Raw genomic sequence first — 144179 nt, 5'->3', positions numbered from 1 at the left:
TTTCATATATTCTCTGCTCTAACATTGTCCTGACTCTTTCTGTATATTCTTTACTTATGTTTTGGTTTTCCTTAATCAAAGTGTGTCTTTTAAATCTTTTCAAAGAAGATTCTTTGGACTTACTAAATCACCTCAATTTTATACGTTTTCTGTTGTATTAAGTTCTGCTCATATCTTTATTTATCTTTTCTCTATGTTCTCAGGGTTTATTGTTTTCATCTTCTGATGTCAATTAAAACACTTGGTTATTCATTTTAATAAATCTTTTTACTTATAAAGATTTGAACTTTTGAAGATTCCAGCTTACTTGTACGTGTCTAAGGGTCAGGTCCTCTCCATTGTTGCTGGCCTAAGGCTTAGTTCACCATACAGCAATGTATATATTGACCTATTTTCCCCTCGACTTTCTGTGATTCCCTACATCTCACCTTTCTGTGCAGACAAGCCATTTGAAATACCCTTAACTTATTTCACAGCCAATAAGTCTTTGAAATAATGTGTATTTTTTAGAGAAATCTTCTTATATAATTAGGCAGAAAATCTGACCTGCCATAGTTTTCAAAACAGCATAATTTAACTCTTCTCAATGATTAATCTGTTGTATTACACAACCTTGGAGTATTTAGCTTTATCAATGACATGTCCTTGAAAAATGTTTTAGAGATCCTACCAGTCTTTGAAAACATCCTTGTGCCTTGTTTCAGTTCCAGTTTTATGTATATTTTCTGCCTTGCACCCGATTATTCCTACATCTGATGGATGGCCTTGGGAATCTAATTCTGGTATTGATGGTTTTGGCTGATTGTCTCCCCTTGTAGCTGCTTTCTTCAATATTGTGTAAATTTAGATCATGAGCTCATGTTTAGCTAAACAGCTGACCTTGTAAGAGGCTTTGGTGTGAACGCTCGTAAGTTTCAGCAGAAAGTCGTCAAAGATTTATTTGTGTCCCTCCAATGAGTGGCCCGCAAGGACCCCGTTTTCTACAAGTGTTGGTCCAATACTCCCTCTAGAGGCAGGGGACTCAGACAGGGCTGCTTTGCAGCCCCCGATCTGGGGCAGGGGCAGTGGGCGGCCTGTGACCCGGGCAGGAACCCATCCGCGTGTGTCCCAGGGACCCATCTGCCTGCGAACTTCGGTCACCTGGCAGGAAGCTACGATGCCCAGACCTATGCTTAGCTGTGCAGCGCGGTATACTGCATGGACACGTTCCACACACACTTCAATTAAGAGGGCGGCCTGAGTGGAAAGGTGAGAGTTTGGGCAGCTGTGCAGACAAAGAAGGCGCCCTTTGGCCTGGGCCTAAAAGCTTGTGACACTCCACTGGGCCTGCCGGGCTCTGAGGGCCCTGCCCTGGGCCCCCTGCTCCCCTGCCCTTTGTTCAGTCACAGCAGAGATGGCCACACCCACTCCCTCAGTGAGGGCAGTGTTCCAACCTCCCTCAGCCCCGCCCCCTCTCCGCAGGTTACCATGGACTACAGAGGCTGCATTCTGAGGCCAGGGCGTTCCGAGAATGCCAAGGGCAGACATGATGACATTAAATGATTTCCTCTTGTGTCAGTGTTGGTAAACTTTTGGAGCTAGGAAATGGTCCACTTTACAGAAATGTTCAAATTTACTGGCATTTCATATATTCTCTGCTCTAACATTGTCCTGACTCTTTCTGTATATTCTTTACTTATGTTTTGGTTTTCCTTAATCAAAGTGTGTCTTTTAATTCTTTTCAAAGAAGATTCTTTGGACTTACTAAATCACCTCAATTTTATACGTTTTCTGTTGTATTAAGTTCTGCTCATAACTTTATTTATCTTTTCTCTATGTTCTCAGGGTTTATTGTTTTCATCTTCTGATGTCAATTAAAACACTTGGTTATTCATTTTAATAAATCTTTTTACTTATAAAGATTTGAACTTTTGAAGATTCCAGCTTACATGTACGTGTCTAAGGGTCAGGTCCTCTCCATTGTTGCTGGCCTAAGGCTTAGTTCACCATACAGCAATGTATATATTGACCTATTTTCCCCTCGACTTTCTGTGATTCCCTACATCTCACCTTTCTTTGCAGACAAGCCATTTGAAATACCCTTAACTTATTTCACAGCCAATAAGTCTTTGAAATAATGTGTATTTTTTAGAGAAATCTTCTTATATAATTAGGCAGAAAATCTGACCTGCCATAGTTTTCAAAACAGCATAATTTCACTCTTCTCAATGATTAATCTGTTGTATTACACAACCTTGGAGTATTTAGCTTTATCAATGACATGTCCTTGAAAAATGTTTTAGAGATCCTACCAGTCTTTGAAAACATCCTTGTGCCTTGTTTCCGTTCCAGTTTTATGCATATTTTGCCTTGCACCCGATTATTCCTACATCTGATGGATGGCCTTGGGAATCTAATTCCGGTATTGATGGTTTTGGCTGATTGTCTCCCCTTGTAGCTGCTTTCTTCAATATTGTGTAAATTTAGATCATGAGCTCATGTTTAGCTAAACAGCTGACCTTGTAAGAGGCTTAGGTGTGAACGCTCGTAAGTTTCAGCAGAAAGTCGGCAAAGATTTATTTGTGTCCCTCCAATGAGTGGCCCGCAAGGACCCCGTTTTCTACAAGTGTTGGTCCAATACTCCCTCTAGAGGCAGGGGACTCAGACAGGGCTGCTTTGCGGCCCCCGATCTGGGGCAGGGGCTGTGGGCGGAGTGTGACCCGGGCAGGAGCCCCTCCGCGTGTGTCCCAGGGTCCCATCTGCCTGCGAACTTCGGTCACCTGGCAGGAAGCTACGATGCCGAGACCTATGCTTTGCTGTGCAGCGCGGTGTACTGCGCGGACACGTTCCACACACACTTCAAGTAAGAGGGCGGCCTGAGTGGAAATGTGAGAGTTTGGGCAGCTGTGCAGACAAAGAAGGCGCCCTTTGGCCTGGGCCTAAAAACTTGTGACACTCCACTGGGCCTGCCGGGCTCTGAGGGCCATGCCCTGGGCCCCCTGCTCCCCTGCCCTTTGTTCAGTCACAGCAGAGATGGCCACACCCACTCCCTCAGTGAGGGCAGTGTTCCAACCTCCCTCAGCCCCGCCCCCTCTCTGCAGGTTACCATGGACCACAGAGGCTTCATTCTGAGGCCAGGGCGTTCTGAGAATGCCAAGGGCAGACATGATGACCTTAAATGATTTCCTCTTGTGTCAGTGTTGGTAAACTTTAGGAGCTAGGAAATGGTCCACTTTACAGAAATGTTCAAATTTACTGGCATTTCATATATTCTCTGCTCTAACATTGTCCTGACTCTTTCTGTATATTCTTTACTTATGTTTTGGTTTTCCTTAATCAAAGTGTGTCTTTTAAATCTTTTCAAAGAAGATTCTTTGGACTTACTAAATCACCTGAATTTTATACGTTTTCTGTTGTATTAAGTTCTGCTCATATCTTTATTTATCTTTTCTCTATGTTCTCAGGGTTTATTGTTTTCATCTTCTGATGTCAATTAAAACACTTGGTTATTCATTTTAATAAATATTTTTACTTATAAAGATTTGAACTTTTGAAGATTCCAGCTTACTTGTACGTGTCTAAGGGTCAGGTCCTCTCCATTGTTGCTGGCCTAAGGCTTAGTTCACCATACAGCAATGTATATATTGACCTATTTTCCCCTTGACTTTCTGTGATTCCCTACATCTCACCTTTCTTTGCAGACAAGCCATTTGAAATACCCTTAACTTATTTCACAGCCAATAAGTCTTTGAAATAATGTGTATTTTTTAGAGAAATCTTCTTATATAATTAGGCAGAAAATCTGACCTGCCATAGTTTTCAAAACAGCATAATTTCACTCTTCTCAATGATTAATCTGTTGTATTACACAACCTTGGAGTATTTAGCTTTATCAATGACATGTCCTTGAAAAATGTTTTAGAGATCCTACCAGTCTTTGAAAACATCCTTGTGCCTTGTTTCAGTTCCAGTTTTATGTATATTTTCTGCCTTGCACCCGATTATTCCTACATCTGATGGATGGCCTTGGGAATCTAATTCTGGTATTGATGGTTTTGGCTGATTGTCTCCCCTTGTAGCTGCTTTCTTCAATATTGTGTAAATTTAGATCATGAGCTCATGTTTAGCTAAACAGCTGACCTTGTAAGAGGCTTTGGTGTGAACGCTCGTAAGTTTCAGCAGAAAGTCGGCAAAGATTTATTTGTGTCCCTCCAATGAGTGGCCCGCAAGGACCCCGTTTTCTACAAGTGTTGGTCCAATACTCCCTCTAGAGGCAGGGGACTCAGACAGGGCTGCTTTGCAGCCCCCGATCTGGGGCAGGGGCAGTGGGCGGTCTGTGACCCGGGCAGGAACCCATCCGCGTGTGTCCCAGGGACCCATCTGCCTGCGAACTTCGGTCACCTGGCAGGAAGCTACGATGCCCAGACCTATGCTTAGCTGTGCAGCGCGGTATACTGCACGGACACGTTCCACACACACTTCAATTAAGAGGGCGGCCTGAGTGGAAAGGTGAGAGTTTGGGCAGCTGTGCAGACAAAGAAGGCGCCCTTTGGCCTGGGCCTAAAAGCTTGTGACACTCCACTGGGCCTGCCGGGCTCTGAGGGCCCTGCCCTGGGCCCCCTGCTCCCCTGCCCTTTGTTCAGTCACAGCAGAGATGGCCACACCCACTCCCTCAGTGAGGGCAGTGTTCCAACCTCCCTCAGCCCCGCCCCCTCTCCGCAGGTTACCATGGACTACAGAGGCTGCATTCTGAGGCCAGGGCGTTCCGAGAATGCCAAGGGCAGACATGATGACCTTAAATGATTTCCTCTTGTGTCAGTGTTGGTAAACTTTTGGAGCTAGGAAATGGTCCACTTTACAGAAATGTTCAAATTTACTGGCATTTCATATATTCTCTTCTCTAACATTTTCCTGACTCTTTCTGTATATTCTTTACTTATGTTTTGGTTTTCCTTAATCAAAGTGTGTCTTTTAATTCTTTTCAAAGAAGATTCTTTGGACTTACTAAATCACCTCAATTTTATACGTTTTCTGTTGTATTAAGTTCTGCTCATAACTTTATTTATCTTTTCTCTATGTTCTCAGGGTTTATTGTTTTCATCTTCTGATGTCAATTAAAACACTTGGTTATTCATTTTAATAAATCTTTTTACTTATAAAGATTTGAACTTTTGAAGATTCCAGCTTACTTGTACGTGTCTAAGGGTCAGGTCCTCTCCATTGTTGCTGGCCTAAGGCTTAGTTCACCATACAGCAATGTATATATTGACCTATTTTCCCCTCGACTTTCTGTGATTCCCTACATCTCACCTTTCTTTGCAGACAAGCCATTTGAAATACCCTTAACTTATTTCACAGCCAATAAGTCTTTGAAATAATGTGTATTTTTTAGAGAAATCTTCTTATATAATTAGGCAGAAAATCTGACCTGCCATAGTTTTCAAAACAGCATAATTTCACTCTTCTCAATGATTAATCTGTTGTATTACACAACCTTGGAGTATTTAGCTTTATCAATGACATGTCCTTGAAAAATGTTTTAGAGATCCTACCAGTCTTTGAAAACATCCTTGTGCCTTGTTTCCGTTCCAGTTTTATGTATATTTTCTGCCTTGCACCCGATTATTCCTACATCTGATGGATGGCCTTGGGAATCTAATTCTGGTATTGATGGTTTTGGCTGATTGTCTCCCCTTGTAGCTGCTTTCTTCAATATTGTGTAAATTTAGATCATGAGCTCATGTTTAGCTAAACAGCTGACCTTGTAAGAGGCTTAGGTGTGAACGCTCGTAAGTTTCAGCAGAAAGTCGGCAAAGATTTATTTGTGTCCCTCCAATGAGTGGCCCGCAAGGACCCCGTTTTCTACAAGTGTTGGTCCAATACTCCCTCTAGAGGCAGGGGACTCAGACAGGGCTGCTTTGCGGCCCCCGATCTGGGGCAGGGGCTGTGGGCGGAGTGTGACCCGGGCAGGAGCCCCTCCGCGTGTGTCCCATTGTCCCATCTGCCTGCGAACTTCGGTCACCTGGCAGGAAGCTACGATGCCGAGACCTATGCTTTGCTGTGCAGCGCGGTGTACTGCGCGGACACGTTCCACACACACTTCAAGTAAGAGGGCGGCCTGAGTGGAAATGTGAGAGTTTGGGCAGCTGTGCAGACAAAGAAGGCGCCCTTTGGCCTGGGCCTAAAAACTTGTGACACTCCACTGGGCCTGCCGGGCTCTGAGGGCCCTGCCCTGGGCCCCCTGCTCCCCTGACCTTTGTTCAGTCACAGCAGAGATGGCCACACCCACTCCCTCAGTGAGGGCAGTGTTCCAACCTCCCTCAGCCCCGCCCCCTCTCTGCAGGTTACCATGGACCACAGAGGCTTCATTCTGAGGCCAGGGCGTTCCGAGAATGCCAAGGGCAGACATGATGACCTTAAATGATTTCCTCTTGTGTCAGTGTTGGTAAACTTTAGGAGCTAGGAAATGGTCCACTTTACAGAAATGTTCAAATTTACTGGCGTTTCATATATTCTCTGCTCTAACATTGTCCTGACTCTTTCTGTATATTCTTTACTTATGTTTTGGTTTTCCTTAATCAAAGTGTGTCTTTTAAATCTTTTCAAAGAAAATTCTTTGGACTTACTAAATCACCTGAATTTTATACGTTTTCTGTTGTATTAAGTTCTGCTCATATCTTTATTTATCTTTTCTCTATGTTCTCAGGGTTTATTGTTTTCATCTTCTGATGTCAATTAAAACACTTGGTTATTCATTTTAATAAATCTTTTTACTTATAAAGATTTGAACTTTTGAAGATTCCAGCTTACTTGTACGTGTCTAAGGGTCAGGTCCTCTCCATTGTTGCTGGCCTAAGGCTTAGTTCACCATACAGCAATGTATATATTGACCTATTTTCCCCTCGACTTTCTGTGATTCCCTACATCTCACCTTTCTTTGCAGACAAGCCATTTGAAATACCCTTAACTTATTTCACAGCCAATAAGTCTTTGAAATAATGTGTATTTTTTAGAGAAATCTTCTTATATAATTAGGCAGAAAATCTGACCTGCCATAGTTTTCAAAACAGCATAATTTCACTCTTCTCAATGATTAATCTGTTGTATTACACAACCTTGGAGTATTTAGCTTTATCAATGACATGTCCTTGAAAAATGTTTTAGAGATCCTACCAGTCTTTGAAAACATCCTTGTGCCTTGTTTCAGTTCCAGTTTTATGTATATTTTCTGCCTTGCACCCGATTATTCCTTCATCTGATGGATGGCCTTGGGAATCTAATTCTGGTATTGATGGTTTTGGCTGATTGTCTCCCCTTGTAGCTGCTTTCTTCATTATTGTGTAAATTTAGATCATGAGCTCATGTTTAGATAAACAGCTGACCTTGTAAGAGTCTTAGGTATGAATGCTCGTAAGTTTCAGCAAAAAGTCGGCAAAGATTTATTTGTGTCCCTCCAACGAGTGGCCCGCAAGGACCCCGTTTTCTACAAGTGTTGGTCCAATACTCCCTCTAGAGGCAGGGGACTCAGACAGGGCTGCTTTGCGGCCCCCGATCTGGGGCAGGGGCAGTGGGCGGAATGTGACCCGGGCAGGAGCCCCTCCGCGTGTGTCCCAGGGTCCCATCTGCCTGCGAACTTCGGTCACCTTGCAGGAAGCTACGATGCCCAGGACTATGCTTAGCTGTGCAGCGCGGTATACTGCGCGGACACGTTCCACACACACTTCAAGTAAGAGGGCAGCCTGAGTGGAAAGGTGAGAGTTTGGGCAGCTGTGCAGACAAAGAAGGCGCCCTTTGGCCTTGGCCTAAAAACTTGTGACACTCCACTGGGCCTGCCGGGCTCTGAGGGCCCTGCCCTGGGCCCCCTGCTCCCCTGCCCTTTGTTCAGTCACAGCAGAGATGGCCACACCCACTCCCTCAGTGAGGGCAGTGTTCCAACATCCCTCAGCCCCGGCCCCTCTCCGCAGGTTACCATGGACCACAGAGGCTGCATTCTGAGGCCAGGGCGTTCCGAGAATGCCAAGGGCAGACCTTTTGACCTTAAATGATTTCCTCTTGTGTCAGTGTTGGTAAACTTTAGGAGCTAGGAAATGGTCCACTTTACAGAAATGTTCAAATTTACTGGCATTTCATATATTCTCTGCTCTAACATTGTCCTGACTCTTTCTGTATATTCTTTACTTATGTTTTGGTTTTCCTTAATCAAAGTGTGTCTTTTAAATCTTTTCAAAGAAGATTCTTTGGACTTACTAAATCACCTCAATTTTATACGTTTTCTGTTGTATTAAGTTCTGCTCATATCTTTATTTATCTTTTCTCTATGTTCTCAGGGTTTATTGTTTTCATCTTCTGATGTCAATTAAAACACTTGGTTATTGATTTTAATAAATCTTTTTACTTATAAAGATTTGAACTTTTGAAGATTCCAGCTTACTTGTACGTGTCTAAGGGTCAGGTCCTCTCCATTGTTGCTGGCCTAAGGCTTAGTTCACCATACAGCAATGTATATATTGACCTATTTTCCCCTCGACTTTCTGTGATTCCCTACATCTCACCTTTCTTTGCAGACAAGCCATTTGAAATACCCTTAACTTATTTCACAGCCAATAAGTCTTTGAAATAATGTGTATTTTTTAGAGAAATCTTCTTATATTATTAGGCAGAAAATCTGACCTGCCATAGTTTTCAAAACAGCATAATTTCACTCTTCTCAATGATTAATCTGTTGTATTACACAACCTTGGAGTATTTAGCTTTATCAATGACATGTCCTTGAAAAATGTTTTAGAGATCCTACCAGTCTTTGAAAACATCCTTGTGCCTTGTTTCAGTTCCAGTTTTATGTATATTTTCTGCCTTGCACCCGATTATTCCTACATCTGATGGATGGCCTTGGGAATCTAATTCTGGTATTGATGGTTTTGGCTGATTGTCTCCCCTTGTAGCTGCTTTCTTCAATATTGTGTAAATTTAGATCATGAACTCATGTTTAGCTAAACAGCTGACCTTGTAATAGGCTTAGGTGTGAACGCTCGTACATTTCAGCAGAAAGTCGGCAAAGATTTATTTGTGTCCCTCCAATGAGTGGCCCGCAAGGACCCCGTTTTCTACAAGTGTTGGTCCAATACTCCCTCTAGAGGCATGGGACTCAGACAGGGCTGCTTTGCGGCCCCCGATCTGGGGCAGGGGCAGTGGGCGGCCAGTGACCCGGGCAGGAGCCTCTCCGCGTGTGTCCCTGGGACCCATCTGCCTGCGAACTTCGGTCACCTGGCAGGAAGCTACGATGCCCAGAACTATGCTTAGCTGTGCAGCGCGGTGTACTGCGCGGACACGTTCCACACACACTTCAAGTAAGAGGGCGGCCTGAGTGGAAAGGTGAGAGTTTGGGCAGCTGTGCAGACAAAGAAGGCGCCCTTTGGCCTGGGCCTAAAAACTTGTGACACTCCACTGGGCCTGCCGGGCTCTGAGGGCCCTGCCCTGGGCCCCCTGCTCCCCTGCCCTTTGTTCAGTCACAGCAGAGATGGCCACACCCACTCCCTCAGTGAGGGCAGTGTTCCAAACTCCCTCAGCCCCGCCCCCTCTCTGCAGCTTACCATGGACTACAGAGGCTGCATTCTGAGGCCAGGGCGTTCCGAGAATGCCAAGGGCAGACATGATGACCTTAAATGATTTCCTCTTGTGTCAGTGTTGGTAAACTTTAGGAGCTAGGAAATGGTCCACTTTACAGAAATGTTCAAATTTACTGGCATTTCATATATTCTCTGCTCTAACATTGTCCTGACTCTTTCTGTACATTCTTTACTTATGTTTTGGTTCTCCTTAATCAAAGTGTGTCTTTTAAATCTTTTCAAAGAAGATTCTTTGGACTTACTAAATCACCTGAATTTTATACGTTTTCTGTTGTATTAAGTTCTGCTCATATCTTTATTTATATTTTCTCAATGTTCTCAGGGTTTATTGTTTTCATCTTCTGATGTCAATTAAAACACTTGGTTATTCATTTTAATAAATCTTTTTACTTATAAAGATTTGAACTTTTGAAGATTCCAGCTTACTTGTACGTGTCTAAGGGTCAGGTCCTCTCCATTGTTGCTGGCCTAAGGCTTAGTTCACCATACAGCAATGTATATATTTACCTATTTTCCCCTCGACTTTCTGTGATTCCCTACATCTCACCTTTCTTTGCAGACAAGCCATTTGAAATACCCTTAACTTATTTCACAGCCAATAAGTCTTTGAAATAATGTGTATTTTTAGAGAAATCTTCTTCTATAATTAGGCAGAAAATCTGACCTGCCATAGTTTTCAAAACAGCATAATTTCACTCTTCTCAATGATTAATCTGTTGTATTACACAACCTTGGAGTATTTAGCTTTATCAATGACATGTCCTTGAAAAATGTTTTAGAGATCCTACCAGTCTTTGAAAACATCCTTGTGCCTTGTTTCAGTTCCAGTTTTATGTATATTTTCTGCCTTGCACCCGATTATTCCTTCATCTGATGGATGGCCTTGGGAATCTAATTCTGGTATTGATGGTTTTGGCTGATTGTCTCCCCTTGTAGCTGCTTTCTTCATTATTGTGTAAATTTAGATCATGAGCTCATGTTTAGCTAAACAGCTGACCTTGTAAGAGGCTTAGGTATGAACGCTCGTAAGTTTCAGCAAAAAGTCGGCAAAGATTTATTTGTGTCCCTCCAATGAGTGGCCCGCAAGGACCCCGTTTTCTACCAGTGTTGGTCCAATACTCCCTCTAGAGGCAGGGGACTCAGAGAGGGCTGCTTTGCGGCCCCCGATCAGAGGCAGTGGCAGTGGGAGGCCTGTGACCCGGGCAGGAGCCCCTCCGCGTGTGTCCCAGGGACCCATCTGCCTGCGAACTTCGGTCACCTTGCAGGAAGCTACGATGCCCAGAACTATGCTTAGCTGTGCAGCGCGGTGTACTGCGCGGACACGTTCCACACACACTTCAAGTAAGAGGGCGGCCTGAGTGGAAAGGTGAGAGTTTGGGCAGCTGTGCAGACAAAGAAGGCGCCCTTTGGCCTGGGCCTAAAAACTTGTGACACTCCACTGGGCCTACCGGGCTCTGAGGGCCCTGCCCTGGGCCCCCTGCGCCCCTGCCCTTTGTTCAGTCACAGCAGAGATGGCCACACCCACTCCCTCAGTGAGGGCAGTGTTCCAACCTCCCTCAGCCCCGCCCCCTCTCTGCAGGTTACCATGGACTACAGAGGCTGCATTCTGAGGCCAGGGCGTTCCGAGAATGCCAAGGGCAGACATGATGCCCTTAAATGATTTCCTCTTGTGTCAGTGTTGGTAAACTTTAGGAGCTAGGAAATGGTCCACTTGACAGAAATGTTCAAATTTACTGGCATTTCATATATTCTCTGCTCTAACATTGTCCTGACTCTTTCTGTACATTCTTTACTTATGTTTTGGTTCTCCTTAATCAAAGTGTGTCTTTTAAATCTTTTCAAAGAAGATTCTTTGGACTTACTAAATCACCTGAATTTTATATGTTTTCTGTTGTATTAAGTTCTGCTCATATCTTTATTTATCTTTTCTCAATGTTCTCAGGATTTATTGTTTTCATCTTCTGATGTCAATTAAAACACTTGGTTATTCATTTTAATAAATCTTTTTACTTATAAAGATTTGAACTTTTGAAGATTCCAGCTTACTTGTACGTGTCTAAGGGTCAGGTCCTCTCCATTGTTGCTGGCCTAAGGCTTAGTTCACCATACAGCAATGTATATATTGACGTATTTTCCCCTCGACTTTCTGTGATTCCCTACATCTCACCTTTCTTTGAAGACAAGCCATTTGAAATACCCTTAACTTATTTCACAGCCAATAAGTCTTTGAAATAATGTGTATTTTTTAGAGAAATCTTCTTCTATAATTAGGCAGAAAATCTGACCTGCCATAGTTTTCAAAACAGCATAATTTCACTCTTCTCAATGATTAATCTGTTGTATTACACAACCTTGGAGTATTTAGCTTTATCAATGACATATCCTTGAAAAATGTTTTAGAGATCCTACCAGTCTTTGAAAACATCCTTGTGCCTTGTTTCAGTTCCAGTTTTATGTATATTTTCTGCCTTGCACCCGATTATTCCTTCATCTGATGGATGGCCTTGGGAATCTAATTCTGGTATTGATGGTTTTGGCTGATTGTCTCCCCTTGTAGCTGCTTTCTTCATTATTGTGTAAATTTAGATCATGAGCTCATGTTTAGCTAAACAGCTGACCTTGTAAGAGGCTTAGGTATGAACGCTCGTAAGTTTCAGCAAAAAGTCGGCAAAGATTTATTTGTGTCCCTCCAACGAGTGGCCCGCAAGGACCCCGTTTTCTACAAGTGTTGGTCCAATACTCCCTCTAGAGGCAGGGGACTCAGAGAGGGCTGCTTTGCGACCCCCGATCAGAGGCAGGGGCAGTGGGAGGCCTGTGACCCGGGCAGGAGGCCCTCCGCGTGTGTCCCAGGGGCCCATCTGCCTGCGAACTTCGGTCACCTTGCAGGACGCTACGATGCCCAGAACTATGCTTAGCTGTGCAGCGCGGTGTACCGCGCGGACACGTTCCACACACACTTCAAGTAAGAGGGCGGCCTGAGTGGAAAGGTGAGAGTTTGGGCAGCTGTGCAGACAAAGAAGGCGCCCTTTGGCCTGGGCCTAAAAACTTGTGACACTCCACTGGGCCTGCCGGGCTCTGAGGGCCCTGCCCTGGGCCCCCTGCTCCCCTGCCCTTTGTTCAGTCACAGCAGAGATGGCCACACCCACTCCCTCAGTGAGGGCAGTGTTCCAACCTCCCTCAGCCCCGCCCCCTCTCCGCAGGTTACCATGGACTACAGAGGCTGCAATCTGAGGCCAGGGCGTTCCGAGAATGCCAAGGGCAGACATGATGACCTTAAATGATTTCCTCTTGTGTCAGTGTTGGTAAACTTTAGGAGCTAGGAAATGGTCCACTTGACAGAAATGTTCAAATTTACTGGCATTTCATATATTCTCTGCTCTAACATTGTCCTGACTCTTTCTGTATATTCTTTACTTATGTTTTGGTTTTCCTTAATCAAAGTGTGTCTTTTAATTCTTTTCAAAGAAGATTCTTTGGACTTACTAAATCACCTGAATTTTATACGTTTTCTGTTGTATTAAGTTCTGCTCATATCTTTATTTATCTTTTCTCTATGTTCTCAGGGTTTATTGTTTTCATCTTCTGATGTCAATTAAAACACTTGGTTATTCATTTTAATAAATCTTTTTACTTATAAAGATTTGAACTTTTGAAGATTCCAGCTTACTTGTTCGTGTCTAAGGGTCACGTCCTCTCCATTGTTGCTGGCCTAAGGCTTAGTTCACCATACAGCAATGTATATATTGACCTATTTTCCCCTCGACTTTCTGTGATTCCCTACATCTCACCTTTCTTTGCAGACAAGCCATTTGAAACACCCTTAACTTATTTCACAGCCAATAAGTCTTTGAAATAATGTGTATTTTTCAGAGAAATCTTCTTATATAATTAGGCAGAAAATCTGACCTGCCATAGTTTTCAAAACAGCATAATTTCACTCTTCTCAATGATTAATCTGTTGTATTACACAACCTTGGAGTATTTAGCTTTATCAATGACATGTCCTTGAAAAATGTTTTAGAGATCCTACCAGTCTTTGAAAACATCCTTGTGCCTTGTTTCAGTTCCAGTTTTATGTATATTTTCTGCCTTGCACCCGATTATTCCTACATCTGATGGATGGCCTTGGGAATCTAATTCTGGTATTGATGGTTTTGGCTGATTGTCTCCCCTTGTAGCTGCTTTCTTCAATATTGTGTAAATTTAGATCATGAGCTCATGTTTAGCTAAACAGCTGACCTTGTAAGAGGCTTAGGTGTGAACGCTCGTAAGTTTCAGCAGAAAGTCGGCGAAGATTTATTTGTGTCCCTCAAATGAGTGGCCCGCAAGGACCCCGTTTTCTACAAGTGTTGGTCCAATACTCCCTCTAGAGGCAGGGGACTCAGACAGGGCTGATTTGCGGCCCCCGATCTGGGGCAGGGGCAGTGGGCGGCCTGTGACCCGGCCAGGAGCCCCTCCGCGTGTGTCCCAGGGACCCATCTGCCTGCGACCTTCGGTCACCTGGCAGGAAGCTACGATGCCCAGACCTATGCATAGCTGTGCAGCGCGGTATACTGCACGGACACGTTCCACACTCACTTCAAGTAAGAGGGCGGCCTGAGTGGAAAGGTGAGATTTTGGGCAGCTGTGCAGACAAAGAAGGCGCCCTTTGGCCTGGGCCTAAAATCTTGTGACACTCCACTGGGCCTGCTGGGATCTGAGGGCCCTGCCCTGGGCCCCCTGCTTCCCTGCCCTTTGTTCAGTCACAGCAGAAATGGCCACACCCACTCCCTCAGTGAGGGCAGTGTTCCAACCTCCCTCAGAATCGCCCCCTCTCCTCAGTTTACCATGGACTACAGAGGCTGCATTCTGAGGCCAGGGCGTTCCGAGAATGCCAAGGGCAGACATGATGACCTTAAATGATTTCCTCTTGTGTCAGTGTTGGTAAACTTTAGGAGCTAGGAAATGGTCCACTTTACAGAAATGTTCAAATTTACTGGCATTTCATATATTGTCTGCTCTAACATTGTCCTGACTCTTTCTGTATATTCTTTACTTATGTTTTGGTTTTCCTTAATCAAAGTGTGTCTTTTAAATCTTTTCAAAGAAAATTATTTGGACTTACTAAATCACCTGAATTTTATACGTTTTCTGTTGTATTAAGTTCTGCTCATATCTTTATTTATCTTTTCTCTATGTTCTCAGGGTTTATTGTTTTCATCTTCTGATGTCAATTAAAACACTTGGTTATTCATTTTAATAAATCTTTTTACTTATAAAGATTTGAACTTTTGAAGATTCCAGCTTACTTGTACGTGTCTAAGGGTCACGTCCTCTCCATTGTTGCTGGCCTAAGGCTTAGTTCACCATACAGCAATGTATATATTGACCTATTTTCCCCTCGACTTTCTGTGATTCCCTACATCTCACCTTTCTTTGCAGACAAGCCATTTGAAATACCCTTAACTTATTTCACAGCCAATAAGTCTTTGAAATAATGTGTATTTTTTAGAGAAATCTTCTTATATAATTAGGCAGAAAATCTGACCTGCCATAGTTTTCAAAACAGCATAATTTCACTCTTCTCAATGATTAATCTGTTGTATTACACAACCTTGGAGTATTTAGCTTTATCAATGACATGTCCTTGAAAAATGTTTTAGAGATCCTACCAGTCTTTGAAAACATCCTTGTGCCTTGTTTCAGTTCCAGTTTTATGTATATTTTCTGCCTTGCACCCGATTATTCCTACATCTGATGGATGGCCTTGGGAATCTAATTCTGGTATTGATGGTTTTGGCCGATTATCTCCCCTTGTAGCTGCTTTCTTCAATATTGTGTAAATTTAGATCATGATCTCATGTTTAGCTAAACAGCTGACCTTGTAAGAGGCTTAGGTGTGAACGCTCGTAAGTTTCAGCAGAAAGTCGGCAAAGATTTATTTGTGTCCCTCCAATGAGTGGCCCGCAAGGACCCCGTTTTCTACAAGTGTTGGTCCAATACTCCCTCTAGAGGCATGGGACTCAGACAGGGCTGCTTTGTGGCCCCCGATCTGGGGCAGGGGCTGTGGGCGGCCAGTGACCCGGGCAGGAGCCTCTCCACGTGTGTCCCTGGGACCCAACTCCCTGCGAAGTTCGGTCACCTGGCAGGAAGCTACGATGCCCAGAACTATGCTTAGCTGTGCAGCGCGGTGTACTGCGCGGACACGTTCCACACACACTTCAAGTAAGAGGGCGGCCTGAGTGGAAAGGTGAGAGTTTGGGCAGCTGTGCAGACAAAGAAGGCGCCCTTTGGCCTGGGCCTAAAAACTTGTGACACTCCACTGGGCCTGCCGGGCTCTGAGGGCCCTGCCCTGGGCCCCCTGCTCCCTTGCCCTTTTTTCAGTCACAGCAGAGATGGCCACACCCACTCCCTCAGTGAGGGCAGTGTTCCAAACTCCCTCAGCCCCGCCCCCTCTCTGTAGCTTACCATGGACTACAGAGGCTGCATTCTGAGGCCAGGGCGTTCCGAGAATGCCAAGGGCAGACATGATGACCTTAAATGATTTCCTCTTGTGTCAGTGTTGGTAAACTTTAGGAGCTAGGAAATGGTCCACTTTACAGAAATGTTCAAATTTACTGGCATTTCATATATTCTCTGCTCTAACATTGTCCTGACTCTTTCTGTATATTCTTTACTTATGTTTTGGTTTTCCTTAATCAAAGTGTGTCTTTTAAATCTTTTCAAAGAAGATTCTTTGGACTTACTAAATCACCTGAATTTTATACGTTTTCTGTTGTATTAAGTTCTGCTCATATCTTTATTTATCTTTTCTCTATGTTCTCAGGGTTTATTGTTTTCATCTTCTGATGTCAATTAAAACACTTGGTTATTCATTTTAATAAATCTTTTTACTTATAAAGATTTGAACTTTTGAAGATTCCAGCTTACTTGTACGTGTCTAAGGGTCAGGTCCTCTCCATTGTTGCTGGCCTAAGGCTTAGTTCACCATACAGCAATGTATATATTGACCTATTTTCCCCTCGACTTTCTGTGATTCCCTACATCTCACCTTTCTTTGCAGACAAGCCATTTGAAACACCCTTAACTTATTTCACAGCCAATAAGTCTTTGAAATAATGTGTATTTTTTAGAGAAATCTTCTTATAGAATTAGGCAGAAAATCTGACCTGCCATAGTTTTCAAAACAGCATAATTTCACTCTTCTCAATGATTAATCTGTTGTATTACACAACCTTGGAGTATTTAGCTTTATCAATGACATGTCCTTGAAAAATGTTTTAGAGATCCTACCAGTCTTTGAAAACATCCTTGTGCCTGGTTTCAGTTCCAGTTTTATGTATATTTTCTGCCTTGCACCCGATTATTCCTACATCTGATGGATGGCCTTGGGAATCTAATTCTGGTATTGATGGTTTTGGCTGATTGTCTCCCCTTGTAGCTGCTTTCTTCAATATTGTGTAAATTTAGATCATGAGCTCATGTTTAGCTAAACAGCTGACCTTGTAAGAGGCTTAGGTGTGAACGCTCGTAAGTTTCAGCAGAAAGTCGGCAAAGATTTATTTGTGTCCCTCCAATGAGTGGCCCGCAAGGACCCCGTTTTCTACAAGTGTTGGTCCAATACTCCCTCTAGAGGCACGGGACTCAGACAGGGCTGCTTTGCGGCACCCGATCTGGGGCAGGGGCAGTGGGCGGCCTGTGACCCGGGCAGGAGCCCCTCCGCGTGTGTCCCAGGGACCCATCTGCCTGCGAACTTCGGTCACCTGGCAGGAAGCTACGATGCCCAGAACTATGCTTAGCTGTGCCGCGTGGTGTGCTGCGCGGACACGTTCCACACACACTTCAAGTAAGCGGGCGGCCTGAGTGGAAAAGTGAGAGTTTGGGCAGCTGTGCAGAAAAAGAAGGCGCCGTTTGGCCTGGGCCTAAAAACTTGTGACACTCCACTGGGCCTGCCGGGCTCTGAGGGCCCTGCCCTGGGCACCCTGCTACCCTGAACTTTGTTCAGTCACAGCAGAGATGGCCACACCCACTCCCTCAGTGAGGGCAGTGTTCCAACCTCCCTCAGCCCCGCCCCCTCTCTGCAGGTTACCATGGACTACAGAGGCTGCATTCTGAGGCCAGGGCGTTCCGAGAATGCCAAGGGCAGACATGATGCCCTTAAATGATTTCCTCTTGTGTCAGTGTTGGTAAACTTTAGGAGCTAGGAAATGGTCCACTTTACAGAAATGTTCAAATTTACTGGCATTTCATATATTCTCTGCTCTAACATTGTCCTGACTCTTTCTGTACATTCTTTACTTATGTTTTGGTTCTCCTTAATCAAAGTGTGTCTTTTAAATCTTTTCAAAGAAGATTCTTTGGACTTACTAAATCACCTGAATTTTATACGTTTTCTGTTGTATTAAGTTCTGCTCATATCTTTATTTATCTTTTCTCAATGTTCTCAGGATTTATTGTTTTCATCTTCTGATGTCAATTAAAACACTTGGTTATTCATTTTAATAAATCTTTTTACTTATAAAGATTTGAACTTTTGAAGATTCCAGCTTACTTGTACGTGTCTAAGGGTCAGGTCCTCTCCATTGTTGCTGGCCTAAGGCTTAGTTCACCATACAGCAATGTATATATTGACCTATTTTCCCCTCGACTTTCTGTGATTCCCTACATCTCACCTTTCTTTGCAGACAAGCCATTTGAAATACCCTTAACTTATTTCACAGCCAATAAGTCTTTGAAATAATGTGTATTTTTTAGAGAAATCTTCTTATAGAATTAGGCAGAAAATCTGACCTGCCATAGTTTTCAAAACAGCATAATTTCACTCTTCTCAATGATTAATCTGTTGTATTACACAACCTTGGAGTATTTAGCTTTATCAATGACATGTCCTTGAAAAATGTTTTAGAGATCCTACCAGTCTTTGAAAACATCCTTGTGCCTTGTTTCAGTTCCAGTTTTATGTATATTTTCTGCCTTGCACCCGATTATTCCTACATCTGATGGATGGCCTTGGGAATCTAATTCTGGTATTGATGGTTTTGGCCGATTATCTCCCCTTGTAGCTGCTTTCTTCAATATTGTGTAAATTTAGATCATGATCTCATGTTTAGCTAAACAGCTGACCTTGTAAGAGGCTTAGGTGTGAACGCTCGTAAGTTTCAGCAGAAAGTCGGCAAAGATTTATTTGTGTCCCTCCAATGAGTGGCCCGCAAGGACCCCGTTTTCTACAAGTGTTGGTCCAATACTCCCTCTAGAGGCATGGGACTCAGACAGGGCTGCTTTGTGGCCCCCGATCTGGGGCAGGGGCTGTGGGCGGCCAGTGACCCGGGCAGGAGCCTCTCCACGTGTGTCCCTGGGACCCAACTCCCTGCGAAGTTCGGTCACCTGTCAGGAAGCTACGATGCCCAGAACTATGCTTAGCTGTGCAGCGCGGTGTACTGCGCGGACACGTTCCACACACACTTCAAGTAAGAGGGCGGCCTGAGTGGAAAGGTGAGAGTTTGGGCAGCTGTGCAGACAAAGAAGGCGCCCTTTGGCCTGGGCCTAAAAACTTGTGACACTCCACTGGGCCTGCCGGGCTCTGAGGGCCCTGCCCTGGGCCCCCTGCTCCCTTGCCCTTTTTTCAGTCACAGCAGAGATGGCCACACCCACTCCCTCAGTGAGGGCAGTGTTCCAAACTCCCTCAGCCCCGCCCCCTCTCTGCAGCTTACCATGGACTACAGAGGCTGCATTCTGAGGCCAGGGCGTTCCGAGAATGCCAAGGGCAGACATGATGACCTTAAATGATTTCCTCTTGTGTCAGTGTTGGTAAACTTTAGGAGCTAGGAAATGGTCCACTTTACAGAAATGTTCAAATTTACTGGCATTTCATATATTCTCTGCTCTAACATTGTCCTGACTCTTTCTGTATATTCTTTACTTATGTTTTGGTTTTCCTTAATCAAAGTGTGTCTTTTAAATCTTTTCAAAGAAGATTCTTTGGACTTACTAAATCACCTGAATTTTATACGTTTTCTGTTGTATTAAGTTCTGCTCATATCTTTATTTATCTTTTCTCTATGTTCTCAGGGTTTATTGTTTTCATCTTCTGATGTCAATTAAAACACTTGGTTATTCATTTTAATAAATCTTTTTACTTATAAAGATTTGAACTTTTGAAGATTCCAGCTTACTTGTACGTGTCTAAGGGTCAGGTCCTCTCCATTGTTGCTGGCCTAAGGCTTAGTTCACCATACAGCAATGTATATATTGACCTATTTTCCCCTCGACTTTCTGTGATTCCCTACATCTCACCTTTCTTTGCAGACAAGCCATTTGAAACACCCTTAACTTATTTCACAGCCAATAAGTCTTTGAAATAATGTGTATTTTTTAGAGAAATCTTCTTATAGAATTAGGCAGAAAATCTGACCTGCCATAGTTTTCAAAACAGCATAATTTCACTCTTCTCAATGATTAATCTGTTGTATTACACAACCTTGGAGTATTTAGCTTTATCAATGACATGTCCTTGAAAAATGTTTTAGAGATCCTACCAGTCTTTGAAAACATCCTTGTGCCTTGTTTCAGTTCCAGTTTTATGTATATTTTCTGCCTTGCACCCGATTATTCCTACATCTGATGGATGGCCTTGGGAATCTAATTCTGGTATTGATGGTTTTGGCTGATTATCTCCCCTTGTAGCTGCTTTCTTCAATATTGTGTAAATTTAGATCATGATCTCATGTTTAGCTAAACAGCTGACCTTGTAAGAGGCTTAGGTGTGAACGCTCGTAAGTTTCAGCAGAAAGTCGGCAAAGATTTATTTGTGTCCCTCCAATGAGTGGCCCGCAAGGACCCCGTTTTCTACAAGTGTTGGTCCAATACTCCCTCTAGAGTCATGGGACTCAGACAGGGCTGCTTTGTGGCCCCCGATCTGGGGCAGGGGCTGTGGGCGGCCAGTGACCCGGGCAGGAGCCTCTCCACGTGTGTCCCTGGGACCCAACTCCCTGCGAAGTTCGGTCACCTGGCAGGAAGCTACGATGCCCAGAACTATGCTTAGCTGTGCAGCGCGGTGTACTGCACGGACACGTTCCACAACACATCAAGTAAGAGGGCGGCCTGAGTGGAAAGTTGAGAGTTTGGGCAGCTGTGCAGACAAAGAAGGCACCCTTGGGCCTGGGCCTAAAAGCTTGTGACACTCCACTGGGCCTGCCGTGCTCTGAGGGCCCTGCCCTGGGCCCCCTGCTCCCCTGCCCTTTGTTCAGTCACAGCAGAGATGGCCACACCCACTCCCTCAGTGAGGGCAGTGTTCCAACCTCCCTCAGCCCCGCCCCCTCTCCGCAGGTTACCATGGAATACAGAGGCTGCATTCTGAGGCCAGGGCGTTCCATGAATGCCAAGGGCAGACATGATGACCTTATATGATTTCCTCTTGTGTCAGTGTTGGTAAACTTTAGGAGCTAGGAAATGGTCCACTTGACAGAAATGTTCAAATTTACCTGCATTTCATATATTCTCTGCTCTAACATTGTCCTGACTCTTTCTGTATATTCTTTACTTATGTTTTGGTTTTCCTTAATCAAAGTGTGTCTTTTAAATCTTTCCAAAGAAGATTCTTTGGACTTACTAAATCACCTGAATTTTATACGTTTTCTGTTGTATTAAGTTGTGCTCATATCTTTATTTATCTTTTTTCTATGTTCTCAGGGTTTATTGTTTTCATCTTCTGATGTCAATTAAAACACTTGGTTATTCATTTTAATAAATCTTTTTACTTATAAAGATTTGAAATTTTGAAGATTCCAGCTTACTTGTACGTGTCTAAGGGTCACGTCCTCTCCATTGTTGCTGGCCTAAGGCTTAGTTCACCATACAGCAATGTATATATTGACCTATTTTCCCCTCGACTTTCTGTGATTCCCTACATCTCACCTTTCTTTGCAGACAAGCCATTTGAAATACCCTTAACTTATTTCACAGCCAATAAGTCTTTGAAATAATGTGTATTTTTTAGAGAAATCTTCTTATAGAATTAGGCAGAAAATCTGACCTGCCATAGTTTTCAAAACAGCATAATTTCACTCTTCTCAATGATTAATCTGTTGTATTACACAACCTTGGAGTATTTAGCTTTATCAATGACATGTCCTTGAAAAATGTTTTAGAGATCCTACCAGTCTTTGAAAACATCCTTGTGCCTTGTTTCAGTTCCAGTTTTATGTATATTTTCTGCCTTGCACCCGATTATTCCTACATCTGATGGATGGCCTTGGGAATCTAATTCTGGTATTGATGGTTTTGGCTGATTATCTCCCCTTGTAGCTGCTTTCTTCAATATTGTGTAAATTTAGATCATGATCTCATGTTTAGCTAAACAGCTGACCTTGTAAGAGGCTTAGGTGTGAACGCTCGTAAGTTTCAGCAGAAAGTCGGCAAAGATTTATTTGTGTCCCTCCAATGAGTGGCCCGCAAGGACCCCGTTTTCTACAAGTGTTGGTCCAATACTCCCTCTAGAGGCATGGGACTCAGACAGGGCTGCTTTGTGGCCCCCGATCTGGGGCAGGGGCTGTGGGCGGCCAGTGACCCGGGCAGGAGCCTCTCCACGTGTGTCCCTGGGACCCAACTGCCTGCGAAGTTCGGTCACCTGGCAGGAAGCTACGATGCCCAGAACTATGCTTAGCTGTGCAGCGCGGTGTACTGCGCGGACACGTTCCACACACACTTCAAGTAAGAGGGCGGCCTGAGTGGAAAGGTGAGAGTTTGGGCAGCTGTGCAGACAAAGAAGGCGCCCTTTGGCCTGGGCCTAAAAACTTGTGACACTCCACTGGGCCTGCCGGGCTCTGAGGGCCCTGCCCTGGGCCCCCTGCTCCCCTGCCCTTTGTTCAGTCACAGCAGAGATGGCCACACCCACTCCCTCAGTGAGGGCAGTGTTCCAAACTCCCTCAGCCCCGCCCCCTCTCTGCAGCTTACCATGGACTACAGAGGCTGCATTCTGAGGCCAGGGCGTTCCGAGAATGCCAAGGGCAGACATGATGACCTTAAATGATTTCCTCTTGTGTCAGTGTTGGTAAACTTTAGGAGCTAGGAAATGGTCCACTTTACAGAAATGTTCAAATTTACTGGCATTTCATATATTCTCTGCTCTAACATTGTCCTGACTCTTTCTGTATATTCTTTACTTATGTTTTGGTTTTCCTTAATCAAAGTGTGTCTTTTAAATCTTTTCAAAGAAGATTCTTTGGACTTACTAAATCACCTGAATTTTATACGTTTTCTGTTGTATTAAGTTCTGCTCATATCTTTATTTATCATTCTCTATGTTCTCAGGGTTTATTGTTTTCATCTTCTGATGTCAATTAAAACACTTGGTTATTCATTTTAATAAATCTTTTTACTTATAAAGATTTGAACTTTTGAAGATTCCAGCTTACTTGTACGTGTCTAAGGGTCAGGTCCTCTCCATTGTTGCTGGCCTAAGGCTTAGTTCACCATACAGCAATGTATATATTGACCTATTTTCCCCTCGACTTTCTGTGATTCCCTACATCTCACCTTTCTTTGCAGACAAGCCATTTGAAACACCCTTAACTTATTTCACAGCCAATAAGTCTTTGAAATAATGTGTATTTTTTAGAGAAATCTTCTTATATAATTAGGCAGAAAATCTGACCTGCCATAGTTTTCAAAACAGCATAATTTCACTCTTCTCAATGATTAATCTGTTGTATTACACAACTTTGGAGTATTTAGCTTTATCAATGACATGTCCTTGAAAAATGTTTTAGAGATCCTACCAGTCTTTGAAAACATCCTTGTGCCTTGTTTCTGTTCCAGTTTTATGTATATTTTCTGCTTTGCACCCGATTATTCCTACATCTGATGGATGGCCTTGGGAATCTAATTCTGGTATTGATGGTTTTGGCTGATTGTCTCCCCTTGTAGCTGCTTTCTTCATTATTGTGTAAATTTAGATCATGAGCTCATGTTTACCTAAACAGCTGACCTTGTAAGAGGCTTAGGTGTGAACGCTCGTAAGTTTCAGCAGAAAGTCGGCAAAGATTTATTTGTGTCCCTCCAATGAGTGGCCCGCAAGGACCCCGTTTTCTACAAGTGTTGGTCCAATACTCCCTCTAGAGGCACGGGACTCAGACAGGGCTGCTTTGCGGCCCCCGATCTGGGGCAGGGGCAGTGGGCGGCCTGTGACCCGGGCAGGAGACCCTCCGCGTGTGTCCCAGGGACCCATCTGCCTGCGAACTTCGGTCACCTGGCAGGAAGCTACGATGCCCAGAACTATGCTTAGCTGTGCAGCGTGGTGTGCTGCGCGGACACGTTCCACACACACTTCAAGTAAGCGGGCGGCCTGAGTGGAAAGGAGAGAGTTTGGGCAGCTGTGCAGAAAAAGAAGGCGCCCTTTGGCCTGGGCCTAAAAACTTGTGACACTCCACTGGGCCTGCCGGGCTCTGAGGGCCCTGCCCTGGGCACCCTGCTCCCCTGACCTTTGTTCAGTCACAGCAGAGATGGCCACACCCACTCCCTCAGTGAGGGCAGTGTTCCAACCTCCCTCAGCCCCGCCCCCTCTCTGCAGGTTACCATGGACTACAGAGGCTGCATTCTGAGGCCAGGGCGTTCCGAGAATGCCAAGGGCAGACATGATGACCTTAAATGATTTCCTCTTGTGTCAGTGTTGGTAAACTTTAGGAGCTAGGAAATGGTCCACTTGACAGAAATGTTCAAATTTACTGGCATTTCATATATTCTCTGCTCTAACATTGTCCTGACTCTTTCTGTACATTCTTTACTTATGTTTTGGTTCTCCTTAATCAAAGTGTGTCTTTTAAATCTTTTCAAAGAAGATTCTTTGGACTTACTAAATCACCTGAATTTTATATGTTTTCTGTTGTATTAAGTTGTGCTCATATCTTTATTTATCTTTTTTCTATGTTCTCAGGGTTTATTGTTTTCATCTTCTGATGTCAATTAAAACACTTGGTTATTCATTTTAATAAATCTTTTTACTTATAAAGATTTGAACTTTTGAAGATTCCAGCTTACTTGTACGTGTCTAAGGGTCAGGTCCTCTCCATTGTTGCTGGCCTAAGGCTTAGTTCACCATACAGCAATGTATATATTGACCTATTTTCCCCTCGAATTTCTGTGATTCCCTACATCTCACCTTTCTTTGCAGACAAGCCATTTGAAATACCCTTAACTTATTTCACAGCCAATAAGGCTTTGAAATAATGTGTATTTTTTAGAGAAATCTTCTAATATAATTAGGCAGAAAATCTGACCTGCCATAGTTTTCAAAACAGCATAATTTCACTCTTCTCAATGATTAATCTGTTGTATTACACAACCTTGGAGTATTTAGCTTTATCAATGACATGTCCTTGAAAAATGTTTTAGAGATCCTACCAGTCTTTGAAAACATCCTTGTGCCTTGTTTCAGTTCCAGTTTTATGTATATTTTCTGCCTTGCACCCGATTATTCCTTCATCTGATGGATGGCCTTGGGAATCTATTTCAGGTATTGATGGTTTTGGCTGATTGTCTCCCCTTGTAGCTGCTTTCTTCATTATTGTGTAAATCTAGATCATGAGCTCATGTTTAGATAAACAGCTGACCTTGTAAGAGGCTTAGGTGTGAACGCTCGTAAGATTCAGCAGAAAGTCAGCAAAGATTTATTTGTGTCCCTCCAATGAGTGGCCCGCAAGGACCCCGTTTTCTACAAGTGTTGTTCCAATACTCCCTCTAGAGGCAGGGGACTCAGACAGGGCTGCTTTGTAGCCCCCGATCTGGGGCAGGGGCAGGGGGCGGCCTGTGACCCGGGCAGGAGCCTCTCCACATGTGTCCCAGGGACCCATCAGACTGCGAACTTCGGTCACCTGGCAGGAAGCTACGATGTCCAGAACTATGCTTAGCTGTGCAGCGCGGTGTACTGCGCGGACACGTTCCACACACACTTCAAGTAAGAGGGCGGCCTGAGTGGAAAGGTGAGAGTTTGGGCAGCTGTGCAGACAAAGAAGGCGCCCTTTGGCCTGGGCCTAAAATCTTGTGACACTCCACTGGGCCTGCCGGGCTCTGAGGGCCCTGCCCTGGGCCCCCTGCTCCCCTGCCCTTTGTTCAGTCACAGCAGAGATGGCCACACCCACTCCCTCAGTGAGGGCAGTGTTCCAACCTCCCTCAGCCCCGCCCCCTCTCCGCAGGTTACCATGGACTACAGAGGCTGCATTCTGAGGCCAGGGCGTTCCGAGAATGCCAAGGGCAGACATCATGACCTTAAATGATTTCCTCTTGTGTCAGTGTTGGTAAAATTTAGGAGCTAGGAAATGGTCCACTTGACAGAAATGTTCAAATTTACTGGCATTTCATATATTCTCTGCTCTAACATTGTCCTGACTCTTTCTGTATATTCTTTACTTATGTTTTGGTTTTCCTTAATCAAAGTGTGTCTTTTAAATCTTTTCAAAGTAGATTCTTTGGACTTACTAAATCACCTCAATTTTATACGTTTTCTGTTGTATTAAGTTCTGCTCATATCTTTATTTATCTTTTTTCTATGTTCTCAGGGTTTATTGTTTTCATCTTCTGATGTCAATTAAAACACTTGGTTATTCATTTTAATAAATCTTTGTACTTATAAAGATTTGAACTTTTGAAGATTCCAGCTTACTTGTACGTGTCTAAGGGTCAGGTCCTCTCCATTGTTGCTGGCCTAAGAATTAGTTCACCATACAGCAATGTATATATTGACCTATTTTCCCCTCGACTTTCTGTGATTCCCTACATCTCACCTTTCTTTGCAGACAAGCCATTTGAAATACCCTTAACTTATTTCGCAGCCAATAAGTCTTTGAAATAATGTGTATTTTTTAGAGAAATCTTCTTTTATAATTAGGCAGAAAATCTGACCTGCCATAGTTTTCAAAACAGCATAATTTCACTCTTCTCAATGATTAATCTGTTGTATTACACAACCTTGGAGTATTTAGCTTTATCAATGACATGTGATTGAAAAATGTTTTAGAGATCCTACCAGTCTTTGAAAACATCCTTGTGCCTTGTTTCAGTTCCAGTTTTATGTATATTTTCTGCCTTGCACCCGATTATTCCCACATCTGATGGATGGCCTTGGGAATCTAATTCTGGTATTGATGGTTTTGGCTGATTATCTCCCGTTGTAGCTGCTTTCTTCAATATTGTGTAAATTTAGATCATGAGCTCATGTTTAGCTAAACAGCTGACCTTGTAAGAGGCTTAGGTGTGAACGCTCGTAAGTTTCAGCAAAAAGTCGGCAAAGATTTATTTGTGTCCCTCCAATGAGTGGCCCGCAAGGACCCCGTTTTCTACAAGTGTTGGTCCAATACTCCCTCTAGAGGCAGGGGACTCAGACAGGGCTGCTTTGCGGCCCCCGATCTGGGTCAGGGGCAGTGGGCGGCCTGTGGTCCGGGCAGGAGCCTCTCCACGTGTGTCCCAGGGACCCATCTGCCTGCGAACTTCGGTCACCTGGCAGGAAGCTACGATGCCCAGACTTATGCTTAGCTGTGCAGTGCGGTATACTGCACGGACACGTTCCACAACCCATCAAGTAAGAGGGCGGCCTGAGTGGAAAGTTGAGAGTTTGGGCAGCTGTGCAGACAAAGAAGGCGCCCTGGGGCCTGGGCCTAAAAGCTTGTGACACTCCACTGGGCCTGCCGTGCTCTGAGGGCCCTGCCCTGGGCCCCCTGCTCCCCTGCCCTTTGTTCAGTCACAGCAGAGATGGCCACACCCACTCCCTCAGTGAGGGCAGTGTTCCAACCTCCCTCAGCCCCGCCCCCTCTCCGCAGGTTACCATGGAATACAGAGGCTGCATTCTGAGGCCAGGGCGTTCCATGAATGCCAAGGGCAGACATGATGACCTTATATGATTTCCTCTTGTGTCAGTGTTGGTAAACTTTAGGAGCTAGGAAATGGTCCACTTGACAGAAATGTTCAAATTTACCTGCATTTCATATATTCTCTGCTCTAACATTGTCCTGACTCTTTCTGTATATTCTTTACTTATGTTTTGGTTTTCCTTAATCAAAGTGTGTCTTTTAAATCTTTCCAAAGAAGATTCTTTGGACTTACTAAATCACCTGTATTTTATACGTTTTCTGTTGTATTAAGTTGTGCTCATATCTTTATTTATCTTTTTTCTATGTTCTCAGGGTTTATTGTTTTCATCTTCTGATGTCAATTAAAACACTTGGTTATTCATTTTAATAAATCTTTTTACTTATAAAGATTTGAAATTTTGAAGATTCCAGCTTACTTGTACGTGTCTAAGGGTCACGTCCTCTCCATTGTTGCTGGCCTAAGGCTTAGTTCACCATACAGCAATGTATATATTGACCTATTTTCCCCTCGACTTTCTGTGATTCCCTACATCTCACCTTTCTTTGCAGACAAGCCATTTGAAATACCCTTAACTTATTTCACAGCCAATAAGTCTTTGAAATAATGTGTATTTTTTAGAGAAATCTTCTTATAGAATTAGGCAGAAAATCTGACCTGCCATAGTTTTCAAAACAGCATAATTTCACTCTTCTCAATGATTAATCTGTTGTATTACACAACCTTGGAGTATTTAGCTTTATCAATGACATGTCCTTGAAAAATGTTTTAGAGATCCTACCAGTCTTTGAAAACATCCTTGTGCCTTGTTTCAGTTCCAGTTTTATGTATATTTTCTGCCTTGCACCCGATTATTCCTACATCTGATGGATGGCCTTGGGAATCTAATTCTGGTATTGATGGTTTTGGCTGATTATCTCCCCTTGTAGCTGCTTTCTTCAATATTGTGTAAATTTAGATCATGATCTCATGTTTAGCTAAACAGCTGACCTTGTAAGAGGCTTAGGTGTGAACGCTCGTAAGTTTCAGCAGAAAGTCGGCAAAGATTTATTTGTGTCCCTCCAATGAGTGGCCCGCAAGGACCCCGTTTTCTACAAGTGTTGGTCCAATACTCCCTCTAGAGGCATGGGACTCAGACAGGGCTGCTTTGTGGCCCCCGATCTGGGGCAGGGGCTGTGGGCGGCCAGTGACCCGGGCAGGAGCCTCTCCACGTGTGTCCCTGGGACCCAACTGCCTGCGAAGTTCGGTCACCTGGCAGGAAGCTACGATGCCCAGAACTATGCTTAGCTGTGCAGCGCGGTGTACTGCGCGGACACGTTCCACACACACTTCAAGTAAGAGGGCGGCCTGAGTGGAAAGGTGAGAGTTTGGGCAGCTGTGCAGACAAAGAAGGCGCCCTTTGGCCTGGGCCTAAAAACTTGTGACACTCCACTGGGCCTGCCGGGCTCTGAGGGCCCTGCCCTGGGCCCCCTGCTCCCCTGCCCTTTGTTCAGTCACAGCAGAGATGGCCACACCCACTCCCTCAGTGAGGGCAGTGTTCCAAACTCCCTCAGCCCCGCCCCCTCTCTGCAGCTTACCATGGACTACAGAGGCTGCATTCTGAGGCCAGGGCGTTCCGAGAATGCCAAGGGCAGACATGATGACCTTAAATGATTTCCTCTTGTGTCAGTGTTGGTAAACTTTAGGAGCTAGGAAATGGTCCACTTTACAGAAATGTTCAAATTTACTGGCATTTCATATATTCTCTGCTCTAACATTGTCCTGACTCTTTCTGTATATTCTTTACTTATGTTTTGGTTTTCCTTAATCAAAGTGTGTCTTTTAAATCTTTTCAAAGAAGATTCTTTGGACTTACTAAATCACCTGAATTTTATACGTTTTCTGTTGTATTAAGTTCTGCTCATATCTTTATTTATCATTCTCTATGTTCTCAGGGTTTATTGTTTTCATCTTCTGATGTCAATTAAAACACTTGGTTATTCATTTTAATAAATCTTTTTACTTATAAAGATTTGAACTTTTGAAGATTCCAGCTTACTTGTACGTGTCTAAGGGTCAGGTCCTCTCCATTGTTGCTGGCCTAAGGCTTAGTTCACCATACAGCAATGTATATATTGACCTATTTTCCCCTCGACTTTCTGTGATTCCCTACATCTCACCTTTCTTTGCAGACAAGCCATTTGAAACACCCTTAACTTATTTCACAGCCAATAAGTCTTTGAAATAATGTGTATTTTTTAGAGAAATCTTCTTATATAATTAGGCAGAAAATCTGACCTGCCATAGTTTTCAAAACAGCATAATTTCACTCTTCTCAATGATTAATCTGTTGTATTACACAACTTTGGAGTATTTAGCTTTATCAATGACATGTCCTTGAAAAATGTTTTAGAGATCCTACCAGTCTTTGAAAACATCCTTGTGCCTTGTTTCTGTTCCAGTTTTATGTATATTTTCTGCTTTGCACCCGATTATTCCTACATCTGATGGATGGCCTTGGGAATCTAATTCTGGTATTGATGGTTTTGGCTGATTGTCTCCCCTTGTAGCTGCTTTCTTCATTATTGTGTAAATTTAGATCATGAGCTCATGTTTACCTAAACAGCTGACCTTGTAAGAGGCTTAGGTGTGAACGCTCGTAAGTTTCAGCAGAAAGTCGGCAAAGATTTATTTGTGTCCCTCCAATGAGTGGCCCGCAAGGACCCCGTTTTCTACAAGTGTTGGTCCAATACTCCCTCTAGAGGCACGGGACTCAGACAGGGCTGCTTTGCGGCCCCCGATCTGGGGCAGGGGCAGTGGGCGGCCTGTGACCCGGGCAGGAGACCCTCCGCGTGTGTCCCAGGGACCCATCTGCCTGCGAACTTCGGTCACCTGGCAGGAAGCTACGATGCCCAGAACTATGCTTAGCTGTGCAGCGTGGTGTGCTGCGCGGACACGTTCCACACACACTTCAAGTAAGCGGGCGGCCTGAGTGGAAAGGAGAGAGTTTGGGCAGCTGTGCAGAAAAAGAAGGCGCCCTTTGGCCTGGGCCTAAAAACTTGTGACACTCCACTGGGCCTGCCGGGCTCTGAGGGCCCTGCCCTGGGCACCCTGCTCCCCTGACCTTTGTTCAGTCACAGCAGAGATGGCCACACCCACTCCCTCAGTGAGGGCAGTGTTCCAACCTCCCTCAGCCCCGCCCCCTCTCTGCAGGTTACCATGGACTACAGAGGCTGCATTCTGAGGCCAGGGCGTTCCGAGAATGCCAAGGGCAGACATGATGACCTTAAATGATTTCCTCTTGTGTCAGTGTTGGTAAACTTTAGGAGCTAGGAAATGGTCCACTTGACAGAAATGTTCAAATTTACTGGCATTTCATATATTCTCTGCTCTAACATTGTCCTGACTCTTTCTGTACATTCTTTACTTATGTTTTGGTTCTCCTTAATCAAAGTGTGTCTTTTAAATCTTTTCAAAGAAGATTCTTTGGACTTACTAAATCACCTGAATTTTATATGTTTTCTGTTGTATTAAGTTGTGCTCATATCTTTATTTATCTTTTTTCTATGTTCTCAGGGTTTATTGTTTTCATCTTCTGATGTCAATTAAAACACTTGGTTATTCATTTTAATAAATCTTTTTACTTATAAAGATTTGAACTTTTGAAGATTCCAGCTTACTTGTACGTGTCTAAGGGTCAGGTCCTCTCCATTGTTGCTGGCCTAAGGCTTAGTTCACCATACAGCAATGTATATATTGACCTATTTTCCCCTCGAATTTCTGTGATTCCCTACATCTCACCTTTCTTTGCAGACAAGCCATTTGAAATACCCTTAACTTATTTCACAGCCAATAAGGCTTTGAAATAATGTGTATTTTTTAGAGAAATCTTCTAATATAATTAGGCAGAAAATCTGACCTGCCATAGTTTTCAAAACAGCATAATTTCACTCTTCTCAATGATTAATCTGTTGTATTACACAACCTTGGAGTATTTAGCTTTATCAATGACATGTCCTTGAAAAATGTTTTAGAGATCCTACCAGTCTTTGAAAACATCCTTGTGCCTTGTTTCAGTTCCAGTTTTATGTATATTTTCTGCCTTGCACCCGATTATTCCTTCATCTGATGGATGGCCTTGGGAATCTATTTCAGGTATTGATGGTTTTGGCTGATTGTCTCCCCTTGTAGCTGCTTTCTTCATTATTGTGTAAATCTAGATCATGAGCTCATGTTTAGATAAACAGCTGACCTTGTAAGAGGCTTAGGTGTGAACGCTCGTAAGATTCAGCAGAAAGTCAGCAAAGATTTATTTGTGTCCCTCCAATGAGTGGCCCGCAAGGACCCCGTTTTCTACAAGTGTTGTTCCAATACTCCCTCTAGAGGCAGGGGACTCAGACAGGGCTGCTTTGTAGCCCCCGATCTGGGGCAGGGGCAGGGGGCGGCCTGTGACCCGGGCAGGAGCCTCTCCACATGTGTCCCAGGGACCCATCAGACTGCGAACTTCGGTCACCTGGCAGGAAGCTACGATGTCCAGAACTATGCTTAGCTGTGCAGCGCGGTGTACTGCGCGGACACGTTCCACACACACTTCAAGTAAGAGGGCGGCCTGAGTGGAAAGGTGAGAGTTTGGGCAGCTGTGCAGACAAAGAAGGCGCCCTTTGGCCTGGGCCTAAAATCTTGTGACACTCCACTGGGCCTGCCGGGCTCTGAGGGCCCTGCCCTGGGCCCCCTGCTCCCCTGCCCTTTGTTCAGTCACAGCAGAGATGGCCACACCCACTCCCTCAGTGAGGGCAGTGTTCCAACCTCCCTCAGCCCCGCCCCCTCTCCGCAGGTTACCATGGACTACAGAGGCTGCATTCTGAGGCCAGGGCGTTCCGAGAATGCCAAGGGCAGACATCATGACCTTAAATGATTTCCTCTTGTGTCAGTGTTGGTAAAATTTAGGAGCTAGGAAATGGTCCACTTGACAGAAATGTTCAAATTTACTGGCATTTCATATATTCTCTGCTCTAACATTGTCCTGACTCTTTCTGTATATTCTTTACTTATGTTTTGGTTTTCCTTAATCAAAGTGTGTCTTTTAAATCTTTTCAAAGTAGATTCTTTGGACTTACTAAATCACCTCAATTTTATACGTTTTCTGTTGTATTAAGTTCTGCTCATATCTTTATTTATCTTTTTTCTATGTTCTCAGGGTTTATTGTTTTCATCTTCTGATGTCAATTAAAACACTTGGTTATTCATTTTAATAAATCTTTGTACTTATAAAGATTTGAACTTTTGAAGATTCCAGCTTACTTGTACGTGTCTAAGGGTCAGGTCCTCTCCATTGTTGCTGGCCTAAGAATTAGTTCACCATACAGCAATGTATATATTGACCTATTTTCCCCTCGACTTTCTGTGATTCCCTACATCTCACCTTTCTTTGCAGACAAGCCATTTGAAATACCCTTAACTTATTTCGCAGCCAATAAGTCTTTGAAATAATGTGTATTTTTTAGAGAAATCTTCTTTTATAATTAGGCAGAAAATCTGACCTGCCATAGTTTTCAAAACAGCATAATTTCACTCTTCTCAATGATTAATCTGTTGTATTACACAACCTTGGAGTATTTAGCTTTATCAATGACATGTGATTGAAAAATGTTTTAGAGATCCTACCAGTCTTTGAAAACATCCTTGTGCCTTGTTTCAGTTCCAGTTTTATGTATATTTTCTGCCTTGCACCCGATTATTCCCACATCTGATGGATGGCCTTGGGAATCTAATTCTGGTATTGATGGTTTTGGCTGATTATCTCCCGTTGTAGCTGCTTTCTTCAATATTGTGTAAATTTAGATCATGAGCTCATGTTTAGCTAAACAGCTGACCTTCTAAGAGGCTTAGGTGTGAACGCTCGTAAGTTTCAGCAAAAAGTCGGCAAAGATTTATTTGTGTCCCTCCAATGAGTGGCCCGCAAGGACCCCGTTTTCTACAAGTGTTGGTCCAATACTCCCTCTAGAGGCAGGGGACTCAGACAGGGCTGCTTTGCGGCCCCCGATCTGGGTCAGGGGCAGTGGGCGGCCTGTGGTCCGGGCAGGAGCCTCTCCACGTGTGTCCCAGGGACCCATCTGCCTGCGAACTTCGGTCACCTGGCAGGAAGCTACGATGCCCAGACTTATGCTTAGCTGTGCAGTGCGGTATACTGCACGGACACGTTCCACAACCCATCAAGTAAGAGGGCGGCCTGAGTGGAAAGTTGAGAGTTTGGGCAGCTGTGCAGACAAAGAAGGCGCCCTGGGGCCTGGGCCTAAAAGCTTGTGACACTCCACTGGGCCTGCCGGGCTCTGAGGGCCCTGCCCTGGGCCCCCTGCTCCCCTGCCCTTTGTTCAGTCACAGCAGAGATGGCCACACCCACTCCCTCAGTGAGGGCAGTGTTCCAACCTCCCTCATCCCCGCCCCCTCTCCGCAGGTTACCATGGAATACAGAGGCTGCATTCTGAGGCCAGGGCGTTCCATGAATGCCAAGGGCAGACAAGATGACCTTATATGATTTCGTCTTGTGTCAGTGTTGGTAAACTTTAGGAGCTAGGAAATGGTCCACTTGACAGAAATGTTCAAATTTACCTGCATTTCATATATTCTCTGCTCTAACATTGTCCTGACTCTTTCTGTATATTCTTTACTTATGTTTTGGTTTTCCTTAATCAAAGTGTGTCTTTTAAAACTTTTCAAAGAAGATTCTTTGGACTTACTAAATCACCTGAATTTTATACGTTTTCTGTTGTATTAAGTTGTGCTCATATCTTTATTTATCTTTTTTCTATGTTCTCAGTGTTTATTGTTTTCATCTTCTGATGTCAATTAAAACACTTGGTTATTCATTTTAATAAATCTTTTTACTTATAAAGATTTGAAATTTTGAAGATTCCAGCTTACTTGTACGTGTCTAAGGGTAACGTCCTCTCCATTGTTGCTGGCCTAAGGCTTAGTTCACCATACAGCAATGTATATATTGACCTATTTTCCCCTCGACTTTCTGTGATTCCCTACATCTCACCTTTCTTTGCAGACAAGCCATTTGAAATACCCTTAACTTATTTCACAGCCAATAAGTCTTTGAAATAATGTGTATTTTTTAGAGAAATCTTCTTCTATAATTAGGCAGAAAATCTGACCTGCCATAGTTTTCAAAACAGCATAATTTCACTCTTCTCAATGATTAATCTGTTGTATTACACAACCTTGGAGTATTTAGCTTTATCAATGACATGTCCTTGAAAAATGTTTTAGAGATCCTACCAGTCTTTGAAAACATCCTTGTGCGTTGTTTCAGTTCCAGTTTTATGTATATTTTCTGCCTTGCACCCGATTATTCCTTCATCTGATGGATGGCCTTGGGAATCTAATTCTGGTATTGATGGTTTTGGCTGATTGTCTCCCCTTGTAGCTGCTTTCTTCATTATTCTGTAAATTTAGTTCATGAGCTCATGTTTAGCTAAATAGCTGACCTTGTAAGAGGCTTAGGTGTGAACGCTCGTAAGTTTCAGCAGAGAGTCGGCAAAGATTTATTTGTGTCCCTCCAATGAGTGGCCCGCAAGGACCCCGTTTTCTACAAGTGTTGGTCCAATAATCCCTCTAGAGGCAGGGGACTCAGACAGGGCTGCTTTGCGGCCCCCGATCTGGGGCAGGGTCAGTGGGCGGCCTGTGACCCGGGCAGGAGCCCCTCCGCACGTGTCCCAGGGACCCATCTGCCTGCAAACTTCGGTCACCTGGCAGGAAGCTACGATGCCCAGACCTATGCTTAGCTGTGCAGCGCGGTGTACTGCGCGGACACGTTCCACACACACTTCAAGTAAGAGGGCGGCCTGAGTGGAAAGGTGAGAGTTTGTGCAGCTGTGCAGACAAAGAAGGCGCCCTTTGGCCTGGGCCTAAATAGTTGTGACACTCCACTGGGCCTTCCTGGTTCTGAGGGCCCTGCCCTGGGCCCCATGCTCCCCTGCACTTCGTTCAGTCACAGCAGAGATGGCCACACCCACTCGCTCAGTGAGGGCAGTGTTCCAACCTTCCTCAGCCCCGTCCCCTCTCCGCAGGTTACCATGGACTACAGAGGCTGCATTCTGAGGCCAGGGCGTTCCGAGAATGCCAAGGGCAGACATGATGACCTTAAATGATTTCCTCTTGTGTCAGTGTTGGTAAACTTTAGGAGCTAGGAAATGGTCCACTTGACAGAAATGTTCAAATTTACTGGCATTTCATATATTCTCTGCTCTAACATTGTCCTGACTCTTTCTGTATATTCTTTACTTATGTTTTGGTTTTCCTTAATCAAAGTGTGTCTTTTAAATCTTTTCAAAGAAAATTCTTTGGACTTACTAAATCACCTGAATTTTATACGTTTTCTGTTGTATTAAGTTGTGCTCATATCTTTATTTATCTTTTCTCTATGTTCTCAGGGATTATTGTTTTCATCTTCTGATGTCAATTAAAACACTTGGTTATTCATTTTAATAAATCTTTGTACTTATAAAGATTTGAACTTTTGAAGATTCCAGCTTACTTGTACGTGTCTAAGGGTCAGGTCCTCTCCATTGTTGCTGGCCTAAGGCTTAGTTCACCATACAGCAATGTATATATTGAGCTATTTTCCCCTCGACTTTCTGTGATTCCCTACATCTCACCTTTCTTTGCAGACAAGCCATTTGAAATACCCTTAACTTATTTCACAGCCAATAAGACTTTGAAATAATGTGTATATTTTAGAGAAATCTTCTTCTATAATTAGGCAGAAAATCTGACCTGCCATAGTTTTCAAAACAGCATAATTTCACTCTTCTCAATGATTAATCTGTTGTATTACACAACCTTGGAGTATTTAGCTTTATCAATGACATGTCCTTGAAAAATGTTTTAGAGATCCTACCAGTCTTTGAAAACATCCTTGTGCCTTGTTTCAGTTCCAGTTTTATGTATATTTTCTGCCTTGCACCCGATTATTCCTACATCTGATGGATGGCCTTGGGAATCTAATTCTGGTATTGATGGTTTTGGCTGATTGTCTCCCCTTGTAGCTGCTTTCTTCAATATTGTGTAAATTTAGATCATGAGCTCATGTTTAGCTAAACAGCTGACCTTGTAAGAGGCTTAGGTGTGAACGCTCGTAAGTTTCAGCAGAAAGTCGGCAAAGATTTATTTGTGTCCCTCCAATGATTGGCCCGCAAGGACCCCGTTTCCTACAAGTGTTGGTCCAATACTCCCTCTAGAGGCAGGGGACTCAGACAGGGCTGTTTTGAGGCCCCCGATCTGGGTCAGGGGCAGTGGGCGCCCTGTGACCCGGGCAGGAGCCTCTCCGCGTGTGTCCCAGGGACCCATCTGCCTGCGAACTTCGGTCACCTGGCAGGAAGCTACGATGCCCAGAACTATGCTTAGCTGTGCAGTGCGGTATACTGCACGGACACGTTCCACACACACTTCAAGTAAGAGGGCGGCCTGAGTGGAAAGGTGAGAGTTTGGGCAGCTGTGCAGACAAAGAAGGTGCCCTTTGGCCTGGGCCTAAAATCTTGTGACACTCCACTGGGCCTGCCGGGCTCTGAGGGCACTGCCCTGGGCCCCCTGCTCCCCTGCCCTTTGTTCAGTCACAGCAGAGATGGCCACACCCACTCCCTCAGTGAGGGCAGTGTTCCAACCTCCCTCAGCCCCGCCCCCTCTCCGCAGGATACCATGGAGTACAGAAGCTGTATTCTGAGTCCAGGGCGTTCCGAGAATGCCAAGGGCAGACATGATGACCTTAAATGAGTTCCTCTTGTGTCAGTGTTGGTAAACTTTAGGAGTTAGGAAATGGTCCGATTTACAGAAATGTTCAAATTTACTGGCATTTCATATATTCTCTGCTCTAACATTGTCCTGACTCTTTCTGTATATTCTTTACTTATGTTTTGGTTTTCCTTAATCAAAGTGTGTCTTTTAAATCTTTTCAAAGAAGATTCCTTGGACTTACTAAATCACCTGAATTTTATACGTTTTTTGTTGTATTAAGTTCTGCTCATATCTTTATTTTTCTTTTTTCTATGTTCTCAGGGTTTATTGTTTTCATCTTCTGATGTCAATTAAAACACTTGGTTATTCATTTTAATAAATCTTTTTACTTATAAAGATTTGAACTTTTGAAGATGCCAGCTTACTTGTACGTGTCTAAGGGTCAGGTCCTCTCCATTGTTGCTGGCCTAAGGCTTAGTTCAACATACAGCAATGTATATATTGACCTATTTTCCCCTCGACTTTCTGTGATTCCCTACATCTCACCTTTCTTTGCAGACAAGCCATTTGAAATACCCTTAACATATTTCACAGCCAATAAGTCTTTGAAATAATGTGTATTTTTTAGAGAAATCTTCTTATATAATTAGGCAGAAAATCTGACCTGCCATAGTTTTCAAAACAGCATAATTTCACTCTTCTCAATGATTAATCTGTTGTATTACACAACCTTGGAGTATTTAGCTTTATCAATGACATGTCCTTGAAAAATGTTTTAGAGAACCTACCAGTCTTTGAAAACATCCTTGTGCCATGTTTCAGTTCCAGTTTTATGTATATTTTCTGCCTTGCACCCGATTATTCCTACATCTGATGGATGGCCTTGGGAATTTAATTCTGGTATTGATGGTTTTGGCTGATTGTCTCCCCTTGTAGCTGCTTTCTTCATTATTCTGTAAACTTAGATAATGAGCTTATGTTTAGCTAAACAGCTGACCTTGTAAGAGGCTTAGGTGTGAACGCTCGTAAGTTTCAGCAGAGAGTCGGAAAAGATTTATTTGTGTCCCTCCAATGAGTGGCCCGCAAGGACGCCGTTTTCTACAAGTGTTGGTCCAATACTCCCTCTAGAGGCAGGGGACTCAGACAGGGCTGCTTTGCTGCCCCCGATCTGGGGCAGGGTCATTGGGCGGCCTGTGACCCGGGCAGGAGCCTCTCCGCGTATGTCCCAGGGACTCATCTGCCTGCGAACTTCGGTCACCTGGCAGGAAGCTACGATGCCCAGACCTATGCTTAGCTGTGCAGCGTGGTGTACTGCGCGGACACGTTGCACACACACTTCAAGTAAGAGGGCGGCCTGAGTGGAAAGGTGAGAGTTTGGGCAGCTGTGCAGACAAAGAAGGCGCCCTATGGCCTGGGCCTAAAAACTTGTGACACTCCACTGGGCCTGCCGGGCTCTGAGGGCCCTGCCCTGGGCCCCCTGCTCCCCTGCCATTTGTTCAGTCACAGCACAGATGGCCACACCCACTCCATCAGTGAGGGCAGTGTTCCCACCTCCCTCAGCCCCGCCCCCTCTCCGCAGGTTACCATGGACTACAGAGGCTGCATTCTGAGGCCAGGGCGTTCCAAGAATGCCAAGGGCAGACATGATGACCTTAAATGATTTCCTCTTGTGTCAGTGTTGGTAAACTTTAGGAGCTAGGAAATGGTCCACTTGACAGAAATGTTCAAATTTACTGGCATTTCATATATTCTCTGCTCTAACATTGTCCTGACTCTTTCTGTATATTCTTTACTTATGTTTTGGTTTTCCTTAATCAAAGTGTGTCTTTTAAATCTTTTCAAAGAAAATTCTTTGGACTTACTAAATCACGTGAATTTTATATGTTTTCTGTTGTATTAAGTTTTGCTCATATCTTTATTTATCTTTTCTCTATGTTCTCAGGGTTTATTGTTTTCATCTTCTGATGTCAATTAAAACACTTGATTATTCATTTTAATAAACCTTTGTATTTATAAAGATTTGAACTTTTGAAGATTCCAGCTTACTTGTACGTGTCTAAGGGTCAGGTCCTCTCCATTGTTGCTGGCCTAAGGCTTAGTTCACCATACAGCAATGTATATATTGAGCTATTTTCCCCTCGACTTTCTGTGATTCCCTACATCTCACCTTTCTTTGCAGACAAGCCATTTGAAATACCCTTAACTTATTTCACAGCCAATAAGACTTTGAAATAATGTGTATATTTTAGAGAAATCTTCTTCTATAATTAGGCAGAAAATCTGACCTGCCATAGTTTTCAAAACAGCATAATTTCACTCTTCTCAATGATTAATCTGTTGTATTACACAACCTTGGAGTATTTAGCTTTATCAATGACATGTCCTTGAAAAATGTTTTAGAGATCCTACCAGTCTTTGAAAACATCCTTGTGCCTTGTTTCAGTTCCAGTTTTATGTATATTTTCTGCCTTGCACCCGATTATTCCTACATCTGATGGATGGCCTTGGGAATCTAATTCTGGTATTGATGGTTTTGGCTGATTGTCTCCGCTTGTAGCTGCTTTCTTCAATATTGTGTAAATTTAGATCATGAGCTCATGTTTAGCTAAACAGCTGACCTTGTAAGAGGCTTAGGTGTGAACGCTCATAAGTTTCAGCAGAAAGTCGGCAAAGATTTATTTGTGTCCCTCCAATGATTGGCCCGCAAGGACCCCGTTTCCTACAAGTGTTGGTCCAATACTCCCTCTAGAGGCAGGGGACTCAGACAGGGCTGTTTTGAGGCCCCCGATCTGTGTCAGGGGCAGTGGGCGGCCTGTGACCCGGGCAGGAGCCTCTCCGCGTGTGTCCCAGGGACCCATCTGCCTGCGAACTTCGGTCACCTGGCAGGAAGCTACGATGCCCAGAACTATGCTTAGCTGTGCAGCGCGGTATACTGCACGGACACGTTCCACACACACTTCAAGTAAGAGGGCGGCCTGAGTGGAAAGGTGAGAGTTTGGGCAGCTGTGCAGACAAAGAAGGTGCCCTTTGGCCTGGGCCTAAAATCTTGTGACACTCCACTGGGCCTGCCGGGCTCTGAGGGCACTGCCCTGGGCCCCCTGCTCCCCTGCCCTTTGTTCAGTCACAGCAGAGATGGCCACACCCACTCCCTCAGTGAGGGCAGTGTTCCAACCTCCCTCAGCCCCGCCCCCTCTCCGCAGGATACCATGGAGTACAGAAGCTGTATTCTGAGGCCAGGGCGTTCCGAGAATGCCAAGGGCAGACATGATGAACTTAAATGAGTTCCTCTTGTGTCAGTGTTGGTAAACTTTAGGAGTTAGGAAATGGTCCGATTTACAGAAATGTTCAAATTTACTGGCATTTCATATATTCTCTGCTCTAACATTGTCCTGACTCTTTCTGTATATTCTTTACTTATGTTTTGGTTTTCCTTAATCAAAGTGTGTCTTTTAAATCTTTTCAAAGAAGATTCCTTGGACTTACTAAATCACCTGAATTTTATCCGTTTTCTGTTGTATTAAGTTCTGCTCATATCTTTATTTTTCTTTTTTCTATGTTCTCAGGGTTTATTGTTTTCATCTTCTGATGTCAATTATAACACTTGGATATTCATTTTAATAAATCTTTTTACTTATAAAGATTTGAACTTTTGAAGATTCCGGCTTACTTGTACGTGTCTAAGGGTCAGGTCCTCTCCATTGTTGCTGGCCTAAGGCTTAGTTCACCATACAGCAATGTATATATTGACCTATTTTCCCCTCGACTTTCTGTGATTCCCTACATCTCACCTTTCTTTGCAGACAAGCCATTTGAAATACCCTTAACTTATTTCACAGCCAATAAGTCTTTGAAATAATGTGTATTTTTTAGAGAAATCTTCTTATATAATTAGGCAGAAAATCTGACCTGCCATAGTTTTCAAAACAGCATAATTTCACTGTTCTCAATGATTAATCTGTTGTATTACACAACCTTGGAGTATTTAGCTTTATCAATGACATGTCCTTGAAAAATGTTTTAGAGAACCTACCAGTCTTTGAAAACATCCTTGTGCCTTGTTTCAGTTCCAGTTTTATGTATATTTTCTGCCTTGCACCCGATTATTCCTACATCTGATGGATGGCCTTGGGAATCTAATTATGGTATTGATGGTTTTGGCTGATTGTCTCCGCTTGTAGCTGCTTTCTTCATTACTGTGTAAATTTAGATCATGAGCTCATGTTTAGCTAAACAGCTGACCTTGAAAGAGGCTTAGGTGTGAACGCTCGTAAGTTTCAGCAGAGAGTCGGCAAAGATTTATTTGTGTCCCTCCAATGAGTGGCCCGCAAGGACCCCGTTTTCTACAAGTGTTGGTCCAATACTCCCTCTAGAGGCAGGGGACTCAGACAGGGCTGGCTTGCGGCCCCCGATCTGGGGCAGGGGCAGTGGGCGGCCTGTGACCCGGGCAGGAGCCTCTCCGCGTGTGTCCCAGGGACCCATCTGCCTGCAAACTTCGGTCACCTGGCAGGAAGCTACGATGCCCAGACCTATGCTTAGCTGTGCAGCGTGGTGTACTGCGCGGACACGTTCCACACACACTTCAAATAAGAGGGCGGCCTGAGTGGAAAGGTGAGAGTTTGGGCAGCTATGCAGACAAAGAAGGCCCCCTTTGGCCTGGGCCTAAAAGCTTGTGAGACTCCACTGGGCCTGCCAGGCTCTGAGGGCCCTGCCCTGGGCCCCCTGCTCCCCTGCCCTTTGTTCAGTCACAGCAGAGATGGCCACACCCAGTCCCTCAGTGAGGGCAGTGTTCCAACCTCCCTCAGCCCCCCCCCCTCTCCGCAGGTTACCATGGACTTCAGAGGCTGCATTCTGAGGCCAGGGTGTTCCGAGAATGCCAAGGGCAGACATGATGACCTTAAATGATTTCCTCTTGTGTCAGTGTTGGTAAACTTTAGGAGCTAGGAAATGGTCCACTTGACAGAAATGTTCAAATTTACTGGCATTTCATATATTCTCTGCTCTAACATTGTCCTGACTCTTTCTGTATATTCTTTACTTATGTTTTGGTTTTCCTTAATCAAAGTGTGTCTTTTAAATCTTTTCAAAGAAGATTCTTTGGACTTACTAAATCACCTGAATTTTATACGTTTTCTGTTGTATTAAGTTCTGCTCATATCTTTATTTATCTTTTCTCTATGTTCTCAGGGTTTATTGTTTTCATCTTCTGATGTCAATTAAAACACTTGGTTATTGATTTTAATAAATCTTTTTACTTATAAAGATTTGAACTTTTGAAGATTCCAGCTTACTTGTACGTGTCTAAGGGTCAGGTCCTCTCCATTGTTGCTGGCTTAAGGCTTAGTTCACCATACAGCAATGTATATATTGACCTATTTTCCCCTCGACTTTCTGTGATTCCCTACATCTCACCTTTCTTTGCAGACAAGCCATTTGAAATACCCTTAACTTATTTCACAGCCAATAAGTCTTTGAAATAATGTGTATTTTTTAGAGAAATCTTCTTATATAATTAGGCAGAAAATCTGACCTGCCATAGTTTTCAAAACAGCATAATTTCACTCTTCTCAATGATTAATCTGTTGTATTACACAACCTTGGAGTATTTAGCTTTATCAATGACATGTCCTTGAAAAATGTTTTAGAGATCCTACCAGTCTTTGAAAACATCCTTGTGCCTTGTTTCAGTTCCAGTTTTATGTATATTTTCTGCCTTGCACCCGATTATTCCTACATCTGATGGATGGCCTTGGGAATCTAATTCTGGTATTGATGGTTTTGGCTGATTGTCTCCCCTTGTAGCTGCTTTCTTCATTATTGTGTAAATTTAGATCATGAGCTCATGTTTAGCTATACAGCTGACCTTGTAAGAGGCTTAGGTGTGAACGCTCGTAAGTTTCAGCAGAAAGTCGGCAAAGATTTATTTGTGTCCCTCCAATGAGTGGCCCGCAAGGACCCCGTTTTCTACAAGTGTTGGTCCAATACTCCCTCTAGAGGCAGGGGACTCAGACAGGGCCGCTTTGCGGCCCCCGATCCGGGGCAGGGGCCGTGGGCGACCTGTGACCAGGGCTAGAGCCTCTCCGCGTGTGTCCCAGGTACCCATCTGCCTGCGAACCTCGGTCACCTGGCAGGAAGCTATGATGCCCAGACCTATGCTTAGCTGTGCAGCGCGGTGTACTGCGTGGACACATTCCACACACACTTCAAGTAAGAGGGCGGCCTGAGTGGAAAGGTGAGAATTTGGGCAGCTATGCAGACAAAGAAGGCGCCCTATGGCCTGGGCCTAAAAGCTTGTGAGACTCCACAGGGCCTGCCAGGCTCTGAGGGCCCTGCCCTGGGGCCCCTGCTCCCCTGCCCTTTGTTCAGTCACAGCAGAGATGGCCACACCCAGTCCCTCAGTGAGGGCAGTGTTCCAACCTCCCTCAGCCCCGCCCCCTCTCCGCAGGTTACCATGGACTTCAGAGGCTGCATTCTGAGGCCAGGGTGTTCCGAGAATGCCAAGGGCAGACATGATGACCTTAAATGATTTCCTCTTGTGTCAGTGTTGGTAAACTTTAGGAGCTAGGAAATGGTCCACTTGACAGAAATGTTCAAATTTACTGGCATTTCATATATTCTCTGCTCTAACATTGTCCTGACTCTTTCTGTATATTCTTTACTTATGTTTTGGTTTTCCTTAATCAAAGTGTGTCTTTTAAATCTTTTCAAAGAAGATTCTTTGGACTTACTAAATCACCTCAATTTTATACGTTTTCTGTTGTATTAAGTTCTGCTCATATCTTTATTTATCTTTTCTCTATGTTCTCAGGGTTTATTGTTTTCATCTTCTGATATCAATTAAAACACTTGGTTATTGATTTTAATAAATCTTTTAACTTATAAAGATTTGCACTTTTGAAGATTCCAGCTTACTTGTACGTGTCTAAGGGTCAGGTCCTCTCCATTGTTGCTGGCCTAAGGCTTAGTTCACCATACAGCAATGTATATATTGACCTATTTTCCCCTCGACTTTCTGTGATTCCCTACATCTCACCTTTCTTTGCAGACAAGCCATTTGAAATACCCTTAACTTATTTCACAGCCAATAAGTCTTTGAAATAATGTGTATTTTTTAGAGAAATCTTCTTATAGAATTAGGCAGAAAATCTGACCTGCCATAGTTTTCAAAAGAGCATAATTTCACTCTTCTCAATGATTAATCTGTTGTATTACACAACCTTGGAGTATTTAGCTTTATCAATGACATGTCCTTGAAAAATGTTTTAGAGATCCTACCAGTCTTTGAAATCATCCTTGTGCCTTGTTTCAGTTTCAGTTTTATGTATATTTGCTGCCTTGCACCCGATTATTCCTACATCTGATGGATGGCCTTGGGAATCTAATTCTGGTATTGATGGTTTTGGCTGATTGTCTCCCCTTGTAGCTGCTTTCTTCATTATTGTGTAAATTTAGATCATGAGCTCATGTTTAGCCAAAGAGCTGCCCTTGTAAGAGGCTTAGGTGTGAACACTCGTAAGTTTCAGCAGAGAGTCGGCAAAGATTTATTTGTGTCCCTCCAATGAGTGGCCCGCAAGGACCCCGTTTTCTACAAGTGTTGGTCCAATACTCCCTCTAGAGGCAGGGGACTCAGACAGGGCTGCTTTGCAGCCCCCGATCTGGGGCAGGGGCAGTGGGCGGCCTGTGACCCGGGCAGGAGCCTCTCGGCGTGTGTCTCAGGGACCCATCTGCCTGCGAACTTCGGTCACCTGGCAGGAAGCTACGATGCCCAGACCTATGCTTAGCTGTGCAGCGTGGTGTACTGCATGGACACGTTCCACACACACTTCAAGTAAGAGGGAGGCCTGAGTGGAAATGTGAGATTTTGGGCAGCTGTGCAGACAAAGATGGCGGCTTGTGGCCTGGGCCTAAAAGCTTGTGACACTCCACTGGGCCTGCCGGGCTCTGAGGGCCCTGCCCTGGGCCCCCTGCTCCCCTGCCCTTTGTTCAGTCACAGCAGAGATGGCCACACCCACTCCCTCAGTGAGGGCAGTGTTCCAACCTCCCTCAGCCCCGCCCCCTCTCCGCAGTTTACCATGGACTACAGAGGCTGCATTCTGAGGCCAGGGCGTTCCGAGAATGCCAAGGGCAGACATGATGACCTTAAATGATTTCCTCTTGTGTCAGTGTTGGTAAACTTTAGGAGCTAGGAAATGGTCCACTTGACAGAAATGTTCAAATTTACTGGCATTTCATATATTCTCTGCTCTAACATTGTCCTGACTCTTTCTGTATATTCTTTACTTATGTTTTGGTTTTCCTTAATCAAAGTGTGTCTTTTAAATCTTTTCAAAGAAGATTCTTTGGACTTACTAAATCACCTCAATTTTATACGTTTTCTGTTGTATTAAGTTCTGCTCATATCTTTATTTATCTTTTCTCTATGTTCTCAGGGTTTATTGTTTTCATCTTCTGATGTCAATTAAAACACTTGGTTATTCATTTTAATAAATCTTTTTACTTATAAAGATTTGAACTTTTGAAGATTCCAGCTTACTTGTACGTGTCTAAGGGTCAGGTCCTCTCCATTGTTGCTGGCCTAAGGCTTAGTTCACCATACAGCAATGTATATATTGACCTATTTTCCCCTCGACTTTCTGTGATTCCCTACATCTCACCTTTCTTTGCAGACAAGCCATTGAAATACCCTTAACTTATTTCACAACCAATAAGTCTTTGAAATAATGTGTATTTTTTAGAGAAATCTTCTTATATAATTAGGCAGAAAATCTGACCTGCCATAGTTTTCAAAACAGCATAATTTCACTCTTCTCAATGATTAATCTGTTGTATTACACAACCTTGGAGTATTTAGCTTTATCAAGACATGTCCTTGAAAAATGTTTTAGAGATCCTACCACTCTTTGAAAACATCCTTGTGCCTTGTTTCAGTTCCAGTTTTATGTATATTTTTTGCCTTGCACCCGATTATTCCTACATCTGATGGATGGCCTTGGGAATCTAATTCTGGTATTGATGGTTTTGGCTGATTGTCTCCCCTTGTAGCTGCTTTCTTCATTATTGTGTAAATTTAGATCATGAGCTCATGTTTAGCTAAACAGCTGACCTTGTAAGAGGCTTAGGTGTGAACGCTCGTAAGTTTCAGCATAAAGTCGGCAAAGATTTATTTGTGTCCCTGCAATGAGTGGCCCGCAAGGACCCCGTTTTCTACAAGTGTTGGTCCAATACTCCCTCTAGAGGCAGGGGACTCAGACAGGGCCGCTTTGCGGACCCCGATCTGGGGCAGGGGCTGTGGGCGGCCTGTGACCAGGGCTAGAGCCTCTCCGCGTGTGTCCTAGGTACCCATCTGCCTGCGAACCTCGGTCACCTGGCAGGAAGCTACGATGCCCAGAAGTATGCTTAGCTGTGCAGCGCGGTGTACTGCGTGGACACATTCCACACACACTTCAAGTAAGAGGGCGGCCTGAGTGGAAAGGTGAGAGTTTGGGCAGCTGTGCAACAAAGAAGGCGCACATTGGCCTGGGCCTAAATGCTTGTGACACCCCACTGGACCTGCCGGGCTCTGAGGGCCGTGCCCTGGGCCGCTTGCTCCCCTGCCCTTTGTTCAGTCACAGCAGAGATGGCCACACCCACTCCCTCAGTGAGGGCAGTGTTCCCACCTCCCTCAGCCCCGCCCCCTCTCCGCAGGTTACCATGGACTACAGAGGCTGCATTCTGAGGCCAGGGCGTTCCAAGAATGCCAAGGGCAGACATGATGACCTTAAATGATTTCCTCTTGTGTCAGTGTTGGTAAACTTTAGGAGCTAGGAAATGGTCCACTTTACAGAAATGTTCAAATTTACTGGCATTTCATATATTCTCTGCTCTAACATTGTCCTGACTCTTTCTGTATATTCTTTACTTATGTTTTGGTTTTCCTTAATCAAAGTGTTTCTTTTAAATCTTTTCAAAGAAGATTCTTTGGACTTACTAAATCACCTCAATTTTATACGTTTTCTGTTGTATAAAGTTCTGCTCATATCTTTATTTATCTTTTCTCTATGTTCTCAGGGTTTATTGTTTTCATCTTCTGATGTCAATTAAAACACTTGGTTATTCATTTTAATAAATATTTTTACTTATAAAGATTTGAACTTTTGAAGATTCCAGCTTACTTGTACGTGTCTAAGGGTCAGGTCCTCTCCATTGTTGCTGGCCTAAGGCTTAGTTCACCATACAGCAATGTATATATTGACCTATTTTCCCCTCGACTTTCTGTGATTCCCTACATCTCACCTTTCTTTGCAGACAAGCCATTTGAAATACCCTTAACTTATTTCACAGCCAATAAGTCTTTGAAATAATGTGTATTTTTTAGAGAAATCTTCTTATATAAGTAGGCAGAAAATCTGACCTGCCATAGTTTTCAAAACAGCATAATTTCATTCTTCTCAATGATTAATCTGTTGTATTACACAACCTTGGAGTATTTAGCTTTATCAATGACATGTCCTTGAAAAATGTTTTAGAGATCCTACCAGTCTTTGAAATCATCCTTGTGCCTTGTTTCAGTTCCAGGTTTATGTATATTTCCGGCCTTGCACCCGATTATTCCTACATCTGACGGATGGCCTTGGGAATCTAATTCTGGTATTGATGGTTTTGGCTGATTGTCTCCCCTTGTAGCTGCTTTCTTCATTATTGTGTAAATTTAGATCATGAGCTCATGTTTAGCTAAAGAGCTGACCTTGTAAGAGGCTTAGGTGTGAACGCTCGTAAGTTTCAGCAGAAAGTCGGCAAAGATTTATTTGTGTCCCTATAATGAGTGGCCCGCCAAGACCCCGTTTTTTACCAGTATTGGTCCTATACTCCCTCTAGATGCAGGGGACTCAGACAGGGCTGCTTTGAGGCCCCCAATCTGGGGCAGGGGCAGTGGGCGGCCTGTGACCCAGGCAGGAGCCTCTCCGCGTGTGTCCCAGGGACACATCTGCCTGCAAACTTCGGTCACCTGGCAGGAAGCTACGATGCCCAGACCTATGCTTAGCTGTGCAGTGTGGTGTACAGTGCGAACACGTTCCACACACACTTCAAGTAAGAGGGCGGCCTGAGTGGAAAGGTGAGAGTTTGGGCACCTGTGCAGACAAAGAAGGCGCCCTTTGGCCTGGGCCTAAAAGCTTGTGACACTCCACTGGGCCTGCCGGGCTCTGAGGGCCCTGCCCTGGGCCCCCTGCTTCCCTGCCCTTTGTTCAGTCACAGCAGAGATGGCCACACCCACTCCCTCAGTGAGGGCAGTGTTCCAACCTCCCTCAGCCCCGCCCCCTCTCCACAGGTTACCATGGACTACAGAGGCTGCATTCTGAGGCCAGGGCGTTCCGAGAATGCCAAGGGCAGACATGATGACCTTAAATGATTTCCTCTTGTGTCAGTGTTGGTAAACTTTAGGAGCTAGGAAATGGTCCACTTGACAGAAATGTTCAAATTTACTGGCATTTCATATATTCTCTGCTCTAACATTGTCCTGACTCTTTCTGTATATTCTTTACTTATGTTTTGGTTTTCCTTAATCAAAGTGTGTCTTTTAAATCTTTTCAAAGAAGATTCTTTGGCCTTACTAAATCACCTGAATTTTATACGTTTTCTGTTGTATTAAGTTCTGCTCATATCTTTATTTTTCTTTTTTCTATGTTCTCAGGGTTTATTGTTTTCATCTTCTGATGTCAATTAAAACACTTGGTTATTGATTTTAATAAATCTTTTTACTTATAAAGATTTGAACTTTTGAAGATTCCAGCTTACTTGTACGTGTCTAAGGGTCAGGTCCTCTCCATTGTTGCTGGCCTAAGGCTTAGTTCACCATACAGCAATGTATATATTGACCTATTTTCCCCTCGACTTTCTGTGATTCCCTACATCTCACCTTTCTTTGCAGACAAGCCATTTGAAATACCCTTAACTTATTTCACAGCCAATAAGTCTTTGAAATAATGTGTATTTTTTAGAGAAATCTTCTTATATAATTAGGCAGAAAATCTGACCTGCCATAGTTTTCAAAACAGCATAATTTCACTCTTTTGAATGATTAATCTGTTGTATTACACAACCTTTGAGTATTTAGCTTTATCAATGACATGTCCTTGAAAAATGTTTTAGAGATCCTACCAGTCTTTGAAAACATCCTTGTGCCTTGTTTCAGTTCCAGTTTTATGTATATTTTCTGCCTTGTACCCGATTATTCCTACATCTGATGGATGGCCTTGGGAATCTAATTCTGGTATTGATGGTTTTGGCTGATTGTCTCCCCTTGTAGCTGCTTTCTTCATTACTGTGTAAATTTAGATCATGAGCTCATGTTTAGCTAAACAGCTGACCTTGAAAGAGGCTTAGGTGTGAACGCTCGTAAGTTTCAGCAGAGAGTCGGAAAAGATTTATTTGTGTCCCTCCAATGAGTGGCCCGCAAGGACCCCGTTTTCTACAAGTGTTGGTCCAATACTCCCTCTAGAGGCAGGGGACTCAGACAGGGCTGCTTTGCGGCCCCCGATCTGGGGCAGGGGCAGTGGGCGGCCTGTGACCCGGGCAGGAGCCTCTCCGCGTGTGTCCCAGGGACCCATCTGCCTGCAAACTTCGGTCACCTGGCAGGAAGCTACGATGCCCAGCCCTATGCTTAGCTGTGCAGCGCGGTGTACTGTGCGGACACGTTCCACACACACTTCAAGTAAGAGGGAGGCCTGAGAGAAAGGTGAGAGTTTGGGCAGCTGTGCAGACAAAGAAGGCGCCCTTTGGCCTGGGCCTAAAAGCTTGTGACACTCCACTGGGCCTGCCGGGCTCTGAGGGCCCTGCCCTGGGCCCCCTGCTCCCCTGCCCTTTGTTCAGTCACAGCAGAGATGGCCACACTCACTCCCTCAGTGAGGGCAGTGTTCCAACCTCCCTCAGCCCCGCCCCCTCTCCGCAGGTTACCATGGACTACAGAGGCTGCATTCTGAGGCCAGGGTGTTCCGAGAATGCCAAGGGCAGACATGATGACCTTAAATGATTTCCTCTTGTGTCAGTGTTGGTAAACTTTAGGAGCTAGGAAATGGTCCACTTTCCTGAAATGTTCAAATTTACTGGCATTTCATATATTCTCTGCTCTAACATTGTCCTGACTCTTTCTGTATATTCTTTACTTATGTTTTGGTTTTCCTTAATCAAAGTGTGTCTTTTAATTCTTTTCAAAGAAGATTCTTTGGACTTACTAAATCACCTCAATTTTATACGTTTTCTGTTGTATTAAGTTCTGCTCATATCTTTATTTATCTTTTCTCTATGTTCTCAGGGTTTATTGTTTTCATCTTCTGATGTCAATTAAAACACTTGGTTATTCATTTTAATAAATCTTTTTACTTATAAAGATTTGAACTTTTGAAGATTCCAGCTTACTTGTACGTGTCTAAGGGTCAGGTCCTCTCCATTGTTGCTGGCCTAAGGCTTAGTTCACCATACAGCAATGTATATATTGACCTATTTTCCCCTCGACTTTCTGTGATTCCCTACATCTCACCTTTCTTTGCAGACAAGCCATTTGAAATACCCTTAACTTATTTCACAGCCAATAAGTCTTTGAAATAATGTGTATTTTTTAGAGAAATCTTCTTATATAATTAGGCAGAAAATCTGACCTGCCATAGTTTTCAAAACAGCATAATTTCACTCTTCTCAATGATTAATCTGTTGTATTACACAACCTTGGAGTATTTAGCTTTATCAATGACATGTCCTTGAAAAATGTTTTAGAGATCCTACCAGTCTTTGAAAACATCCTTGTGCCTTGTTTCAGTTCCAGTTTTATGTATATTTTCTGCCTTGCACCCGATTATTCCTACATCTGATGGATGGCCTTGGGAATCTAATTCTGGTATTGATGGTTTTGGCTGATTGTCTCCCCTTGTACCTGCTTTCTTCATTATTGTGTAAATTTAGATCATGAGCTCATGTTTAGCTAAACAGCTGACCTTGTAAGAGGCTTAGGTGTGAACGCTCGTAAGTTTCAGCAGAGAGTCGGCAAAGATTTATTTGTGTCCCTCCAATGAGTGGCCCGCAAGGACCCCGTTTTTTACAAGTGTTGGTCCAATACTCCCTCTAGAGGCAGGGGACTCAGACAGGGCTGGTTTGCGTCCCCCGATCTGGGGCAGGGGCAGTGGGCGGCTTGTGACCCGGGCAGGAGCCTCTCCGCGTGTGTCCCAGGGACCCATCTGCCTGCGAACTTCGGTCACCTGGCAGGAAGCTACGATGCCCAGACCTATGCTTAGCTGTGCAGCGTGGTGTACTGCGCGGACACGTTCCACACACACTTCAAGTAAGAGGGCGGCCTGAGTGGAAAGGTGAGAGTTTGGGCAGCTGTGCAGACAAAGAAGGCGCCCTTTGGCCTGGGCCTAAAAGCTTGTGACACTCCACTGGGCCTGCCGGGCTCTGAGGGCCCTGCCCTGGGCCCCCTGCTCCCCTGCCCTTTGTTCAGTCACAGCAGAGATGGCCACACTCACTCCCTCAGTGAGGGCAGTGTTCCAACCTCCCTCAGCCCCGCCCCCTCTCCGCAGGTTACCATGGTCTACAGAGGCTGCATTCTGAGGCCAGGGCGTTCCGAGAATGCCAAGGGCAGACATGATGACCTTAAATGATTTCCTCTTGTGTCAGTTTTGGTAAACTTTAGGAGCTAGGAAATGGTCCACTTGACAGAAATGTTCAAATTTACTGGCATTTCATATATTGTCTGCTCTAACATTGTCATGACTCTTTCTGTATATTCTTTACTTATGTTTTGGTTTTCCTTAATCAAAGTGTGTCTTTTAAATCTTTTCAAAGAAGATTCTTTGGACTTACTAAATCACCTGAATTTTATACGTGTTCTGTTGTATTAAGTTCTGCTCATATCTTTATTTATCTTTTTTCTATGTTTTCAGGGTTTATTGTTTTCATCTTCTGATGTCAATTAAAACACTTAGTTATTGATTTTAATAAATCTTTTTACTTATAAAGATTTGAACTTTTGAAGATTCCAGCTTACTTGTACGTGTCTAAGGGTCAGGTCCTCTCCATTGTTGCTGGCCTAAGGCTTAGTTCACCATACAGCAATGTATATATTGACCTATTTTCCCCTCGACTTTCTGTGATTCCCTACATCTCACCTTTCTTTGCAGACAAGCCATTTGAAATACCCTTAACTTATTTCACAGCCAATAAGTCTTTGAAATAATGTGTATTTTTTAGAGAAATCTTCTTCTATAATTAGGCAGAAAATCTGACCTGCCATAGTTTTCAAAACAGCATAATTTCACTCTTCTCAATGATTAATCTGTTGTATTACACAACCTTGGAGTATTTAGCTTTATCAATGACATGTCCTTGAAAAATGTTTTAGAGATCCTACCAGTCTTTGAAAACATCCTTGTGCCTTGTTTCAGTTCCAGTTTTATGTATATTTTCTGCCTTGCACCCGATTATTCCTTCATCTGATGGATGGCCTTGGGAATCTAATTCTGGTATTGATGGTTTTGGCTGATTGTCTCCCCTTGTAGCTGCTTTCTTCATTATTGTGTAAATTTAGATCATGAGCTCATGTTTAGCTAAACAGCTGACCTTGTAAGAGGCTTAGGTGTGAACGCTCGTAAGTTTCACCAGAGAGTCGGCAAAGATTTATTTGTGTCCCTCCAATGAGTGGCCCGCAAGGACCCCGTTTTCTACAAGTGTTGGTCCAATACTCCCTCTAGAGGCAGGGGACTTAGACAGGGCTGCTTTGCGGCCCCCGATCTGGGGCAGGGGCAGTGGGTGGCCTGTGACCCGGGCAGGAGCCCCTCCGCGTGTGTCCCAGGGACCCATCTGCCTGTGAACTTCGGTCACCTGGCAGGAAGCTACGATGCCCAGAACTATGCTTAGCTGTGCAGCGCGGTGTACTGCGCGGACACGTTCCACACACACTTCAATTAAGAGGTCGGCCTGACTGGAAAGGTGAGAGTTTGGGCAGCTGTGCAGACAAAGAAGGCGCCCTTTGGCCTGGGCCTAAAAACTTGTGACACTCCACTGGGCCTGCCGGGCTCTGAGGGCCCTGCCCTTGGCCCCCTGCTCCACTGCCCTTTGTTCAGTCACAGCAGAGATGGCCACACCCACTCCCTCAGTGAGGGCAGTGTTCCAACCTCCCTCAGCCCCGCCCCCTCTCCGCAGGTTACCATGGACTACAGAGGCTGCATTCTGAGGCCAGGGTGTTCCGAGAATGCCAAGGGCAGACATGATGACCTTAAATGATTTCCTCTTGTGTCAGTGTTGGTAAATTTTAGGAGGTAGGAAATGGTCCACTTGACAGAAATGTTCAAATTTACTGGCATTTCATATATTCTCTGCTCTAACATTGTCCTGACTCTTTCTGTATATTCTTTACTTATGTTTTGGTTTTCCTTAATCAAAGTGTGTCTTTTAAATCTTTTCAAAGAAGATTCTTTGCACTTACTAAATCACCTGAATTTTATACGTTTTCTGTTGTATTAAGTTCTGCTCATATCTTTATTTATCTTTTTTCTATGTTCTCAGGGTTTATTGTTTTCATCTTCTGATGTCAATTAAAACACTTGGTTATTCATTTTAATAAATCTTTTTACTTATAAAGATTTGAACTTTTGAAGATTCCGGCTTACTTGTACGTGTCTAAGGGTCAGGTCCTCTCCATTGTTGCTGGCCTAAGGCTTAGTTCACCATACAGCAATGTATATATTGACCTATTTTCCCCTCGACTTTCTGTGATTCCCTACATCTCACCTTTCTTTGCAGACAAGCCATTTGAAATACCCTTAACTTATTTCACAGCCAATAAGTCTTTGAAATAATGTGTATTTTTTAGAGAAATCTTCTTATATAATTAGGCAGAAAATCTGACCTGCCATAGTTTTCAAAACAGCATAATTTCACTCTTCTCAATGATTAATCTGTTGTATTACACAACCTTGGAGTATTTAGCTTTATCAATGACATGTCCTTGAAAAATGTTTTAGAGATCCTACCAGTCTTTGAAAACATCCTTGTGCCTTGTTTCAGTTCCAGTTTTATGTATATTTTCTGCCTTGCACCTGATTATTCCTACATCTGATGGATGGCCTTGGGAATCTAATACTGGTATTGATGGTTTTGGCTGATTGTCTCCCCTTGTAGCTGCTTTCTTCATTATTGTGTAAATTTAGATCATGAGCTCATGTTTAGCTAAACAGCTGACCTTGTAAGAGGCTTAGGTGTGAACGCTCGTAAGTTTCAGCAGAGAGTCGGCAAAGACTTATTTGTGTCCCTCCAATGAGTGGCCCGCAAGGACCCCGTTTTTTACAAGTGTTGGTCCAATACTCCCTCTAGAGGCAGGGGACTCAGACAGGGCTGCTTTGCGGCCCCCGATCTGGGGCAGGGGCAGTGGGCGGCCTGTGACCCGGGCAGGATCCTCTCCGCGTGTGTACCAGGGACCCATCTGCCTGCAAACTTCGGTCACCTGGCAGGAAGCTACGATGCCCAGACCTATGCTTAGCTGTGCAGCGTGGTGTACTGCGCAGACACGTTCCACACACACTTCAAGTAAGAGGGCGGCCTGAGTGGAACGGTGAGAGTTTGGGCAGCTGTGCAGACAAAGAAGGCGCCCTTTGGCCTGGGCCTAAAAGCTTGTGACACTCCACTGGGCCTGCCGGGCTCTGAGGGCCCTGCCCAGGGGCCCCTGCTCCCCTGCCCTTTGTTCAGTCACAGCAGAGATGGCCACACCCACTCCCTCAGTGAGGGCAGTGTTCCAACCTCCCTCAGCCCCGCCCCCTCTCCGCAGGTTACCATGGACTACAGAGGCTGCATTCTGAGGCCAGGGCGTTCCGAGAATGCCAAGGGCAGACATGATGACCTTAAATGATTTCCTCTTGTGTCAGTGTTGGTAAACGTTAGGAGCTAGGAAATGGTCCACTTGACAGAAATGTTCAAATTTACTGGCATTTCATATATTCTCTGCTCTAACATTGTCCTGACTCTTTCTGTATATTCTTTACTTATGTTTTGGTTTTCCATAATCAAAGTGGGTCTTTTAATTCTTTTCAAAGAAGATTCTTTGGACTTACTAAATCACCTGAATTTTATACGTTTTCTGTTGTATTAAGTTCTGCTCATATCTTTATTTATCTTTTCTCTATGTTCTCAGGGTTTATTGTTTTCATCTTCTGATGTCAATTAAAACACTTGGTTATTCATTTTAATAAATCTTTTTACTTATAAAGATTTGAACTTTTGAAGATTCCAGCTTACTTGTACGTGTCTAAGGGTCAGGTCCTCTCCATTGTTGCTGGCCTAAGGCTTAGTTCACCATACAGCAATGTATATATTGACCTATTTTCCCCTCGACTTTCTGTGATTCCCTACATCTCACCTTTCTTTGCAGACAAGCCATTTGAAATACCCTTAACTTATTTCACAGCCAATAAGTCTTTGAAATAATGTGTATTTTTTAGAGAAATCTTCTTCTATAATTAGGCAGAAAATCTGACCTGCCATAGTTTTCAAAACAGCATAATTTCACTCTTCTCAATGATTAATCTGTTGTATTACACAACCTTGGAGTATTTAGCTTTATCAATGACATGTCCTTGAAAAATGTTTTAGAGATCCTACCAGTCTTTGAAAACATCCTTGTGCCTTGTTTCAGTTCCAGTTTTATGTATATTTTCTGCCTTGCACCCGATTATTCCTTCATCTGATGGATGGCCTTGGGAATCTAATTCTGGTATTGATGGTTTTGGCTGATTGTCTCCCCTTGTAGCTGCTTTCTTCATTATTGTGTAAATTTAGATCATGAGCTCATGTTTAGCTAAACAGCTGACCTTGTAAGAGGCTTAGGTGTGAACGCTCGTAAGTTTCACCAGAGAGTCGGCAAAGATTTATTTGTGTCCCTCCAATGAGTGGCCCGCAAGGACCCCGTTTTCTACAAGTGTTGGTCCAATACTCCCTCTAGAGGCAGGGGACTTAGACTGGGCTGCTTTGCGGCCCCCGATCTGGGGCAGGGGCAGTGGGTGGCCTGTGACCCGGGCAGGAGCCCCTCCGCGTGTGTCCCAGGGACCCATCTGCCTGTGAACTTCGGTCACCTGGCAGGAAGCTACGATGCCCAGAACTATGCTTAGCTGTGCAGCGCGGTGTACTGCGCGGACACGTTCCACACACACTTCAATTAAGAGGTCGGCCTGACTGGAAAGGTGAGAGTTTGGGCAGCTGTGCAGACAAAGAAGGCGCCCTTTGGCCTGGGCCTAAAAACTTGTGACACTCCACTGGGCCTGCCGGGCTCTGAGGGCCCTGCCCTTGGCCCCCTGCTCCACTGCCCTTTGTTCAGTCACAGCAGAGATGGCCACACCCACTCCCTCAGTGAGGGCAGTGTTCCAACCTCCCTCAGCCCCGCCCCCTCTCCGCAGGTTACCATGGACTACAGAGGCTGCATTCTGAGGCCAGGGTGTTCCGAGAATGCCAAGGGCAGACATGATGACCTTAAATGATTTCCTCTTGTGTCAGTGTTGGTAAATTTTAGGAGGTAGGAAATGGTCCACTTGACAGAAATGTTCAAATTTACTGGCATTTCATATATTCTCTGCTCTAACATTGTCCTGACTCTTTCTGTATATTCTTTACTTATGTTTTGGTTTTCCTTAATCAAAGTGTGTCTTTTAAATCTTTTCAAAGAAGATTCTTTGCACTTACTAAATCACCTGAATTTTATACGTTTTCTGTTGTATTAAGTTCTGCTCATATCTTTATTTATCTTTTTTCTATGTTCTCAGGGTTTATTGTTTTCATCTTCTGATGTCAATTAAAACACTTGGTTATTCATTTTAATAAATCTTTTTACTTATAAAGATTTGAACTTTTGAAGATTCCGGCTTACTTGTACGTGTCTAAGGGTCAGGTCCTCTCCATTGTTGCTGGCCTAAGGCTTAGTTCACCATACAGCAATGTATATATTGACCTATTTTCCCCTCGACTTTCTGTGATTCCCTACATCTCACCTTTCTTTGCAGACAAGCCATTTGAAATACCCTTAACTTATTTCACAGCCAATAAGTCTTTGAAATAATGTGTATTTTTTAGAGAAATCTTCTTATATAATTAGGCAGAAAATCTGACCTGCCATAGTTTTCAAAACAGCATAATTTCACTCTTCTCAATGATTAATCTGTTGTATTACACAACCTTGGAGTATTTAGCTTTATCAATGACATGTCCTTGAAAAATGTTTTAGAGATCCTACCAGTCTTTGAAAACATCCTTGTGCCTTGTTTCAGTTCCAGTTTTATGTATATTTTCTGCCTTGCACCCGATTATTCCTACATCTGATGGATGGCCTTGGGAATCTAATACTGGTATTGATGGTTTTGGCTGATTGTCTCCCCTTGTAGCTGCTTTCTTCATTATTGTGTAAATTTAGATCATGAGCTCATGTTTAGCTAAACAGCTGACCTTGTAAGAGGCTTAGGTGTGAACGCTCGTAAGTTTCAGCAGAGAGTCGGCAAAGACTTATTTGTGTCCCTCCAATGAGTGGCCCGCAAGGACCCCGTTTTTTACAAGTGTTGGTCCAATACTCCCTCTAGAGGCAGGGGACTCAGACAGGGCTGCCTTGCGGCCCCCGATCTGGGGCAGGGGCAGTGGGCGGCCTGTGACCCGGGCAGGATCCTCTCCGCGTGTGTACCAGGGACCCATCTGCCTGCAAACTTCGGTCACCTGGCAGGAAGCTACGATGCCCAGACCTATGCTTAGCTGTGCAGCGTGGTGTACTGCGCAGACACGTTCCACACACACTTCAAGTAAGAGGGCGGCCTGAGTGGAACGGTGAGAGTTTGGGCAGCTGTGCAGACAAAGAAGGCGCCCTTTGGCCTGGGCCTAAAAGCTTGTGACACTCCACTGGGCCTGCCGGGCTCTGAGGGCCCTGCCCAGGGGCCCCTGCTCCCCTGCCCTTTGTTCAGTCACAGCAGAGATGGCCACACCCACTCCCTCAGTGAGGGCAGTGTTCCAACCTCCCTCAGCCCCGCCCCCTCTCCGCAGGTTACCATGGACTACAGAGGCTGCATTCTGAGGCCAGGGCGTTCCGAGAATGCCAAGGGCAGACATGATGACCTTAAATGATTTCCTCTTGTGTCAGTGTTGGTAAACGTTAGGAGCTAGGAAATGGTCCACTTGACAGAAATGTTCAAATTTACTGGCATTTCATATATTCTCTGCTCTAACATTGTCCTGACTCTTTCTGTATATTCTTTACTTATGTTTTGGTTTTCCATAATCAAAGTGGGTCTTTTAATTCTTTTCAAAGAAGATTCTTTGGACTTACTAAATCACCTGAATTTTATACGTTTTCTGTTGTATTATGTTCTGCTCATATCTTTATTTATCTTTTCTCTATGTTCTCAGGGTTTATTGTTTTCATGTTCTGATGTCAATTAAAACACTTGGTTATTCATTTTAATAAATCTTTTTACTTATAAAGATTTGAACTTTTGAAGATTCCAGCTTACTTGTTCGTGTCTAAGGGTCAGGTCCTCTCCATTGTTGCTGGCCTAAGGCTTAGTTCACCATACAGCAATGTATATATTGACCTATTTTCCCCTCGACTTTCTGTGATTCCCTACATCTCACCTTTCTTTGCAGACAAGCCATTTGAAATACCCTTAACTTATTTCACAGCCAATAAGTCTTTGAAATAATGTGTATTTTTTAGAGAAATCTTCTTCTATAATTAGGCAGAAAATCTGACCTGCCATAGTTTTCAAAACAGCATAATTTCACTCTTCTCAATGATTAATCTGTTGTATTACACAACCTTGGAGTATTTAGCTTTATCAATGACATGTCCTTGAAAAATGTTTTAGAGATCCTACCAGTCTTTGAAAACATCCTTGTGCCTTGTTTCAGTTCCAGTTTTATGTATATTTTCTGCCTTGCACCCGATTATTCCTTCATCTGATGGATGGCCTTGGGAATCTAATTCTGGTATTGATGGTTTTGGCTGATTGTCTCCCCTTGTAGCTGCTTTCTTCATTATTTTGTAAATTTAGACCATGAGCTCATGTTTAGCTAAACAGCTGACCTTGTAAGAGGCTTAGGTGTGAACGCTCGTAAGTTTCAGCAGAAAGTCGGCAAAGATTTATTTGTGTCCCTCCAATGAGTGGCCCGCAAGGACCCCGTTTTCTACAAGTGTGGGTCCAATACTCCCTCTAGAGGCAGGGGACTTAGACAGGGCTGCTTTGTGGCCCCCGATCTGGGGCAGGGGCAGTGGGCGGCCTGTGACCCGGGCAGGAGCCCCTCCGCGTGTGTCCCAGGGACCGATCTGCCTGTGAACTTCGGTCACCTGGCAGGAAGCTACGATGCCCAGAACTATGCTTAGCTGTGCAGCGCGGTGTACTGCGCGGACACGTTCCACACACACTTCAATTAAGAGGTCGGCCTGAGTGGAAAGGTGAGAGTTTGGGCAGCTGTGCAGACAAAGAAGGCGCCCTTTGGCCTGGGCCTAAAAGCTTGTGACACTCCACTGGGCCTGCCGGGCTCTGAGGGCCCTGCCCTGGGCCCCCTGCTCCCCTGCCCTTTTTTCAGTCACAGCAGAGATGGCCACACCCACTCCCTCAGTGAGGGCAGTGTTCCAACCTCCCTCAGCCCCGCCCCCTCTCCGCAGGTTACCATGGACTACAGAGGCTACATTCTGAGGCCAGGGCGTTCCGAGAATGCCAAGGGCAGACATGATGACCTTAAATGATTTCCTCTTGTGTCAGTGTTGGTAAGCTTTAGGAGCTAGGAAATGGTCCACTTTACAGAAATGTTCAAATTTACTTGCATTTCATATATTCTCTGCTCTAACATTGTCCTGACTCTTTCTGTATATTCTTTACTTATGTTTTGGTTTTCCTTAATCAAAGTGTGTCTTTTAATTCTTTTCAAAGAAGATTCTTTGGACTTACTAAATCACCTGAATTTTATACGTTTTCTGTTGTATTATGTTCTGCTCATATCTTTATTTATCTTTTCTCTATGTTCTCAGGGTTTATTGTTTTCATCTTCTGATGTCAATTAAAACACTTGGTTATTCATTTTAATAAATCTTTTTACTTATAAAGACTTGAACTTTTGAAGATTCCGGCTTACTTGTACGTGTCTAAGGGTCAGGTCCTCTCCATTGTTGCTGGCCTAAGGCTTAGTTCACCATACAGCAATGTATATATTGACCTATTTTCCCCTCGACTTTCTGTGATTCCCTACATCTCACCTTTCTTTGCAGACAAGCCATTTGAAATACCCTTAACTTATTTCACAGCCAATAAGTCTTTGAAATAATGTGTATTTTTTAGAGAAATCTTCTTATATAATTAGGCAGAAAATCTGACCTGCCATAGTTTTCAAAACAGCATAATTTCACTCTTCTCAATGATTAATCTGTTGTATTACACAACCTTGGAGTATTTAGCTTTATCAATGACATGTCCTTGAAAAATGTTTTAGAGATCCTACCAGTCTTTGAAAACATCCTTGTGCCTTGTTTCAGTTCCAGTTTTATGTATATTTTCGGCCTTGCACCCGATTATTCCTACATCTGATGGATGGCCTTGGGAATCTAATACTGGTATTGATGGTTTTGGCTGATTGTCTCCCCTTGTAGCTGCTTTCTTCATTATTGTGTAAATTTAGATCATGAGCTCATGTTTAGCTAAACAGCTGACCTTGTAAGAGGCTTAGGTGTGAACGCTCGTAAGTTTCAGCAGAGAGTCGGCAAAGACTTATTTGTGTCCCTCCAATGAGTGGCCCGCAAGGACCCCGTTTTTTACAAGTGTTGGTCCAATACTCCCTCTAGAGGCAGGGGACTCAGACAGGGCTGCTTTGCGGCCCCCGATCTGGGGCAGGGGCAGTGGGTGGCCTGTGACCCGGGCAGGAGCGTCTCCGCGTGTGTACCAGGGACCCATCTGCCTTCGAACTTCGGTCACATGGCAGGAAGCTACGATGCCCAGACCTATGCTTAGCTGTGCAGCGTGGTGTACTGCGCAGACAAGTTCCACACACACTTCAAGTAAGAGGGCGGCCTGAGTGGAACGGTGAGAGTTTCGGCAGCTGTGCAGACAAAGAAGGTGCCCTTTGGCCTGGGCCTAAAAGCTTGTGACACTCCACTGGGCCTGCCGGGCTCTGAGGGCCCTGCCCTGGGCCCCCTGCTCCCCTGCCCTTTGTTCAGTCACAGCAGAGATGGCCACACCCACTCCCTCAGTGAGGGCAGTGTTCCAACCTCCCTCAGCCCCGCCCCCTCTCCGCAGGTTACCATGGACTACAGAGGCTGCATTCTGAGGCCAGGGCGTTCCGAGAATGCCAAAGGCAGGCATGACGACCTTAAATGATTTCCTCTTGTGTCAGTGTTGGTAAACTTTAGGAGCTAGGAAATGGTCCACTTGACAGAAATGTTCAAATTTACTGGCATTTCATATATTGTCTGCTCTAACATTGTCCAGACTCTTTCTGTATATTCTTTACTTATGTTTTGGTTTTCCTTAATCAAAGTGTGTCTTTTAATTCTTTTCAAAGAAGATTCTTTGGACTTACTAAATCACCTGAATTTTATACGTTTTCTGTTGTATTAAGTTCTGCTCATATCTTTATTTATCTTTTCTCTATGTTCTCAGGGTTTATTGTTTTCATCTTCTGATGTCAATTAAAACACTTTGTTATTCATTTTAATAAATATTTTTACTTATAAAGATTTGAACTTTTGAAGATTCCAGCTTACTTGTTCGTGTCTAAGGGTCAGGTCCTCTCCATTGTTGCTGGCCTAAGGCTTAGTTCACCATACAGCAATGTATATATTGAGCTATTTTCCCCTCGACTTTCTGTGATTCCCTACATCTCACCTTTCTTTGCAGACAAGCCATTTGAAATACCCTTAACTTATTTCACAGCCAATAAGTCTTTGAAATAATGTGTACTTTTTAGAGAAATCTTCTTATATAATTAGGCAGAAAATCTGACCTGCCATAATTTTCAAAATAGCATAATTTCACTCTTCTCAATGATTAATCTTTTGTATTACACAACCTTGGAGTATTTAGCTTTATCAATGACATGTCCTTGAAAAATGTTTTAGAGATCCTACCAGTCTTTGAAAACATCCTTGTGCCTTGTTTCAGTTCCAGTTTTATGTATATTTTCTGCCTTGCACCCGATTATTCCTTCATCTGATGGATGGCCTTGGGAATCTAATTCTGGTATTGATGGTTTTGGCTGATTGTCTCCCCTTGTAGCTGCTTTCTTCATTATTGTGTAAATTTAGACCATGAGCTCATGTTTAGCTAAACAGCTGACCTTGTAAGAGGCTTAGGTGTGAACGCTCGTAAGTTTCAGCAGAGAGTCGGCAAAGACTTATTTGTGTCCCTCCAATGAGTGGCCCGCAAGGACCCCGTTTTTTACAAGTGTTGGTCCAATACTCCCTCTAGAGGCAGGGGACTCAGACAGGGCTGCCTTGCGGCCCCCGATCTGGGGCAGGGGCAGTGGGCGGCCTGTGACCCGGGCAGGATCCTCTCCGCGTGTGTACCAGGGACCCATCTGCCTGCAAACTTCGGTCACCTGGCAGGAAGCTACGATGCCCAGACCTATGCTTAGCTGTGCAGCGTGGTGTACTGCGCAGACACGTTCCACACACACTTCAAGTAAGAGGGCGGCCTGAGTGGAACGGTGAGAGTTTGGGCAGCTGTGCAGACAAAGAAGGCGCCCTTTGGCCTGGGCCTAAAAGCTTGTGACACTCCACTGGGCCTGCCGGGCTCTGAGGGCCCTGCCCAGGGGCCCCTGCTCCCCTGCCCTTTGTTCAGTCACAGCAGAGATGGCCACACCCACTCCCTCAGTGAGGGCAGTGTTCCAACCTCCCTCAGCCCCGCCCCCTCTCCGCAGGTTACCATGGACTACAGAGGCTGCATTCTGAGGCCAGGGCGTTCCGAGAATGCCAAGGGCAGACATGATGACCTTAAATGATTTCCTCTTGTGTCAGTGTTGGTAAACGTTAGGAGCTAGGAAATGGTCCACTTGACAGAAATGTTCAAATTTACTGGCATTTCATATATTCTCTGCTCTAACATTGTCCTGACTCTTTCTGTATATTCTTTACTTATGTTTTGGTTTTCCATAATCAAAGTGGGTCTTTTAATTCTTTTCAAAGAAGATTCTTTGGACTTACTAAATCACCTGAATTTTATACGTTTTCTGTTGTATTATGTTCTGCTCATATCTTTATTTATCTTTTCTCTATGTTCTCAGGGTTTATTGTTTTCATGTTCTGATGTCAATTAAAACACTTGGTTATTCATTTTAATAAATCTTTTTACTTATAAAGATTTGAACTTTTGAAGATTCCAGCTTACTTGTTCGTGTCTAAGGGTCAGGTCCTCTCCATTGTTGCTGGCCTAAGGCTTAGTTCACCATACAGCAATGTATATATTGACCTATTTTCCCCTCGACTTTCTGTGATTCCCTACATCTCACCTTTCTTTGCAGACAAGCCATTTGAAATACCCTTAACTTATTTCACAGCCAATAAGTCTTTGAAATAATGTGTATTTTTTAGAGAAATCTTCTTCTATAATTAGGCAGAAAATCTGACCTGCCATAGTTTTCAAAACAGCATAATTTCACTCTTCTCAATGATTAATCTGTTGTATTACACAACCTTGGAGTATTTAGCTTTATCAATGACATGTCCTTGAAAAATGTTTTAGAGATCCTACCAGTCTTTGAAAACATCCTTGTGCCTTGTTTCAGTTCCAGTTTTATGTATATTTTCTGCCTTGCACCCGATTATTCCTTCATCTGATGGATGGCCTTGGGAATCTAATTCTGGTATTGATGGTTTTGGCTGATTGTCTCCCCTTGTAGCTGCTTTCTTCATTATTGTGTAAATTTAGACCATGAGCTCATGTTTAGCTAAACAGCTGACCTTGTAAGAGGCTTAGGTGTGAACGCTCGTAAGTTTCAGCAGAAAGTCGGCAAAGATTTATTTGTGTCCCTCCAATGAGTGGCCCGCAAGGACCCCGTTTTCTACAAGTGTGGGTCCAATACTCCCTCTAGAGGCAGGGGACTTAGACAGGGCTGCTTTGCGGCCCCCGATCTGGGGCAGGGGCAGTGGGCGGCCTGTGACCCGGGCAGGAGCCCCTCCGCGTGTGTCCCAGGGACCGATCTGCCTGTGAACTTCGGTCACCTGGCAGGAAGCTACGATGCCCAGAACTATGCTTAGCTGTGCAGCGCGGTGTACTGCGCGGACACGTTCCACACACACTTCAATTAAGAGGTCGGCCTGAGTGGAAAGGTGAGAGTTTGGGCAGCTGTGCAGACAAAGAAGGCGCCCTTTGGCCTGGGCCTAAAAGCTTGTGACACTCCACTGGGCCTGCCGGGCTCTGAGGGCCCTGCCCTGGGCCCCCTGCTCCCCTGCCCTTTTTTCAGTCACAGCAGAGATGGCCACACCCACTCCCTCAGTGAGGGCAGTGTTCCAACCTCCCTCAGCCCCGCCCCCTCTCCGCAGGTTACCATGGACTACAGAGGCTACATTCTGAGGCCAGGGCGTTCCGAGAATGCCAAGGGCAGACATGATGACCTTAAATGATTTCCTCTTGTGTCAGTGTTGGTAAGCTTTAGGAGCTAGGAAATGGTCCACTTTACAGAAATGTTCAAATTTACTTGCATTTCATATATTCTCTGCTCTAACATTGTCCTGACTCTTTCTGTATATTCTTTACTTATGTTTTGGTTTTCCTTAATCAAAGTGTGTCTTTTAATTCTTTTCAAAGAAGATTCTTTGGACTTACTAAATCACCTGAATTTTATACGTTTTCTGTTGTATTATGTTCTGCTCATATCTTTATTTATCTTTTCTCTATGTTCTCAGGGTTTATTGTTTTCATCTTCTGATGTCAATTAAAACACTTGGTTATTCATTTTAATAAATCTTTTTACTTATAAAGACTTGAACTTTTGAAGATTCCGGCTTACTTGTACGTGTCTAAGGGTCAGGTCCTCTCCATTGTTGCTGGCCTAAGGCTTAGTTCACCATACAGCAATGTATATATTGACCTATTTTCCCCTCGACTTTCTGTGATTCCCTACATCTCACCTTTCTTTGCAGACAAGCCATTTGAAATACCCTTAACTTATTTCACAGCCAATAAGTCTTTGAAATAATGTGTATTTTTTAGAGAAATCTTCTTATATAATTAGGCAGAAAATCTGACCTGCCATAGTTTTCAAAACAGCATAATTTCACTCTTCTCAATGATTAATCTGTTGTATTACACAACCTTGGAGTATTTAGCTTTATCAATGACATGTCCTTGAAAAATGTTTTAGAGATCCTACCAGTCTTTGAAAACATCCTTGTGCCTTGTTTCAGTTCCAGTTTTATGTATATTTTCGGCCTTGCACCCGATTATTCCTACATCTGATGGATGGCCTTGGGAATCTAATACTGGTATTGATGGTTTTGGCTGATTGTCTCCCCTTGTAGCTGCTTTCTTCATTATTGTGTAAATTTAGATCATGAGCTCATGTTTAGCTAAACAGCTGACCTTGTAAGAGGCTTAGGTGTGAACGCTCGTAAGTTTCAGCAGAGAGTCGGCAAAGACTTATTTGTGTCCCTCCAATGAGTGGCCCGCAAGGACCCCGTTTTTTACAAGTGTTGGTCCAATACTCCCTCTAGAGGCAGGGGACTCAGACAGGGCTGCTTTGCGGCCCCCGATCTGGGGCAGGGGCAGTGGGTGGCCTGTGACCCGGGCAGGAGCGTCTCCGCGTGTGTACCAGGGACCCATCTGCCTTCGAACTTCGGTCACATGGCAGGAAGCTACGATGCCCAGACCTATGCTTAGCTGTGCAGCGTGGTGTACTGCGCAGACAAGTTCCACACACACTTCAAGTAAGAGGGCGGCCTGAGTGGAACGGTGAGAGTTTCGGCAGCTGTGCAGACAAAGAAGATGCCCTTTGGCCTGGGCCTAAAAGCTTGTGACACTCCACTGGGCCTGCCGGGCTCTGAGGGCCCTGCCCTGGGCCCCCTGCTCCCCTGCCCTTTGTTCAGTCACAGCAGAGATGGCCACACCCACTCCCTCAGTGAGGGCAGTGTTCCAACCTCCCTCAGCCCCGCCCCCTCTCCGCAGGTTACCATGGACTACAGAGGCTGCATTCTGAGGCCAGGGCGTTCCGAGAATGCCAAAGGCAGGCATGACGACCTTAAATGATTTCCTCTTGTGTCAGTGTTGGTAAACTTTAGGAGCTAGGAAATGTTCCACTTGACAGAAATGTTCAAATTTACTGGCATTTCATATATTGTCTGCTCTAACATTGTCCAGACTCTTTCTGTATATTCTTTACTTATGTTTTGGTTTTCCTTAATCAAAGTGTGTCTTTTAATTCTTTTCAAAGAAGATTCTTTGGACTTACTAAATCACCTGAATTTTATACGTTTTCTGTTGTATTAAGTTCTGCTCATATCTTTATTTATCTTTTCTCTATGTTCTCAGGGTTTATTGTTTTCATCTTCTGATGTCAATTAAAACACTTTGTTATTCATTTTAATAAATATTTTTACTTATAAAAATTTGAACTTTTGAAGATTCCAGCTTACTTGTTCGTGTCTAAGGGTCAGGTCCTCTCCATTGTTGCTGGCCTAAGGCTTAGTTCACCATACAGCAATGTATATATTGAGCTATTTTCCCCTCGACTTTCTGTGATTCCCTACATCTCACCTTTCTTTGCAGACAAGCCATTTGAAATACCCTTAACTTATTTCACAGCCAATAAGTCTTTGAAATAATGTGTACTTTTTAGAGAAATCTTCTTATATAATTAGGCAGAAAATCTGACCTGCCATAATTTTCAAAATAGCATAATTTCACTCTTCTCAATGATTAATCTTTTGTATTACACAACCTTGGAGTATTTAGCTTTATCAATGACATGTCCTTGAAAAATGTTTTAGAGATCCTACCAGTCTTTGAAAACATCCTTGTGCCTTGTTTCAGTTCCAGTTTTATGTATATTTTCTGCCTTGCACCCGATTATTCCTTCATCTGATGGATGGCCTTGGGAATCTAATTCTGGTATTGATGGTTTTGGCTGATTGTCTCCCCTTGTAGCTGCTTTCTTCATTATTGTGTAAATTTAGACCATGAGCTCATGTTTAGCTAAACAGCTGACCTTGTAAGAGGCTTAGGTGTGAACGCTCGTAAGTTTCAGCAGAAAGTCGGCAAAGATTTATTTGTGTCCCTCCAATGAGTGGCCCGCAAGGACCCCGTTTTCTACAAGTATTGGTCCAATACTCCCTCTAGAGGCAGGGGACTTAGACAGGGCTGCTTTCTGGCCCCCGATCTGGGGCAGGGGCAGTGGGCGGCCTGTGACCCGGGCAGGGGCCCCTCCTCGTGTGTCCCAGGGACCGATCTGCCTGTGAACTTCGGTCACCTGGCAGGAAGCTACGATGCCCAGAACTATGCTTAGCTGTGCAGCGCGGTGTACTGCGCGGACACGTTCCACACACACTTCAATTAAGAGGTCGGCCTGAGTGGAAAGGTGAGAGTTTGGGCAGCTGTGCAGACAAAGAAGGCGCCCTTTGGCCTGGGCCTAAAAGCTTGTGACACTCCACTGGGCCTGCCGGGCTCTGAGGGCCCTGCCCTAGGCTCCCTGCTCCCCTGCCCTTTGTTCAGTCACAGCAGAGATGGCCACACCCACTCCCTCAGTGAGGGCAGTGTTCCAACCTCCCTCAGCCCCGCCCCCTCTCCGCAGGTTACCATGGACTACAGAGGCTACATTCTGAGGCCAGGGCGTTCCGAGAATGCCAAGGGCAGACATGATGACCTTAAATGATTTCCTCTTGTGTCAGTGTTGGTAAACTTTAGGAGCTAGGAAATGGTCCACTTTACAGAAATGTTCAAATTTACTGGCATTTCATATATTCTCTGCTCTAACATTGTCCTGACTCTTTCTGTATATTCTTTACTTATGTTTTGGTTTTCCTTAATCAAAATGTGTCTTTTAATTCTTTTCAAAGAAGATTCTTTGGACTTACTAAATCACCTGAATTTTATACGTTTTCTGTTGTATTATGTTCTGCTCATATCTTTATTTATCTTTTCTCTATGTTCTCAGGGTTTATTGTTTTCATCTTCTGATATCAATTAAAACACTTGGTTATTCATTTTAATAAATCTTTTTACTTATAAAGATTTGAACTTTTGAAGATTCCGGCTTACTTGTACGTGTCTAAGGGTCAGGTCCTCTCCATTGTTGCTGGCCTAAGGCTTAGTTCACCATACAGCAATGTATATATTGACCTATTTTCCCCTCGACTTTCTGTGATTCCCTACATCTCACCTTTCTTTGCAGACAAGCCATTTGAAATACCCTTAACTTATTTCACAGCCAATAAGTCTTTGAAATAATGTGTATTTTTTAGAGAAATCTTCTTATATAATTAGGCAGAAAATCTGACCTGCCATAGTTTTCAAAACAGCATAATTTCACTCTTCTCAATGATTAATCTGTTGTATTACACAACCTTGGAGTATTTAGCTTTATCAATGACATGTCCTTGAACAATGTTTTAGAGATCCTACCAGTCTTTGAAAACATCCTTGTGCCTTGTTTCAGTTCCAGTTTTATGTATATTTTCTGCCTTGCACCCGATTATTCCTTCATCTGATGGATGGCCTTGGGAATCTAATTCTGGTATTGATGGTTTTGGCTGATTGTCTCCCCTTGTAGCTGCTTTCTTCATTATTGTGTAAATTTAGACCATGAGCTCATGTTTAGCTAAACAGCTGACCTTGTAAGAGGCTTAGGTGTGAACGCTCGTAAGTTTCACCAGAGAGTCGGCAAAGATTTATTTGTGTCCCTCCAATGAGTGGCCCGCAAGGACCCCGTTTTCTACAAGTGTTGGTCCAATACTCCCTCCAGAGGCAGGGGACTTAGACAGGGCTGCTTTCCGGCCCCCGATCTGGGGCAGGGGCAGTGGGCGGCCTGTGACCCGGGCAGGAGCCCCTCCGCATGTGTCCCAGGGACCCATCTGCCTGTGAACTTCGGTCACCTGGCAGGAAGCTACGATGCCCAGAACTATGCTTACCTGTGCAACGCGGTGTACTGCGCGGACAGGTTCCACACACACTTCAATTAAGAGGTCGGCCTGAGTGGAAAGGTGAGAGTTTGGGCAGCTGTGCAGACAAAGAAGGCGCCCTTTGGCCTGGGCCTAAAAGCTTGTGACACTCCACTGGGCCTGCCGGGCTCTGAGGGCCCTGCCCTGGGCCCCCTGCTCCCCTGCCCTTTGTTCAGTCACAGCAGAGATGGCCACACCCACTCCCTCAGTGAGGGCAGTGTTCCAACCTCCCTCAGCCCCGCCCCCTCTCCGCAGGTTACCATGGACTACAGAGGCTACATTCTGAGGCCAGGGCGTTCCGAGAATGCCAAGGGCAGACATGATGACCTTCAATGATTTCCTCTTGTGTCAGTGTTGGTAAACTTTAGGAGCTAGGAAATGGTCCACTTTACAGAAATGTTCAAATTTACTGGCATTTCATATATTCTCTGCTCTAACATTGTCCTGACTCTTTCTGTATATTCTTTACTTATGTTTTGGTTTTCCTTAATCAAAGTGTGTCTTTTAATTCTTTTCAAAGAAGATTCTTTGGACTTACTAAATCACCTGAATTTTAGACTTTTTCTGTTGTATTATGTTCTGCTCATATCTTTATTTATCTTTTCTCTATGTTCTCAGGGTTTATTGTTTTCATCTTCTGATGTCAATTAAAACACTTGGTTATTCATTTTAATAAATCTTTTTACTTATAAAGATTTGAACTTTTGAAGATTCCAGCTTACTTGTACGTGTCTAAGGGTCAGGTCCTCTCCATTGTTGCTGGCCTAAGGCTTAGTTCACCATACAGCAATGTATATATTGACCTATTTTCCCCTCGACTTTCTGTGATTCCCTACATCTCACCTTTCTTTGCAGACAAGCCATTTGAAATACCCTTAACTTATTTCACAGCCAATAAGTCTTTGAAATAATGTGTATTTTTTAGAGAAATCTTCTTCTATAATTAGGCAGAAAATTTGACCTGCCATAGTTTTCAAAACAGCATAATTTCACTCTTCTCAATGATTAATCTGTTGTATTACACAACCTTGGAGTATTTAGCTTTATCAATGACATGTCCTTGAAAAATGTTTTAGAGATCCTACCAGTCTTTGAAAACATCCTTGTGCCTTGTTTCAGTTCCAGTTTTATGTATATTTTCTGCCTTGCACCCGATTATTCCTACATCTGATGGATGGCCTTGGGAATCTAATTCTGGTATTGATGGTTTTGGCTGATTGTCTCCCCTTGTAGCTGCTTTCTTCATTATTGTGTAAATTTAGATCATGAGCTCATGTTTAGCTAAACAGCTGACCTTGTAAGAGGCTTAGGTGTGAACGCTCGTAAGTTTCAGCAGAGAGTCGGCAAAGACTTATTTGTGTCCCTCCAATGAGTGGCCCGCAAGGACCCCGTTTTTTACAAGTGTTGGTCCAATACTCCATCTAGAGGAAGGGGACTCAGACAGGGATGCTTTGCGGCCCCCGATCTGGAGCAGGGACAGTGGGCGGCCTGTGACCCGGGCAGGAGCCTCTCCGCGTGTGTCCCAGGGACCCATCTGCCTGCAAACTTCGGTCACATGGCAGGAAGCTACGATGCCCAGAACTATGCTTAGCTGTGCAGCGCGGTGTACTGCGCGGACACGTTCCACACACACTTCAAGTAAGCGGGCGGCCTGAGTGGAAAGGTGAGAGTTTGGGCAGCTGTGCAGACAAAGAAGGCGCCCTTTGGCCTGGGCCTAAAAGCTTGTGACACTCCACTGGGCCTGCCGGGCTCTGAGGGCCCTGCCCTGGGCCCCCTGCTCCCCTGCCCTTTGTTCAGTCACAGCAGAGATGGCCACACCCACTCCCTCAGTGAGGGCAGTGTTCCAACCTCCCTCAGCCCCGCCCCCTCTCCGCAGGTTACCATGGACTACAGAGGCTACATTCTGAGGCCAGGGCGTTCCGAGAATGCCAAGGGCAGACATGATGACCTTCAATGATTTCCTCTTGTGTCAGTGTTGGTAAACTTTAGGAGCTAGGAAATGGTCCACTTGACAGAAATGTTCAAATTTACTGGCATTTCATATATTCTCTGCTCTAACATTGTCCTGACTCTTTCTGTGTATTCTTTACTTATGTTTTGGTTTTCCTTAATCAAAGTGTGTCTTTTAAATCTTTTCAAAGATGATACTTTGGACTTACTAAATCACCTGAATTTTATACGTTTTCTGTTGTATTAAGTTCTGCTCATATCTTTATTTATCTTTTCTCTATGTTCTCAGGGTTTATTGTTTTCATCTTCTGATGTCAATTAAAACACTTGGTTATTGATTTTAATAAATCTTTTTACTTATAAAGATTTGAACTTTTGAAGATTCCAGCTTACTTGTACGTGTCTAAGGGTCAGGTCCTCTCCATTGTTGCTGGCCTAAGTCTTAGTTCACCATACAGCAATGTATATATTGACCTATTTTCCCCTCGACTTTCTGTGATTCCCTACATCTCACCTTTCTTTGCAGACAAGCCATTTGAAATACCCTTAACTTATTTCACAGCCAATAAGACTTTGAAATAATGTGTATTTTTTAGAGAAATCTTCTTATATAATTAGGCAGAAAATCTGACCTGCCATAGTTTTCAAAACAGCATAATTTCACTCTTCTCAATGATTAATCTGTTGTATTACACAACTTTGGAGTATTTAGCTTTATCAATGACATGTCCTTGAAAAATGTTTTAGAGATCCTACCAGTCTTTGAAAACATCCTTGTGCCTTGTTTCAGTTCCAGTTTTATGTATATTTTCGGCCTTGCACCCGATTATTCCTTCATCTGATGGATGGCCTTGGGAATCTAATTCTGGTATTGATGGTTTTGGCTGATTGTCTCCCCTTGTAGCTGCTTTCTTCATTATTGTGTAAATTTAGACCATGAGCTCATGTTTAGCTAAACAGCTGACCTTGTAAGAGGCTTAGGTGTGAACGCTCGTAAGTTTCACCAGAGAGTCGGCAAAGATTTATTTGTGTCCCTCCAATGAGTGGCCCGCAAGGACCCCGTTTTCTACAAGTGTTGGTCCAATACTTCCTCTAGAGGCAGGGGACTTAGACAGGGCTGCTTTGCGGCCCCCGATCTGGGGCAGGGGCAGTGGGCGGCCTGTGACCCGGGCAGGAGCCCCTCCGCGTGTGTCCCAGGGACCGATCTGCCTGTGAACTTCGGTCACCTGGCAGGAAGCTACAATGCCCAGAACTATGCTTAGCTGTGCAGCGCGGTGTACTGCACGGACACGTTCCACACACACTTCAATTAAGAGGTCGGCCTGAGTGGAAAGGTGAGAGTTTGGGCAGCTGTGCAGACAAAGAAGTCGCCCTTTGGCCTGGGCCTAAAAGCTTGTGACACTCCACTGGGCCTGCCGGGCTCTGAGGGCCCTGCCCTGGGCCCCCTGCTCCCCTGCCCTTTGTTCAGTCACAGCAGAGATGGCCACACCCACTCCCTCAGTGAGGGCAGTGTTCCAACCTCCCTCAGCCCCGCCCCCTCTCCGCAGGTTACCATGGACTACAGAGGCTACATTCTGAGGCCAGGGCGTTCCGAGAATGCCAAGGGCAGACATGATGACCTTAAATGATTTCCTCTTGTGTCAGTGTTGGTAAACTTTAGGAGCTAGGAAATGGTCCACTTGACAGAAATGTTCAAATTTACTGGCATTTCATATATTGTCTGCTCTAACATTGTCCTGACTCTTTCTGTATATTCTTTACTTATGTTTTGGTTTTCCTTAATCAAAGTGTGTCTTTTAATTCTTTTCAAAGAAGATTCTTTGGACTTACTAAATCACCTGAATTTTATACGTTTTCTGTTGTATTATGTTCTGCTCATATCTTTATTTATCTTTTCTCTATGTTCTCAGGGTTTATTGTTTTCATCTTCTGATGTCAATTAAAACACTTGGTTATTCATTTTAATAAATCTTTTTACTTATAAAGATTTGAACTTTTGAAGATTCCAGCTTACTTGTTCGTGTCTAAGGGTCAGGTCCTCTCCATTGTTGCTGGCCTAAGGCTTAGTTCACCATACAGCAATGTATATATTGACCTATTTTCCCCTCGACTTTCTGTGATTCCCTACATCTCACCTTTCTTTGCAGACAAGCCATTTGAAATACCCTTAACTTATTTCACAGCCAATAAGTCTTTGAAATAATGTGTATTTTTTAGAGAAATCTTCTTATATAATTAGGCAGAAAATCTGACCTGCCATAGTTTTCAAAACAGCATAATTTCACTCTTCTCAATGATTAATCTGTTGTATTACACAACCTTGGAGTATTTAGCTTTATCAATGACATGTCCTTGAAAAATGTTTTAGAGATCCTACCAGTCTTTGAAAACATCCTTGTGCCTTGTTTCAGTTCCAGTTTTATGTATATTTTCTGCCTTGCACCCGATTATTCCTACATCTGATGGATGGCCTTGGGAATCTAATACTGGTATTGATGGTTTTGGCTGATTGTCTCCCCTTGTAGCTGCTTTCTTCATTATTGTGTAAATTTAGATCATGAGCTCATGTTTAGCTAAACAGCTGACCTTGTAAGAGGCTTAGGTGTGAACGCTCGTAAGTTTCAGCAGAGAGTCGGCAAAGACTTATTTGTGTCCCTTCAAATGAGTGGCCCGCAAGGACCCCGTTTTTTACAAGTGTTGGTCCAATACTCCCTCTAGAGGCAGGGGACTCAGACAGGGCTGCTTTGCGGCCCCCGATCTGGGGCAGGGGCAGTGGGCGGCCTGTGACCCGGGCAGGAGCCTCTCCGATTGTGTACCAGGGACCCATCTGCCTTCAAACTTCGGTCACCTGGCAGGAAGCTACGATGCCCAGAACTATGCTTAGCTGTGCAGCGTGGTGTACTGCGCAGACACGTTCCACACACACTTCAAGTAAGAGGGCGGCCTGAGTGGAACGGTGAGAGTTTGGGCAGCTGTGCAGACAAAGAAGGCGCCCTTTGGCCTGGGCCTAAAAGCTTGTGACACTCCACTGGGCCTGCCGGGCTCTGAGGGCCCTGCCCAGGGGCCCCTGCTCCCCTGCCCTTTGTTCAGTCACAGCAGAGATGGCCACACCCACTCCCTCAGTGAGGGCAGTGTTCCAACCTCCCTCAGCCCCGCCCCCTCTCCGCAGGTTACCATGGACTACAGAGGCTGCATTCTGAGGCCAGGGCGTTCCGAGAATGCCAAGGGCAGACATGATGACCTTAAATGATTTCCTCTTGTGTCAGTGTTGGTAAACTTTAGGAGCTAGGAAATGGTCCACTTGACAGAAATGTTCAAATTTACTGGCATTTCATATATTCTCTGCTCTAACATTGTCCTGACTCTTTCTGTATATTCTTTACTTATGTTTTGGTTTTCCATAATCAAAGTGGGTCTTTTAATTCTTTTCAAAGAAGATTCTTTGGACTTACTAAATCACCTGAATTTTATACGTTTTCTGTTGTATTATGTTCTGCTCATATCTTTATTTATCTTTTCTCTATGTTCTCAGGGTTTATTGTTTTCATCTTCTGATGTCAATTAAAACACTTGGTTATTCATTTTAATAAATCTTTTTACTTATAAAGATTTGAACTTTTGAAGATTCCAGCTTACTTGTTCGTGTCTAAGGGTCAGGTCCTCTCCATTGTTGCTGGCCTAAGGCTTAGTTCACCATACAGCAATGTATATATTGACCTATTTTCCCCTCGACTTTCTGTGATTCCCTACATCTCACCTTTCTTTGCAGACAAGCCATTTGAAATACCCTTAACTTATTTCACAGCCAATAAGTCTTTGAAATAATGTGTATTTTTTAGAGAAATCTTCTTATATAATTAGGCAGAAAATCTGACCTGCCATAGTTTTCAAAACAGCATAATTTCACTCTTCTCAATGATTAATCTGTTGTATTACACAACCTTGGAGTATTTAGCTTTATCAATGACATGTCCTTGAAAAATGTTTTAGAGATCCTACCAGTCTTTGAAAACATCCTTGTGCCTTGTTTCAGTTCCAGTTTTATGTATATTTTCTGCCTTGCACCCGATTATTCCTTCATCTGATGGATGGCCTTGGGAATCTAATTCTGGTATTGATGGTTTTGGCTGATTGTCTCCCCTTGTAGCTGCTTTCTTCATTATTGTGTAAATTTAGATCATGAGCTCATGTTTAGCTAAACAGCTGACCTTGTAAGAGGCTTAGGTGTGAACGCTCGTAAGTTTCAGCAGAAAGTCGGCAAAGATTTATTTGTGTCCCTCCAATGAGTGGCCCGCAAGGACCCCGTTTTCTACAAGTGTTGGTCCAATACTCCCTCTAGAGGCAGGGGACTCAGACAGGGCTGCTTTGCGGCCCCCGATCTGGGGCAGGGGCCGTGGGTGGCCTGTGACCCGGGCAGGAGCCCCTCCGCGTGTGTCCCAGGGACCCATCTGCCTGCGAACTTCGGTCACCTGGCAGGAAGCTACGATGCCCAGAACTATGCTTAGCTGTGCAGCGCGGTGTACTGCGCAGACACGTTCCTCGCACACTTCAATTAAGAGGTCGGCCTGAGTGGAAAGGTGAGAGTTTGGGCAGCTGTGCAGACAAAGAAGGCGCCCTTTGGCCTGGGCCTAAAAACTTGTGACACTCCACTGGGCCTGCCGGGCTCTGAGGGCCCTGCCCTGGGCCCCCTGCTCCCCTGCCCTTTGTTCAGTCACAGCAGAGATGGCCACACCCACTCCCTCAGTGAGGGCAGTGTTCCAACCTCCCTCAGCCCCGCCCCCTCTCCGCAGGTTACCATGGACTACAGAGGCTGCATTCTGAGGCCAGGGCGTTCCGAGAATGCCAAAGGCAGGCATGACGACCTAAAATGATTTCCTCTTGTGTCAGTGTTGGTAAACTTTAGGAGCTAGGAAATGGTCCACTTGACAGAAATGTTCAAATTTACTGGCATTTCATATATTGTCTGCTCTAACATTGTCCTGACTCTTTCTGTATATTCTTTACTTATGTTTTGGTTTTCCTTAATCAAAGTGTGTCTTTTAATTCTTTTCAAAGAAGATTCTTTGGACTTACTAAATCACCTGAATTTTATACGTTTTCTGTTGTATTAAGTTCTGCTCATATCTTTATTTATCTTTTCTCTATGTTCTCAGGGTTTATTGTTTTCATCTTCTGATGTCAATTAAAACACTTTGTTATTCATTTTAATAAATCTTTTTACTTATAAAGATTTGAACTTTTGAAGATTCCAGCTTACTTGTTCGTGTCTAAGGGTCAGGTCCTCTCCATTGTTGCTGGCCTAAGGCTTAGTTCACCATACAGCAATGTATATATTGACCTATTTTCCCCTCGACTTTCTGTGATTCCCTACATCTCACCTTTCTTTGCAGACAAGCCAATTGAAATACCCTTAACTTATTTCACAGCCAATAAGTCTTTGAAATAATGTGTATTTTTTAGAGAAATCTTCTTATATAATTAGGCAGAAAATCTGACCTGCCATAATTTTCAAAACAGCATAATTTCACTCTTCTCAATGATTAATCTGTTGTATTACACAACCTTGGAGTATTTAGCTTTATCAATGACATGTCCTTGAAAAATGTTTTAGAGATCCTACCAGTCTTTGAAAACATCCTTGTGCCTTGTTTCAGTTCCAGTTTTATGTATATTTTCTGCCTTGCACCCGATTATTCCTTCATCTGATGGATGGCCTTGGGAATCGAATTCTGGTATTGATGGTTTTGGCTGATTGTCTCGCCTTGTAGCTGCTTTCTTCATTATTGTGTAAATTTAGACCATGAGCTCATGTTTAGCTAAACAGCTGACCTTGTAAGAGGCTTAGGTGTGAACGCTCGTAAGTTTCAGCAGAAAGTCGGCAAAGATTTATTTGTGTCCCTCCAATGAGTGGCCCGCAAGGACCCCGTTTTCTACAAGTGTTGGTCCAATACTCCCTCTAGAGGCAGGGGACTCAGACAGGGCTGCTTTGCGGCCCCCGATTTGGGGCAGGGGCCGTGGGCGGCCTGTGACCCGGGCAGGAGCCCCTCCGCGTGTGTCCCAGGGACCCATCTGCCTGCGAACTTCGGTCACCTGGCAGGAAGCTACGATGCCTAGACCTATGCTTATCTGTGCAGCACGGTGTACTACGCGGACACGTTCCACACACACTTCAAGTAACAGGGCGGCCTGAGTGGAAAGGTGAGAGTTTGGGCAGCTGTGCAGACAAAGAAGGCGCCCTTTGGCCTGGGCCTAAAAGCTTGTGACACTCCACTGGGCCTGCCGGGCTCTGAGAGCCCTGAACTGGGCCCCCTGCTCCCCTGCCCTTTGTTCAGTCACAGCAGAGATGGTCACACCCACTCCCTCAGTGAGGGCAGTGTTCCAACCTCCCTCAGCCCCGCCCCCTCTCCGCAGGTTACCATGGACTAGAAAGGCTGCATTCTGAGACCAGGGCGTTCAGAGAATGCCAAGGGCAGACATGATGACCTTAAATGATTTCCTCTTGTGTCAGTGTTGGTAAACTTTAGGAGCTAGGAAATGGTCCACTTGACAGAAATGTTCAAATTTACTGGCATTTCATATATTGTCTGCTCTAACATTGTCCTGACTCTTTCTGTATATTCTTTACTTATGTTTTGGTTTTCCTTAATCAAAGTGTGTCTTTTAATTCTTTTCAAAGAAGATTCTTTGGACTTACTAAATCACCTGAATTTTATACGTTTTCTGTTGTATTAAGTTCTGCTCATATCTTTATTTATCTTTTCTCTATGTTCTCAGGGTTTATTGTTTTCATCTTCTGATGTAAATTAAAACACTTTGTTATTCATTTTAATAAATCTCTTTACTTATAAAGATTTGAACTTTTGAAGATTCCAGCTTACTTGTTCGTGTCTAAGGGTCTGGTCCTCTCCATTGTTGCTGGCCTAAGGCTTAGTTCACCATACAGCAATGTATATATTGACCTATTTTCCCCTCGACTTTCTGTGATTCCCTACATCTCACCTTTCTTTGCAGACAAGCCATTTGAAATACCCTTAACTTATTTCACAGCCAATAAGTCTTTGAAATAATGTGTATTTTTTAGAGAAATCTTCTTATATAATTAGGCAGAAAATCTGACCTGCCATAATTTTCAAAACAGCATAATTTCACTCTTCTCAATGATTAATCTGTTGTATTACACAACCTTGGAGTATTTAGCTTTATCAATGACATGTCCTTGAAAAATGTTTTAGAGATCCTACCAGTCTTTGAAAACATCCTTGTGCCTTGTTTCAGTTCCAGTTTTATGTATATTTTCTGCCTTGCACCCGATTATTCCTTCATCTGATGGATGGCCTTGGGAATCTAATTCTGGTATTGATGGTTTTGGCTGATTGTCTCCCCTTGTAGCTGCTTTCTTCATTATTGTGTAAATTTAGACCATGAGCTCATGTTTAGCTAAACAGCTGACCTTGTAAGAGGCTTAGGTGTGAACGCTCGTAAGTTTCAGCAGAAAGTCGGCAAAGATTTATTTGTGTCCCTCCAATGAGTGGCCCGCAAGACCCCGTTTTCTACAAGTGTTGGTCCAATACTCCCTCTAGAGGCAGGGGACTCAGACAGGGCTGCTTTGCGGCCCCCGATTTGGGGCAGGGGCAGTGGGCGGCCTGTGACCCGGGCAGGAGCCCCTCCGCGTGTGTCCCAGGGACACATCTGACTGCGAACTTCGGTCACCTGGCAGGAAGCTACGATGCCTAGACCTATGCTTATCTGTGCAGCACGGTGTACTACGCGGACACGTTCCACACACACTTCAAGTAACAGGGCGGCCTGAGTGGAAAGGTGAGAGTTTGGGCAGCTGTGCAGACAAAGAAGGCGCCCTTTGGCCTGGGCCTAAAAGCTTGTGACACTCCACTGGGCCTGCCGGGCTCTGAGAGCCCTGAACTGGGCCCCCTGCTCCCCTGCCCTTTGTTCAGTCACAGCAGAGATGGTCACACCCACTCCCTCAGTGAGGGCAGTGTTCCAACCTCCCTCAGCCCCGCCCCCTCTCCGCAGGTTACCATGGACTAGAAAGGCTGCATTCTGAGGCCAGGGCGTTCAGAGAATGCCAAGGGCAGACATGATGACCTTAAATGATTTCCTCTTGTGTCAGTGTTGGTAAACTTTAGGAGCTAGGAAATGGTCCACTTGACAGAAATGTTCAAATTTACTGGCATTTCATATATTGTCTGCTCTAACATTGTCCTGACTCTTTCTGTATATACTTTACTTATGTTTTGGTTTTCCTTAATCAAAGTGTGTCTTTTAAATCTTTTCAAAGAAGATTCTTTGGACTTACTAAATCACCTGAGTTTTATACGTTTTCTGTTGTATTAAGTTCTGCTCATATATTTATTTATCTTTTTTCTATGTTCTCAGGGTTTATTGTTTTCATCTTCTGATGTCAATTAAAACAATTGTTTATTCATTTTAATAATTCTTTTTACTTATAAAGATTTGAACTTCTGAAGATTCCAGCTTACTTGTACGTGTCTAAGGGTCAGGTCCTCTCCATTGTTGCTGGCCTAAGGCTTAGTTCACCATACAGCAATGTATATATTGACCTATTTTCCCCTCGACTTTCTGTGATTCCCTACATCTCACCTTTCTTTGCAGACAAGCCATTTGAAATACCCTTAACTTATTTCACAGCCAATAAGTCTTTGAAATAATGTGTATTTTTTAGATAAATCTTCTTATATAATTAGGCAGAAAATCTTACCTGCCATAGTTTTCAAAACAGCATAATTTCACTCTTCTCAATGATTAATCTGTTGTATTACACAACCTTGGAGTATTTAGCTTTATCAATGACATGTCCTTGAAAAATGTTTTAGAGATCCTACCAGTCTTTGAAAACATCCTTGTGCCTTGTTTCAGTTCCAGTTTTATGTATATTTTCTGCCTTGCACCCGATTATTCCTTCATCTGATGGATGGCCTTGGGAATCTAATTCTGGTATTGATGGTTTTGGCTGATTGTCTCCCCTTGTAGCTGCTTTCTTCATTATTGTGTAAATTTAGATCATGAGCTCATGTTTAGCTAAACAGCTGACCTTGTAAGAGGCTTAGGTGTGAACGCTCGTAAGTTTCAGCAGAAAGTCGGCAAAGATTTATTTGTGTCCCTCCAATGAGTGGCCCGCAAGGACCCCGTTTTCTACAAGTGTTGGTCCAATACTCCCTCTAGAGGCAGGGGACTCAGACAGGGCTGCTTTGCGGCCCCCGATCTGGGGCAGGGGCCGTGGGTGGCCTGTGACCCTGGCAGGAGCCCCTCCGCGTGTGTCCCAGGGACCCATCTGCCTGCGAACTTCGGTCACCTGGCAGGAAGCTACGATGCCCAGAACTATGCTTAGCTGTGCAGCGCGGTGTACTGCGCAGACACGTTCCTCGCACACTTCAATTAAGAGGTCGGCCTGAGTGGAAAGGTGAGAGTTTGGGCAGCTGTGCAGACAAAGAAGGCGCCCTTTGGCCTGGGCCTAAAAACTTGTGACACTCCACTGGGCCTGCCGGGCTCTGAGGGCCCTGCCCTGGGCCCCCTGCTCCCCTGCCCTTTGTTCAGTCACAGCAGAGATGGCCACACCCACTCCCTCAGTGAGGGCAGTGTTCCAACCTCCCTCAGCCCCGCCCCCTCTCCGCAGGTTACCATGGACTACAGAGGCTGCATTCTGAGGCCAGGGCGTTCCGAGAATGCCAAAGGCAGGCATGACGACCTTAAATGATTTCCTCTTGTGTCAGTGTTGGTAAACTTTAGGAGCTAGGAAATGGTCCACTTGACAGAAATGTTCAAATTTACTGTCATTTCATATATTGTCTGCTCTAACATTGTCCTGACTCTTTCTGTATATTCTTTACTTATGTTTTGGTTTTCCTTAATCAAAGTGTGTCTTTTAATTCTTTTCAAAGAAGATTCTTTGGACTTACTAAATCACCTGAATTTTATACGTTTTCTGTTGTATTAAGTTCTGCTCATATCTTTATTTATCTTTTCTCTATGTTCTCAGGGTTTATTGTTTTCATCTTCTGATGTCAATTAAAACACTTTGTTATTCATTTTAATAAATCTTTTTACTTATAAAGATTTGAACTTTTGAAGATTCCAGCTTACTTGTTCGTGTCTAAGGGTCAGGTCCTCTCCATTGTTGCTGGCCTAAGGCTTAGTTCACCATACAGCAATGTATATATTGAGCTATTTTCCCCTCGACTTTCTGTGATTCCCTACATCTCACCTTTCTTTGCAGACAAGCCATTTGAAATACCCTTAACTTATTTCACAGCCAATAAGTCTTTGAAATAATGTGTACTTTTTAGAGAAATCTTCTTATATAATTAGGCAGAAAATCTGACCTGCCATAATTTTCAAAACAGCATAATTTCACTCTTCTCAATGATTAATCTGTTGTATTACACAACCTTGGAGTATTTAGCTTTATCAATGACATGTCCTTGAAAAATGTTTTAGAGATCCTACCAGTCTTTGAAAACATCCTTGTGCCTTGTTTCAGTTCCAGTTTTATGTATATTTTCTGCCTTGCACCCGATTATTCTTTCATCTGATTGATGGCCTTGGGAATCTAATTCTGGTATTGATGGTTTTGGCTGATTGTCTCCCCTTGTAGCTGCTTTCTTCATTATTGTGCAAATTTAGACCATGAGCTCATGTTTAGCTAAACAGCTGACCTTGTAAGAGGCTTAGGTGTGAACGCTCGTAAGTTTCAGCAGAAAGTCGGCAAAGATTTATTTGTGTCCCTCCAATGAGTGGCCCGCAAGGACCCCGTTTTCTACAAGTGTTGGTCCAATACTCCCTCTAGAGGCAGGGGACTCAGACAGGGCTGCTTTGCGGCCCCCGATTTGGGGCAGGGGCCGTGGGCGGCCTGTGACCCGGGCAGGAGCCCCTCCGCGTGTGTCCCAGGGACCCATCTGCCTGCGAACTTCGGTCACCTGGCAGGAAGCTACGATCCCTAGACCTATGCTTATCTGTGCAGCACGGTGTACTACGCGGACACGTTCCACACACACTTCAAGTAACAGGGCGACCTGAGTGGAAAGGTGAGAGTTTGGGCTGCTGTGCAGACAAAGAAGGCGCCCTTTGGCCTGGGCCTAAAAGCTTGTGACACTCCACTGGGCCTGCCGGGCTCTGAGAGCCCTGAACTGGGCCCCCTGCTCCCCTGCCCTTTGTTCAGTCACAGCAGAGATGGTCACACCCACTCCCTCAGTGAGGGCAGTGTTCCAACCTCCCTCAGCCCCGCCCCCTCTCCGCAGGTTACCATGGACTAGAAAGGCTGCATTCTGAGGCCAGGGCGTTCAGAGAATGCCAAGGGCAGACATGATGACCTTAAATGATTTCCTCTTGTGTCAGTGTTGGTAAACTTTAGGAGCTAGGAAATGGTCCACTTTACAGAAATGTTCAAATTTACTGGCATTTCATATATTCTCTGCTCTAACATTGTCCTGAATCTTTCTGTATATTCTTTACTTATGTTTTGGTTTTCCTTAATCAAAGTGTGTCTTTGAAATCTTTTCAAAGAAGATTCTTTGGACTTACTAAATCACCTGAATTTTATACGTTTTCTGTTGTATTAAGTTCTGCTCATATCTTTATTTATCTTTTCTCTATGTTCTCAGGGTTTATTGTTTTCATCTTCTGATGTCAATTAAAACACTTGGTTATTGATTTTAATAAATCTTTTTACTTATAAAGATTTGAACTTTTGAAGATTCCAGCTTACTTGTACGTGTCTAAGGGTCAGGTCCTCTCCATTGTTGCTGGCCTAAGGCTTAGTTCACCATACAGCAATGTATACATTGACCTATTTTCCCCTCGACTTTCTGTGATTCCCGACATCTCACCTTTCTTTGCAGACAAGCCATTTGAAATACCCTTAACTTATTTCACAGCCAATAAGTCTTTGAAATAATGTGTATTTTTTAGAGAAATCTTCTTATATAATTAGGCAGAAAATCTGACCTGCCATAGTTTTCAAAACAGCATAATTTCACTCTTCTCAATGATTAATCTGTTGTATTACACAACCTTGGAGTATTTAGCTTTATCAATGACATGTCCTTGAAAAATGTTTTAGAGATCCTACCAGTCTTTGAAAACATCCTTGTGCCTTGTTTCAGTTCCAGTTTTATGTATATTTTCTGCCTTGCACCCGATTATTCCTACATCTGATGGATGGCCTTGGGAATCTAATTCTGGTATTGATGATTTTGGCTGATTGTCTCCCCTTGTAGCTGCTTTCTTCAATATTGTGTAAATTTAGATCATGAGCTCATGTTTAGCTAAACAGCTGACCTTGTAAGAGGCTTAGGTGTGAACGCTCGTAAGTTTCAGCAGAAAGTCGACAAATATTTATTTGTGTCCCTCTAATGAGTGGCCCGCAAGGACCCCGTTTTCTACAATGTTGGTCCAATACTCCGTCTGGAGGCAGGTGACTCAGACAGGGCTGCTTTGCGGCTCCCGATCTGGGGCAGGGGCAGTGGGCGGCCTATGACCCGGGCAGGAGCCTCTCCGCGTGTGTCCCAGGGAACCATCTGCCTGCGAACTTCGGTCACCAGGCAGGAAGCTACGATGCCCAGACCTATGCTTAACTGTGCAGCGCGGTATACTGCGCGGACACGTTCCACACAGACTTCAAGTAAGGGGGCGGCCTGAGTGGAAAGGTGAGAATTTGGGCAGCTGTGCAGACAAAGAAGGCGCCCTTTGGCCTGGGCCTAAAAGCTTGTGACACTCCACTGGGCCTGCCGGGCTCTGAGGGCCCTGCCCTGGGCCCCCTGCTCCCCTGCCCTTTGTTCAGTCACAGCAGAGATGGCCACACCCACTCCATCAGTGAGGGCAGTGTTCCAACCTCCCTCAGCCCCGCCCCCTCTCCGCAGGTTACCATGGACTACAGAGGCTGCATTCTGAGGCCAGGGCGTTCCGAGAATGCCAAGGGCAGACATGATGACCTTAAATGATTTCCTCTTGTGTCAGTGTTGGTAAACTTTAGGAGCTAGGAAATGGTCCACTTGACAGAAATGTTCAAATTTACTGGCATTTCATATATTCTCTGCTCTAACATTGTCCTGACTCTTTCTGTATATTCTTTACTTATGTTTTGGTTTTCCTTAATCAAAGTGTGTCTTTTAATTCTTTTCAAAGAAGATTCTTTGGACTTACTAAATCACCTCAATTTTATACGTTTTCTGTTGTATTAAGTTCTGCTCATAACTTTATTTATCTTTTCTCTATGTTCTCAGGGTTTATTGTTTTCATCTTCTGATGTCAATTAAAACACTTGGTTATTCATTTTAATAAATCTTTTTACTTATAAAGATTTGAACTTTTGAAGATTCCAGCTTACTTGTACGTGTCTAAGGGTCAGGTCCTCTCCATTGTTGCTGGCCTAAGGCTTAGTTCACCATACAGCAATGTATATATTGACCTATTTTCCCCTCGACTTTCTGTCATTCCCTACATCTCACCTTTCTTTGCAGACAAGCCATTTGAAATACCCTTAACTTATTTCACAGCCAATAAGTCTTTGAAATAATGTGTATTTTTTAGAGAAATCTTCTTATATAATTAGGCAGAAAATCTTACCTGCCATAGTTTTCAAAACAGCATAATTTCACTCTTCTCAATGATTAATCTGTTGTATTACACAACCTTGGAGTATTTAGCTTTATCAATGACATGTCCTTGAAAAATGTTTTAGAGATCCTACCAGTCTTTGAAAACATCCTTGTGCCTTGTTTCAGTTCCAGTTTTATGTATATTTTCTGCCTTGCACCCGATTATTCCTACATCTGATGGATGGCCTTGGGAATCTAATTCTGGTATTGATGGTTTTGGCTGATTGTCTCCCCTTGTAGCTGCTTTCTTCAATATTGTGTAAATTTAGATCATGAGCTCATGTTTAGCTAAACAGCTGACCTTGTAAGAGGCTTAGGTGTGAACGCTTGTAAGTTTCAGCAGAAAGTCGGCAAAGATTTATTTGTGTCCCTCCAATGAGTGGCCCGCAAGGACCCCGTTTTCTACAAGTGTTGGTCCAATACTCCCTCTAGAGGCAGGGGACTCAGACAGGGCTGCTTTGCGGCTCCCGATCTGGGGCAGGGGCAGTGGGCGGCCTGTGACCCGGGCAGGAGCCCCTCCGCGTGTGTCCCAGGGACCCATCTGCCTGCGAACTTCGGTCACCTGGCAGGAAGCTACGATGCCCAGACCTATGCTTAGCTGTGCAGCGCGGTATACTGCACGGACACGTTCCACACACACTTAAAGTAAGAGGGCGGCCTGAGTGGAAAGGTGAGAGTTTGGGCAGCTGTGTAGACAAAGAAGGCGCCCTTTGACCTGGGCCTAAAATCTTGTGACACTCCACTGGGCCTGCCGGGCTCTGAGGGCCCTGGCCTGGGCCCCCTGCTCCCCTGCCCTTTGTTCAGTCACAGCAGAGATGGCCACACCCACTCCCTCAGTGAGGGCAGTGTTCCAACCTCCCTCAGCCCCGCCCCCTCTCCGCAGTTTACCATGGACTACAGAGGCTGCATTCTGAGGCCAGGGCGTTCCGAGAATGCCAAGGGCAGACATGATGACCTTAAATGATTTCCTCTTGTGTCAGTGTTGGTAAACTTTAGGAGCTAGGAAATGGTCCACTTGACAGAAATGTTCAAATTTACTGGCATTTCATATATTCTCTGCTCTAACATTGTCCTGACTCTTTCTGTATATTCTTTACTTATGTTTTGGTTTTCCTTAATCAAAGTGTGTCTTTTAATTCTTTTCAAAGAAGATTCTTTGGACTTACTAAATCACCTGAATTTTATACGTTTTCTGTTGTATTAAGTTCTGCTCATAACTTTATTTATCTTTTCTCTATGTTCTCAGGGTTTATTGTTTTCATCTTCTGATGTCAATTAAAACACTTGGTTATTCATTTTAATAAATCTTTTTACTTATAAAGATTTGAACTTTTGAAGATTCCAGCTTACTTGTACGTGTCTAAGGGTCAGGTCCTCTCCATTGTTGCTGGCCTAAGGCTTAGTTCACCATACAGCAATGTATATATTGACCTATTTTCCCCTCGACTTTCTGTGATTCCCTACATCTCACCTTTCTTTGCAGACAAGCCATTTGAAATACCCTTAACTTATTTCACAGCCAATAAGTGTTTGAAATAATGTGTATTTTTTAGAGAAATCTTCTTATATAATTAGGCAGAAAATCTGACCTGCCATAATTTTAAAAACAGCATAATTTCACTCTTCTCAATGATTAATCTGTTGTATTACACAACCTTGGAGTATTTAGCTTTATCAATGACATGTCCTTGAAAAATGTTTTAGAGATCCTACCAGTCTTTGAAAACATCCTTGTGCCTTGTTTCAGTTCCAGTTTTATGTATATTTTCTGCCTTGCACCCGATTATTCCTTCATCTGATGGATGGCCTTGGGAATCTAATTCTGGTATTGATGGTTTTGGCTGATTGTCTCCCCTTGTAGCTGCTTTCTTCATTATTGTGTAAATTTAGACCATGAGCTCATGTTTAGCTAAACAGCTGACCTTGTAAGAGGCTTAGGTGTGAACGCTCGTAAGTTTCAGCAGAAAGTCGGCAAAGATTTATTTGTGTCCCTCCAATGAGTGGCCCGCAAGGACCCCGTTTTCTACAAGTGTTGGTCCAATACTCCCTCTAGAGGCAGGGGACTCAGACAGGGCTGCTTTGCGGCCCCCGATTTGGGGCAGGGGCCGTGGGCGGCCTGTGACCCGGGCAGGAGCCCCTCCGCGTGTGTCCCAGGGACACATCTGACTGCGAACTTCGGTCACCTGGCAGGAAGCTACGATGCCTAGACCTATGCTTATCTGTGCAGCACGGTGTACTACGCGGACACGTTCCACACACACTTCAAGTAACAGGGCGGCCTGAGTGGAAAGGTGAGAGTTTGGGCAGCTGTGCAGACAAAGAAGGCGCCCTTTGGCCTGGGCCTAAAAGCTTGTGACACTCCACTGGGCCTGCCGGGCTCTGAGAGCCCTGAACTGGGACCCCTGCTCCCCTGCCCTTTGTTCAGTCACAGCAGAGATGGTCACACCCACTCCCTCAGTGAGGGCAGTGTTCCAACATCCCTCAGCCCCGTCCCCTCTCCGCAGGTTACCATGGACTAGAAAGGCTGCATTCTGAGGCCAGGGCGTTCAGAGAATGCCAAGGGCAGACATGATGACCTTAAATGATTTCCTCTTGTGTCAGTGTTGGTAAACTTTAGGAGCTAGGAAATGGTCCACTTTACAGAAATGTTCAAATTTACTGGCATTTCATATATTCTCTGCTCTAACATTGTCCTGAATCTTTCTGTATATTCTTTACTTATGTTTTGGTTTTCCTTAATCAAAGTGTGTCTTTTAAATCTTTTCAAAGAAGATTCTTTGGACTTACTAAATCACCTGAATTTTATACGTTTTCTCTTGTATTAAGTTCTGCTCATATATTTATTTATCTTTTTTCTATGTTCTCAGGGTTTATTGTTTTCATCTTCTGATGTCAATTAAAACAATTGTTTATTCATTTTAATAAATCTTTTTACTTATAAAGATTTGAACTTCTGAAGATTCCAGCTTACTTGTACGTGTCTAAGGGTCAGGTCCTCTCCATTGTTGCTGGCCTAAGGCTTAGTTCACCATACAGCAATGTATATATTGACCTATTTTCCCCTCGACTTTCTGTGATTCCCTACATCTCACCTTTCTTTGCAGACAAGCCATTTGAAATACCCTTAACTTATTTCACAGCCAATAAGTCTTTGAAATAATGTGTATTTTTTAGAGAAATCTTCTTATATAATTAGGCAGAAAATCTTACCTGCCATAGTTTTCAAAACAGCATAATTTCACTCTTCTCAATGATTAATCTGTTGTATTACACAACCTTGGAGTATTTAGCTTTATCAATGACATGTCCTTGAAAAATGTTTTAGAGATCCTACCAGTCTTTGAAAACATCCTTGTGCCTTGTTTCAGTTCCAGTTTTATGTATATTTTCTGCCTTGCACCCGATTATTCCTTCATCTGATGGATGGCCTTGGGAATCTAATTCTGGTATTGATGGTTTTGGCTGATTGTCTCCCCTTGTAGCTGCTTTCTTCATTATTGTGTAAATTTAGACCATGAGCTCATGTTTAGCTAAACAGCTGACCTTGTAAGAGGCTTAGGTGTGAACGCTCGTAAGTTTCAGCAGAAAGTCGGCAAAGATTTATTTGTGTCCCTCCAATGAGTGGCCCGCAAGGACCCCGTTTTCTACAAGTGTTGGTCCAATACTCCCTCTAGAGGCAGGGGACTCAGACAGGGCTGCTTTGCGGCCCCCGATTTGGGGCAGGGGCCGTGGGCGGCCTGTGACCCGGGCAGGAGCCCCTCCGCGTGTGTCCCAGGGACACATCTGACTGCGAACTTCGGTCACCTGGCAGGAAGCTACGATGCCTAGACCTATGCTTATCTGTGCAGCACGGTGTACTACGCGGACACGTTCCACACACACTTCAAGTAACAGGGCGGCCTGAGTGGAAAGGTGAGAGTTTGGGCAGCTGTGCAGACAAAGAAGGCGCCCTTTGGCCTGGGCCTAAAAGCTTGTGACACTCCACTGGGCCTGCCGGGCTCTGAGAGCCCTGAACTGGGCCCCCTGCTCCCCTGCCCTTTGTTCAGTCACAGCAGAGATGGTCACACCCACTCCCTCAGTGAGGGCAGTGTTCCAACCTCCCTCAGCCCCGTCCCCTCTCCGCAGGTTACCATGGACAAGAAAGGCTGCATTCTGAGGCCAGGGCGTTCAGAGAATGCCAAGGGCAGACATGATGACCTTAAATGATTTCCTCTTGTGTCAGTGTTGGTAAACTTTAGGAGCTAGGAAATGGTCCACTTGACAGAAATGTCCAAATTTACTGGCATTTCATATATTGTCTGCTCTAACATTGTCCTGACTCTTTCTGTATATTCTTTACTTATGTTTTGGTTTTCCTTAATCAAAGTGTGTCTTTTAAATCTTTTCAAAGAAGATTCTTTGGACTTACTAAATCACCTGAGTTTTATACGTTTTCTGTTGTATTAAGTTCTGCTCATATATTTATTTATCTTTTTTCTATGTTCTCAGGGTTTATTGTTTTCATCTTCTGATGTCAATTAAAACAATTGTTTATTCATTTTAATAAATCTTTTTACTTATAAAGATTTGAACTTCTGAAGATTCCAGCTTACTTGTACGTGTCTAAGGGTCAGGTCCTCTCCATTGTTGCTGGCCTAAGGCTTAGTTCACCATACAGCAATGTATATATTGACCTATTTTCCCCTCGACTTTCTGTGATTCCCTACATCTCACCTTTCTTTGCAGACAAGCCATTTGAAATACCCTTAACTTATTTCACAGCCAATAAGTCTTTGAAATAATGTGTATTTTTTAGATAAATCTTCTTATATAATTAGGCAGAAAATCTTACCTGCCATAGTTTTCAAAACAGCATAATTTCACTCTTCTCAATGATTAATCTGTTGTATTACACAACCTTGGAGTATTTAGCTTTATCAATGACATGTCCTTGAAAAATGTTTTAGAGATCCTACCAGTCTTTGAAAACATCCTTGTGCCTTGTTTCAGTTCCAGTTTTATGTATATTTTCTGCCTTGCACCCGATTATTCCTTCATCTGATGGATGGCCTTGGAAATCTAATTCTGGTATTGATGGTTTTGGCTGATTGTCTCCCCTTGTAGCTGCTTTCTTCATTATTGTGTAAATTTAGATCATGAGCTCATGTTTAGCTAAACAGCTGACCTTGTAAGAGGCTTAGGTGTGAACGCTCGTAAGTTTCAGCAGAAAGTCGGCAAAGATTTATTTGTGTCCCTCCAATGAGTGGCCCGCAAGGACCCCGTTTTCTACAAGTGTTGGTCCAATACTCCCTCTAGAGGCAGGGGACTCAGACAGGGCTGCTTTGCGGCCCCCGATCTGGGGCAGGGTCCGTGGGTGGCCTGTGACCCGGGCAGGAGCCCCTCCGCGTGTGTCCCAGGGACCCATCTGCCTGCGAACTTCGGTCACCTGGCAGGAAGCTACGATTCCCAGAACTATGCTTAGCTGTGCAGCGCGGTGTACTGCGCAGACACGTTCCTCGCACACTTCAATTAAGAGGGTGGCCTGAGTGGAAAGGTGAGAGTTTGGGCAGCTGTGCAGACAAAGAAGGCGCCCTTTGGCCTGGGCCTAAAAGCTTGTGACACTCCACTGGGCCTGCCGGGCTCTGAGGGCCCTGCCCTGGGCCCCCTGCTCCCCTGCCCTTTGTTCAGTCACAGCAGAGATGGCCACACCCACTCCCTCAGTGAGGGCAGTGTTCCAACCTCCCTCAGCCCCGCCCCCTCTCCGCAGGTTACCATGGACTACAGAGGCTGCATTCTGAGGCCAGGGCGTTCCGAGAATGCCAAAGGCAGGCATGACGACCTTAAATGATTTCCTCTTGTGTCAGTGTTGGTAAACTTTAGGAGCTAGGAAATGGTCCACTTGACAGAAATGTTCAAATTTACTGGCATTTCATATATTCTCTGCTCTAACATTGTCCTGACTCTTTCTGTATATTCTTTACTTATGTTTTTGTTTTCCTTAATCAAAGTGTGTCTTTTAAATCTTTTCAAAGAAGATTCTTTGGACTTACTAAATCACCTGAATTTTATACGTTTTCTGTTGTATTAAGTTCTGCTCATATCTTTATTTATCTTTTCTCTATGTTCTCAGGGTTTATTGTTTTCATCTTCTGATGTCAATTAAAACACTTGGTTATTGATTTTAATAAATCTTTTTACTTATAAAGATTTGAACTTTTGAAGATTTCAGCTTAATTGTACGTGTCTAAGGGTCAGGTCCTCTCCATTGTTGCTGGCCTAAGGCTTAGTTCAACATACAGCAATGTATATATTGACCTATTTTCCCCTCGACTTTCTGTGATTCCCTACATCTCACATTCTGTGCAGACAAGCCATTTGAAATACCCTTAACTTATTTCACCGCCAATAAGTCTTTGAAATAATGTGTATTTTTCAGAGAAATCTTCTTATATAATTAGGCAGAAAATCTGACCTGCCATAGTTTTCAAAACAGCATAATTTCACTCTTCTCAATGATTAATCTGTTGTATTACACAACCTTGGAGTATTTAGCTTTATCAGTGACATGTCCTTGAAAAATGTTTTAGAGATCCTACCAGTCTTTGAAAACATCCTTGTGCCTTGTTTCAGTTCCAGTTTTATGTATATTTTCTGCCTTGCACCCGATTATTCCTACATCTGATGGATGGCCTTGGGAATCTAATTCTGGTATTGATGGTTTTGGCTGATTGTCTCCCCTTGTAGCTGCTTTCTTCAATATTGTGTAAATTTAGATCATGAGCTCATGTTTAGCTAAACAGCTGACCTTGTAAGAGGCTTAGGTGTGAACGCTCGTAAGTTTCAGCAGAAAGTCGGCAAAGATTTATTTGTGTCCCTCCAATGAGTGGCCCGCAAGGACCCCGTTTTCTACAAGTGTTGGTCCAATACTCCCTCTAGATGCACGGGACTCAGACAGGGCTGCTTTGCGGCCCCCGATCTGGGGCAGGGGCAGTGGGCGGCCTGTGACCCGGGCAGGAGCCTCTCCGCCTGTGTCCCAGGGACCCATCTGCCTGCGAACTTCGGTCACCTGGCAGGAAGCTACGATGCCCAGACCTATGCTTAGCTGTGCAGCGCGGTATACTGCACGGACACGTTCCACACACACTTAAAGTAAGAGGGCGGCCTGAGTGGAAAGGTGAGAGTTTGGGCAGCTGTGCAGACAAAGTAGGCGCCCTTTGTCCTGGGCCTAAAAACTTGTGACACTCCACTGGGCCTGCCGGGCTCTGAGGGCCCTGCCCTGGGACCCCTGCTCCCCTGCCCTTTGTTCAGTCACAGCAGAGATGGCCACACCCACTCCCTCAGTGAGGTCAGTGTTCCAAACTCCCTCAGCCCCGCCCCCTCTCTGCAGGTTACCATGGACCACAGAGGCTGCATTCTGAGGCCAGGGCGTTCCGATAATGCCAAGGGCAGACATGATGACCTTAAATGATTTCCTCTTGTGTCAGTGTTGGTAAACTTTAGGAGCTAGGAAATGGTCCACTTTACAGAAATGTTCAAATTTACTGGCATTTCATATATTCTCTGCTCTAACATTGTCCTGACTCTTTCTGTATATTCTTTACTTATGTTTTGGTTTTCCTTAATCAAAGTGTGTCTTTTAAATCTTTTCAAAGAAGATTCTTTGGACTTACTAAATCACCTGAATTTTATACGTTTTCTGTTGTATTAAGTTCTGCTCATATCTTTATTTATCTTTTCTCTATGTTCTCAGGGTTTATTGTTTTCATCTTCTGATGTCAATTAAAACACTTGGTTATTCATTTTAATAAATCTTTTTACTTATAAAGATTTGAACTTTTGAAGATTCCAGCTTACTTGTACGTGTCTAAGGGTCAGGTCCTCTCCATTGTTGCTGGCCTAAGGCTTAGTTCACCATACAGCAATGTATATATTGACCTATTTTCCCCTCGACTTTCTGTGATTCCCTACATCTCACCTTTCTTTGCAGACAAGCCATTTGAAATACCCTTAACTTATTTCACAGCCAATAAGTCTTTGAAATAATGTGTATTTTTTAGAGAAATCTTCTTCTATAATTAGGCAGAAAATCTGACCTGCCATAGTTTTCAAAACAGCATAATTTCACTCTTCTCAATGATTAATCTGTTGTATTACACAACCTTGGAGTATTTAGCTTTATCAATGACATGTCCTTGAAAAATGTTTTAGAGATCCTACCAGTCTTTGAAAACATCCTTGTGCCTTGTTTCAGTTCCAGTTTTATGTATATTTTCTGCCTTGCACCCGATTATTCCTACATCTGATGGATGGCCTTGGGAATCTAATTCTGGTATTGATGGTTTTGGCTGATTGTCTCCCCTTGTAGCTGCTTTCTTCATTATTGTGTAAATTTAGATCATGAGCTCATGTTTAGCTAAACAGCTGACCTTGTAAGAGGCTTAGGTGTGAACGCTCGTAAGTTTCAGCAGAAAGTCGGCAAAGATTTATTTGTGTCCCTCCAATGAGTGGCCCGCAAGGACCCCGTTTTCTACAAGTGTTGGTCCAATACTCCCTCTAGAGGCAGGGGACTCAGACAGGGCTGCTTTGCGGCCCCCGATCTGGGGCAGGGGCCGTGGGCGGCCTGTGACCCGCGCGGGAGCCTCTCCGCGTGTGTCCCAGGGAACCATCTGCCTTCGAACTTCGGTCACATGGCAGGAAGCTACGATGCCCAGACCTATGCTTAGCTGTGCAGCGCGGTATACTGCGCGGACACGTTCCACACACACTTCAAGTAAGAGGGTGGCCTGAGTGGAAAGGTGAGAGTTTGGGCAGCTGTGCAGACAAAGAAGGCGCCCTTTGGCCTGGGCCTAAAAGCTTGTGACACTCCACTGTGCCTGCCGGGCTCTGAGGGCCCTGCCCTGGGCCCCCTGCTCCCCTGCCCTTTGTTCAGTCACAGCAGAGATGGCCACACCCACTCCCTCAGTGAGGGCAGTGTTCCAACCTCCCTCAGCCCCGCCCCCTCTCCGCAGGTTACCATGGACTACAGAGGCTGCATTCTGAGGCCAGGGCGTTCCGAGAATGCCAAGGGCAGACATGATGACCTTAAATGATTTCCTCTTGTGTCAGTATTGGTAAACTTTAGGAGCTAGGAAATGGTCCACTTTACAGAAATGTTCAAATTTACTGGCATTTCATATATTCTCTGCTCTAACATTGTCCTGACTCTTTCTGTATATTCTTTACTTATGTTTTGGTTTTCCTTAATCAAAGTGTGTCTTTTAAATCATTTCAAAGAAGATTCTTTGGACTTACTAAATCACCTGAATTTTATACGTTTTCTGTTGTATTAAGTTCTGCTCATATCTTTATTTATCTTTTCTCTATGTTCTCAGGGTTTATTGTTTTCATCTTCTGATGTCAATTAAAACACTTGGTTATTCATTTTAATAAATCTTTGTACTTATAAAGATTTGAACTTTTGAAGATTCCAGCTTACTTGTACGTGTCTAAGGGTCAGGTCCTCTCCATTGTTGCTGGCCTAAGGCTTAGTTCACCATACAGCAATGTATATATTGACCTATTTTCCCCTCGACTTTCTGTGATTCCCTACATCTCACCTTTCTTTGCAGACAAGCCATTTGAAATACCCTTAACTTATTTCACAGCCAATAAGTCTTTGAAATAATGTGTATTTTTTAGAGAAATCTTCTTATATAATTAGGCAGAAAATCTGACCTGCCATAGTTTTCAGAACAGCATAATTTCACTCTTCTCAATGATTAATCTGTTGTATTACACAACCTTGGAGTATTTAGCTTTATCAATGACATGTCCTTGAAAAATGTTTTAGAGATCCTACCAGTCTTTGAAAACATCCTTGTGCCTTGTTTCAGTTCCAGTTTTATGTATATTTTCTGCCTTGCACCCGATTATTCCTACATCTGATGGATGGCCTTGGGAATCTAATTCTGGTATTGATGGTTTTGGCTGATTGTCTCCCCTTGTAGCTGCTTTCTTCAATATTGTGTAAATTTAGATCATGAGCTCATGTTTAGCTAATCAGCTGACCTTGTAAGAGGCTTAGGTGTGAACGCTCGTAAGTTTCAGCAGAAAGTCGGCAAAGATTTATTTGTGTCCCTCCAATGAGTGGCCCGCAAGGACCCCGTTTTCTACAAGTGTTGGTCCAATACTCCCTCTAGAGGCAGGGGACTCAGACAGGGCTGCTTTGCGGCCCCCGATCTGGGGCAGGGTCATTGGGCGGCCTGTGACCCGGGCAGGATCCCCACCGCGTGTGTCCCAGGGACCCATCTGCCTGAGAACTTCGGTCACTTGGCAGGAAGCTACGATGCTCAGACCTATGCATAGCTGTGCAGCGCGGTATACTGCAGAGACACGTTCCACACTCACTTCAAGTAAGAGGGCGGCCTGAGTGGAAAGGTGAGAGTTTGGGCAGCTGTGCACACAAAGAAGGCGCTCTTTGGCCTGGGCCTAAAAGCTTGTAACACTCCACTGGGCCTGCCGGGCTCTGAGGGCCCTGCCCTGGGCCCCCTGCTCCCCTGCCCTTTGTTCAGTCACAGCAGAGATGGCCACACCAACTCCTTCAGTGAGGGCAGTGTTCCAACCTCCCTCAGCATCGCCCCCTCTCCTCAGGTTACCATGGACTACAGAGGCTGCATTCTGAGGCCAGGGCGTTCCGAGAATGCCAAGGGCAGACATGATGACCTTAAATGATTTCCTCTTGTGTCAGTGTTGGTAAACTTTAGGAGCTAGGAAATGGTCCACTTGACAGAAATGTTCAAATTTACTGGCATTTCATATATTGTCTGCTCTAACATTGTCCTGACTCTTTCTGTATATTCTTTACTTATGTTTTGGTTTTCCTTAATCAAAGTGTGTCTTTTAAATCTTTTCAAAGAAAATTCTTTGGACTTACTAAATCACCTGAATTTTATACGTTTTCTGTTGTATTAAGTTCTGCTCATATCTTTATTTATCTTTTCTCTATGTTCTCAGGGTTTATTGTTTTCATCTTCTGATGTCAATTAAAACACTTGGTTATTCATTTTAATAAATCTTTTTACTTATAAAGATTTGAACTTTTGAAGATTCCAGCTTTCTTGTACGTGTCTAAGGGTCAGGTCCTCTCCATTGTTGCTGGCCTAAGGCTTAGTTCAACATACAGCAATGTATATATTGACCTATTTTCCCCTCGACTTTCTGTGATTCCCTACATCTCACCTTTCTTTGCAGACAAGCCATTTGAAATACCCTTAACTTATTTCACAGCCAATAAGTCTTTGAAATAATGTGTATTTTTTAGAGAAATCTTCTTATATAATTAGGCAGAAAATCTGACCTGCCATAGTTTTCAAAACAGCATAATTTCACTCTTCTCAATGATTAATCTGTTGTATTACACAACCTTGGAGTATTTAGCTTTATCAATGACATGTCCTTGAAAAATGTTTTAGAGATCCTACCAGTCTTTGAAAACATCCTTGTGCCTTGTTTCAGTTCCAGTTTTATGTATATTTTCTGCCTTGCACCCGATTATTCCTTCATCTGATGGATGGCCTTGGGAATCTAATTCTGGTATTGATGGTTTTGGCTGATTGTCTCCCCTTGTAGCTGCTTTCTTCATTATTGTGTAAATTTAGATCATGAGCTCATGTTTAGCTAAACAGCTGATCTTGTAAGAGGCTTAGGTATGAACGCTCGTAAGTTTCAGCAAAAAGTCGGCAAAGATTTATTTGTGTCCCTCCAACGAGTGGCCCGCAAGGACCCCGTTTTCTACAAGTGTTGGTCCAATACTCTCTCTAGAGGCAGGGGACTCAGACAGGGCTGGTTTGCAGACCCCGATCTGGGGCAGGGGCAGTGGGCGGCCTGTGATCCGGGCAGGAGCCCCTTCGCGTGTGTCCCAGGGACCCATCTGCCTGCGAACTTCAGTCACCTTGCAGGAAGCTACGATGCCCAGAACTATGCTTAGCTGTGCAGCGCGGTGTACTGCGCGGACACGTTCCACACACACTTCAAGTAAGAGGGCGGCCTGAGTGGAAAGTTGAGAGTTTGGGCAGCTGTTCAGACAAAGAAGGCGCCCTTTGGCCTGGGCCTAAAAACTTGTGACACTCCACTGGACCTGCCGGGCTCTGAGGGCCCTGACTTGGTCCCCCTGCTCCCCTGCCATTTGTTCAGTCACAGCAGAGATGGCCACACCCACTCCCTCAGTGAGGGCAGTGTTCCAACCTCCCTCAGCCCCGCCCCCTCTCCGCAGGTTACCATGGACTACAGAGGCTGCATTCTGAGGCCAGGGCATTCCGAGAATGCCAAGGGCAGACATGTTGACCTTAAATGATTTCCTCTTGTGCCAGTGTTGGTAAACTTTAGGAGCTAGGAAATGGTCCACTTTACAGAAATGTTCAAATTTACTGGCATTTCATATATTCTCTGCTCTAACATTGTCCTGACTCTGTCTGTATATTCTTTACTTATGTTTTTGTTTTCCTTAATCAAAGTGTGTCTTTTAAATCTTTTCAAAGAAGATTCTTTGGACTTACTAAATCACCTGAATTTTATACGTTTTCTGTTGTATTAAGTTCTGCTCATATCTTTATTTATCTTTTCTCTATGTTCTCAGGGTTTATTGTTTTCATCTTCTGATGTCAATTAAAACACTTGGTTATTCATTTTAATAAATCTTTTTACTTATAAAGATTTGAACTTTTGAAGATTCCAGCTTACCTGTACGTGTCTAAGGGTCAGGTCCTCTCCATTGTTGCTGGCCTAAGGCTTAGTTCACCATACAGCAATGTATATATTGACCTATTTTCCCCTCGACTTTCTGTGATTCCCTACATCTCACCTTTCTTTGCAGACAAGCCATTTGAAATACCCTTAACTTATTTCACAGCCAATAAGTCTTTGAAATAATGTGTATTTTTTAGAGAAATCTTCTTCTATAATTAGGCAGAAAATCTGACCTGCCATAGTTTTCAAAACAGCATAATTTCACTCTTCTCAATGATTAATCTGTTGTATTACACAACCTTGGAGTATTTAGCTTTATCAATGACATGTCCTTGAAAAATGTTTTAGAGATCCTACCAGTCTTTGAAAACATCCTTGTGCCTTGTTTCAGTTCCAGTTTTATGTATATTTTCTGCCTTGCACCCGATTATTCCTACATCTGATGGATGGCCTTGGGAATCTAATTCAGGTATTGATGGTTTTGGCTGATTGTCTCCCCTTGTAGCTGCTTTCTTCAATATTGTGTAAATTTAGATCATGAGCTCATGTTTAGCTAAACAGCTGACCTTGTAATAGGCTTAGGTGTGAACGCTCGTACATTTCAGCAGAAAGTCGGCAAAGATTTATTTGTGTCCCTCCAATGAGTGGCCCGCAAGGACCCCGTTTTCTACAAGTGTTGGTCCAATACTCCCTCTAGAGGCATGGGACTCAGACAGGGCTGCTTTGCGGCCCCCGATCTGGGGCAGGGGCAGTGGGCGGCCAGTGACCCGGGCAGGAGCCTCTCCGCGTGTGTCCCTGGGACCCATCTGCCTGCGAAATTCGGTCACCTGGCAGGAAGCTACGATGCCCAGAACTATGCTTAGCTGTGCAGCGCGGTGTACTGCGCGGACACGTTCCACACACACTTCAAGTAAGAGGGCGGCCTGAGTGGAAAGGTGAGAGTTTGGGCAGCTGTGCAGACAAAGAAGGCGCCCTTTGGCCTGGGCCTAAAAACTTGTGACACTCCACTGGGCCTGCCGGGCTCTGAGGGCCCTGCCCTCGGCCCCCTGCTCCCCTGCCCTTTGTTCAGTCACAGCAGAGATGGCCACACCCACTCCCTCAGTGAGGGCAGTGTTCCAAACTCCCTCAGCCCCGCCCCCTCTCTGCAGCTTACCATGGACTACAGAGGCTGCATTCTGAGGCCAGGGCGTTCCGAGAATGCCAAGGGCAGACATGATGACCTTAAATGATTTCCTCTTGTGTCAGTGTTGGTAAACTTTAGGAGCTAGGAAATGGTCCACTTGACAGAAATGTTCAAATTTACTGGCATTTCATATATTCTCTGCTCTAACATTGTCCTGACTCTTTCTGTATATTCTTTACTTATGTTTTGGTTTTCCTTAATCAAAATGTGTCTTTTAAATCTTTTCAAAGAAGATTCTTTGGACTTACTAAATCACCTGAATTTTATACGTTTTCTGTTGTATTAAGTTCTGCTCATATCTTTATTTATCTTTTCTCTATGTTCTCAGGGTTTATTGTTTTCATCTTCTGATGTCAATTAAAACACTTGGTTATTCATTTTAATAAATCTTTTTACTTATAAAGATTTGAACTTTTGAAGATTCCAGCTTACTTGTACGTGTCTAAGGGTCAGGTCCTCTCCATTGTTGCTGGCCTAAGGCTTAGTTCACCATACAGCAATGTATATATTGACCTATTTTCCCCTCGACTTTCTGTGATTCCCTACATCTCACCTTTCTTTGCAGACAAGCCATTTGAAATACCCTTAACTTATTTCACAGCCAATAAGTCTTTGAAATAATGTGTATTTTTTAGAGAAATCTTCTTCTATAATTAGGCAGAAAATCTGACCTGCCATAGTTTTCAAAACAGCATAATTTCACTCTTCTCAATGATTAATCTGTTGTATTACACAACCTTGGAGTATTTAGCTTTATCAATGACATGTCCTTGAAAAATGTTTTAGAGATCCTACCAGTCTTTGAAAACATCCTTGTGCCTTGTTTCAGTTCCTGTTTTATGTATATTTTCTGCCTTGCACCCGATTATTCCTACATCTGATGGATGGCCTTGGGAATCTAATTCTGGTATTGATGGTTTTGGCTGATTGTCTCCCCTTGTAGCTGCTTTCTTCATTATTGTGTAAATTTAGATCATGAGCTCATGTTTACCTAAACAGCTGACCTTGTAAGAGGCTTAGGTGTGAACGCTCGTAAGTTTCAGCAGAAAGTCGGCAAAGATTTATTTGTGTCCCTCCAATGAGTGGCCCGCAAGGACCCCGTTTTCTACAAGTGTTGGTCCAATACTCCCTCTAGATGCACGGGACTCAGACAGGGCTGCTTTGCGGCACCCGATCTGGGGCAGGGGCAGTGGGCGGCCTGTGACCCGGGCAGGAGCCCCTCCGCGTGTGTCCCAGGGACCCATCTGCCTGCGAACTTCGGTCACCTGGCAGGAAGCTACGATGCCCAGATCTATGCTTAGCTGTGCAGCGTGGTGGCTGCGCGGACACGTTCCACACACACTTCAAGTAAGCGGGCGGCCTGAGTGGAAAGGTGAGAGTTTGGGCAGCTGTGCAGAAAAAGAAGGCGCCCTTTGGCCTGGGCCTAAAAACTTGTGACACTCCACTGGGCCTGCCGGGCTCTGAGGGCCCTGCCCTGGGCACCCTGCTCCCCTGACCTTTGTTCAGTCACAGCAGAGATGGCCACACCCACTCCCTCAGTGAGGGCAGTGTTCCAACCTCCCTCAGCCCCGCCCCCTCTCTGCAGGTTACCATGGACTACAGAGGCTGCATTCTGATGCCAGGGCGTTCCGAGAATGCCAAGGGAAGACATGATGCCCTTAAATGATTTCCTCTTGTGTCAGTGTTGGTAAACTTTAGGAGCTAGGAAATGGTCCACTTTACAGAAATGTTCAAATTTACTGGCATTTCATATATTCTCTGCTCTAACATTGTCCTGACTCTTTCTGTACATTCTTTACTTATGTTTTGGTTCTCCTTAATCAAAGTGTGTCTTTTAAATCTTTTCAAAGAAGATTCTTTGGACTTACTAAATCACCTGAATTTTATACGTTTTCTGTTGTATTAAGTTCTGCTCATATCTTTATTTATCTTTTCTCAATGTTCTCAGGGTTTATTGTTTTCATCTTCTGATGTCAATTAAAACACTTGGTTATTGATTTTAATAAATCTTTTTACTTATAAAGATTTGAACTTTTGAAGATTCCAGCTTACTTGTACGTGTCTAAGGGTCAGGTCCTCTCCATTGTTGCTGGCCTAAGGCTTAGTTCACCATACAGCAATGTATATATTGACCTATTTTCCCCTCGACTTTCTGTGATTCCCTACATCTCACCTTTCTTTGCAGACAAGCCATTTGAAATACACTTAACTTATTTCACAGCCAATAAGTCTTTGAAATAATGTGTATTTTTTAGAGAAATCTTCTTATATAATTAGGCAGAAAATCTGACCTGCCATAGTTTTCAAAACAGCATAATTTCACTCTTCTCAATGATTAATCTGTTGTATTACACAACCTTGGAGTATTTAGCTTTATCAATGACATGTCCTTGAAAAATGTTTTAGAGATCCTACCAGTCTTTGAAAACATCCTTGTGCCTTGTTTCAGTTCAAGTTTTATGTATATTTTCTGCCTTGCACCCGATTATTCCTTCATCTGATGGATGGCCTTGGGAATCTAATTCTGGTATTGATGGTTTTGGCTGATTGTCTCCCCTTGTAGCTGCTTTCTTCATTATTGTGTAAATTTAGATCATGAGCTCATGTTTAGCTAAACAGCTGACCTTGTAAGAGGCTTAGGTATGAACGCTCGTATGTTTCAGCAAAAAGTCGGCAAAGATTTATTTGTGTCCCTCCAACGAGTGGCCCGCAAGGACCCCGTTTTCTACAAGTGTTGGTCCAATACTCCCTGTAGAGGCAGGGGACTCAGAGAGGGCTGCTTTGCGGCCCCCGATCAGAGGCAGGGGCAGTGGGAGGCCTGTGACCCGGGCAGGAGCCCCTCCGCGTGTGTCCCAGGGACCCATCTGCCTGCGAACTTCGGTCACCTTGCAGGAAGCTACGATGCCCAGAACTATGCTTAGCTGTGCAGCGCGGTGTACTGTGCAGACACGTTCCACACACACTTCAAGTAAGAGGGCGGCCTGAGTGGAAAGGTGAGAGTTTGGGCAGCTGTGCAGACAAAGAAGGCGCCCTTTGGCCTGGGCCTAAAAACTTGTGACACTCCACTGGGCCTGCCGGGCTCTGAGGGCCCTGCCCTGGGCCCCCTGCTCCCCTGCCCTTTGTTCAGTCACAGCAGAGATGGCCACACCCACTCCCTCAGTGAGGGCAGTGTTCCAACCTCCCTCAGCCCCGCCCCCTCTCCGCAGGTTACCATGGACTACAGAGGCTGCATTCTGAGGCCAGGGCGTTCCGAGAATGCCAAGGGCAGACATGATGACCTTAAATGATTTCCTCTTGTGTCAGTGTTGGTAAACTTTAGGAGCTAGGAAATGGTCCACTTGACAGAAATGTTCAAATTTACTGGCATTTCATATATTCTCTGCTCTAACATTGTCCTGACTCTGTCTGTATATTCTTTACTTATGTTTCGGTTTTCCTTAATCAAAGTGTGTCTTTTAAATCTTTTCAAAGAAGATTCTTTGGACTTACTAAATCACCTGAATTTTATACGTTTTCTGTTGTATTAAGTTCTGCTCATATCTTTATTTATCTTTTCTCTATGTTCTCAGGGTTTATTGTTTTCATCTTCTGATGTCAATTAAAACACTTGGTTATTCATTTTAATAAATCTTTTTACTTATAAAGATTTGAACTTTTGAAGATTCCAGCTTACTTGTACGTGTCTAAGGGTCAGGTCCTCTCCATTGTTGCTGGCCTAAGGCTTAGTTCACCATACAGCAATGTATATATTGACCTATTTTCCCCTCGACTTTCTGTGATTCCCTACATCTCACCTTTCTTTGCAGTCAAGCCATTTGAAACACCCTTAACTTATTTCACAGCCAATAAGTCTTTGAAATAATGTGTATTTTTCAGAGAAATCTTCTTATATAATTAGGCAGAAAATCTGACCTGCCATAGTTTTCAAAACAGCATAATTTCACTCTTCTCAATGATTAATCTGTTGTATTACACAACCTTGGAGTATTTAGCTTTATCAATGACATGTCCTTGAAAAATGTTTTAGAGATCCTACCAGTCTTTGAAAACATCCTTGTGCCTTGTTTCAGTTCCAGTTTTATGTATATTTTCTGCCTTGCACCCGATTATTCCTACATCTGATGGATGGCCTTGGGAATCTAATTCTGGTATTGATGGTTTTGGCTGATTGTCTCCCCTTGTAGCTGCTTTCTTCAATATTGTGTAAATTTAGATCATGAGCTCATGTTTAGCTAAACAGCTGACCTTGTAAGAGGCTTAGGTTTGAACGCTCGTAAGTTTCAGCAGAAAGTCGGCGAAGATTTATTTGTGTCCCTCAAATGAGTGGCCCGCAAGGACCCCGTTTTCTACAAGTGTTGGTCCAATACTCCCTCTAGAGGTAGGGGACTCAGACAGGGCTGATTTGCGGCCCCCGATCTGGGGCAGGGGCAGTGGGCGGCCTGTGACCCGGGCAGGAGCCCCTCCGCGTGTGTCCCAGGGACCCATCTGCCTGCGACCTTCGGTCACCTGGCAGGAAGCTACGATGCCCAGACCTATGCATAGCTGTGCAGCGCGGTATACTGCACGGACACGTTCCACACACACTTCAAGTAAGAGGGCGGCCTGAGTGGAAAGGTGAGAGTTTGGGCAGCTGTGCAGACAAAGAAGGCGCCCTTTGGCCTGGGCCTAAAAACTTGTGACACTCCACTGGACCTTCCGGGGTCTGAGGGCCCTGACTTGGTCCCCCTGCTCCCCTGCCCTTTGTTCAGTCACAGCAGAGATGGCCACACCCACTCCCTCAGTGAGGGCAGTGTTCCAACCTCCCTCAGCCCCGCCCCCTCTCCGCAGGTTACCATGGACTACAGAGGCTGCATTCTGAGGCCAGGGCATTCCGAGAATGCCAAGGGCAGACATGATGACCTTAAATGATTTCCTCTTGTGCCAGTGTTGGTAAACTTTAGGAGCTAGGAAATGGTCCACTTGACAGAAATGTTCAAATTTACTGGCATTTCATATATTCTCTGCTCTAACATTGTCCTGACTCTTTCTGTATATTCTTTACTTATGTTTTTGTTTTCCTTAATCAAAGTGTGTCTTTTAAATCTTTTCAAAGAAGATTCTTTGGACTTACTAAATCACCTGAATTTTATACGTTTTCTGTTGTATTAAGTTCTGCTCATATCTTTATTTATCTTTTCTCTATGTTCTCAGGGTTTATTGTTTTCATCTTCTGATGTCAATTAAAACACTTGGTTATTCATTTTAATAAATCTTTGTACTTATAAAGATTTGAACTTTTGAAGATTCCAGCTTACCTGTACGTGTCTAAGGGTCAGGTCCTCTCCATTGTTGCTGGCCTAAGGCTTAGTTCACCATACAGCAATGTATATATTGACCTATTTTCCCCTCGACTTTCTGTGATTCCCTACATCTCACCTTTCTTTGCAGACAAGCCATTTGAAATACCCTTAACTTATTTCACAGCCAATAAGTCTTTGAAATAATGTGTATTTTTTAGAGAAATCTTCTTCTATAATTAGGCAGAAAATCTCACCTGCCATAGTTTTCAAAACAGCATAATTTCACTCTTCTCAATGATTAATCTGTTGTATTACACAACCTTGGAGTATTTAGCTTTATCAATGACATGTCCTTGAAAAATGTTTTAGAGATCCTACCAGTCTTTGAAAACATCCTTGTGCCTTGTTTCAGTTCCAGTTTTATGTATATTTTCTGCCTTGCACCCGATTATTCCTACATCTGATGGATGGCCTTGGGAATCTAATTCTGGTATTGATGGTTTTGGCTGATTGTCTCCCCTTGTAGCTGCTTTCTTCAATATTGTGTAAATTTAGATCATGAGCTCATGTTTAGCTAAACAGCTGACCTTGTAATAGGCTTAGGTGTGAACGCTCGTACATTTCAGCAGAAAGTCGGCAAAGATTTATTTGTGTCCCTCCAATGAGTGGCCCGCAAGGACCCCGTTTTCTACAAGTGTTGGTCCAATACTCCCTCTAGAGGCATGGGACTCAGACAGGGCTGCTTTGCGGCCCCCGATCTGGGGCAGGGGCAGTGGGCGGCCAGTGACCCGGGCAGGAGCCTCTCCGCGTGTGTCCCTGGGACCCATCTGCCTGCGAATTTCGGTCACCTGGCAGGAAGCTACGATGCCCAGAACTATGCTTAGCTGTGCAGCGCGGTGTACTGCGCGGACACGTTCCACACACACTTCAAGTAAGAGGGCGGCCTGAGTGGAAAGGTGAGAGTTTGGGCAGCTGTGCAGACAAAGAAGGCGCCCTTTGGCCTGGGCCTAAAAACTTGTGACACTCCACTGGGCCTGCCGGGCTCTGAGGGCCCTGCCCTCGGCCCCCTGCTCCCCTGCCCTTTGTTCAGTCACAGCAGAGATGGCCACACCCACTCCCTCAGTGAGGGCAGTGTTCCAAACTCCCTCAGCCCCGCCCCCTCTCTGCAGCTTACCATGGACTACAGAGGCTGCATTCTGAGGCCAGGGCGTTCCGAGAATGCCAAGGGTAGACATGATGACCTTAAATGATTTCCTCTTGTGTCAGTGTTGGTAAACTTTAGGAGCTAGGAAATGGTCCACTTGACAGAAATGTTCAAATTTACTGGCATTTCATATATTCTCTGCTCTAACATTGTCCTGACTCTTTCTGTATATTCTTTACTTATGTTTTGGTTTTCCTTAATCAAAATGTGTCTTTTAAATCTTTTCAAAGAAGATTCTTTGGACTTACTAAATCACCTGAATTTTATACGTTTTCTGTTGTATTAAGTTCTGCTCATATCTTTATTTATCTTTTCTCTATGTTCTCAGGGTTTATTGTTTTCATCTTCTGATGTCAATTAAAACACTTGGTTATTCATTTTAATAAATCTTTTTACTTATAAAGATTTGAACTTTTGAAGATTCCAGCTTACTTGTACGTGTCTAAGGGTCAGGTCCTCTCCATTGTTGCTGGCCTAAGGCTTAGTTCACCATACAGCAATGTATATATTGACCTATTTTCCCCTCGACTTTCTGTGATTCCCTACATCTCACCTTTCTTTGCAGACAAGCCATTTGAAATACCCTTAACTTATTTCACAGCCAATAAGTCTTTGAAATAATGTGTATTTTTTAGAGAAATCTTCTTCTATAATTAGGCAGAAAATCTGACCTGCCATAGTTTTCAAAACAGCATAATTTCACTCTTCTCAATGATTAATCTGTTGTATTACACAACCTTGGAGTATTTAGCTTTATCAATGACATGTCCTTGAAAAATGTTTTAGAGATCCTACCAGTCTTTGAAAACATCCTTGTGCCTTGTTTCAGTTCCTGTTTTATGTATATTTTCTGCCTTGCACCCGATTATTCCTACATCTGATGGATGGCCTTGGGAATCTAATTCTGGTATTGATGGTTTTGGCTGATTGTCTCCCCTTGTAGCTGCTTTCTTCATTATTGTGTAAATTTAGATCATGAGCTCATGTTTACCTAAACAGCTGACCTTGTAAGAGGCTTAGGTGTGAACGCTCGTAAGTTTCAGCAGAAAGTCGGCAAAGATTTATTTGTGTCCCTCCAATGAGTGGCCCGCAAGGACCCCGTTTTCTACAAGTGTTGGTCCAATACTCCCTCTAGATGCACGGGACTCAGACAGGGCTGCTTTGCGGCACCCGATCTGGGGCAGGGGCAGTGGGCGGCCTGTGACCCGGGCAGGAGCCCCTCCGCGTGTGTCCCAGGGACCCATCTGCCTGCGAACTTCGGTCACCTGGCAGGAAGCTACGATGCCCAGATCTATGCTCAGCTGTGCAGCGTGGTGTGCTGCGCGGACACGTTCCACACACACTTCAAGTAAGCGGGCGGCCTGAGTGGAAAGGTGAGAGTTTGGGCAGCTGTGCAGAAAAAGAAGGCGCCCTTTGGCCTGGGCCTAAAAACTTGTGACACTCCACTGGGCCTGCCGGGCTCTGAGGGCCCTGCCCTGGGCACCCTGCTCCCCTGACCTTTGTTCAGTCACAGCAGAGATGGCCACACCCACTCCCTCAGTGAGGGCAGTGTTCCAACCTCCCTCAGCCCCGCCCCCTCTCTGCAGGTTACCATGGACTACAGAGGCTGCATTCTGAGGCCAGGGCGTTCCGAGAATGCCAAGGGCAGACATGATGACCTTAAATGATTTCCTCTTGTGTCAGTGTTGGTAAACTTTAGGAGCTAGGAAATGGTCCACTTTACAGAAATGTTCAAATTTACTGGCATTTCATATATTCTCTGCTCTAACATTGTCCTGACTCTTTCTGTACATTCTTTACTTATGTTTTGGTTCTCCTTAATCAAAGTGTGTCTTTTAAATCTTTTCAAAGAAGATTCTTTGGACTTACTAAATCACCTGAATTTTATACGTTTTCTGTTGTATTAAGTTCTGCTCATATCTTTATTTATCTTTTCTCAATGTTCTCAGGGTTTATTGTTTTCATCTTCTGATGTCAATTAAAACACTTGGTTATTGATTTTAATAAATCTTTTTACTTATAAAGATTTGAACTTTTGAAGATTCCAGCTTACTTGTACGTGTCTAAGGGTCAGGTCCTCTCCATTGTTGCTGGCCTAAGGCTTAGTTCACCATACAGCAATGTATATATTGACCTATTTTCCCCTCGACTTTCTGTGATTCCCTACATCTCACCTTTCTTTGCAGACAAGCCATTTGAAATACACTTAACTTATTTCACAGCCAATAAGTCTTTGAAATAATGTGTATTTTTTAGAGAAATCTTCTTATATAATTAGGCAGAAAATCTGACCTGCCATAGTTTTCAAAACAGCATAATTTCACTCTTCTCAATGATTAATCTGTTCTATTACACAACCTTGGAGTATTTAGCTTTATCAATGACATGTCCTTGAAAAATGTTTTAGAGATCCTACCAGTCTTTGAAAACATCCTTGTGCCTTGTTTCAGTTCCAGTTTTATGTATATTTTCTGCCTTGCACCCGATTATTCCTTCATCTGATGGATGGCCTTGGGAATCTAATTCTGGTATTGATGGTTTTGGCTGATTGTCTCCCCTTGTAGCTGCTTTCTTCATTATTGTGTAAATTTAGATCATGAGCTCATGTTTAGCTAAACAGCTGACCTTGTAAGAGGCTTAGGTATGAACGCTCGTATGTTTCAGCAAAAAGTCGGCAAAGATTTATTTGTGTCCCTCCAACGAGTGGCCCGCAAGGACCCCGTTTTCTACAAGTGTTGGTCCAATACTCCCTGTAGAGGCAGGGGACTCAGAGAGGGCTGCTTTGCGGCCCCCGATCAGAGGCAGGGGCAGTGGGAGGCCTGTGACCCGGGCAGGAGCCCCTCCGCGTGTGTCCCAGGGACCCATCTGCCTGCGAACTTCGGTCACCTTGCAGGAAGCTACGATGCCCAGAACTATGCTTAGCTGTGCAGCGCGGTGTACTGTGCAGACACGTTCCACACACACTTCAAGTAAGAGGGCGGCCTGAGTGGAAAGGTGAGAGTTTGGGCAGCTGTGCAGACAAAGAAGGCGCCCTTTGGCCTGGGCCTAAAAACTTGTGACACTCCACTGGGCCTGCCGGGCTCTGAGGGCCCTGCCCTGGGCCCCCTGCTCCCCTGCCCTTTGTTCAGTCACAGCAGAGATGGCCACACCCACTCCCTCAGTGAGGGCAGTGTTCCAACCTCCCTCAGCCCCGCCCCCTCTCCGCAGGTTACCATGGACTACAGAGGCTGCATTCTGAGGCCAGGGCGTTCCGAGAATGCCAAGGGCAGACATGATGACCTTAAATGATTTCCTCTTGTGTCAGTGTTGGTAAACTTTAGGAGCTAGGAAATGGTCCACTTGACAGAAATGTTCAAATTTACTGGCATTTCATATATTCTCTGCTCTAACATTGTCCTGACTCTGTCTGTATATTCTTTACTTATGTTTCGGTTTTCCTTAATCAAAGTGTGTCTTTTAAATCTTTTCAAAGAAGATTCTTTGGACTTACTAAATCACCTGAATTTTATACGTTTTCTGTTGTATTAAGTTCTGCTCATATCTTTATTTATCTTTTCTCTATGTTCTCAGGGTTTATTGTTTTCATCTTCTGATGTCAATTAAAACACTTGGTTATTCATTTTAATAAATCTTTTTACTTATAAAGATTTGAACTTTTGAAGATTCCAGCTTACTTGTACGTGTCTAAGGGTCAGGTCCTCTCCATTGTTGCTGGCCTAAGGCTTAGTTCACCATACAGCAATGTATATATTGACCTATTTTCCCCTCGACTTTCTGTGATTCCCTACATCTCACCTTTCTTTGCAGTCAAGCCATTTGAAACACCCTTAACTTATTTCACAGCCAATAAGTCTTTGAAATAATGTGTATTTTTCAGAGAAATCTTCTTATATAATTAGGCAGAAAATCTGACCTGCCATAGTTTTCAAAACAGCATAATTTCACTCTTCTCAATGATTAATCTGTTGTATTACACAACCTTGGAGTATTTAGCTTTATCAATGACATGTCCTTGAAAAATGTTTTAGAGATCCTACCAGTCTTTGAAAACATCCTTGTGCCTTGTTTCAGTTCCAGTTTTATGTATATTTTCTGCCTTGCACCCGATTATTCCTACATCTGATGGATGGCCTTGGGAATCTAATTCTGGTATTGATGGTTTTGGCTGATTGTCTCCCCTTGTAGCTGCTTTCTTCAATATTGTGTAAATTTAGATCATGAGCTCATGTTTAGCTAAACAGCTGACCTTGTAAGAGGCTTAGGTTTGAACGCTCGTAAGTTTCAGCAGAAAGTCGGCGAAGATTTATTTGTGTCCCTCAAATGAGTGGCCCGCAAGGACCCCGTTTTCTACAAGTGTTGGTCCAATACTCCCTCTAGAGGTAGGGGACTCAGACAGGGCTGATTTGCGGCCCCCGATCTGGGGCAGGGGCAGTGGGCGGCCTGTGACCCGGGCAGGAGCCCCTCCGCGTGTGTCCCAGGGACCCATCTGCCTGCGACCTTCGGTCACCTGGCAGGAAGCTACGATGCCCAGACCTATGCATAGCTGTGCAGCGCGGTATACTGCACGGACACGTTCCACACACACTTCAAGTAAGAGGGCGGCCTGAGTGGAAAGGTGAGAGTTTGGGCAGCTGTGCAGACAAAGAAGGCGCCCTTTGGCCTGGGCCTAAAAACTTGTGACACTCCACTGGACCTTCCGGGGTCTGAGGGCCCTGACTTGGTCCCCCTGCTCCCCTGCCCTTTGTTCAGTCACAGCAGAGATGGCCACACCCACTCCCTCAGTGAGGGCAGTGTTCCAACCTCCCTCAGCCCCGCCCCCTCTCCGCAGGTTACCATGGACTACAGAGGCTGCATTCTGAGGCCAGGGCATTCCGAGAATGCCAAGGGCAGACATGATGACCTTAAATGATTTCCTCTTGTGCCAGTGTTGGTAAACTTTAGGAGCTAGGAAATGGTCCACTTGACAGAAATGTTCAAATTTACTGGCATTTCATATATTCTCTGCTCTAACATTGTCCTGACTCTTTCTGTATATTCTTTACTTATGTTTTTGTTTTCCTTAATCAAAGTGTGTCTTTTAAATCTTTTCAAAGAAGATTCTTTGGACTTACTAAATCACCTGAATTTTATACGTTTTCTGTTGTATTAAGTTCTGCTCATATCTTTATTTATCTTTTCTCTATGTTCTCAGGGTTTATTGTTTTCATCTTCTGATGTCAATTAAAACACTTGGTTATTCATTTTAATAAATCTTTGTACTTATAAAGATTTGAACTTTTGAAGATTCCAGCTTACCTGTACGTGTCTAAGGGTCAGGTCCTCTCCATTGTTGCTGGCCTAAGGCTTAGTTCACCATACAGCAATGTATATATTGACCTATTTTCCCCTCGACTTTCTGTGATTCCCTACATCTCACCTTTCTTTGCAGACAAGCCATTTGAAATACCCTTAACTTATTTCACAGCCAATAAGTCTTTGAAATAATGTGTATTTTTTAGAGAAATCTTCTTCTATAATTAGGCAGAAAATCTCACCTGCCATAGTTTTCAAAACAGCATAATTTCACTCTTCTCAATGATTAATCTGTTGTATTACACAACCTTGGAGTATTTAGCTTTATCAATGACATGTCCTTGAAAAATGTTTTAGAGATCCTACCAGTCTTTGAAAACATCCTTGTGCCTTGTTTCAGTTCCAGTTTTATGTATATTTTCTGCCTTGCACCCGATTATTCCTACATCTGATGGATGGCCTTGGGAATCTAATTCTGGTATTGATGGTTTTGGCTGATTGTCTCCCCTTGTAGCTGCTTTCTTCAATATTGTGTAAATTTAGATCATGAGCTCATGTTTAGCTAAACAGCTGACCTTGTAATAGGCTTAGGTGTGAACGCTCGTACATTTCAGCAGAAAGTCGGCAAAGATTTATTTGTGTCCCTCCAATGAGTGGCCCGCAAGGACCCCGTTTTCTACAAGTGTTGGTCCAATACTCCCTCTAGAGGCATGGGACTCAGACAGGGCTGCTTTGCGGCCCCCGATCTGGGGCAGGGGCAGTGGGCGGCCAGTGACCCGGGCAGGAGCCTCTCCGCGTGTGTCCCTGGGACCCATCTGCCTGCGAATTTCGGTCACCTGGCAGGAAGCTACGATGCCCAGAACTATGCTTAGCTGTGCAGCGCGGTGTACTGCGCGGACACGTTCCACACACACTTCAAGTAAGAGGGCGGCCTGAGAGGAAAGGTGAGAGTTTGGGCAGCTGTGCAGACAAAGAAGGCGCCCTTTGGCCTGGGCCTAAAAACTTGTGACACTCCACTGGGCCTGCCGGGCTCTGAGGGCCCTGCCCTCGGCCCCCTGCTCCCCTGCCCTTTGTTCAGTCACAGCAGAGATGGCCACACCCACTCCCTCAGTGAGGGCAGTGTTCCAAACTCCCTCAGCCCCGCCCCCTCTCTGCAGCTTACCATGGACTACAGAGGCTGCATTCTGAGGCCAGGGCGTTCCGAGAATGCCAAGGGTAGACATGATGACCTTAAATGATTTCCTCTTGTGTCAGTGTTGGTAAACTTTAGGAGCTAGGAAATGGTCCACTTGACAGAAATGTTCAAATTTACTGGCATTTCATATATTCTCTGCTCTAACATTGTCCTGACTCTTTCTGTATATTCTTTACTTATGTTTTGGTTTTCCTTAATCAAAATGTGTCTTTTAAATCTTTTCAAAGAAGATTCTTTGGACTTACTAAATCACCTGAATTTTATACGTTTTCTGTTGTATTAAGTTCTGCTCATATCTTTATTTATCTTTTCTCTATGTTCTCAGGGTTTATTGTTTTCATCTTCTGATGTCAATTAAAACACTTGGTTATTCATTTTAATAAATCTTTTTACTTATAAAGATTTGAACTTTTGAAGATTCCAGCTTACTTGTACGTGTCTAAGGGTCAGGTCCTCTCCATTGTTGCTGGCCTAAGGCTTAGTTCACCATACAGCAATGTATATATTGACCTATTTTCCCCTCGACTTTCTGTGATTCCCTACATCTCACCTTTCTTTGCAGACAAGCCATTTGAAATACCCTTAACTTATTTCACAGCCAATAAGTCTTTGAAATAATGTGTAATTTTTAGAGAAATCTTCTTCTATAATTAGGCAGAAAATCTGACCTGCCATAGTTTTCAAAACAGCATAATTTCACTCTTCTCAATGATTAATCTGTTGTATTACACAACCTTGGAGTATTTAGCTTTATCAATGACATGTCCTTGAAAAATGTTTTAGAGATCCTACCAGTCTTTGAAAACATCCTTGTGCCTTGTTTCAGTTCCTGTTTTATGTATATTTTCTGCCTTGCACCCGATTATTCCTACATCTGATGGATGGCCTTGGGAATCTAATTCTGGTATTGATGGTTTTGGCTGATTGTCTCCCCTTGTAGCTGCTTTCTTCATTATTGTGTAAATTTAGATCATGAGCTCATGTTTACCTAAACAGCTGACCTTGTAAGAGGCTTAGGTGTGAACGCTCGTAAGTTTCAGCAGAAAGTCGGCAAAGATTTATTTGTGTCCCTCCAATGAGTGGCCCGCAAGGACCCCGTTTTCTACAAGTGTTGGTCCAATACTCCCTCTAGATGCACGGGACTCAGACAGGGCTGCTTTGCGGCACCCGATCTGGGGCAGGGGCAGTGGGCGGCCTGTGACCCGGGCAGGAGCCCCTCCGCGTGTGTCCCAGGGACCCATCTGCCTGCGAACTTCGGTCACCTGGCAGGAAGCTACGATGCCCAGATCTATGCTCAGCTGTGCAGCGTGGTGTGCTGCGCGGACACGTTCCACACACACTTCAAGTAAGCGGGCGGCCTGAGTGGAAAGGTGAGAGTTTGGGCAGCTGTGCAGAAAAAGAAGGCGCCCTTTGGCCTGGGCCTAAAAACTTGTGACACTCCACTGGGCCTGCCGGGCTCTGAGGGCCCTGCCCTGGGCACCCTGCTCCCCTGACCTTTGTTCAGTCACAGCAGAGATGGCCACACCCACTCCCTCAGTGAGGGCAGTGTTCCAACCTCCCTCAGCCCCGCCCCCTCTCTGCAGGTTACCATGGACTACAGAGGCTGCATTCTGAGGCCAGGGCGTTCCGAGAATGCCAAGGGCAGACATGATGACCTTAAATGATTTCCTCTTGTGTCAGTGTTGGTAAACTTTAGGAGCTAGGAAATGGTCCACTTTACAGAAATGTTCAAATTTACTGGCATTTCATATATTCTCTGCTCTAACATTGTCCTGACTCTTTCTGTACATTCTTTACTTATGTTTTGGTTCTCCTTAATCAAAGTGTGTCTTTTAAATCTTTTCAAAGAAGATTCTTTGGACTTACTAAATCACCTGAATTTTATACGTTTTCTGTTGTATTAAGTTCTGCTCATATCTTTATTTATCTTTTCTCAATGTTCTCAGGGTTTATTGTTTTCATCTTCTGATGTCAATTAAAACACTTGGTTATTGATTTTAATAAATCTTTTTACTTATAAAGATTTGAACTTTTGAAGATTCCAGCTTACTTGTACGTGTCTAAGGGTCAGGTCCTCTCCATTGTTGCTGGCCTAAGGCTTAGTTCACCATACAGCAATGTATATATTGACCTATTTTCCCCTCGACTTTCTGTGATTCCCTACATCTCACCTTTCTTTGCAGACAAGCCATTTGAAATACACTTAACTTATTTCACAGCCAATAAGTCTTTGAAATAATGTGTATTTTTTAGAGAAATCTTCTTATATAATTAGGCAGAAAATCTGACCTGCCATAGTTTTCAAAACAGCATAATTTCACTCTTCTCAATGATTAATCTGTTCTATTACACAACCTTGGAGTATTTAGCTTTATCAATGACATGTCCTTGAAAAATGTTTTAGAGATCCTACCAGTCTTTGAAAACATCCTTGTGCCTTGTTTCAGTTCCAGTTTTATGTATATTTTCTGCCTTGCACCCGATTATTCCTTCATCTGATGGATGGCCTTGGGAATCTAATTCTGGTATTGATGGTTTTGGCTGATTGTCTCCCCTTGTAGCTGCTTTCTTCATTATTGTGTAAATTTAGATCATGAGCTCATGTTTAGCTAAACAGCTGACCTTGTAAGAGGCTTAGGTATGAACGCTCGTATGTTTCAGCAAAAAGTCGGCAAAGATTTATTTGTGTCCCTCCAACGAGTGGCCCGCAAGGACCCCGTTTTCTACAAGTGTTGGTCCAATACTCCCTGTAGAAGCAGGGGACTCAGAGAGGGCTGCTTTGCGGCCCCCGATCAGAGGCAGGGGCAGTGGGAGGCCTGTGACCCGGGCAGGAGCCCCTCCGCGTGTGTCCCAGGGACCCATCTGCCTGCGAACTTCGGTCACCTTGCAGGAAGCTACGATGCCCAGAACTATGCTTAGCTGTGCAGCGCGGTGTACTGCGCAGACACGTTCCACACACACTTCAAGTAAGAGGGCGGCCTGAGTGGAAAGGTGAGAGTTTGGGCAGCTGTGCAGACAAAGAAGGCGCCCTTTGGCCTGGGCCTAAAAACTTGTGACACTCCACTGGGCCTGCCGGGCTCTGAGGGCCCTGCCCTGGGCCCCCTGCTCCCCTGCCCTTTGTTCAGTCACAGCAGAGATGGCCACACCCACTCCCTCAGTGAGGGCAGTGTTCCAACCTCCCTCAGCCCCGCCCCCTCTCCGCAGGTTACCATGGACTACAGAGGCTGCATTCTGAGGCCAGGGCGTTCCGAGAATGCCAAGGGCAGACATGATGACCTTAAATGATTTCCTCTTGTGTCAGTGTTGGTAAACTTTAGGAGCTAGGAAATGGTCCACTTGACAGAAATGTTCAAATTTACTGGCATTTCATATATTCTCTGCTGTAACATTGTCCTGACTCTTTCTGTATATTCTTTACTTATGTTTTGGTTTTCCTTAATCAAAGTGTGTCTTTTAAATCATTTTAAAGAAGATTCTTTGGACTTACTAAATCACCTGAATTTTATACGTTTTCTGTTGTATTAAGTTCTGCTCATATCTTTATTTATCTTTTCTCTATGTTCTCAGGGTTTATTGTTTTCATCTTCTGATGTCAATTAAAACACTTGGTTATTCATTTTAATAAATCTTTTTACTTATAAATATTTGAACTTTTGAAGATTCCAGCTTACTGGTACGTGTCTAAGGGTCAGGTCCTCTCCATTGTTGCTGGCCTAAGGCTTAGTTCACCATACAGCAATGTATATATTGACCTATTTTCCCCTCGACTTTCTGTGATTCCCTACATCTCACCTTTCTGTGCAGACAAGCCATTTGAAATACCCTTAACTTATTTCACAGCCAATAAGTCTTTGAAATAATGTGTATTTTTTAGAGAAATCTTCTTATATAATTAGGCAGAAAATCTGACCTGCCATAGTTTTCAAAACAGCATAATTTCACTCTTCTCAATGATTAATCTGTTGTATTACACAACCTTGGAGTATTTAGCTTTATCAATGACATGTCCTTGAAAAATGTTTTAGAGATCCTACCAGTCTTTGAAAACATCCTTGTGCCTTGTTTCAGTTCCAGGTTTATGTATATTTTCTGCCTTGCACCCGATTATTCCTACATCTGATGGATGGCCTTGGGCATCTAATTCTGGTATTGATGGTTTTGGCTGATTGTCTCCCCTTGTAGCTGCTTTCTTCAATATTGTGTAAATTTAGATCATGAGCTCATGTTTAGCTAATCAGCTGACCTTGTAAGAGGCTTAGGTGTGAACGCTCGTAAGTTTCAGCAGAAAGTCGGCAAAGATTTATTTGTGTCCCTCCAATGAGTGGCCCGCAAGGACCCCGTTTTCTACAAGTGTTGGTCCAATACTCCCTCTAGAGGCAGGGGACTCACACAGGGCTGATTTGCGGCCCCCGATCTAGGGCAGGGTCATTGGGCGGCCTGTGACCCGGGCAGGAGCCCCACCGCGTGTGTCCCAGGGACCCATCTGCCTGCGAACTTCGGTCACCTGGCAGGAAGCTACGATGCTCAGACCTATGCATAGCTGTGCAGCGCGGTATACTGCACAGATATGTTCCACACACACTTCAAGTAAGAGGGCGGCCTGAGTGGAAAGGTGAGAGTTTGGGCAGCTGTGCAGACAAAGAAGGCGCTCTTTGGCCTGGGCCTAAAAGCTTGTAACACTCCACTGGGCCTGCCCGGCTCTGAGGGCCCTGCCCTGGGCCCCCTGCTTCCTTGCCCTTTGTTCAGTCACAGCAGAAATGGCCACACCCACTCCCTCAGTGAGGGCAGTGTTCCAACCTCCCTCAGCCCCGCCCCCTCTCCGCAGGTTACCATGGACTACAGAGGCTGCATTCTGAGGCCAGGGCGTTCCGAGAATGCCAAGGGCAGACATGATGACCTTAAATGATTTCCTCTTGTGTCAGTGTTGGTAAACTTTAGGAGCTAGGAAATGGTCCACTTTACAGAAATGTTCAAATTTACTGGCATTTCATATATTCTCTGCTCTAACATTGTCCTGACTCTTTCTGTATATTCTTTACTTATGTTTTGGTTTTCCTTAATCAAAGTGTGTCTTTTAAATCTTTTCAAAGAAGATTCTTTGGACTTACTAAATCACCTGAATTTTATACGTTTTCTGTTGTATTAAGTTCTGCTCATATCTTTATTTATCTTTTCTCAATGTTCTCAGGGTTTATTGTTTTCATCTTCTGATGTCAATTAAAACACTTGGTTATTCATTTTAATAAATCTTTTTACTTATAAAGATTTGAACTTTTGAAGATTCCAGCTTACTTGTACGTGTCTAAGGGTCAGGTCCTCTCCATTGTTGCTGGCCTAAGGCTTAGTTCACCATACAGCAATGTATATATTGACCTATTTTCCCCTCGACTTTCTGTGATTCCCTACATCTCACCTTTCTTTGCAGTCAAGCCATTTGAAACACCCTTAACTTATTTCACAGCCAATAAGTCTTTGAAATAATGTGTATTTTTCAGAGAAATCTTCTTATATAATTAGGCAGAAAATCTGACCTGCCATAGTTTTCAAAACAGCATAATTTCACTCTTCTCAATGATTAATCTGTTGTATTACACAACCTTGGAGTATTTAGCTTTATCAATGACATGTCCTTGAAAAATGTTTTAGAGATCCTACCAGTCTTTGAAAACATCATTGTGCCTTGTTTCAGTTCCAGTTTTATGTATATTTTCTGCCTTGCACCCGATTATTCCTACATCTGATGGATGGCCTTGGGAATCTAATTCTGGTATTGATGGTTTTGGCTGATTGTCTCCCCTTGTAGCTGCTTTCTTCGATATTGTGTAAATTTAGATCATGAGCTCATGTTTAGCTAAACAGCTGACCTTGTAAGAGGCTTAGGTGTGAACGCTCGTAAGTTTCAGCAGAAAGTCGGCGAAGATTTATTTGTGTCCCTCAAATGAGTGGCCCGCAAGGACCCCGTTTTCTACAAGTGTTGGTCCAATACTCCCTCTAGAGGCAGGGGACTCAGACAGGGCTGATTTGCGGCCCCTGATCTGGGGCAGGGGCAGTGGGCGGCCTGTGACCCGGGCAGGAGCCCCTCCGTGTGTGTCCCAGGGACCCATCTGCCTGCGACCTTCGGTCACCTGGCAGGAAGCTACGATGCCCAGACCTATGCATAGCTGTGCAGCGCGGTATACTGCACGGACACGTTCCACACTCACTTCAAGTAAGAGGGCGGCCTGAGTGGAAAGGTGAGAGTTTGGGCAGCTGTGCAGACAAAGAAGGCGCCCTTTGGCCTGGGCCTAAAAACTTGTGACACTCCACTGGGCATGCCGGGCTCTGAGGGCCCTGCCCTCGGCCCCCTGCTCCCCTGCCCTTTGTTCAGTCACAGCAGAGATGGCCACACCCACTCCCTCTGTGAGGGCAGTGTTCCAAACTCCCTAAGCCCCGCCCCCTCTCCGCAGGTTACCATGGACTACAGAGGCTGCATTCTGAGGCCAGGGCGTTCCGAGAATGCCAAGGGCAGACATGATGACCTTAAATGATTTCCTCTTGTGTCAGTGTTGGTAAACTTTAGGAGCTAGGAAATGGTCCACTTGACAGAAATGTTCAAATTTACTGGCATTTCATATGTTCTCTGCTGTAACATTGTCCTGACTCTTTCTGTATATTCTTTACTTATGTTTTGGTTTTCCTTAATCAAAGTGTGTCTTTTAAATCATTTTAAAGAAGATTCTTTGGACTTACTAAATCACCTGAATTTTATACGTTTTCTGTTGTATTAAGTTCTGCTCATATCTTTATTTATCTTTTCTCTATGTTCTCAGGGTTTATTGTTTTCATCTTCTGATGTCAATTAAAACACTTGGTTATTCATTTTAATAAATCTTTTTACTTATAAATATTTGAACTTTTGAAGATTCCAGCTTACTGGTACGTGTCTAAGGGTCAGGTCCTCTCCATTGTTGCTGGCCTAAGGCTTAGTTCACCATACAGCAATGTATATATTGTCCTATTTTCCCCTCGACTTTCTGTGATTCCCTACATCTCACCTTTCTTTGCAGACAAGCCATTTGAAATACCCTTAACTTATTTCACAGCCAATAAGTCTTTGAAATAATGTGTATTTTTTAGAGAAATCTTCTTATATAATTAGGCAGAAAATCTGACCTGCCATAGTTTTCAAAACAGCATAATTTCACTCTTCTCAATGATTAATCTGTTGTATTACACAACCTTGGAGTATTTAGCTTTATCAATGACATGTCCTTGAAAAATGTTTTAGAGATCCTACCAGTCTTTGAAAACATCCTTGTGCCTTGTTTCAGTTCCAGGTTTATGTATATTTTCTGCCTTGCACCCGATTATTCCTACATCTGATGGATGGCCTTGGGCATCTAATTCTGGTATTGATGGTTTTGGCTGATTGTCTCCCCTTGTAGCTGCTTTCTTCAATATTGTGTAAATTTAGATCATGAGCTCATGTTTAGCTTATCAGCTGACCTTGTAAGAGGCTTAGGTGTGAACGCTCGTAAGTTTCAGCAGAAAGTCGGCAAAGATTTATTTGTGTCCCTCCAATGAGTGGCCCGCAAGGACCCCGTTTTCTACAAGTGTTGGTCCAATACTCCCTCTAGAGGCAGGGGACTCAGACAGGGCTGATTAGCGGCCCCCGATCTGGGGCAGGGTCATTGGGCGGCCTGTGACCCGGGCAGGAGCCCCACCGCGTGTGTCCCAGGGACCCATCTGCCTGCGAACTTCGGTCACCTGGCACGAAGCTACGATGCTCAGACCTATGCATAGCTGTGCAGCGCGGTATACTGCACAGACACGTTCCACACACACTTCAAGTAAGAGGGCGGCCTGAGTGGAAAGGTGAGAGTTTGGGCAGCTGTGCAGACAAAGAAGGCGCTCTTTGGCCTGGGCCTAAAAGCTTGTAACACTCCACTGGGCCTGCCCGGCTCTGAGGGCCCTGCCCTGGGCCCCCTGCTTCCCTGCCCTTTGTTCAGTCACAGCAGAAATGGCCACACCCACTCCCTCAGTGAGGGCAGTGTTCCAACCTCCCTCAGCCCCGCCCCCTCTCCGCAGGTTACCATGGACTACAGAGGCTGCATTCTGAGGCCAGGGCGTTCCGAGAATGCCAAGGGCAGACATGATGACCTTAAATGATTTCCTCTTGTGTCAGTGTTGGTAAACTTTAGGAGCTAGGAAATGGTCCACTTTACAGAAATGTTCAAATTTACTGGCATTTCATATATTCTCTGCTCTAACATTGTCCTGACTCTTTCTGTATATTCTTTACTTATGTTTTGGTTTTCCTTAATCAAAGTGTGTCTTTTAAATCTTTTCAAAGAAGATTCTTTGGACTTACTAAGTCACCTGAATTTTATACGTTTTCTGTTGTATTAAGTTCTGCTCATATCTTTATTTATCTTTTCTCAATGTTCTCAGGGTTTATTGTTTTCATCTTCTGATGTCAATTAAAACACTTGGTTATTCATTTTAATAAATCTTTTTACTTATAAAGATTTGAACTTTTGAAGATTCCAGCTTACTTGTACGTGTCTAAGGGTCAGGTCCTCTCCATTGTTGCTGGCCTAAGGCTTAGTTCACCATACAGCAATGTATATATTGACCTATTTTCCCCTCGACTTTCTGTGATTCCCTACATCTCACCTTTCTTTGCAGACAAGCCATTTGAAATACCCTTAACTTATTTCACAGCCAATAAGTCTTTGAAATAATGTGTATTTTTTAGAGAAATCTTCTTATATAATTAGGCAGAAAATCTGACCTGCCATAGTTTTCAAAACAGCATAATTTCACTCTTCTCAATGATTAATCTGTTGTATTACAGAACCTTGGAGTATTTAGCTTTATCAATGACATGTCCTTGAAAAATGTTTTAGAGATCCTACCAGTCTTTGAAAACATCCTTGTGCCTTGTTTCAGTTCCAGTTTTATGTATATTTTCTGCCTTGCACCCGATTATTCCTTCATCTGATGGATGGCCTTGGGAATCTAATTCTGGTATTGATGGTTTTGGCTGATTTTCTCCCCTTGTACCTGCTTTCTTCATTATTGTGTAAATTTAGATCATGAGCTCATGTTTAGCTAAACAGCTGACCTTGTAAGAGGCTTAGGTATGAACGCTCGTAAGTTTCAGCAAAAAGTCGGCAAAGATTTATTTGTGTCCCTCCAACGAGTGGCCCGCAAGGACCCCGTTTTCTACAAGTGTTGGTCCAATACTCCCTCTAGAGGCAGGGGACTCAGAGAGGGCTGCTTTGCGGCCCCCGATCAGAGGCAGGGGCAGTGGGATGCCTGTGACCCGGGCAGGAGCCCCTCCGCGTGTGTCCCGGGGACCCATCTGCCTGCGAACTTCGGTCACATTGCAGGAAGCTACGATGCCCAGAACTATGCTTAGCTGTGCAGCGCGGTGTACTGCGCGGACACGTTCCACACACACTTCAAGTAAGAGGGCGGCCTGAGTGGAAAGGTGAGAGTTTGGGCAGCTGTGCAGACAAATAAGGCGCCCTTTGGCCTGGGCCTAAAAGCTTGTAACACTCCACTGGGCCTGCCCGGCTCTGAGGGCCCTGCCCTGGGCCCCCTGCTTCCCTGCCCTTTGTTCAGTCACAGCAGAAATGGCCACACCCACTCCCTCAGTGAGGGCAGTGTTCCAACCTCCCTCAGCCCCGCCCCCTCTCCGCAGGTTACCATGGACTACAGAGGCTGCATTCTGAGGCCAGGGCGTTCCGAGAATGCCAAGGGCAGACATGATGACCTTAAATGATTTCCTCTTGTGTCACTCTTGGTAAACTTTAGGAGCTAGGAAATGGTCCACTTGACAGAAATGTTCAAATTTACTGGCATTTCATATATTCTCTGCTCTAACATTGTCCTGACTCTTTCTGTATATTCTTTACTTATGTTTTGGTTTTCCTTAATCAAAGTGTGTCTTTTAAATCTTTTCAAAGAAGATTCTTTGGACTTACTAAATCACCTGAATTTTATACGTTTTCTGTTGTATTAAGTTCTGCTCATATCTTTATTTATCTTTTCTCAATGTTCTCAGGGTTTATTGTTTTCATCTTCTGATGTCAATTAAAACACTTGGTTATTCATTTTAATAAATCTTTTTACTTATAAAGATTTGAACTTTTGAAGATTCCAGCTTACTTGTACGTGTCTAAGGGTCAGGTCCTCTCCATTGTTGCTGGCCTAAGGCTTAGTTCACCATACAGCAATGTATATATTGACCTATTTTCCCCTCGACTTTCTGTGATTCCCTACATCTCACCTTTCTTTGCAGACAAGCCATTTGAAATACCCTTAACTTATTTCACAGCCAATAAGTCTTTGAAATAATGTGTATTTTTTAGAGAAATCTTCTTATATAATTAGGCAGAAAATCTGACCTGCCATAGTTTTCAAAACAGCATAATTTCACTCTTCTCAATGATTAATCTGTTGTATTACACAACCTTGGAGTATTTAGCTTTATCAATGACATGTCCTTGAAAAATGTTTTAGAGATCCTACCAGTCTTTGAAAACATCCTTGTGCCTTGTTTCAGTTCCAGTTTTATGTATATTTTCTGCCTTGCACCCGATTATTCCTTCATCTGATGGATGGCCTTGGGAATCTAATTCTGGTATTGATGGTTTTGGCTGATTGTCTCCCCTTGTACCTGCTTTCTTCATTATTGTGTAAATTTAGATCATGAGCTCATGTTTAGCTAAACAGCTGACCTTGTAAGAGGCTTAGGTATGAACGCTCGTAAGTTTCAGCAAAAAGTCGGCAAAGATTTATTTGTGTCCCTCCAACGAGTGGCCCGCAAGGACCCCGTTTTCTACAAGTGTTGGTCCAATACTCCCTCTAGAGGCAGGGGACTCAGAGAGGGCTGCTTTGCGGCCCCCGATCAGAGGCAGGGGCAGTGGGATGCCTGTGACCCGGGCAGGAGCCCCTCCGCGTGTGTCCCGGGGACCCATCTGCCTGCGAACTTCGGTCACATTGCAGGAAGCTACGATGCCCAGAACTATGCTTAGCTGTGCAGCGCGGTGTACTGCGCGGACACGTTCCACACACACTTCAAGTAAGAGGGCGGCCTGAGTGGAAAGGTGAGAGTTTGGGCAGCTGTGCAGACAAAGAAGGCGCCCTTTGGCCTGGGCCTAAAAACTTGTGACACTCCACTGGGCCTGCCGGGCTCTGAGGGCCCTGCCCTGGGCCCCCTGCTCCCCTGCCCTTTGTTCAGTCACAGCAGAGATGGCCACACCCACTCCCTCAGTGAGGGCAGTGTTCCAACCTCCCTCAGCCCCGCCCCCTCTCCGCAGGTTACCATGGACTACAGAGGCTGCATTCTGAGGCCAGGGCGTTCCGAGAATGCCAAGGGCAGACATGATGACCTTAAATGATTTCCTCTTGTGTCACTCTTGGTAAACTTTAGGAGCTAGGAAATGGTCCACTTGACAGAAATGTTCAAATTTACTGGCATTTCATATATTGTCTGCTCTAACATTGTCCTGACTCTTTCTGTATATTCTTTACTTATGTTTTGGTTTTCCTTAATCAAAGTGTGTCTTTTAAATCTTTTCAAAGAAGATTCTTTGGACTTACTAAATCACCTGAATTTTATACGTTTTCTGTTGTATTAAGTTCTGCTCATATCTTTATTTATCTTTTCTCTATGTTCTCAGGGTTTATTGTTTTCATCTTCTGATGTCAATTAAAACACTTGGTTATTCATTTTAATAAACCTTTTTACTTATAAAGATTTGAACTTTTGAAAATTCCAGCTTACTTGTACGTGTCTAAGGGTCAGGTCCTCTCCATTGTTGCTGGCCTAAGGCTTAGTTCACCATACAGCAATGTATATATTGACCTATTTTCCCCTCGACTTTCTGTGATTCCCTACATCTCACCTTTCTTTGCAGACAAGCCATTTGAAATACCCTTAACTTATTTCACAGCCAATAAGTCTTTGAAATAATGTGTATTTTTTAGAGAAATCTTCTTATATAATTAGGCAGAAAATCTGACCTGCCATAGTTTTCAAAACAGCATAATTTCACTCTTCTCAATGATTAATCTGTTGTATTACACAACCATGGAGTATTTAGCTTTATCAATGACATGTCCTTGAAAAATGTTTTAGAGATCCTACCAGTCTTTGAAAACATCCTTGTGCCTTGTTTCAGTTCCAGTTTTATGTATGTTTTCTGCCTTGCACCCGATTATTCCTACATCTGATGGATGGCCTTGGGAATCTAATTCTGGTATTGATGGTTTTGGCTGATTGTCTCCCCTTGTAGCTGCTTTCTTCAATATTGTGTAAATTTAGATCATGAGCTCATGTTTAGCTAAACAGCTGACCTTGTAAGAGGCTTAGGTGTGAACGCTCGTAAGTTTCAGCAGAAAGTCGGCGAAGATTTATTTGTGTCCCTCAAATGAGTGGCCCGCAAGGACCCCGTTTTCTACAAGTGTTGGTCCAATACTCCCTCTAGAGGCAGGGGACTCAGACAGGGCTGCTTTGCGGCCCCCGATCTGGGGCAGGGGCAGTGGGCGGCCTGTGACCCGGGCAGGAGCCCCTCCGCGTGTGTCCCAGGGACCCATCTGCCTGCGAACTTCGGTCACCTGGCAGGAAGCTACGATGCCCAGAACTATGCTTAGCTGTGCAGCGTGGTGTGCTGCGCGGACAAGTTCCACACACACTTCAAGTAAGCGGGCGGCCTGAGTGGAAAGGTGAGAGTTTGGGCAGCTGTGCAGAAAAAGAAGGCGCCCTTTGGCCTGGGCCTAAAAACTTGTGACACTCCACTGGGCCTGCCGGGCTCTGAGGGCCCTGCCCTGGGCCCCCTGCTCCCCTGCCCTTTGTTCAGTCACAGCAGAGATGGCCACACCCACTCCCTCAGTGAGGGCAGTGTTCCAACCTCCCTCAGCCCCGCCCCCTCTCCGCAGGTTACCATGGACTACAGAGGCTGCATTCTGAGGCCAGGGCGTTCCGAGAATGCCAAGGGCAGACATGATGACCTTAAATGATTTCCTCTTGTGTCAGTGTTGGTAAACTTTAGGAGCTAGGAAATGGTCCACTTTACAGAAATGTTCAAATTTACTGGCATTTCATATATTCTCTGCTCTAACATTGTCCTGACTCTTTCTGTACATTCTTTACTTATGTTTTGGTTCTCCTTAATCAAAGTGTGTCTTTTAAATCTTTTCAAAGAAGATTCTTTGGACTTACTAAATCACCTGAATTTTATACGTTTTCTGTTGTATTAAGTTCTGCTCATATCTTTATTTATCTTTTTTCTATGTTCTCAGGGTTTATTGTTTTGATCTTCTGACGTCAATTAAAACACTTGGTTATTCATTTTAATAAATATTTTACTTATAAAGATTTGAACTTTTGAAGATTCCAGCTTACTTGTAAGTTTCTAAGGGTCAGGTCCTCTCCATTGTTGCTGGCCTAAGGTTTAGTTCACCATATAGCAATGTATATATTGACCTATTTTCCCCTCGACTTTCTGTCATTCCCTACCTCTCACCTTTCTTTGCAGACAAGCCATTTGAAATACCCTTAACTTATTTCACAGCCAATAAGTCATTGAAATAATGTGTATTTTTAGACAAATCTTCTTATATAATTAGGCAGAAAATCTGACCTGCCATAGTTTTCAAAACAGCATAATTTCACTCTTCTCAATGCTTAATCTGTTGTATTACACAACCTTTGAGTATTTAGCTTTATCAATGACATGTACTTTAAAAATGTTTTAGAGATCCTACCAGTCTTTGAAAACATCCTTGTTCCTTGTTTCAGTTCCAGTTTTATGTATATATTCTGCCTTGCACCTGATTATTCCAACAATTGATGGATGGCCTTGGGAATCTAATTCTGGTATTGATAGTCTTTACTGATTGTCTCCCCTCGTAGCTGATTTCTTCATTATTGTGTAAATTTAGATCATGAGCTCATGTTTAGCTAAACAGCTGACCTTGTAAGACGCTTAGGTGTGAACGCTCGTAAGCTTCTGCAGAAAGACGGCAAAGATTTATTTGTGTCCCTCCAATGAGTTGTCCACGAGGACACCGTTTTCTACAAGTGTTGGTCCAATACTCCCTCTAGATGAAGGGGTCTTCGACAGGGCTGATTGGTGGCCCCCGATCTGGGGCAGGGGCAGTGGGCAGCCTGTGGCCCGGGCAGGAGCCTCTTTGCATGTGTCCCTGGGACACATCTGCCTGCGAACTTCGGTCACCTGGCAGGAAGCTACGATGCCCAGACCTATGGTTAGCTGTGCAGCGAGGTGTACTGTGAGGACAGGTTCCACACACACTTCAAGTAAGAGGTCGGCCTGAGTGGAAAGGTGAGAGTTTGGGCAGCTGTGCAGACAAAGAAGGCGCCCTTTGGCCTGGGCCTAAATGCTTGTGACAGCCCACTGGACCTGCCGTCCTCTGAGGGCCCTGCCCTGGGCCCCCTGCTCCCCTGCCCTTTGTTCAGTCACAGCAGAGATGGCCACACCCACTCCTCCAGTGAGGCCAGAGTTCCAACCACCCTCAGCCCCGCCCCCTCTCCGCAGGTTACCATGGACTACAGAGGCTGCATCCTGAGGCCAGGGCGTTCCGAGAATGCCAAAGGCAGACATGATGACCTTAAATGATTTCCTCTTGTGTCAGGTTTGGTAAACTTTAGGAGCTAGGAAATGGTCCACTTTACAGAAATGTTCAAATTTACTGGCATTTCATATATTCTCTGTTATAACATTGTCCTGATTCTTTCTTTATATTCTTTACTTATATTTTTGTTTTCCTTAATCAAAGTGTGTCTTTTCAATCTTTTCAAAGAAGATTCTTTTGACTTACTAAATCACCTCAATTTTATACGTTTTCTGTTGTATTAAGTTCTGCTCATATCTTTATTTATCTTTTTTCTATGTTCTCAGGGTTTATTGTTTTGATCTTCTGATGTCAATTAAAACACTTGGTTATTCATTTTAATAAATATTTTACTTATAAAGATTTGAACTTTTGAAGATTCCAGCGTTCTTGTAAGTTTCTAAGGGTCAGGTCCTCTCCATTGTTGCTGGCCTAAGGTTTAGTTCACCATATAGCAATGTATATATTGACCTATTTTCCCCTCGACTTTCTGTGATTCCCTACATCTCACCTTTCTTTGCAGACAAGCCATTTGAAATACCCTTAACTTATTTCACAGCCAATAAGTCATTGAAATAATGTGTATTTTTAGAGAAATCTTCTTATATAATTAGGCAGAAAATCTCACCTGCCATAGTTTTCAAAACAGCATAATTTCACTCTTCTCAATGCTTAATCTGTTGTATTACACAACCTTTGAGTATTTAGCTTTATCAATGACATTTAGAGATCCTACCAGTCTTTGAAAACATCCTTGTTCCTTGTTTCAGGTCCAGTTTTATGTATATATTCTGCCTTGCACCTGATTATTCCAACAATTGATGGATGGCCTTGGGAATCTAATTCTGGTATTGATAGTCTTTACTGATTGTCTCCCCTCGTAGCTGATTTCTTCATTATTGTGTAAATTTAGATCATGAGCTCATGTTTAGCTAAACAGCTGACCTTTTAAGACGCTTAGGTGTGAACGCTCGTAAGCTTCTGCAGAAAGACGGCAAAGATTTATTTGTGTCCCTCCAATGAGTTGCCCACGAGGACACCGTTTTCTACAAGTGTTGGTCCAATACTCCCTCTAGAGGAAGGGGTCTTCGATAGGGCTGATTGGTGGCCCCCGATCTGGGGCAGGGGCTGTGGGCAGCCTGTGGCCCGGGCAGGAGCCTCTTTGCATGTGTCCCTGGGACACATCTGCCTGCGAACTTCGGTCACCTGGCAGGAAGCTACAATGCCCAGACCTATGGTTAGCTGTGCAGCGAGGTGTACTGTGAGGACAGGTTCCACACACACTTCAATAAGAGGTCGGCCTGAGTGGAAAGGTGAGAGTTTGGGCAGCTGTGCAGACAAAGAAGGCGCCCTTTGGCCTGGGCCTAAATGCTTGTGACAGCCCACTGGACCTGCCGTGCTCTGAGGGCCCTGCCCTGGGCCCCCTGCTCCCCTGCCCTTTGTTCAGTCACAGCAGAGATGGCCACACCCACTCCTCCAGTGAGGCCAGAGTTCCAACCACCCTCAGCCCCGCCCCCTCTCCGCAGGTTACCATGGACTACAGAGGCTGCATCCTGAGGCCAGGGCGTTCCGAGAATGCCAAGGGCAGACATGATGACCTTAAATGATTTCCTCTTGTGCCAGTGTTGGTAAACTTTAGGAGCTAGGAAATGGTCCACTTTACAGAAATGTTCAAATTTACTGGCATTTCATATATTCTCTGCTATAACATTGTCCTGATTCTTTCTGTATATTCTATACTTATGTTTTTGTTTTCCTTAATCAAAGTGTGTCTTTTCAATCTTTTCAAAGAAGATTCTTTGGACTTACTAAATCACCTCAATTTTATCCGTTTTCTGTTGTATTAAGTTCTGCTCATATCTTTATTTATCCTTTTTCTATGTTCTCAGGGTTTATTGTTTTGATCTTCTGATGTCAATTAAAACACTTGGTTATTCATTTTAATAAATATTTTACTTATAAAGATTTGAACTTTTGAAGATTCCAGCTTACTTGTAAGTTTCTAAGGGTCAGGTCCTCTCCATTGTTGCTGGCCTAAGGTTTAGTTCACCATATAGCAATGTATATATTGACCTATTTTCCCCTCGACTTTCTGTGATTCCCTACATCTCACCTTTCTTTGCAGACAAGCCATTTGAAATAACCTTAACTTATTTCACAGCCAATAAGTCATTGAATTAATGTGTATTTTTAGAGAAATCTTCTTATATAATTAGGCAGAAAATCTCACCTGCCATAGTTTTCAAAACAGCATAATTTCACTCTTCTCAATGCTTAATCTGTTGTATTACACAACCTTTGAGTATTTAGCTTTATCAATGACATGTACTTTAAAAATGTTTTAGAGATCCTACCAGTCTTTGAAAACATCCTTGTTCCTTCTTTCAGTTCCAGTTTTATGTATATATTCTGCCTTGCACCTGATTATTCCAACAATTGATGGATGGCCTTGGGAATCTAATTCTGGTATTGATAGTCTTTACTGATTGTCTCCCCTCGTAGCTGATTTCTTCATTATTGTGTAAATTTAGATCATGAGCTCATGTTTAGCTAAACAGCTGACCTTGTAAGACGCTTAGGTGTGAACGCTCGTAAGCTTCCGCAGAAAGACGGCAAAGATTATTTGTGTCCCTCCAATGAGTTGCCCACGAGGACACCGTTTTCTACAAGTGTTGGTCCAATACTCCCTCTAGAGGAAGGGGACTCCGACAGGGCTGATTGGCGGCCCCCGATCTGGGGCAGGGGCAGTGGGCAGCCTGTGTCCCGGGCAGGAGCCTCTTTGCATGTGTCCCTGGGACACATCTGCCTGCGAACTTCGGTCACCTGGCAGGAAGCTACGATGCCCAGACCTATGGTTAGCTGTGCAGCGAGGTGTACTGTGAGGACAGGTTCCACACACACTTCAAGTAAGAGGTCGGCCTGAGTGGAAAGGTGAGAGTTTGGACAGCTGTGCAGACAAAGAAGGCGCCCTTTGGCCTGGGCCTAAATGCTTGTGACAGCCCACTGGAACTGCCGTGCTCTGAGGGCCCTGAACTGGGCCCCCTGCTCCCCTGCCCTTTGTTCAGTCACAGCAGAGATGGCCACACCCACTCCTTCAGTGAGGGCAGAGTTCTAACCACCCTCAGCCCCGCCCCCTCTCCGCAGTTTACCATGGACTACAGAGGCTGCATCCTGAGGCCAGGGCGTTCCGAGAATGCCAAGGGCAGACATGATGACCTTAAATGATTTCCTCTTGTGTCAGGTTTGGTAAACTTTAGGAGCTAGGAAATGGTCCACTTTACAGAAATGTTCAAATTTACTGGCATTTCATATATTCTCTGTTATAACATTGTCCTGATTCTTTCTTTATATTCTTTACTTATATTTTTGTTTTCCTTAATCAAAGTGTGTCTTTTCAATCTTTTCAAAGAAGATTCTTTTGACTTACTAAATCACCTCAATTTTATACGTTTTCTGTTGTATTAAGTTCTGCTCATATCTTTTTTTATCTTTTTTCTATGTTCTCAGGGTTTATTGTTTTGATCTTCTGATGTCAATTAAAACACTTGGTTATTCATTTTAATAAATATTTTACTTATAAAGATTTGAACTTTTGAAGATTCCAGCTTACTTGTAAGTTTCTAAGGGTCAGGTCCTCTCCATTGTTGCTGGCCTAAGGTTTAGTTCACCATATAGCAATGTATATATTGACCTATTTTCCCCTCGACTTTCTGTGATTCCCTACATCTCACCTTTCTTTGCAGACAAGCCATTTGAAATACCCTTAACTTATTTCACAGACAATAAGTCATTGAAATAATGTGTATTTTTTAGAGAAATCTTCTTATATAATTAGGCAGAAAATCTCACCTGCCATAGTTTTCAAAACAGCATAATTTCACTCTTCTCAATGCTTAATCTGTTGTATTACACAACCTTTGAGTATTTAGCTTTATCAATGACATTTAGAGATCCTACCAGTCTTTGAAAACATCCTTGTTCCTTGTTTCAGGTCCAGTTTTATGTATATATTCTGCCTTGCACCTCATTATTCCAACAATTGATGGATGGCCTTGGGAATCTAATTCTGGTATTGATAGTCTTTACTGATTGTCTCCCCTCGTAGCTGATTTCTTCATTATTGTGTAAATTTAGATCATGAGCTCATGTTTAGCTAAACAGCTGACCTTGTAAGACGCATAGGTGTGAACGCTCGTAAGCTTCCGCAGAAAGACGGCAAAGATTTATTTGTGTCCCTCCAATGAGTTGCCCACGAGGACACCGTTTTCTACAAGTGTTGGTCCAATACTCCCTCTAGAGGAAGGGGTCTTCGACAGGGCTGATTAGTGGACCCCGATCTGTGGCAGGGGCAGTGGGCAGCCTGTGGCCCGGGCAGAAGCCTCTTTGCATGTGTCCCTGGGACACATCTGCCTGCGAACTTCGGTCACCTGGCAGGAAGCTACGATGCCCAGACCTATGGTTAGCTGTGCAGCGAGGTGTACTGTGAGGACAGGTTCCACACACACTTCAAGTAAGAGGTCGGCCTGAGTGGAAAAGTTAGAGTTTGGGCAGCTGTGCAGACAAAGAAGGCGCCCTTTGGCCTGGGCCTAAATGCTTGTGACAGCCCACTGGACCTGCCGTCCTCTGAGGGCCCTGCCCTGGGCCCCCTGCTCCCCTGCCCTTTGTTCAGTCACAGCAGAGATGGCCACACCCACTCCTCCAGTGAGGCCAGAGTTCCAACCACCCTCAGCCCCGCCCCCTCTCCGCAGGTTACCATGGACTACAGAGGCTGCATCCTGAGGCCAGGGCGTTCCGAGAATGCCAAAGGCAGACATGATGACCTTAAATGATTTCCTCTTGTGTCAGGTTTGGTAAACTTTAGGAGCTAGGAAATGGTCCACTTTACAGAAATGTTCAAATTTACTGGCATTTCATATATTCTCTGTTATAACATTGTCCTGATTCTTTCTTTATATTCTTTACTTATATTTTTGTTTTCCTTAATCAAAGTGTGTCTTTTCAATCTTTTCAAAGAAGATTCTTTTGACTTACTAAATCACCTCAATTTTATACGTTTTCTGTTGTATTAAGTTCTGCTCATATCTTTATTTATCTTTTTTCTATGTTCTCAGGGTTTATTGTTTTGATCTTCTGATGTCAATTAAAACACTTGGTTATTCATTTTAATAAATATTTTACTTATAAAGATTTGAACTTTTGAAGATTCCAGCGTTCTTGTAAGTTTCTAAGGGTCAGGTCCTCTCCATTGTTGCTGGCCTAAGGTTTAGTTCACCATATAGCAATGTATATATTGACCTATTTTCCCCTCGACTTTCTGTGATTCCCTACATCTCACCTTTCTTTGCAGACAAGCCATTTGAAATACCCTTAACTTATTTCACAGCCAATAAGTCATTGAAATAATGTGTATTTTTAGAGAAATCTTCTTATATAATTAGGCAGAAAATCTCACCTGCCATAGTTTTCAAAACAGCATAATTTCACTCTTCTCAATGCTTAATCTGTTGTATTACACAACCTTTGAGTATTTAGCTTTATCAATGACATTTAGAGATCCTACCAGTCTTTGAAAACATCCTTGTTCCTTGTTTCAGGTCCAGTTTTATGTATATATTCTGCCTTGCACCTGATTATTCCAACAATTGATGGATGGCCTTGGGAATCTAATTCTGGTATTGATAGTCTTTACTGATTGTCTCCCCTCGTAGCTGATTTCTTCATTATTGTGTAAATTTAGATCATGAGCTCATGTTTAGCTAAACAGCTGACCTTTTAAGACGCTTAGGTGTGAACGCTCGTAAGCTTCTGCAGAAAGACGGCAAAGATTTATTTGTGTCCCTCCAATGAGTTGCCCACGAGGACACCGTTTTCTACAAGTGTTGGTCCAATACTCCCTCTAGAGGAAGGGGTCTTCGATAGGGCTGATTGGTGGCCCCCGATCTGGGGCAGGGGCTGTGGGCAGCCTGTGGCCCGGGCAGGAGCCTCTTTGCATGTGTCCCTGGGACACATCTGCCTGCGAACTTCGGTCACCTGGCAGGAAGCTACAATGCCCAGACCTATGGTTAGCTGTGCAGCGAGGTGTACTGTGAGGACAGGTTCCACACACACTTCAATAAGAGGTCGGCCTGAGTGGAAAGGTGAGAGTTTGGGCAGCTGTGCAGACAAAGAAGGCGCCCTTTGGCCTGGGCCTAAATGCTTGTGACAGCCCACTGGACCTGCCGTGCTCTGAGGGCCCTGCCCTGGGCCCCCTGCTCCCCTGCCCTTTGTTCAGTCACAGCAGAGATGGCCACACCCACTCCTCCAGTGAGGCCAGAGTTCCAACCACCCTCAGCCCCGCCCCCTCTCCGCAGGTTACCATGGACTACAGAGGCTGCATCCTGAGGCCAGGGCGTTCCGAGAATGCCAAGGGCAGACATGATGACCTTAAATGATTTCCTCTTGTGTCAGGTTTGGTAAACTTTAGGAGCTAGGAAATGGTCCACTTTACAGAAATGTTCAAATTTACTGGCATTTCATATATTCTCTGCTATAACATTGTCCTGATTCTTTCTGTATATTCTATACTTATGTTTTTGTTTTCCTTAATCAAAGTGTGTCTTTTCAATCTTTTCAAAGAAGATTCTTTGGACTTACTAAATCACCTCAATTTTATCCGTTTTCTGTTGTATTAAGTTCTGCTCATATCTTTATTTATCCTTTTTCTATGTTCTCAGGGTTTATTGTTTTGATCTTCTGATGTCAATTAAAACACTTGGTTATTCATTTTAATAAATATTTTACTTATAAAGATTTGAACTTTTGAAGATTCCAGCTTACTTGTAAGTTTCTAAGGGTCAGGTCCTCTCCATTGTTGCTGGCCTAAGGTTTAGTTCACCATATAGCAATGTATATATTGACCTATTTTCCCCTCGACTTTCTGTGATTCCCTACATCTCACCTTTCTTTGCAGACAAGCCATTTGAAATAACCTTAACTTATTTCACAGCCAATAAGTCATTGAATTAATGTGTATTTTTAGAGAAATCTTCTTATATAATTAGGCAGAAAATCTCACCTGCCATAGTTTTCAAAACAGCATAATTTCACTCTTCTCAATGCTTAATCTGTTGTATTACACAACCTTTGAGTATTTAGCTTTATCAATGACATGTACTTTAAAAATGTTTTAGAGATCCTACCAGTCTTTGAAAACATCCTTGTTCCTTCTTTCAGTTCCAGTTTTATGTATATATTCTGCCTTGCACCTCATTATTCCAACAATTGATGGATGGCCTTGGGAATCTAATTCTGGTATTGATAGTCTTTACTGATTGTCTCCCCTCGTAGCTGATTTCTTCATTATTGTGTAAATTTAGATCATGAGCTCATGTTTAGCTAAACAGCTGACCTTGTAAGACGCTTAGGTGTGAACGCTCGTAAGCTTCCGCAGAAAGACGGCAAAGATTATTTGTGTCCCTCCAATGAGTTGCCCACGAGGACACCGTTTTCTACAAGTGTTGGTCCAATACTCCCTCTAGAGGAAGGGGACTCCGACAGGGCTGATTGGCGGCCCCCGATCTGGGGCAGGGGCAGTGGGCAGCCTGTGTCCCGGGCAGGAGCCTCTTTGCATGTGTCCCTGGGACACATCTGCCTGCGAACTTCGGTCACCTGGCAGGAAGCTACGATGCCCAGACCTATGGTTAGCTGTGCAGCGAGGTGTACTGTGAGGACAGGTTCCACACACACTTCAAGTAAGAGGTCGGCCTGAGTGGAAAGGTGAGAGTTTGGACAGCTGTGCAGACAAAGAAGGCGCCCTTTGGCCTGGGCCTAAATGCTTGTGACAGCCCACTGGAACTGCCGTGCTCTGAGGGCCCTGAACTGGGCCCCCTGCTCCCCTGCCCTTTGTTCAGTCACAGCAGAGATGGCCACACCCACTCCTTCAGTGAGGGCAGAGTTCCAACCACCCTCAGCCCCGCCCCCTCTCCGCAGTTTACCATGGACTACAGAGGCTGCATCCTGAGGCCAGGGCGTTCCGAGAATGCCAAGGGCAGACATGATGACCTTAAATGATTTCCTCTTGTGTCAGGTTTGGTAAACTTTAGGAGCTAGGAAATGGTCCACTTTACAGAAATGTTCAAATTTACTGGCATTTCATATATTCTCTGTTTTAACATTGTCCTGATTCTTTCTTTATATTCTTTACTTATATTTTTGTTTTCCTTAATCAAAGTGTGTCTTTTCAATCTTTTCAAAGAAGATTCTTTTGACTTACTAAATCACCTCAATTTTATACGTTTTCTGTTGTATTAAGTTCTGCTCATATCTTTTTTTATCTTTTTTCTATGTTCTCAGGGTTTATTGTTTTGATCTTCTGATGTCAATTAAAACACTTGGTTATTCATTTTAATAAATATTTTACTTATAAAGATTTGAACTTTTGAAGATTCCAGCTTACTTGTAAGTTTCTAAGGGTCAGGTCCTCTCCATTGTTGCTGGCCTAAGGTTTAGTTCACCATATAGCAATGTATATATTGACCTATTTTCCCCTCGACTTTCTGTGATTCCCTACATCTCACCTTTCTTTGCAGACAAGCCATTTGAAATACCCTTAACTTATTTCACAGCCAATAAGTCATTGAAATAATGTGTATTTTTTAGAGAAATCTTCTTATATAATTAGGCAGAAAATCTCACCTGCCATAGTTTTCAAAACAGCATAATTTCACTCTTCTCAATGCTTAATCTGTTGTATTACACAACCTTTGAGTATTTAGCTTTATCAATGACATTTAGAGATCCTACCAGTCTTTGAAAACATCCTTGTTCCTTGTTTCAGGTCCAGTTTTATGTATATATTCTGCCTTGCACCTCATTATTCCAACAATTGATGGATGGCCTTGGGAATCTAATTCTGGTATTGATAGTCTTTACTGATTGTCTCCCCTCGTAGCTGATTTCTTCATTATTGTGTAAATTTAGATCATGAGCTCATGTTTAGCTAAACAGCTGACCTTGTAAGACGCGTAGGTGTGAACGCTAGTAAGCTTCCGCAGAAAGACGGCAAAGATTTATTTGTGTCCCTCCAATGAGTTGCCCACGAGGACACCGTTTTCTACAAGTGTTGGTCCAATACTCCCTCTAGAGGAAGGGGTCTTCGACAGGGCTGATTAGTGGACCCCGATCTGTGGCAGGGGCAGTGGGCAGCCTGTGGCCCGGGCAGAAGCCTCTTTGCATGTGTCCCTGGGACACATCTGCCTGCGAACTTCGGTCACCTGGCAGGAAGCTACGATGCCCAGACCTATGGTTAGCTGTGCAGCGAGGTGTACTGTGAGGACAGGTTCCACACACACTTCAAGTAAGAGGTCGGCCTGAGTGGAAAAGTTAGAGTTTGGGCAGCTGTGCAGACAAAGAAGGCGCCCTTTGGCCTGGGCCTAAATGCTTGTGACAGCCCACTGGACCTGCCGTGCTCTGAGGGCCCTGCCCTGGGCCCCCTGCTCCCCTGCCCTTTGTTCAGTCACAGCAGAGATGGCCACACCCACTCCTCCAGTGAGGCCAGCGTTCCAACCACCCTCAGCCCCGCCCCCTCTCCGCAGGTTACCATGGACTACAGAGGCTGCATCCTGAGGCCAGGGCGTTCCGAGAATGCCAAGGGCAGACATGATGACCTTAAATGATTTCCTCTTGTGTCAGGTTTGGTAAACTTTAGGAGCTAGGAAATGGTCCACTTTACAGAAATGTTCAAATTTACTGGCATTTCATATATTCTCTGCTATAACATTGTCCTGATTCTTTCTGTATATTCTATACTTATGTTTTTGTTTTCCTTAATCAAAGTGTGTCTTTTCAATCTTTTCAAAGAAGATTTTTGGACTTACTAAATCACCTCAATTTTATACGTTTTCTGTTGTATTAAGTTCTGCTCATATCTTTTTTTATCTTTTTTCTATGTTCTCAGGGTTTATTGTTTTGATCTTCTGATGTCAATTAAAACACTTGGTTATTCATTTTAATAAATAGTTTACTTATAAAGATTTGAACTTTTGAAGATTCCAGCTTACTTGTAAGTTTCTAAGGGTCAGGTCCTCTCCATTGTTGCTGGCCTAAGGTTTAGTTCACCATATAGCAATGTATATATTGACCTATTTTCCCCTCGACTTTCTGTGATTCCCTACATCTCACCTTTCTTTGCAGACAAGCCATTTGAAATAACCTTAACTTATTTCACAGCCAATAAGTCATTGAATTAATGTGTATTTTTAGAGAAATCTTCTTATATAATTAGGCAGAAAATCTCACCTGCCATAGTTTTCAAAACAGCATAATTTCACTCTTCTCAATGCTTAATCTGTTGTATTACACAACCTTTGAGTATTTTGCTTTATCAATGACATGTACTTTAAAAATGTTTTAGAGATCCTACCAGTCTTTGAAAACATCCTTGTTCCTAGTTTCAGTTCCAGTTTTATGTATATATTCTGCCTTGCACCTGATTATTCCAACAATTGATGGATGGCCTTGGGAATCTAATTCTGGTATTGATAGTCTTTACTGATTGTCTCCCCTCGTAGCTGATTTCTTCATTATTGTGTAAATTTAGATCATGAGCTCATGTTTAGCTAAACAGCTGACCTTGTAAGACGCTTAGGTGTGAACGCTCGTAAGCTTCCGCAGAAAGACGGCAAAGATTATTTGTGTCCCTCCAATGAGTTGCCCACGAGGACACCGTTTTCTACAAGTGTTGGTCCAATACTCCCTCTAGAGGAAGGGGACTCCGACAGGGCTGATTGGCGGCCCCCGATCTGGGGCAGGGGCATTGGGCAGCCTGTGGCCCGGGCCGGAGCCTCTTTGCATGTGTCCCTGGGACACATCTGCCTGCGAACTTCAGTCACCTGGCAGGAAGCTACGATGCCCAGACCTATGTTTAGCTGTGCAGCGAGGTGTACTGTGAGGACAGGTTCCACACACACTTCAAGTAAGAGGTCGGCCTGAGTGGAAAGGTGAGAGTTTGGGCAGCTGTGCAGACAAAGAAGGCGCCCTTTGGCCTGGGCCTAAATGCTTGTGACACCCCACTGGACCTGCCGTGCTCTGAGGGCCCTGCCCTGGGCCCCCTGCTCCCCTGCCCTTTGTTCAGTCACAGCAGAGATGGCCACACCCACTCCTCCAGTGAGGGCAGAGTTCCAACCACCCTCAGCCCCGCCCCCTCTCCGCAGGTTACCGTGGACTACAGAGGCTGCATCCTGAGGCCAGGGCGTTCCGAGAATGCCAAGGGCAGACATGATGACCTTAAATGATTTCCTCTTGTGTCAGGTTTGGTAAACTTTAGGAGCTAGGAAATGGTCCACTTTACAGAAATGTTCAAATTTACTGGCATTTCATATATTCTCTGCTATAACATTGTCCTGATTCTTTCTGTATATTCTATACTTATGTTTTTGTTTTCCTTAATCAAAGTGTGTCTTTTCAATCTTTTCAAAGAAGATTCTTTGGACTTACTAAATCACCTGAATTTTATACGTTTTCTGTTGTATTAAGTTCTGCTCATATCTTTATCTTTTTTCTATGTTCTCAGTGTTTATTGTTTTGATCTTCTGATGTCAATTAAAACACTTGGTTATTCATTTTAATAAATATTTTACTTATAAAGATTTGAACTTTTGAAGATTCCAGCTTACTTGTAAGTTTCTAAGGGTCAGGTCCTCTCCATTGTTGCTGGCCTAAGGTTTAGTTCACCATATAGCAATGTATATATTGACCTATTTTCCCCTCGACTTTCTGTGATTCCCTACATCTCACCTTTCTTGGCAGACAAGCCATTTGAAATACCCTTAACTTATTTCACAGCCAATAAGTCATTGAAATAATGTGTATTTTTTAGAGAAATCTTCTTATATAATTAGGCAGAAAATCTCACCTGCCATAGTTTTCAAAACAGCATAATTTCACTCTTCTCAATGCTTAATCTGTTGTATTACACAACCTTTGAGTATTTAGCTTTATCAATGACATGTACTTTAAAAATGTTTTAGACATCCTACCAGTCTTTGAAAACATCCTTGTTCCTTGTTTCAGGTCCAGTTTTATGTATATATTCTGCCTTGCACCTGATTATTCCAACAATTGATGGATGGCCTTGGGAATCTAATTCTGGTATTGATAGTCTTTACTGATTGTCTCCCCTCGTAGCTGATTTCTTCATTATTGTGTCAATTTAGATCATGAGCTCATGTTTAGCTAAACAGATGACCTTGTAAGACGCTTAGGTGTGAACGCTCGTAAGCTTCCGCAGAAAGACGGCAAAGATTATTTGTGTCCCTCCAATGAGTTGCCCACGAGGACACCGTTTTCTACAAGTGTTGGTCCAATACTCCCTCTAGAGGAAGGGGACTCAGACAGGGCTGATTGGCGGCCCCCGATCTGGGGCAGGGGCAGTGGGCAGCCTGTGGCCCGGGCCGGAGCCTCTTTGCATGTGTCCCTGGGACACATCTGCCTGCGAACTTCGGTCACCTGGCAGGAAGGTACGATGCCCAGACCTATGGTTAGCTGTGCAGCGTGGTGTGCTGCGCGGACACGTTCCACACACACTTCAAGTAAGCGGGCGGCCTGAGTGGAAAGGTGAGAGTTTGGGCAGCTGTGCAGACAAAGAAGGCGCCCTTTGGCCTGGGCCTAAAAGCTTGTAACACTCCACTGGGCCTGCCCGGCTCTGAGGGCCCTGCCCTGGGCCCCCTGCTCCCCTGCCCTTTGTTCAGTCACAGCAGAGATGGCCACACCCACTCCCTCAGTGAGGGCAGTGTTCCAACCTCCCTCAGCCCCGCCCCCTCTCCGCAGGTTACCATGGACTACAGAGGCTGCATTCTGAGGCCAGGGCGTTCCGAGAATGCCAAGGGCAGACATGATGACCTTAAATGATTTCCTCTTGTGTCAGTGTTGGTAAACTTTAGGAGCTAGGAAATGGTCCACTTTACAGAAATGTTCAAATTTACTGGCATTTCATATATTCTCTGCTCTAACATTGTCCTGACTCTTTCTGTATATTCTTTACTTATGTTTTGGTTTTCCTTAATCAAAGTGTGTCTTTTAAATCTTTTCAAAGAAGATTCATTGGACTTACTAAATCACCTGAATTTTATACGTTTTCTGTTGTATTAAGTTCTGCTCATATCTTTATTTATCTTTTCTCAATGTTCTCAGGGTTTATTGTTTTCATCTTCTGATGTCAATTAAAACACTTGGTTATTCATTTTAATAAATCTTTTTACTTATAAAGATTTGAACTTTTGAAGATTCCAGCTTACTTGTACGTGTCTAAGGGTCAGGTCCTCTCCATTGTTGCTGGCCTAAGGCTTAGTTCACCATACAGCAATGTATATATTGACCTATTTTCCCCTCGACTTTCTGTGATTCCCTACATCTCACCTTTCTTTGCAGACAAGCCATTTGAAATACCCTTAACTTATTTCACAGCCAATAAGTCTTTGAAATAATGTGTATTTTTTAGAGAAATCTTCTTATATAATTAGGCAGAAAATCTGACCTGCCATAGTTTTCAAAACAGCATAATTTCACTCTTCTCAATGATTAATCTGTTGTATTACACAACCTTGGAGTATTTAGCTTTATCAATGACATGTCCTTGAAAAATGTTTTAGAGATCCTACCAGTCTTTGAAAACATCCTCGTGCCTTGTTTCAGTTCCAGTTTTATGTATATTTTCTGCCTTGCACCCGATTATTCCTACATCTGATGGATGGCCTTGGGAATCTAATTCTGGTATTGATGGTTTTGGCTGATTGTCTCCCCTTGTAGCTGCTTTCTTCAATATTGTGTAAATTTAGATCATGAGCTCATGTTTAGCTAAACAGCTGACCTTTTAAGAGGCTTAGGTATGAACGCTCGTAAGTTTCAGCAAAAAGTCGGCAAAGATTTATTTGTGTCCCTCCAACGAGTGGCCCGCAAGGGCCTCGTTTTCTACAAGTGTTGGTCCAATACTCCCTCTAGAGGCAGGGGACTCAGACAGGGCTGCTTTGCGGCTCCTGATCTGGGGCAGGGGCAGTGGGCGGCCTGTGACCCGGGCAGGAGCCTCTCCGCGTGTGTCCCAGGGACCCATCTGCCTGCGAACTTCGGTCACCTGGCAGGAAGCTACGATGCCCAGACCTATGGTTAGCTGTGCAGCGAGGTGTACTGTGAGGACAGGTTCCACACACACTTCAAGTAAGAGGTCGGCCTGAGTGGAAAGGTGAGAGTTTGGGCAGCTGTGCAGACAAAGAAGGCACCCTTTGGCCTGGGCCTAAATGCTTGTGACACCCCACTGGACCTGCCGTGCTCTGAGGGCCCTGCACTGGGCCCCCTGCTCCCCTGCCCTTTGTTCAGTCACAGCAGAGATGGCCACACCCACTCCTTCAGTGAGGGCAGAGTTCCAACCACCCTCAGCCCCGCCCCCTCTCCGCAGGTTACCATGGACTACAGAGGCTGCATCCTGAGGCCAGGGCGTTCCGAGAATGCCAAGGGCAGACATGATGACCTTAAATGATTTCCTCTTGTGTCAGGTTTGGTAAACTTTAGGAGCTAGGAAATGGTCCACTTTACAGAAATGTTCAAATTTACTGGCATTTCATATGTTTTCTGCTATAACATTGTCCTGATTCTTTCTGTATATTCTATACATATATTTTTGTTTTCCTTAATCAAAAAGTGTCTTTTCAATCTTTTCAAAGAAGATTCTTTGGACTTACTAAATCACCTGAATTTTATACGTTTTCTGTTGTATTAAGTTCTGCTCATATCTTTATTTATCTTTTTTCTATGTTCTCAGGGTTTATTGTTTTGATCTTCTGATGTCAATTAAAACACTTGGTTATTCATTTTAATAAATAGTTTACTTATAAAGATTTGAACTTTTGAAGATTCCAGCTTACTTGTAAGTTTCTAAGGGTCAGGTCCTCTCCATTGTTGCTGGCCTAAGGTTTAGTTCACCATATAGCAATGTATATATTGACCTATTTTCCCCTCGACTTTCTGTGATTCCCTACATCTCACCTTTCTTTGCAGACAAGCCATTTGAAATACCCTTAACTTATTTCACAGCCAATAAGTCATTGAAATAATGTGTATTTTTAGAGAAATCTTCTTATATAATTAGGCAGAAAATCTCACCTGCCATAGTTTTCAAAACAGCATAATTTCACTCTTCTCAATGCTTAATCTGTTGTATTACACAACCTTTGAGTATTTAGCTTTATCAATGACATGTACTTTAAAAATGTTTTAGAGATCCTACCAGTCTTTGAAAACATCCTTGTTCCTTGTTTCAGTTCCAGTTTTATGTATATATTCTGCCTTGCACCTGATTATTCCAACAATTGCTGGATGGCCTTGGGAATCTAATTCTGGTATTGATAGTCTTTACTGATTGTCTCCCCTCGTAGCTGATTTCTTCATTATTGTGTAAATTTAGATCATGAGCTCATGTTTAGCTAAACAGCTGACCTTGTAAGACGCTTAGGTGTGAACGCTCGTAAGCTTCCGCAGAAAGACGGCAAAGATTTATTTGTGTCCCTCCAATGAGTTGCCCGCGAGGACACCGTTTTCTACAAGTGTTGTTCCAATACTCCCTCTAGAGGCAGGGGACTCCGACAGGGCTGATTGGCGGCCCCCGATCTGGGGCAGGGGCAGTGGGCAGCCTGTGGCCCGGGCAGGAGCCTCTTTGCATGTGTCCCTGGGACACATCTGCCTGCGAACTTCGGTCACCTGGCAGGAAGCTACGATGCCCAGACCTATGGTTAGCTGTGCAGCGAGGTGTACTGTGAGGACAGGTTCCACACACACTTCAAGTAAGAGGTCGGCCTGAGTGGAAAGGTGAGAGTTTGGGCAGCTGTGCAGACAAAGAAGGCGCCCCTTGGCCTGGGCCTAAATGCTTGTGACACCCCACTGGACCTGCCGTGCTCTGAGGGCCCTGCCCTGGGCCCCCTGCTCCCCTGCCCTTTGTTCAGTCACAGCAGAGATGGCCACACCCACTCCTTCAGTGAGGGCAGAGTTCCAACCACCCTCAGCCCCGCCCCCTCTCCGCAGGTTACCATGGACTACAGAGGCTGCATCCTGAGGCCAGGGCGTTCCGAGAATGCCAAGGGCAGACATGATGACCTTAAATGATTTCCTCTTGTGTCAGGTTTGGTAAATTTTAGGAGCTAGGAAATGGTCCACTTTACAGAAATGTTCAAATTTACTGGCATTTCATATATTCTCTGCTATAACATTGTCCTGATTCTTTCTGTATATTCTATACTTATGTTTTTGTTTTCCTTAATCAAAGTGTGTCTTTTCAATCTTTTCAAAGAAGATTCTTTGGACTTACTAAATCACCTGAATTTTATACGTTTTCTGTTGTATTAAGTTCTGCTCATATCTTTATTTATCTTTTTTTCTATGTTCTCAGGGTTTATTGTTTTGATCTTCTGATGTCAATTAAAACACTTGGTTATTCATTTTAATAAATAGTTTACTTATAAAGATTTGAACTTTTGAAGATTCCAGCTTACTTGTAAGTTTCTAAGGGTCAGGTCCTCTCCATTGTTGCTGGCCTAAGGTTTAGTTCACCATATAGCAATGTATATATTGACCTATTTTCCCCTCGACTTTCTGTGATTCCCTACATCTCACCTTTCTTTGCAGACAAGCCATTTGAAATACCCTTAACTTATTTCACAGCCAATAAGTCATTGAAATAATGTGTATTTTTAGAGAAATCTTCTTATATAATTAGGCAGAAAATCTCACCTGCCATAGTTTTCAAAACAGCATAATTTCACTCTTCTCAATGCTTAATCTGTTGTATTACACAACCTTTGAGTATTTAGCTTTATCAATGACATGTACTTTAAAAATGTTTTCGAGATCATACCAGTCTTTGAAAACATCCTTGTTCCTTGTTTCAGTTCCAGTTTTATGTATATATTCTGCCTTACACCTGATTATTCCAACAATTGCTGGATGGCCTTGGGAATCTAATTCTGGTATTGATAGTCTTTACTGATTGTCTCCCCTCGTAGCTGATTTCTTCATTATTGTGTAAATTTAGATCATGAGCTCATGTTTAGCTAAACAGCTGACCTTGTAAGACGCTTAGGTGTGAACGCTCGTAAGCTTCCGCAGAAAGACGGCAAAGATTTATTTGTGTCCCTCCAATGAGTTGCCCGCGAGGACACCGTTTTCTACAAGTGTTGTTCCAATACTCCCTCTAGAGGCAGGGGACTCCGACAGGGCTGATTGGCGGCCCCCGATCTGGGGCAGGGGCAGTGGGCAGCCTGTGGCCCGGGCAGGAGCCTCTTTGCATGTGTCCCTGGGACACATCTGCCTGCGAACTTCGGTCACCTGGCAGGAAGCTACGATGCCCAGACCTATGGTTAGCTGTGCAGCGAGGTGTACTGTGAGGACAGGTTCCACACACACTTCAAGTAAGAGGTCGGCCTGAGTGGAAAGGTGAGAGTTTGGGCAGCTGTGCAGACAAAGAAGGCGCCCTTTGGCCTGGGCCTAAATGCTTGTGACACCCCACTGGACCTGCCGTGCTCTGAGGGCCCTGCCCTGGGCCCCCTGCTCCCCTGCCCTTTGTTCAGTCACAGCAGAGATGGCCACACCCACTCCTTCAGTGAGGCCAGAGTTCCAACCACCCTCAGCCCCGCCCCCTCTCCGCAGGTTACCATGGACTACAGAGGCTGCATCCTGAGGCCAGGGCGTTCCGAGAATGCCAAGGGCAGACATGATGACCTTAAATGATTTCCTCTTGTGTCAGGTTTGGTAAACTTTAGGAGCTAGGAAATGGTCCACTTTACAGAAATGTTCAAATTTACTGGCATTTCATATGTTTTCTGCT

The sequence above is a fragment of the Mesoplodon mirus genome (assembly GCF_964341445.2).
Source record: "Mesoplodon mirus genome assembly, chromosome: 1".
NCBI lineage: Eukaryota > Metazoa > Chordata > Mammalia > Artiodactyla > Ziphiidae > Mesoplodon > Mesoplodon mirus.
This window is presented reverse-complemented; position numbering follows the sequence as displayed.